The 144,179-nt window shown below is 38.8% G+C and overlaps 10 protein-coding genes and 1 long non-coding RNA gene across 14 annotated transcripts; 5 read left to right on the top strand and 6 right to left on the bottom strand.

Moving 5' to 3' along the window:
* Positions 1 to 6,842: 6,842 nt before the first annotated feature.
* On the bottom strand, positions 6,843 to 7,831 carry LOC149385149 (large ribosomal subunit protein eL31). The gene is made up of 3 exons (XM_089627475.1): positions 7,710 to 7,831; positions 7,512 to 7,622; positions 6,843 to 7,258 (listed from the first exon to the last, which is right to left on the bottom strand). The coding sequence occupies exons 2-3, from the start codon at positions 7,592 to 7,594 to the stop codon at positions 6,979 to 6,981; spliced, it is 363 nt and encodes a 120-aa protein (XP_089483601.1). The 5' UTR covers positions 7,595 to 7,622; positions 7,710 to 7,831; the 3' UTR covers positions 6,843 to 6,978.
* A 1,328-nt stretch (positions 7,832 to 9,159) lies between these two features.
* Positions 9,160 to 10,224, top strand: LOC149385148 (uncharacterized). The gene has a single exon (XM_089626258.1). The coding sequence runs from the start codon at positions 9,160 to 9,162 to the stop codon at positions 10,222 to 10,224; it is 1,065 nt and encodes a 354-aa protein (XP_089482384.1).
* A 26,038-nt stretch (positions 10,225 to 36,262) lies between these two features.
* On the top strand, positions 36,263 to 40,299 carry BAM3 (Leucine-rich receptor-like protein kinase family protein). The gene is made up of 2 exons (XM_089625488.1): positions 36,263 to 39,027; positions 39,878 to 40,299. The coding sequence occupies exons 1-2, from the start codon at positions 36,321 to 36,323 to the stop codon at positions 40,216 to 40,218; spliced, it is 3,048 nt and encodes a 1,015-aa protein (XP_089481614.1). The 5' UTR covers positions 36,263 to 36,320; the 3' UTR covers positions 40,219 to 40,299.
* Positions 40,300 to 50,851: 10,552 nt separating this feature from the next.
* On the top strand, positions 50,852 to 51,376 carry LOC149385146 (uncharacterized). The gene is made up of 2 exons (XR_016301195.1): positions 50,852 to 51,017; positions 51,110 to 51,376. It is a non-coding gene; the product is annotated as an uncharacterized LOC149385146 (long non-coding RNA).
* Positions 51,377 to 56,365: 4,989 nt separating this feature from the next.
* TAF11 (TBP-associated factor 11) lies at positions 56,366 to 58,267 on the bottom strand. The gene is made up of 4 exons (XM_089624961.1): positions 57,798 to 58,267; positions 57,622 to 57,709; positions 57,166 to 57,265; positions 56,366 to 56,964 (listed from the first exon to the last, which is right to left on the bottom strand). The coding sequence occupies exons 1-4, from the start codon at positions 58,187 to 58,189 to the stop codon at positions 56,837 to 56,839; spliced, it is 708 nt and encodes a 235-aa protein (XP_089481087.1). The 5' UTR covers positions 58,190 to 58,267; the 3' UTR covers positions 56,366 to 56,836.
* A 9,519-nt stretch (positions 58,268 to 67,786) lies between these two features.
* IMB1 (Transcription factor GTE6) lies at positions 67,787 to 70,295 on the bottom strand. Of its 2 annotated transcripts, XM_089627377.1 has the most exons (8): positions 69,895 to 70,284; positions 69,577 to 69,768; positions 69,311 to 69,388; positions 68,980 to 69,204; positions 68,762 to 68,860; positions 68,519 to 68,577; positions 68,169 to 68,319; positions 67,787 to 68,084 (listed from the first exon to the last, which is right to left on the bottom strand). In XM_089627377.1, the coding sequence occupies exons 1-8, from the start codon at positions 70,027 to 70,029 to the stop codon at positions 67,881 to 67,883; spliced, it is 1,143 nt and encodes a 380-aa protein (XP_089483503.1). In that variant the 5' UTR covers positions 70,030 to 70,284; the 3' UTR covers positions 67,787 to 67,880. The 2 variants fall into 2 exon arrangements, with proteins under 2 accessions (XP_089483503.1, XP_089483502.1); XM_089627376.1 differs by having other exon boundaries at positions 67,787 to 68,319; positions 69,895 to 70,295.
* A 35,158-nt stretch (positions 70,296 to 105,453) lies between these two features.
* On the top strand, positions 105,454 to 106,563 carry LOC149385143 (uncharacterized). The gene has a single exon (XM_089626257.1). The coding sequence runs from the start codon at positions 105,454 to 105,456 to the stop codon at positions 106,561 to 106,563; it is 1,110 nt and encodes a 369-aa protein (XP_089482383.1).
* A 7,097-nt stretch (positions 106,564 to 113,660) lies between these two features.
* LOC149385142 (plasma membrane-associated cation-binding protein 1-like) lies at positions 113,661 to 115,552 on the bottom strand. Of its 3 annotated transcripts, none has more exons than XM_089626682.1 (5): positions 115,458 to 115,552; positions 114,942 to 115,146; positions 114,732 to 114,821; positions 114,518 to 114,602; positions 113,661 to 114,275 (listed from the first exon to the last, which is right to left on the bottom strand). In XM_089626682.1, exons 2-5 carry the CDS (start codon positions 115,050 to 115,052, stop codon positions 113,890 to 113,892), a joined length of 672 nt encoding a protein of 223 aa, XP_089482808.1. In that variant the 5' UTR covers positions 115,053 to 115,146; positions 115,458 to 115,552; the 3' UTR covers positions 113,661 to 113,889. The 3 variants fall into 3 exon arrangements, with proteins under 3 accessions (XP_089482808.1, XP_089482807.1, XP_089482806.1); XM_089626681.1 differs by lacking the exon at positions 115,458 to 115,552 and adding an exon at positions 115,250 to 115,405; XM_089626680.1 differs by lacking the exon at positions 115,458 to 115,552 and having other exon boundaries at positions 114,942 to 115,216.
* Positions 115,553 to 121,142: 5,590 nt separating this feature from the next.
* LOC149385141 (uncharacterized) lies at positions 121,143 to 122,619 on the bottom strand. The gene is made up of 4 exons (XM_089626256.1): positions 122,463 to 122,619; positions 122,077 to 122,412; positions 121,859 to 121,993; positions 121,143 to 121,759 (listed from the first exon to the last, which is right to left on the bottom strand). The coding sequence occupies exons 1-4, from the start codon at positions 122,617 to 122,619 to the stop codon at positions 121,143 to 121,145; spliced, it is 1,245 nt and encodes a 414-aa protein (XP_089482382.1).
* Positions 122,620 to 126,624: 4,005 nt separating this feature from the next.
* MCM6 (minichromosome maintenance (MCM2/3/5) family protein) lies at positions 126,625 to 131,696 on the bottom strand. Its single transcript, XM_089626736.1, has 17 exons — positions 131,504 to 131,696; positions 131,151 to 131,420; positions 130,543 to 130,705; positions 130,264 to 130,457; positions 129,959 to 130,154; positions 129,782 to 129,859; positions 129,363 to 129,592; positions 129,167 to 129,281; positions 128,960 to 129,034; positions 128,729 to 128,869; positions 128,349 to 128,552; positions 128,113 to 128,274; positions 127,973 to 128,028; positions 127,725 to 127,876; positions 127,507 to 127,632; positions 127,242 to 127,372; positions 126,625 to 127,148 (listed from the first exon to the last, which is right to left on the bottom strand). Exons 1-17 carry the CDS (start codon positions 131,584 to 131,586, stop codon positions 127,008 to 127,010), a joined length of 2,517 nt encoding a protein of 838 aa, XP_089482862.1. The 5' UTR covers positions 131,587 to 131,696; the 3' UTR covers positions 126,625 to 127,007.
* A 6,754-nt stretch (positions 131,697 to 138,450) lies between these two features.
* PUP4 (purine permease 4) lies at positions 138,451 to 139,708 on the top strand. The gene has a single exon (XM_089626255.1). The coding sequence runs from the start codon at positions 138,451 to 138,453 to the stop codon at positions 139,636 to 139,638; it is 1,188 nt and encodes a 395-aa protein (XP_089482381.1). The 3' UTR covers positions 139,639 to 139,708.
* The last annotated feature ends 4,471 nt before the right edge of the window (positions 139,709 to 144,179 follow it).

The following is a 144,179-nucleotide window of genomic DNA, read 5'->3' as shown; positions in this document are numbered from 1 at the left end:
AAATAAACCATTTTCGGGAAAACCAAAATACCTTATTTTTAAAAAACTTACATGTAAATCTATTTTTACTCTCAAATTCTTCTATATATGTCTTTTTTTAACGTTTTATTTCACTTCCAAAAATCTAAGAATCACATTTAAAATCAATTTTCCTACTTAAAACTATTTTTTCTAATATACGGATATTTTTAAATACATTATGAAGATCAAAAGGAATTCATCGGCCAACTTTTTTGGCACGGGATATCACCAAATTTGGCGTGATTTCACCTCCAACCACATGTTATATCAATCACTATATTTTGCCATATATACAATATCCCACTATACACTATATACACGGTATAACCTTAGAAAAAAAAATTCTTTTATTAACATATTTGACTAATATATATATATATATATATATATATATATATATATATTAACTGACTTCAGTAACACATTAAAAAAGCTTACTAAATATTATTTCAGAACCTTTTTTTATCAAAGAATTTATTATTTTTAAATTTAGTACATTTTTATTTTTTGTGGCAAGTAATAAATCATTTTAATCAATTAATTAAAAAATATAGTATTATAATTATTTATTGATAAAATAAATTATTTAGTTTTAATAATATAATAATGAAGAATAGTATTTTTAATGTAAAATTTAGTGCTGTAGTTAGAGTTAAAAAAATTAGTGCTAAAAACACCAAAAAAAAATAGTATGATTTCAGAAGATTCCCTAACATACATATTGAAGTTGCACAACCAAATAATTTCAAATACAGTGCACAAATAAGACGTGATCTCACTAGTTGTGTTTGCACTAGATTAAAAGACAAATGCCACGTCCAATTTGTACTAGATGCTTTGCTCGGACGCGTACTTATATTTCTCTCTTTTACACCAAAACCAACCAAACAACTCGGCCTTTTTTATTATGTAACCTTGGAAAAAATTATTACTAAACTCTTTGAAAATTGTTATCGTTTTCTTCGACTATTTAGCTATCCAGGAAATATTACCACCAATTCATCGAAAATCTCTCCATGAACACTCAGAAATATCTTTCGATTTTCAATAAATGTGGCTCTCTTGAATTCATTATGTATGTTGCTGGAAGTTGCAGGTCAAGATCTTCTATGGTCAAAATTGTGTCTTCGTTTATGTTACTTGTTATGTCGTTATTTTCACATGGTATAAATAACATCCCGGGAGCAAAAAAAGACACATCAAGCTCATACACAAGGCCCAAGCCCACAAGCAAACTCACGCGCCAAACTTTGGATCAACACTCATAAGATGTATCTCAAATAATCTCTCAAAAGAGACTTTCAAAGCATGTTTTCAAGCTAGACTCTTTGACTAAGACCACCCAGCCATCTCCACCACCCAATCAAGTACTTTTCACCACCCAATCAAGTACTTTTCACCACCGCTCGGTCGTCTTCACTCGGCCAAGACCATCCGACCGTCTTCACTCGGCTAAGAGCACCCAGCCATCTCCACCACCCAATCACTTTTCACCAAAGTCTTGGCTCCTATAAATACCGCCCTCATTCACAACATAAGGTAAGTTTTTCTCAACTTGTCAAAACTCTATAAAAATCACACTACAACTCTCTCTCTCTCTAGAAAATATAGAGACGAGTACAAATCGTTCACCAAGAACATAATACAACACGACTAATGTTGAGCGTTGGAGCGCGCGCCGAGGGAAAACCCTCCGCATCCCTCTAGACTCACATTTTCTTTGTGGTTAGGTGAAGGTCCAAGGATTTGAAGACCCGTCGAAGAAAACGAAGAACGTCGAAGATCCAAAGACCCGGACACTCGAAGATCCGAAGAACACGATGAACGCGAAGAACACGAACACGTGAAAAACACGGAGAACGTGAAAGATTCAAATGGTTGAAGGCTCAAAGAAGCAAAGATTCAAGAATTCAACGAAAAAAACGAAGAACGCGATGAACGCAAAAGATCCCAAGATCCGGAAACTCAAGGACTCGGAGATCCGAATAACCACGAACACGACGAGAAGAGAAGAACTTCACCAAACCCAACCTATGTGCGGTCATAGGATCCGGCCCTAGCTCGAACCACGGACGGTTCTTAATGCTAATCCAAAAACGCGATTAACATTTTGGCGCTAGAAGGAGGGGTTCTCGAGAACAATCACAAGCTCCCCACCAGCAAATTCACTTCCTCCGCGAAAACCACGAAACTCGCTGACAACAAATGCTAACCACTTAGCCATCTCCGAGGGCGGTGCCCCTCCGATTGGAGGTATTGCACTCAACACTCAGGCTCGAGCCCGCCAAGCTCAAGAGAACAACGCCCATCAAGACGAGGCTCACCCCGTGCCCGTTCGTGACGACCGAGACGCACGAATAGAGAGAATTCAGACAAGTCTCTTCCAACTTGCCGGCATTGTTGGAAGGATCGGAGGCCACGACACTATCGTTGAAGACATCTTAAACGATCAAGATGAGCAAGATACACCGGAGTATATCCCATTGGACCCGAGATGCAAGACTCGGAGCAAGGTCCTAACAACGACCACAATCCTGAAGACGAAGACCTCGAGCCCTGCCAAGAGGTTAGCGACGACGCCCCTGACCCGAGTATTCGTGACATTAGGCGCATTTTCCTCATGGAGGCGAGCGAGAATCGTGAATGTCACCAAAATCACGAGATGCATGAGGCTCGCCGAACGGTGGTTGAGCCAAGGTCACGAAACCACCAAGCCGCCTCGCGAAGCTTCAATTCCTTCTCCGAGGCAAGAAAAAACACTCGCGTCAATCCGTTTTCGATCGCATAAGACACGGAGAAGACGTGGCGGATAGCGGCAATGCTCGAAGATTCACGCCACCAGGGCGTGTCCACGACCCGAGTCCCGTGCCCCGCCATCATGAGGACCTAAGACAACAACTCAATGCTCGGTGGGAGATTCCAGGAAATCTCCCCCCTTCTCGAACCAACAAATCCCCGAGCGAGAATAGGACCAATCCCAGGCAACCCGACTCCACTACACATTGCACATCTCGACCAAGCGTCAAATGAGAGAGGACACACGACGAAGATTGATCCCAAAGCTTTCTCCACGAAATTTTTCCACCACGACCTCGGCCCTTACCTCAAAGGTCCTTACCTTGGTGACATGATACTTTTCCCTCAACAAATTTTGATGGTCCCGCCCCGAAGATGATAAAAAGACTTAATGTCGACGGCGACCGAGATGCACGATGGAATACAAAACAAGACCTAAAAACGGATATGACTAAGATGATCCGAGCAAGAACAAAGAAAATGATCCCAATTTGGTGACGACCGCGACGTCCTGGTGAGATATGAAATCAAGACCTAGGAACGGATACGACCGAGACGATCCGATTGGGCACAAAGAAAAAAGACTCCAAGTCGGCAACGATCGAGACATCCCGATGAGATATGAAATCAAGACCTTGGAATTGATACTACCGAGACAATTTGACTGGGTACAACCAAAGAAACCCTTGACAAAGTCCTCGGCTAGACTACTTAATTAAGCCCTGAAAATAAGGTATACGACAACGACTATTGTAGCTCAACGCCTCAATGGCTTAGCGACCATTGTCGCTCAATGCCACCTTGGCTCGCAACTCTTGTCACTCAAACGCCCCATTGACTTCGATCCATGTTGCTCAAATACCTCTCTGGCTCGTGACCCTAGTCGTTCAACGCCTCACTGGCAATTCGAACATACGACCCCGGATAGCTAAGGTGGGATCGACCCCGAGTGGCATAATGAATCCGACCCGATATGGCTTGGACTAGTCCTAAGAAGGGCGAAGCCCCGACCTCAAGGGGTACGAGCGAGCCTAACCCAAAAAAGGCACCGACCCTGGCTGGAAGTGGTTAAGTCATCATGCTACTCGGAGTTCGTTTCGCTTAAACTCCCGGCGGTTCAGAAAAGAGACGATCCTAAGAGATACCCTCACAAAATCTACATTGAGGAGTGCAATGCCCTATACCCTAGTGGCTCGAGTCGGTCTCGAGCAAAGCCCGCCTTACGAGGCATGGTCCCCCGAGATCATGGTCTTCCGAGATCGAGCATACCCACCAAAAAGACTTACTCAGCCATAAGAAGTTGGGTCGTTGCACCACTCAACAGAAGTTGTTCTTAGGTCCCTCAGCCTAACGAGGCCACATCTTACGATACTCAAGCCTACGGGATTAAGTCTTACGAGGTCATGCCCCAAAGAACTCGATCCTACGAGATTTAGCCTTGACTCGAGACACAATCCCACGGGGTTAGCCTTACGAGCCCATGTCCCACGGGACTCAATCCTACGGGATCAACCCCACGGGGTTAGCCTTACGAGGCCACGTCCCACGGGACTCAATCCTACGGGATCAAACGGGGTTAGCCTTACGAGTCCACGTCCCACGAGACTCAATTCTACGGGATCAACCCCACGGGGTTAGCCTTACGAGGCCACGTCCCACGTGACTCAATCCTACGGGATCAACCCCACGGGGTTAGCCTTACGAGGCCACGTCCCACGAGACTCAATCCTACGAGATTAGTCTTACGAGGTCATGTCTCACGGGACTTAAATTTTGCAAAGTCGCGTCCCACGAGGCGTTCTGCTACAAGATACATAACTAATTCACAAGACCAAACAGTCCAAAGATATATCAACGACGAAGCTCTCGGGGAATTCAAATTAAATTTCTCGCACGACAAGTCGCTCAAGAAACTAGGGGGTTAATGTTATGCTGTTATTTTCACATGGTATAAATAACTCCCCGAGAGCAAAAAAATGACACATCAAGCCCATACACAAGGCCTAAGCCCACTAGGAAACTCATGCGCCAAACTCTGGATCAACACTCATAAGATGTATATCAAATATGCTCTCAAAAGAGACTTTAAAAGCATGTTTTCAAGCTAGATCTTTGACAAATCTTCAAGACAAAATCATAACATGACCACCCGGTTGGCTAAAGAAAATGACAACCTGGATGGCCAAAGAAAATGACCACCCGGCCGGCGAAAAAAAAGACCATCCGACCATCTTCACTCGGCCAAGACAACCCTGTCATCTTCACTCGGCCAAGATCACCCGGCCATCTTCATTCGGCCACGACCACCCGGCCATCTTCACCCGGTTGTCTTCACTCGGCCAAGACCACCCGGCTGTTTCACTCGGCCAAGACCACTCGGCCGTCTTTACTCGGCCAAAATCACCCGGCCATCTCCACCACCCAAATCAAGTACTTTTCACCAAACTCTTGGCTCTTATAAATACCCCACTCATTCACAACACAATGTAAGTTTCTCTTAACTGTCAAAACTCTACAAATATCACACCACGACTTTCTCTCTCTAGAAAATATAAAGACAAGTACTAATCGTTCACCAAGAACACAATACAACACGACTAATGTTGAGCGTCAGAGTGCGGGCCGAGGGAAAACCATCCGCATCTCTCTAGATTCACGTTTTCTTGTGATTAGGTAAAGGTACGAGGATTCGAAGACTCGACGAGGAACACAGAGAATCGAAGATCCGAATAACACGAAAACGACGAGAAGAGAAGAACTTCACCAAACCCAACCTATGTACGATCATAAGGTCCGGCCTAGATCGAAACACGGACGGTTCTTAGTGCTAATCCAAAAACGCGATTAACATTACTCAACTGTCAACAAATTATACATACTGTTACTCAACAAATACACTTACACACATATGTATATATTTTTGTAGTATGTAGATTTAGTTACTATAGTAGTTGATTGAGCATTTTGGTTATATTATACGTCTCACTGGTATTTCTTGGTAGTTTCTTTTTTGTTTTCTTTTACGATGATGTGATCCTGGCATTGGTAGGTTCAGGGATTCTAGTTATGTTGTATTTCTAACACTTAGTCGTCCTAGGTCGCTTAGTATAACATAAGGTTTGTCTGGTTAATAGATTAATTTACGATGTTTTGAAACTTCAAGCGACCTTCGACATGGTTTTGAAGATTTTGAATATCTCGCCTCCCTCTTTCTCTACAATGGAATCCCATCGGCTGGCTTCCGGTTCGCGGCTCAGTGCTCTTCCAGAAAAGTAACAGAGTGTTCGACTAGAATGGTTGGATCTTCACCCGTGACGATTTTGTTCCAATCATTCAAAATCCGTCAAAATAGTGTAAAGTCCAAGTTTTTTTTTTTCCCGAGATCTCACCCACTGCCTTGATGACGTCGTTTCCTACTTGGTAAAGGCAAAATATTTCCATATTCACTTGGCTTTTCTACACTCCCATACCGTGTGTTGAATCGATTCTCCCATCAGGTCCTTTAATATCTTTCACTTGGCTTTCCTTTACAAAAACACCAAGCGAGCACCTTTATCTTCAGCGGGATACAGACATTCTAGAGACATTGCCACCATTTTCTGCCATCTCTGAATTTTTCGAAGATCCTAGAGAAGTGTTTGACCAGCCTCGCCAGCCTAGGAGCAAACAGTGAATTCTCCAACATTAATCCTATCCCAGACCATCACATCCTCGACCTCCAAGGATTCGGTTGACCTTCTAGATTCGGTGATGCATTTGACGTAAGTCATTATTCTAAATGGTTTGCACAAATTTTTTTTAGATAAGCTTCTCAACGGAATTACTTGTTTGATTTACTGCTAGTCATGAGATCATTTACATTTTATGCAAAAAATTACCAAAAACCAACAGATCTGGATTGATATGCCTTAATTTTATTTTACAAAATCTGTTTAATTGCAGACCAATCTGATCGCACATCTACTAACTTTCATTGTTGCATTGCATCCATGATTGACTTTGTCGAGTATTTTAAGGTACATCTATAAAATAAACCTAGTAACAATATCACATAAAACAATTAAGGAAAGTTATAAGAATAACGCTTGATGCTCAAAATTTTCTAGGGTAACAAATCTTATAAAAAGCTCATGTTATAGTTTTGCAGACAAAAAAAAATGCTCATTCATCTTCGTCGATGACCTTGGTACCCAAACCCTTGAGCCCTTCAGCGGGGATGTCGGCAACGGTGACAAGAGAGAAGAGCTCTTCCTTGGCATCTTCATCGTCGTTTCTCTTGCGAGCGATGCGAACACGAACCCTTCTCGGTACGCTTCTGATTCCTCTGCTCCAGATTTGCTTGTTAAGCTTCACATCAACTCTCACGTCCTTGGTTCCCATGGCCTTTTCAGCAAACTTCCTGATCTCCTTTATGGCATTTGGGGCCTTCTTCTTGAAGGTGCTAATCACGACACAGTTGCATGGACGCAAAATAATCACACAATCAAACAGTGTATTCAAATGTGCACAACGACACTTGTTCTTATTCAATTGAATACTGAAACGACATCACTTAATAGACGAAGTGTGAATCAGTCATTGACAGATCCGATTGAACAAAGAGATGATACAGAATATCAAAAGATGTACGAAAAATACACAAATAAAAGAGATAGCGTGAAGAAGAAACGGAAAAATGTTAAGCGAAAGCATACCAGCCGTGCAAGCGCTTGTGGAGGTTGATGGTGTACTCGCGAGTGACCACCTCTTCCTTTCTTCCCTTTGTGTTCTCCACCATTTTTATTTTCTCTATCTTCCTAACTTACCTGCAATTCAACGTAATACATCTCTGTTCAGATTCACACCTAATTTTTTGAAAGACGAATAAAATAGCTAGAGAAGGAGAGCGATACCTGTGGGAGTTAGGGTTCGACCAAGAAGCGGCGATAGCGAAGATAATCCCAATCGTAGACCTCTAATGGCTTCGGTTATAACCCATAATGGGTTTCTGAACACAGACCGGGCCGAAAGACAAACTCAAACCCAACTACCAAAAAGCCCACTTGATTTTCAGAACGTCGACTGTTCTATCCAATTATTAATTTTCGGGGAAATTACATAAATACTTTGAATAATTTTTTATTTTTTTTAACCATATAAGATTATTGGTGATTGTTTTCTTTAATAATGAAACGAAAACAAAACAATAAAGAGCTTAAAACAGTAAACTTTTTTTAAAAAATTTAGTAAACATATTGATGTTATAAATATCAAGATTTGTGGATGTCAATTGTGTTAGTCAACTATTGGTTTTATGACTGATATCAATTATCTCATTGTAATCTTCTTTTGATTTATTCTTGCCCTAATTGTTTTCTTCTAAACCCTATAAATAGAGGGTGAAGAGACTCATTGTAAATACACTTAAGCAATAACATTCTCAATTTCCCCATCTCTCAAGCTCTTTGCTCTTTACTTTATAATACGTTATCAGCACGCTAGCTCTACTCTTTATTCCTAAGGTATTATTCAACAATATCTCTAAAAACCTATGTCTACTTTTTGATACTATGATCAAAATGTTTGCAATGATGGCAATGTGTGGAATCTGATCGATCCACCAAAAACCTAGCAATATTCATTTTTTTCTCTCTTTTTTATCTTTTCGATAATGGTAAATGGATATTATTGGAAAATTCCAGTCCAAATCCCTAGCAAAACCGTCTTCATCTTTTCATATGATTCTTTAATCCATTATCGCTCTATACTTGTTCATATCTTGTTAACCTATTGTCATATCTATCTTTTTCACGTTGAAGTTTATAACCCCATTACTCATGTTTGTTTAAATATATTTTTCTATCATAATTATTTTCTATACACATGTTAGTCTTTTTCTATCATTTTCAAAATTATTTTCTATAATTTTTACCATAATTATTTTTCTCTCTTCCTGGTTATACTATATATATATATATATATATATATATATATATATATATAAATATAAATATATATATTGACTGTAATAATCGTCATCATCTAATTTTTTTTAACACATGATGATTATTTTATATGCATGATATTATACTCATTATAATAATAATTTTTTTTATTGCACAAGTATATACACCTCAGCTATATATGTACGCATTATAGAAATATGCATGCAGTATGATTTTCTTTTTATACGAATATAATTGATGTGCCTTTTATATCTTAATACCTATCAATAATATATATATATATATATATATATATATATATTTGACAATTATAGCAATATGTTCTCTCTGCTTTTTAATTTTCATTAATAATAGGGATCTATTTCCTATACTCATTATAATGTTCATTATTATAGCTATGGCAATTATCGTGAAACTCGAGTTTGTGGCACTCGATATCTCGGGGAAGAATTATCCCTCGTGGAAACTAGATGCTGAGATCCATTTGGATGCCAAAGGGCTTGGAGATACAATTAAAGAGGGGAATAAGGAATCAATCCAAGATAAGGCTAAGGCCATGATTTTTCTGCGCCACCACCTCCATGAAAGTCTAAAGGCGGAATATTTAATTGTGAAAGATACTCAAGAATTATGGATCAATTTGAAAGACAAGTTTGATCACTTGAAAACAGTTATGCTACCAAAAGCTAGATACGATTGGATTCATTTGAGATTGCAATATTTTAAAAGTGTGAGTGATTATAACTCAGCGGTCTTTAAGATCGTTTCGGAATTGAAAATGTGTGGTGAAAGAATCACGGATGATGATATGCTAGAAAAAACATTTTTGACCTTTCATGCAACGAATGTACTTTTGCAACAACAATACCGTGAAAAAGGCTTTAAAATGTATTCTGAATTAATTTCATGCCTTCTTGTGGCTGAGCAAAACAATGAGCTGCTTTTGAAAAACCATGAGGCTCGGCCAACTGGTTCCGCCCCATCACCTGAAGTGAATTGGGCAAATCACGGGAAATATGAGAGGGGGCAAAGTTATGGTCGTGGCCGTAGTGGCGGTCGTGGTCGAGGTCACAATAATTATTTCCAAGGTCCTCATAATAAGAATTTTTCTCATCCCAAAAAATGGAACAACAATAAGCAAGGAAAAGAAAGTGGTGTTGCAAATCCTCCAATGCATATGGTCATTCTTTGTCATCGTTGTGGAGCGAAAGGGCATTTTGCGCGTACATGTCGCACCCCGAAACATCTCGTCGAGTTATATCAAGCTTCAATCAAGAATAAAGACAAAAATGTGGACACCAATATGACTCTCGCCACTGATGATATTGAAGCTAACCACACTGAAGGAAAAATTGCATCCAATGAGGATTTTTTCGGCGATCTTGAAAATATTTTGGAGATAGGAGGCAAGGATGGAGATGGACACTTGGATACATCTGATTTTCACGAAGAGCATATTTGAAGCTTCAATTTACCGGGGATAGTCATTTTAATGTTTTCTTTTATTCAGTCTTGTAGTTCTCAATAATCTCTCATTTTGCAGTATCAGACTAATATCTTTATTTTTATTAGTTAATGATGTAATTTTTTTTCTGCATGTTTTTCAATAAAGAATATGGATTTTTCCCAACAATCACTTGGGTCCAAGTTTAATAGCCATGATATATGCCTCATAGATTGTGCTACAACACATACAATCCTACAAGATCGAAAATATTTTGTATCCCTCACTATGAAAAAGGCCAATGTTAATATAATTTCTGGCTGTGCAAATTTGATTGAAGGTTATGGGAGAGTCAATATTGTTTTACAAAGAGGAACAAAATTTGTTATAGAGAATGCACTATTCTCAAATAAGTCTCAAAGAAATTTGTTGAGCTTTAAAGACATCCGTAAAAATGGATATCAAGTTGAGACTATAAGTATGGATAATGTTGAATATCTATACATAAGCATTGTAGAAGGTGAGAAATGTGTATTAGAGAAACTACCTTCTTTTTCTTCTGGCTTATATTACTCAAACATTGTTAACATTTGAGACTCCTGTTGTTGTAAACAAAGAGTCAACAAGCCCAAACCCTTTTGTATATGGCATGACCGGTTAGGCCACCCCGGATCAAATATGATGCATAAAATAATTGAAAACTCATTTGGGCATTCACTAAAGACAAAAGAGATTCTTCAATTTAAAGAATTCTCATGTGCTGCTTGTTCTCAAGGAAAACTAATTACGAGACCATCACAAGTTAAAATTATGATTGAATCACCGTTGTTCTTAGAACGTATTCAAGGAGATATATGTGGGCATATTCAGCCTTCATGTGGACCATTTAGATATTTTATGATTTTGATTGATGCATCAAGCAGATGGTCACATGTATGTTTATTGTCAACTCATAATCTGACATCACTAGTACAAAAAAGACTTTTGAGTGCGAATTTTTTCGCACCCAAAAGTCTTTTTTCGGGTGCGACTTTTCGCACCCAAAAGTCAATTGCATTTACCTTTGGGTACGAAAATGTCGCACCCAAATTTGACGGGTAAGCTTTTGGGTGCGACTTTTCGCACCCAAAAGTTATTCCCCCTTGACCAAAGGTAAAAGTAATTTTTTTAAAAAATCTTTGTGCTCATATTATAAATAGCAGTAATTAAGATATTAATTAAATATGAAAATTCATTAGTTAAAATATTCATTAAATAATATTAATTACACAATTATAATAAAAATTCCGATGTTTGATAGATAATTAAACAAACGTTTAATCATATTCTTTTTCTTTCCCTTTTCCCCTTCCTGGGGTTCTACGCCACTGCTTGATTGCACTACCTCCTCTTCCGCTAAATCTTCCTCGTGCGCTGTTCCCGCTCGTCATTCGCTCTTTGTGGAACTTTGCTGAAGTTGACGGCGTCGTCTGAGCATCTGCCATTGAAACTGATGGCGGCGTCGTCTGAGGATTTGCCATTGAAACTGATGGCGACGTCGTCTGAGGCATCGGCATCATCTGAACGAATGAAGGAGAGATTATGAATTTTACGTTATTTTGAAGTCGGAATGAAAAAATTGGGGTTTTGAGATTAATTGGTTGGAAACTCTACCGAAATTTCAGCAGAGTTTCCCCTATAATACTAACAAGCCAAAAACCTGCAAACTCATTTAAAAGCATATACAAATCATCCAAAAACTATCCTTATAATCAACTAAACCCTAAACCGAGCCTCCGTGGCTCGGTTACAATGTCTTAATCTTAATATCTAACAAATCATGTAACTTAAGCATTTTATTGACCATAAATCTAACCATGTTATTTACTAAACAATTTCAAACTAAGTAACTAATAATATTATTTACAATTTACTTGAAAAATTAACAAACTAACTAATTATATCAACTTAAATTAATTCAAACATAACATATGTTAATTCAATCCAAACATACCATTTACTAAATCACAAACCTAAGTATGTTACTATACAATCTAAACATGTTATTAAATTAATTCAAATTAACATTACTAAAATTAACATAACATTTGTTAATTCAATCCAAACATATCATTTACTAAATCACAAACCTAAGCATTTTATTATACAATCTAAACATGTTATTAAATTAATTTAAATTAACATTACTAAAATTAACATAACATTTGTTAATTCAATCCAAACATATCATTTACTAAATCACAAACCTAAGCATTATACTATACAATCTAAACATGTTATTAAATTAATTCAAATTAACATTACTAAAATTAACATAACATTTACAATATAACATTACTAACAAACTAAAATGTCTAATTAACATTTCAAATTAAGTAACTAATGATATCATTTACAATTTACTAATGTTATTATGTAATAATTTAAAATTACAATTTACATATAAAACTAACCTAACTAAACTAAACTAGCTATCTAATTAACTTTCTAATTAATTAGAGTACATATAAGAATATGAATAAATGAACTAATTACCTCTTGAAGAGCCGACGAGCAAGGACGGTGGCTTGAGGCTGTGAGCGACAGAGCAATGGACAAAAGCTCGGGGCTGCGGTGAGACATGCTCGGACGAAGGGAGAGAGGCTGTCGGAGTGAGACTGCCTTGTAGCGAGAGCCTGTTTTGGGCACGAGGCTCGGCACCGGGAGCCTTTTTTGGTAGCGGAGACCGTCTTCCTCGGGGTCGTCCCGAAAAACTGCTTTCAGGGTGTTTTTGGACAGTCTCGAAGTTGAGACAACGAGGGACTAGGCTGAGACAACAAGAGACGGGACAAAGAGTTAGATTGAGAGGAAGAGAGAGATAGAGAGAGAGAGAGAGAGAGAGAGAGAGAGAGAGAGAGAGAGAGAGAGAGAGAGAGGTACACTGAGAGAAATAAAGAGAGAGAGAGAGAGATAGAGATAGAGAGAGAGAGAGAGATAGAGATTACCGGCCGGAACTGGGATGTGGAGATTGTGACTCGGTCTCGATCTTCAGCCGGGATGCGCGAAGGGTGAAGGGTGAAGACTCTGACTCAGCTCGTCTCCGCTGAAGCACGCCCGTGTCTCTGTGGCGGCGAGAGGCTGGAGGTCAGTCACTATCAGAGCGAAAGAGAAAGAGAAAGAGAAAGAGAAATAGAACACTTACCAGATTGGTCGATCGGTGAAGCACGCCTGAACACCAGTGAAGCTCTAATGAAGGTGCTATGCATGACTCTGGTGAAGGCAAGAAATCTCTGCGACTCCGGTGAAGGCGTTGTGCAAGCTTCAATGTGGTTGTGGAGTTCGTGAAGAAATTTGGGCTATGGAGATCGGAGATTGAATATTTTGCAAAGGGAAAAAGTGAGAAAGGCGGAGAGAAATGAAGAAGGCGAAGTGAAAAAACTGATTTTATAGAAATACTTAGAATTTAGGTGCGACTTTGTCGCACCCAAAGATTTGAATTGGACTTTTGGGTGCGACAAAAGGTAATGAACATAAATTAAAAAGAGGGAATGCAACGTAGAAAAAAGTGGGGGAAAATCCTACAGCTCAAATTTTTGACTTTTGGGTGCGACTTAATCGAACCCGTTGGACCTTTTGGGTGCGACAAAGTCGCACCCAATGTTTTGACCGGTCAAAATTTATACAAAAGGGGGGAAAAAGACCACTTAAAACATTTGGACTTTTGGGTGCGAACCTTGATTTTTAGGTGCGACTTTGTCGCACCCAAAGGTATTAATGAACTTTTGGGTGCGACTTTTCGCACCCAATTTTAAAAAAAAATCAGCGAAATTTTTTAGTTGCTTCAATGTCGTTTGGATGCAATTTTTCGCACCCGAAAGTCTTTTTTGGTGCGACTTTTAGGTGCGAAAATTCGCACCCAAAAGTCATCCGCACCGAAAAACTGTATTTGTAGTAGTGCATTTGCAAGACTACTTGTTCAAATTATAAAGTTGAGAGCACATTTTCCAAATTATGCAATTAAGACGATACGCCTTGATAATGCTGGTGAATTTAGGTCTCAATCATTTATAAATTATTGTATGGCTAGTGGAATAACAGTTGAATAGCCAGTTGCTCATATGCATACACAAAATGGTCTAGCAGAATCCTTTATAAAACGCCTCCAGTTAATAGCTAGACCATTACTTATGAGAACAAAACTTCCTGTTTCAGCATGGGGACATGCTATCTTACACGCAGCAGCACTTGTACGCATCAGGCCAATATCTTGTCACAAATTCTCCCCATATCAATTGGCTTTGGACCAAGAACCAAATATTTCTCATCTTAAAGTTTTTGGATGTGCGGTTTATGTCCCAATTGCTCCACCACACCGTACTAAAATGAGACCTCAAAGAAGATTGGGAATATATGTTGGGTATGATTCATCTTCTAATATTAAATATCTTGAACCAATGACAGGAGATTTATTTACAGCAAGATTCGCTGATTGTCATTTTGATGAAGCAATGTTTCCAACATTAGGGGGAGAAAGTACAAAGCTGGTAAAAGAAATACTATGGAAAAACTCGTCATTAACTCATTTCGATCCTCCGACAAAGCAGTGTGAACTTGAAGTTCAGAAGATCGTTCATTTGCAAAATATTGCCAATCAATTGCTAGATGCATTTACTGATACAAAACGAGTTACAAAGTCTTATATACAAGCTGCAAATGCTCCTATTCGAATTGAAGTTCCTAAAGAACAAATTAGTGCAAATAATAGTAAGCCACAATTAAAGCGTGGTAGGCCAATGGGTTCAAAGGATAAGAATCCTAGAAAAAGAAAAGCAGCATTTGATCAAAATGGCCAAAATATGGAGGCCAACAAAGAACCCGAAGATGTCATAGTTAAGATGTTTGGAATAATATTGCCCACTTGAAGATAATGAATAAATAATTACTAAATTCGATAATAACATTACTTTATTAGCATTATATGATTAGTGGGTTGAGTTCTAAACAAATTCGAATCAATAACAACTATCTTCCATAGCCTCCGTATTAAACTGAGTCACGTGCTGGGCACCTGAGTTCGGGCGGTGAGCTAAAACGAGGTCGATGACTGATATACACCTGGAAAGCTATATCTAAAGTCATATACGTGGAACACATAGGTGAAAGCTGATCACTATGTGAGAGCATTCTACACTTGTGGTAAGTGTACGACTTGGACAGGTCTTGGTGTAGATGTGTCGTTTAAGGACCGTTACGACACACTAACCGAGGTCACTATGATGGTCACAGTGAGACTTGATCTAAATCCCGAAGTGATCATGGACACTGGGTTATGTTACTGAGCTCTTTGACTCATTCGCTAAAAGGCTATTCATGCTAATCATAGCTTATGTCTTGGGAGTCTCTCAGAGCATGATTCGAGTGAGAAGTGATTTACAGATACGGAATCCAGCCTTCCTGAAAGAAGGTTAATGTTCACTCACCTAAGGGTTGATTCCAGAACCGATAGATTGCGCGCACTTTCGAAGTAAGTAACGTTCGAAAGAATCTTTCGCTGGGGAAGCAACAATGCTTAGGGCTGATATGTATCAAGAGAAGTATAACATAAAAATTGACTTCTCTTGACACGGGTTGAACCTGGAGGATCTTGATCATGAACTGACTATATCACTGGACACTCGTCACGATGAGTAAATATAATTCTAGTATAAAGGAGAGTTCAGTCTTGGCTTACAAGGTGGAGTATTTGACCAAGATTAAACGAATCGATGGAAAAAGAGAAAGGACTATTTCGTCTTTTTCATCGGATTTGTTAAGCTTCTATTACTAGGTCCATAGTCCCCGATTCGACTCTGATAAAGGCGGATAAGAACTTTCATATAATAATGTTTATCAATATTAATCTCACTTGCTGTAATTGTGATTGACAGCATTAATTCTAGTATAAAGGAGAGTTCAGTCTTGGCTTACAAGGTGGAGTATTTGACCAAGATTAAACGAATCGATGGAAAAAGAGAAAGGACTATTTCGTCTTTTTCATCGGATTTGTTAAGCTTCTATTACTAGGTCCATAGTCCCCGGTTCGACTCTGATAAAGGCGGATAAGAACTTTCATATAATAATGTTTATCAATATTAATTTCACTTGCTGTAATTGTGATTGACAGCATTAATTCTGGAAAACGGGTATTCGCAGAATTAAATAAATATTTATGGTAGAATTGTTTATTTATTGTTTGATCAAGTAAATAAACAATTATTAATTATTTGTTTATTGTTGGACCAAGTAAATAAATAATTAATTGGGTTTTAAGCCATTGGGCCTTGCACAAAATATGAAAATCGGATTTGGGAATTTCGGCATGAGAGTTGCGCAAATCCCCTTGGCCGTGTGCCTAAAAACCGATTTTTATAATATTGGTATTTACCAATATTTTCTCTTTAGTTGTTTAAATAAATGATAGAGAATAATATAAGATATTGTCCTATATTTTCTCCTTATTTAAAGTAAAGTATTTAGGAGATTATATGAGAATATATTTAAAGGGAAATAATATATTTTCCTATATTCTCTCACTAAATAAAATATTCTCTATTTAAATAGAGAATAATATCCCATAGATATTGATCTGATGGATGAGAGAAAAAGTAGGATTCACTTGTTGAGATCCAATAGCCTAGATTTAATCCACTAGTGTGAACACAATAAAAGGAAATAAAATATTCTGGAAGATTCCATGAATATCTCCGTTTTACTACTATAAATAGGGGTTCATGAGAAGGCGAAAGATGAAACAATTTTTTGGTGAAAATTTCGTGCATCCTAGCCTCTCCTTGGCCGTGCATCTGCCTCTCCCTCCCCTCGGAAATTCGTTTCCATTCTTAGTAAAATAAGAGAGAGATCTCGAAACACCTAGTTTCGTGATCTAGTGAGATAAAGAATGTGCCCACTCATCTTTCTTATTCGTCTCGGAGATTTACGTTTCGGAAGACTAAGGTGTCATCACATCGAGTCCTTGAAGTAGAGTCCCTTATTTGATCGTGTGGAGGCTTGTACGTTCAAGACGAAGACGGATTGTGAAAGCTTTCAGTTCGTGAACCGAAAATCAATGTAAGTACTCGTTTACTCTTATTTCGGTTGCTTGACATATATGCTCTCGTATAATTTTTAATTAACGTAAATCTAGATCTTTTCATATAATCATTGAATTAATTAGCTCATGATTAGCGTAATTAATTACTTTTCCGCATTAATATGGTTATATGGGGGAATCATCTCCAACAAGTGGTATCAGAGCTAGTCGATTTACTTAATTAATTGATTCGTTCATGTGATTAAATTTAACATGGTTTGGATGAATTTATATTTTGATATGCAGTTCATGCAATTCAATATATGATTATGTGAATTGTGATTTGTGGTTGATCGTAGATTTTTTTGATTCTCGCTTTTCTAGTTTTTTGTACTCCCGAAATTCAAAGGGTATAGGTTTTTTTTGTAAATATTTTTTTTTTATTATTATTGTTGTAATCCGATGAGCGACGTTCATGATCACGACGATCGGCGAGAGATGAGACGGACAGACAACGAAGAAGCATGACGGACGAAGAAAGCCTCAACGACTACGCCACAAGAAAACTTGTCACAAAATTTTGTGACAAGTTTCGGCCATCCTCTTCTTGCAGGGCCGCGCCCTCGTGGTGGCGGCGGTCCGGTGCAGCCTCAAGTCTAATCTTGACCTAGGTCAAGATTAGAGGATTCGTCCGGGCCTCAGCCCGGAAACCCTAGTGGGCCCACGGGCCCACTCATAAAAAAAAAATTACCGAAAAAAAAATATTAAGTTTTTAAATGTTTTATTTAATTAATTGTATGGGCTGAGCCCTAATGATTTTTATTTAAAACATTATAAAATAAATGATTATGATATCGATTTATTTTAAATGAGACATTAGAATGAGCCCTTACTTAATTAATTTTTTTTTCGATAAAAAATTAGAAAAATTAAATAATTTGATATTGATTTATTTTTTCAAAGGGACATAAGAATGAGCCCAATTGAATCCATGGGCCAATATGATTTGGCTCATCTTGATTTACTTTATAGAATCAAATAGGAAACGATCAATCCGAATCAAACCATTCATGCATGCTCTTGCTTGTTTATTTAATTATTATGCCATGCTTGAATACTATAACTTAGATCATGCATCGTATGTTAATGGTTGTTATGGGCTTTCATTCATTAAAATTGTCTAATTGGATTAGGATAGTTAATTAATGAATGAGTTGAACGGATTGGAGAGCTCTGCCACCAAGCTGATTAGAGGCTAAGCTGAGAGGTACTTAAGAAGACCTAGTGTCTCACCTTCTCTACTGGGAGCTTTTCCGTGATGGAATACTTATAGGATAATCAAGACTAGATGTCACGAATTCCTAATCACTAAGCTATATCGAAACATTTGTTTTTAAGGGTAGCTTAGAAAACTCGAGTTTTTAATATGACTTAGTTAACTCGAGTGGATCACCTAGATTAAAGTTAATGCTAGGAAAATTAAAATACTGAAAGTATATTGAGTCGTAGGTCTCCAACATTGACACAACACCGTGAGGATGAAAGATCCCCTCGTGACCGGCGGTTTTCTAAACATGGTGGTCAGTTCCATTCGGAAGGGCTTTTCTGATTCCAATACCAAGGTTGTGTCTCTGACGATAGGTGGGAGGGTTGATCTCTGCGTGTACTAGTTACGCTAGTGCGTATGAGCTAGATTTCTTTCACTGAAATGTTGGGTTGACTCATGCATGAACCAACCGGTGGTTGCTCATGTGGCCAAAGATTCCTATAAAATTGGTAGTTAGTGAGCATAGTTATGAAGGTGCATGTACTGTGATTGCTCACTAATCTGAGATGGTTCTCATTTTCACTAGGTGCACTCCGTTACGTCACCAGAGTGAAACGGACTGTGGCTATTAGTCGAATTACCTTGGAATATAAAAATTGGGTTCTTTTGATTAGTATTTTATCCCGTGCATGTTTGCATTATAGTTTTTATTTCCTAAATTATATTGATAGTTGTTTCTTTTCATATTGCTAGTAAATGTGCTTTTATGTTTTTAGTAATCATGTCGAACCCTGTTATGGCCCTGTTGTCGAAAGACGTCCTAACTGGAGATAACTTCCCTAAGTGGAAGTCGAATCTCAACATTGTGCTTGTGAGTGAAAGCATTCACTTTATCCTCACTGAAGACAGACCTCATCTTCCTGCTCATGGTGCCTCCAAGAACTTGAGGGAGGACTATGACAAGTGGACTACTGCCAATAACAAGGCGGTGGCCTACATGCTCGCAAGCATATCTGATGTGTTGCGAACTAAGATGGAAGGGAAGGAGACCGCTGTGGAGATCCTTGACTCGTTGCAACAAATGTTTGGGATGCAAAACGAGCAAGCCCGCATTGAGCTCACCCGTAAGTGCACTAGCACTAGGATGACTGCGGGAACTCCGGTGAGGGATCATGTCATGAAGATGACTAACTACTTCACCGAAGCTGAACTCCATGGGGCACAGATGGATGAGGTTACTCAGGTGGGAATAATCCTGAATTCCCTTTCGAGTGACTTCATAAAGTTTACGTCCAACTACATCATGAACAAGTTGACGTATGGACTATCTCAACTGTTGAATGAACTACAGACTTTCGAGTCTATCACTTGACATGGGAAGAACAAAGGTTCGGCTCTCTATGCTGACAAGAGTTCTTCGCCTAAAACCAAGAAGAAGTTGACTTCTGGTGCTGAGTCATCTAAGGCACGCCCGAATACTTCAAAGGGGAAAGGTCCCGCTAAGAAGGAAAGGAAGAACTTCAAGAGAAGTGGAATAGGAAAATAAAAGAAGCGTGAAAGCATTGGTAAATGTAACCACTGCAACACTGAAGGCCATTGGAAGAGGCATTGTCCTTTGTACTTGGCTGAGCTTGAGAAAAACAAGAAGAATGCTGGTATGGTACCTTAAAATTCATGATTAAAGATATCCTAAAAATGTTTTGAGGATAATTATTCATGAGCATACTTCTTGTTGTAGAGTAGATCTGATGGAGCACACGTGTGTAGACGAGCTTGCTGAACAATGTCAGATTCAAGCTCGAATTGTAGAGAAGCTCATGCTCCGTTTGAAGATCTAATTTCCTGCTAGTTTTATTACTTTCATTTTTGGATTTATTTTTGAACATGAGATGTGTCATTTAATAATCCGAGGTTTTCTGGACTGTAGCCTTTATGGTTATTCTAGAAAGGATGAATCTTTATTTCTTTATGTTTTATTACATTATTTATGAACACATGGTTGTGTCTTTAAATATTTCCTTCTATAATTGAATGCCTTGATTGCTTTTATGATATTTGAATTGCTTTTATGATATTTGAATATGCATGAATGCTTATGTCCTTATGAAAAAGATATAGAATATGAAGGTCACGTTTTTCCATTCGTATGCTATATAGAAGCAAAATAAATAAATATAAATATTTTCTAAGTTATTATCTCTGTTAGAATTTAATTAACTTTTATTGCTTCATTAAATTCTTATGTTGAATATGTTTTATTGTTTAAGAACTATTTAGAGCTTTGAAAGTGTCTAAAATAATTATTACCATTATTCGACAATGACTTGTGCGAACAATAAGTAATAAAGGAGACACAACTAAGAGTTAGTGTTGATGATGAATTAAATTAGTGAGAGCTTCCTTAATTGGAACCTAGTCACTAATATTCGTATTGATTGAGTGGGAGCATCCTTGAATGGAACCTAGCCACTCTAGATTTATAGATTGAGTGTGAGCATCCTTAATTGGAACATAGCCAGTCTAAAATTCAATAATCGAGTAGGAGCATCATTAGTTGGAACCTAGCTACTCTTATTCATTGACATAGTGGGAGCATCCTTAAATGGAACCTAGCCACTAAATAACCAATATTATTGAGTGGGAGCATCCTTAATTGGATTCTAGTCACTATTGTTCAATAAATGAGTGGGAGCTTTCTTTAATGAAATCTATCCACTTGTTGTTCAATAAATAGCAACATCCTTCATAGGATTAAATCCTTCATTGAAGATGGCATCCTTAACCGAAATGTATATGCTATTATTCAATAATTAAAGTGGAAGAGTAATCAATGATTACCTTGCCACATAAATCAATGAATTGAAAGGAAGGATAATTTGAATTATCTTGTCGTTAAAATCAATAACCTAGTGGAAGCATCCTAGAATGGATCCTTGTCACTCTCATCAACAATAAACTTTCCTTAAATGGAAAGACATGATCTTGAGATATCACTCTCGATCATACTAACTTGTCTAAAAGTTATTAGCCCATATTTAACAGATCTACCTGTTAAGCTATTAGCTTAAAGGAATAGAGAGATCTATAAAAGGATTAATGAAATGGTTTAAGCTTTAATAAGCTATAAGGTAAGGGATTGAGCCGTTAAGGAGAGACATTATCATCAATGATACTCTTCTTTCTGATACCACGAACCACTTCATTAGGGATCTTCAAAATTGAAGATGAACTGTCCTTTGAGGATGAAGTTCCAATAACATAAAGACAAGGATCGAAGTAGTTATACTACTAAACCTTTTGAAATATGAAAGGTAGATCCTAAGTACTTAACAAACTAATCATGATTGTACATGGATGTTTGTTATAATCGATATTTTGAGAATGATCGATAAGTGTAGCTCCTAAACAAGTGTCATGAATAAAGTCATTACTATTATAGTTCTAGACATCATTATGACACAAGAAAATTGACTGAGCTAACTGTTTCTAAAACTAAATTTAGAAACGACATGCTCGTTCCATTATGTCTCAAACATACTTATTGATATAAGGTAGGGCTCAATGTTGAGGCTATTGACATTGTCTTTAAAAGGACTAATAATTAGACCTTAGACAATGTCGTATTTCCGAGAATAACTACATGTGTTGTAAACACTGTAATTTCTGGAAATAGTGAGACACTTAGTTATTTAAATATAGTAGATCCTTAAAGTCCTGTGTATATATTGAATATGAACACGACAAGCAAGGATGAACTATAAATAACTAAGTAATGGAAATAGGTCAATAAATTCTTATTTAAACACGTTCAATAAATCACACTATAGTAAGTGGTGATGAGATCAAACCATGCAATGGTGCAACCTGTTTTGGCACCAAAGGGATGTACACCTTGATAGGGAGACTTGTTATCTTTAGATATAAAGTCTGGTGTATAATCTAAAGGTATGCGAAGTGTTAATTTGTTCTAAAGTAAATTTATTTACTATGAACAATTTGACTTGACCTTAAATGGTAAGTCAAAGATCACTTGCAAAAATGCATGAACTAGAATAATATGAAAATGGGACATATGTCAGATCGACATAAATGATAGAGTATAGATAAAAGTGGGAATCCATATGATGGGAATCTCACTCCTGGGTCAAGGTCTAAACCGTCTATAATGATGGCAAAGAATTAAATTGGCTGAAGGAAACTTATCTTCTCTGGTCAAAGTGGGAGATTGTTAGGAATAATATTGCCCACTTGAAGATAATGAATAAATGATTACTAAATTCGATAATAAGATTACTTTATTAGCATTATATGATTAGTGGGTTGAGTTCTAAACAAATTAGAATAAATAACAACTATCTTCCATAGCCTCCGTATTAAACTGAGTCACGTGTTGGGCACCTAAGTTCGGGCAGTGAGCTAAAACGAGGTCGATGACTAATATACGCCTGGAAAGCTATATCTAAAGTCATATACGTGGAACACATAGGTGAAGGCTGATCACTATGTGAGAGCATTCTACACTTGTGGTAAGTGTACGACTTGGACAGGTCTTGGTGTAGATGTGTCGTTTAAGGACCGTTACGACACACTAACCGAGGTCACTATGATGGTCACAGTGAGACTTGATCTAAATCCTGAAGTGATCATGGACACTGGGTTATGTTACTGAGCTCTTTGACTCATTCGCTAAAAGGCTATTCATGCTAATCACAGCTTATGTCTTGGGAGTCTCTCAGAGCATGATTCGAGTGGGAAGTGATTTACAGATACGGAATCCAGCCTTCCTGAAAGAAGGTTAATGTTCACTCACCTAAGGGTTGATTCCAGAACCGATAGATTGCGCGCACTTTCGAAGTAAGTAACGTTCGAAAGAATCTTTCGCTGGGGAAGCAACAATGCTTAGGGCTGATATGTATCAAGAGAAGTATAACATAAAAATTGACTTCTCTTGACACGGGTTGAACCTGGAGGATCTTGATCATGAACTGACTATATCACTGGACACTCGTCACGATGAGTAAATATAATTCTAGTATAAAGGAGAGTTCAGTCTTGGCTTACAAGGTGGAGTATTTGACCAAGATTAAACGAATCGATGGAAAAAGAGAAAGGACTATTTCGTCTTTTTCATCGGATTTGTTAAGCTTCTATTACTAGGTCCATAGTCCCCGATTCGACTCTGATAAAGGCGGATAAGAACTTTCATATAATAATGTTTATCAATATTAATCTCACTTGCTGTAATTGTGATTGACAGCATTAATTCTAGTATAAAGGAGAGTTCAGTCTTGGCTTACAAGGTGGAGTATTTGACCAAGATTAAACGAATCGATGGAAAAAGAGAAAGGACTATTTCGTCTTTTTCATCGGATTTGTTAAGCTTCTATTACTAGGTCCATAGTCCCCGATTCGACTCTGATAAAGGCGGATAAGAACTTTCATATAATAATGTTTATCAATATTAATTTCACTTGCTGTAATTGTGATTGACAGCATTAATTCTGGAAAACGGGTATTCGCAGAATTAAATAAATATTTATGGTAGAATTGTTTATTTATTGTTTGATCAAGTAAATAAACAATTATTAATTATTTGTTTATTGTTGGACCAAGTAAATAAATAATTAATTGGGTTTTAAGCCATTGGGCCTTGCACAAAATATGAAAATCGGATTTGGGAATTTCGGCATGAGAGTTGCGCAAATCCCCTTGGCCGTGTGCCTAAAAACCGATTTTTATAATATTGGTATTTACCAATATTTTCTCTTTAGTTGTTTAAATAAATGAGAGAGAATAATATAAGATATTGTCCTATATTTTCTCTTTAGTTAAATGAAAGTATTTAGGAGATTATATGAGAATATATTTAAAGGGAAATAATATATTCTCCTATATTCTCTCACTAAATAAAATATTCTCTATTTAAATAGAGAATAATATCCCATAGATATTGATATGATGGATGAGAGAAAAAGTAGGATTCACTTGTTGAGATCCAATGGCCTAGATTTAATCCACTAGTGTGAACACAATAAAAGGAAATAAAATATCCTGTACGATTCCATGAATATCTCCGTTTTACTACTATAAATAGGGGTTCATGAGAAGGCGAAAGATGAAACAATTTTTTGGTGAAAATTTCGTGAATCCTAGCCTCTCCTTGGCCGTGCATCTGCCTCTCCCTCCCCTCGGAAATTCGTTTCCATTCTTAGTAAAATAAGAGAGAGATCTCGAAACACCTAGTTTCGTGATCTAGTGAGATAAAGAATGTGCCCACTCATCTTTCTTATTCGTCTCGGAGATTTACGTTTCGGAAGACTAAGGTGTCATCACATCGAGTCCTTGAAGTAGAGTCCCTTATTTGATCGTGTGGAGGCTTGTACGTTCAAGACGAAGACGGATTGTGAAAGCTTTCAGTTCGTGAACCGAAAATCAATGTAAGTACTCGTTTACTCTTATTTCGGTTGCTTGACATATATGCTCTCGTATAATTTTAATTAACGTAAATCTAGATCTTGTCATATAATCATTGAATTAATTAGCTCATGATTAGCGTAATTAATTACTTTTCCGCATTAATATGGTTATATGGTAATTAATTGCAATCCCGGCCATGTTAACATATTAACATATTTATGTACTGTAAATTTATTCCTTGTACGTTTACAATACTCATTTACAATAAAAACAGTAAAAAAAAAAAAAAAAAAACCTCTGCCGCCTTGAAAAGGAAAAAAAAAGTGTGGATTGATCGATCGATGGCGGCGTGCGAGCAAGTGTCGGGCCTTCCTTCTTCCCGACGCCGACACCTTCCCCAACGGGTCGAACGGCCCACCTGGGTGAAGCTCGCGCGCTCCTCCCACGGCGATCTCACCGTCGGCGACCTCAACTCCCTCCTCGATCGCCTCGCCGCCGCCATGTTTCATCCTGACTCTGAGACGCGACGCCGCGACTTCCGATTCGTGACAAGCCGCGGTGGTGGTGGGGGAGACGGATTCGTGACGCGCCGCGGTGGTGGTGGGGGAGCCGGTGAGTTTTTTGGGTTGTTTTTTGAATAGGTTTTAGGTTTCCGTCGAGAGTTTTTTGGGTTTTTTTTCTTCAATTATTAAATGCTTGCGTGTTGTGTGTGAAAATTGGTATTCGGTTTTAATGACATTCCTTGATTTACGCGATTAGTTAAGGCCGTATATTTGATTCCGATTTTCTAATTAAGCGTGTCCAACAAATGGACGGGAATTTTAAAGGGTAAATGAGTATTTTTCAATACTGTTAATAAATCCAATTGGCTATTAACAATAAATTAACATAATGTGGGCTAAAAATCAATTCCTTATATCCGGGTGGCCATATACCTTAATAACCCTTTGATTTATTATTGCCCTAATTGTATTCTTCTAAACCCTATAAATAGAGGGTGAAGAGACTCATTGTAAATACATTTAAGCAATAACATTCTCCATTTCCCCCTCTCTCAAGCTCTCTTGCTCTTTACTTTATAACAATTGATTAATTCTAATTCAATAACAATTTGATTAATTATTATTTGAAGAAAATATCATATTCTAGTTCTAAAAACCACAAATTATATAATTCGATAAACTGAGTAGACTTTTCAAACATAACACATCGTAACATTACATGGAGATTTTTCTCTGACGACTCTGTCGTACTGAACTCAGTCATCACAATCATTCTTGATCCTCCATAAACTCTTTTCTTCCTTCTCGAAGCAACAACTTTGTGTTTGTGATCCTCCTTGATTTTTGATTCCTCGCACAACTTTTTCCTTGCAAATCTCCTTGATTGTTCAATTTCTCGCACAATTTTTTTTCTTCTTTCTTGAACCGATACTTTAGTATTCCAAATTATTCTTTAGACAGACAAAGACATATATTGTGGGCTAACTCAATGTTGGGTTCGCTGAAGCTATAAAACACGTTTACGTGGATGCAGATATTTTTAACAAAATATTGATAGAGAAAGGAGAAGAAAAATTTGAAATCCATAGCTCTAGGAACTCAAGTGGATGATTTTTGCTTCTACTAGAGCCATAAATTTATACTTTATTCCAGATCCCAATAATAGAGGAAAAATCTCAACCATTTTATTATGTTCTCATTCTCTGAACAAAAAATAATCATAAACGTTATATTATCCATGTTTGTATTTACAAAGCTGACTAGGGGACTATGAATCTAATAAATATAGCTTAGATAAACACATTAGAGCGAATATTGCTTCCTCTTTTATTCGTTTTGTCAAATCTCGTGGTGATCCAACTAAAAACCCATAAGAGATCTCTTGATATTCTTAGAATTTCCTTTACCAATTTCATTAGAGTGTCCATTGATAATAGTCATACGGGGTCATCAATCCCCAAAAATTATAATTTACTATATCTTCTTACGTGCAAAAAACATGAGATTTTGTGAGCATATTGATATCTTGCACACACTCCTGAAGTGAAGTTACTTCAAAAATTTAAGGTAGAACTCATGGGAGTTGAAGAAGCTTTAGAGTATTCTATTTTTTCTCACTAAGTTTTTGCTTATTTAATAATCTTGTGAGATAAAACATTTTGTGTCTAGTTGTTTGATATGAAGTCATAAGAAATAGTTTAGTTTTCTTTTATGAGTTGAATGTATTTATTATGGGTGTAGGAATCAATTCACCCTATCTTTGATTATTTAAATGGGCTTAAAATCCATTTAAACAATTTGGATTCACGCGCTGAAAGTATTTCAGCTTAATGATGGGCCCAATTCGTCAATAAACTCATCTCGTTCAGAAATACGCCTAGTCCGTTATCTGCATATGCCATCGGGCCAGCCCGGAGGAGTCATTCTAGTTGTCTCGACTTCGTCTTCAATCAACCCGAGAAAACCGCTCTAGCTCGTCTCGATCATTCCAAATCAGCCCGGGAGAATAGATCAACTCCTGCTTTCCCTCAACGACGTGTCCAGTCCACTCCGAATGGTATACCAATGGAAGACTCAGTTCGACCACGTGTCCCTAGATTGACGGTACAGAGGAACTCAGCTTGGCTATAAATAGAAGTATTCAGATCGATTATAGGGGATCATTCCTTACGTTTTATTTCACATATTTCCACCCACAACATCCTGTGATTAGGCTCGATATTCTTCAAGTCAAGTTTGATCCGTTTGTATTTCGTTCGATTCATCAATAAAGATATTATTTTTATTTCGATTATTGTAGCTTGATTTGAATTCATCTACGACGAATTCTTGTGACTCACATAATATAAATTCGATACTTTACTAAAAATATATTATATAGTTCTTTGATTGTTGAAGGATCAAATCCGACATCAACATTTATCATACTTGAGTTGCTATATATTTGATCAATATTAATGGTATGAATTACAACAACATTGTGATGTTGATCTGTGATTAATATTGGTACATTTACAAATCAGGATCTTGAAAATTAGCGATAAGAAGATCCAACATAAAGAGAGATGTGAACCTTGAAATAATGAGGACGCCACAAAAAAACGTGTAAGTTTTCTTAAAATGAAAGCCCAAATAAACCTTGATAGTCTATTAAAAAAAACAAGAAGTAACAAAACTTCACCCACTTGCATGAAGAAAAAAAATACGTATTTTTTCATTAAATCTCTTTACATGTGGAATGCAAACTAAATTAAAGTTGCTAGTTGCTTTTTTATAATCGGGGCAAGATATCACAACTTAGGCTCAATAACATCAAAATTATAAGTCTAACCCAATACTATAATTAGGCTTCATAAAATATGATAAAACCATAAGAAAAATAACTCCAATCTAACTAAAACGAAAAATAGATAATTTATGAAACAAAATTCAAAGTGAGCATGCTTCAACGATAACCTAAACGATATGAATAGGCTCTATGTTGTGCTTTGAAGTGTGTAGGCTCTCCTAATTTTCAATGAGAAATTTCATTTTATGTGTTTCAAAAGTGGAGATAATATCAAGGCAAGACCGACTAATTGGAAAATATCCAAAAAATGGACTTTTGACCCAAATTCGGACAAAAATAATCTTTCAGTCCATTTAACACTCTTTCTCTAATTTACTCCTTTCCTTTATTATCTCTCTATCTCTACCCTCAAATCCTCTCTCCATTTGATGGAATTCGCTGTAAAATTGGTAAGATCACTTATTTAATCATCTTAAATCGATTTAGTGATATGTTTTGAGGGAAATCAAATAAGATGGTAGATCTAAAAAAATTCTAGAATTTCACGTTATTTTCGATGAAATCCGATAGTTTATGATGAAATTTAACTATTATTTACGATGAAAATAATGTTAAAATAGGAAAAATATATGATAATTTTTGGTAATATCAGATATTTTTCGATGGTAATCCAAATTTTCGATGAGATTAGTTTGTTTCCGAGGAGTCGAATTGTTTCCGAGACGAGTTCCGATTGTTTCCGATGATTTCCACTTGGTTCCAATGATTTGCGATTTTTTTTTTCTAATTTTAATTATTTTTTTTGGTGTTTTTCAGTTTTTATCTTGTTTAACGGCATATGGGAGAAAGAAGAACAATTATAGGTGTTCAATAATATAGGCTGCTGATATTTCGAAAGACATAACCTGCACTGAATTAGAGGATAAGGTGTACAAGATGATCGATGTAGACAAATTCATGTTCGACTTAAAACTTGAAGTCTGTACACAATGGGTACGATTTCGATGACTCTTTCTGTTTTGAAGAACGACGCTGATGTTTCGTATCATATGAAGCACACAAATTGTAAGAGATTTCCACTTTGTGTAAGCTTGATACCGAAAGAAATCATAGCGTCAAGTGCATACCGTTGAGTAGCTAAAAGAAAAAATGTGATGATTGAAGAATTGCCTTGTTTTGAACCGAACAAGAGATAAATAATCTTCTTATCAACGATCGACACAATGATCTTAGCATCAACAACAAACACAATGGTGATGAAGATGACGTACACAAGGGTGAGGGTGACGAAGATGACGTGTACAAGGGTGGCGAAGATGAAGTATAAAAGACTGACATAGACGATGAACACAACCGTGACAGAGGTGATGGACACAATAGTGCCGGATGTGATGGACACAACAATGACATAGGTGAATAATTTGAAGAATTTGGAACCCTGAATAATTAGAAGAAATTGTGGAAAATTTTACAGTACCCTCAGGACATTGTCAACCGTCAAGACTGATCATTGTCGTATTGAACTCCACGACACTGCTAACGACTTCAGTAAAACAAAATTTGAAAATCATTTTAGATAGTTAAGATGGAAAGATGTCGAGATGGCAAAGTATCTCGAGTAAATGAGTTTTGATCGGATGGTCAGATCATTCTTTCCTCGAAAACGGTAAATCTCTACCTTTGTCAATATGATTTTATTTTTTAAATTTTATAACTTTGTTAATATGTTATTGTTTTGTACGTACTAGGTACGACATAATGACAAGCAATAATGCAGAAAGCTTAAAAAATAAGACGATGAATACTAGAACGTTTTCAATTACAACGTTGCTTACTCAAAACTTAATTTTTTGATCGAGAAGTGATCGCTCACAAATTGAATATAAAGTTGACACTATCGTGACAACATGATCTCGCAAATCTAAATAATAAGGCACAATCCATCACGGCGTATGAACTTGGTCTATATGAGTGTCATGTCAAAGACGTAAGATGTGATTTTGATGTAGATTTGATGGCAAAGACATACGATTGTGGACTACCACAACAAATGGAAATCCCGTGCGAGCATGCCATCGCATCTGCACTACATCGAAGTATCGACATTTACACGTTGTGCAGTCCCTTCTATTTGAAGGAAACTTGAATTGATAGTTACAAGGAAGCCGTATATCCTGTTGAGAATGAAGAACAGTAGACCGTTTTGGATGCGATAAAAAATATGAAGGTTGATGTACATATTGAAAAGAAACAAGCCAGTCGGCGGAAGACAAGTAAACAAGGAAGACGAATGGTTAATTGATACCCCTCTCAAGGCTAAAAACTTATTCACCGAAAATGTGGCAAATATGGTGGTATGAGCCATAACAGGAAGACATGCAATTTGAGAGATTGATAACTTTGTATATTATTTTTTTTATGATGTTGAGAACTTTGTATTTTCATTTTTAATGACATTGGGAACTTTGTATTTTGTTTTTTTTTTTTAATATGTTGAGAACTTTAGAATTTGTTTTTTTTTTAATATGTTGAGAACTTTAGAATTTTTAACTAGTTTTCAAAACATAAGGCAACAAAATGTGATTCGTAGAGTATTCATATAAAATATTAAACATATCATATCTATAAAAATACTAAACATATCATATACATACATAAAATAACAACAACATCCTAACAAAATAAATCATCATGGAATCTCCGCTTGATAAAATAAGTCGGTGCACCATTTTTTTTCTTCTAAATTTCCTAATGTTGAGGCTTTGAAGTGTCTCGAACGTCTCGCTGACCAGTATGTACCCATGTACTTGACTGCAAACATCCCGCAATCACCACAAAAAAAAATGTTAATAACAAAAATACTAAAAAATAATGTATACACTTTTCTTACCCGTCTAATACACTGTGGGATTGACTATTCGACTAGCCATGTGAATTTTGAAAGTTGAACTTGGCCGCCATCTAGCTCTTGATATGCCCTACGATGTTTGCTAAACAATCCAGTCCTGATCATAACCGTAGGTTAAGCTCGGATCCAATTCTACATGATTAAAATAACGTAAGTAAATAACAATAACAGGTTAACAAGTTTAAGTAGTACATTGAATTTTACTAACCTCTATCTACTTATTGAAATCTAATCAATTTGGTTTGGCGAGATTTAATTCAAAATATTAAAAATAATTCAGATGTAGCCTCCATAAGAATGTTCATAAAATAAAATAATCATTCAATAATATACGTATGAATTGATCAAAGTTCAACCTTGAGTGCAGCCATTGACAAGATATAGATTTCCTCGCAGTCATACTCCACAACTACATTCCATTTCCATGGAGGTGGAATAATAAATCGATTCACGACAATCAGGGCTAGTGATTTTCTCGTATCCCATATTTTCTTCTACTAGATATTCCAATTTCCAGTCCAATACGAGGGGAACATAATCATTGTCACGAATTCCAGCAAAGCTCTTTGATTTTTGCATGTGACCATCCTAGTAATCCACCATGAGTATACCCAAGACCCTTCATGTTTTTGGCAGGTTTGCCAATGGTGAAGATCTTCTCCAGACTGTCATTACTAGAATTCAACATCTTGACAGATTTAGTCATCTTCTCAAGTTCACCATTTAGCCGATTTACTTCATGCTTTAACTCGACAATAGTCTCTAGAAGCCTTATTTTTTCTTAAGTAAAAGCAATAATAATGTCATTCTGTTTATCCAAAACATGTGATTCTTTAACCCACTTAGTATGAAGAAAATTATAGGTATCATGAAGAATATGACCATACAATTCATCATTATCAAAAGTATGTGAATAATCAACTTTAGACAAAGAAGAACTAGGAGCATCAGTGTGAACATCAGAACTGAAGTTAGTAACAGAGGCAGTAAATGCAACAAAATTGCTTATCTGATCAGAAACATTCTCATATGCACCTTCATCTCTCATCTTGGGCTTCTTCAAGAACTATTAGGACACTTCTTCTAAAAATGCCCATAGCCTTCACATTCATGACACTGAATGCCATTGCCCCTGTTAATATTCTTGATGTTGAATTTATCACTAATCCTATCATTCTTATGCTTGTTTGCACCCTTCTGAAACCTTTGTTGAGGAAAGTTATCTTTGACATCTTGTGAGACATTCTTCCAAGCAATCTGGTTGAATCTCTTCATGACCCTGTTGTAGTTCTTTTCCAGCATAGCAATGGTTTCATCAATTCATCATCAAAATCAAAATGTACTTGCTCTCTCTGATCAGAAATGGAGCTTTTAAGGGCCACTCCCTTATTCTTCTTCTCAATCTTAGGGAGAGATAGCTCATAGGTCATGAGAGATCCCATAAGTTCATCAACCTTCAATTCAATTTGGAGATCATGAACTTCTTCAATAACTGTAATCTTCATCTTGAATCTAGGAGTTAGTGCTCTCAGAATCTTTCTGACAAGCTTCTCATCGCTCATAGGAACTCCAAGAGAAAAGGATTCATTTGCAAGATCATGGATGCGAACATTAAACTCGGCAATAGTCTCATCTTCATATATGATTAAGGCTTCGAAGTTTGTAGTGATAAACTAGAGCTTTTGGTCGCGAACTTTACTTCATGAGCAACAACAAGAATCTCCCATACTTCTTTGACACTTGTACAAGTGTTTATTATCCTAGAAATATTTTTGTCAACGCCATTTGAAAATAGCATTAAAGACACAAGATTTACACATAGCGGCTTCATCCTCAACAGTATCCCAATCGTTCTCGAGTTTGTTGCCTATGAAAACATCTTTATCATCCTTGACCGTGGGTGGTGACTGTCCATTTATGACAGCCTTCCAAGTCTTGTTGTCCAGAGATTTCAAGAAGGCACAAATCCGAGCTTTTCAATATTCATAGTTCGTTCCATCAAGCACTAGATGACGATTGATAGATCCTCTTTCCCTAGAACTATCCATCTCAAATAGAATTGATTAAAAATAGGAAAATCACCCTTAGATCTAGGTGTCCGCTCTGATACCAATTGAAATTATATTTAGACAGAGACAAGATGTCGCACACAATGTAGAATCAATGTGTTCGACAACATGTTCTAATGCAAGTGATGGATATTAAAATAATAGTGCATACAAGTAAATGACACAGAGAGTGGTAACCCAGTTCGATGCAATGTCAACTACTCTGGGGGCCTCTCAGCCCAGTGAAAAAGAATTCACTAAACTAATAAGTAGTCAATAGTACAACAATGGACTTATATGAACAACACCGGTCTCAATGCCCTTTTCCTATTACTACATGTGAATACCAAATCAGGGATCCTCCTGAATTTGAGATCCCTCTCAATTCCACTCTTCAAACACGATCCCGATATTTGGTCACCTTCAATGTCAATGCACGTGAAGATTTCGATCACGCAATCACAAACCCAATACCTCTCAAACACTCAGATTTTTAGAAAAGTGTTTAGAGAATTACACCACGCAAATCAAACAATTAGCTTATCAGTTCGCCGATCTTGTACGTCTAAGAACCCTAAAAGTTTGATGTGTGCGTCAAAACTACTAAGGTATAGCACGCGGCTTTTCTAGCAGTCATACAAATCTAGAAGTCAATCTATATGATTTCCTTACCCATACATGCGTGAAGATCCATCGAATTAAGTCTTCCGCGAATCATTATGGCAAAATAGGAAATTTACCAGACATGCAAACTGCGCACAGAAGGCAAGATATCTTAACATATCCTAAAGCATGTTGACCGACATCTTTCCATAACAATTTGCAGTAAAAAAAACATAAGCCAACACAATTGTAACAACAATTTGTGTTTCCAAACCTCAAGAACAACAACAAAAAAGTTCTAACACCAAAAATATTTTTGTAAAATTTGAAGAGAATGATAAAAAGTAGAATAAAAGGTCTTAAAACTTACCTTGATGTCAATCTCTAGTTAAAGCGGCGAGGAGTAGGATGTGATGAAGGTGATCGGGTGGCAGCGACAACGAGCTGCTGAATACGAGGATAAAAGAAAGAAAAGAGAGAGAGAGAGAGAGAGAGAGAGAGAGAGAGAGAGAGAGAGAGAGAGATCAGAGAGAGAGAAACTCAAACGTCAAAGAACATGAAAGAAATGAGAAATAGGGAACAAGAGTAAGGATATTAATAGAACTTTAGTTGTTGCTTTGCGTCGAAGAACATGATAAAAATGAGAAACAGGGAACGAGAGAAAGGATAATAATAAAAATTTGGTTGTCGCTCTTTGTCAAAGCGCCATCTAAATCGACCACACCGCCATGCGACAATGTGGCATGTACACCACGGTTTTTTGGGCGTCACTCGGACATAAATCGATGCCCAAATATTTTGCACCTATTTTCTTGCTAAAAAGGTGGGTGGGAGTTCCTACACATTTAAGCGAAGCCCAAAAATACCGACTTGATGCCTCAAATTCATTTGTTTGAACTGTTTGGACATCTCTTTATTTAATAATTGACATTTTTCTAGCGACTTCTAAAACTTGTTTTTTCAATAATTGTATCATTGTCAATTGATTTTGTTATAGAACATGATACTTCACATGATATCAGAGCTTAATAAAGTCCGACAGTCGATTAAATCGTCGGGGTTCGAAAAGATGAACGAACGCAAAGATGTGAATACAACGATAAGAACTAGTAAAAGTTTCATAAGTTACTCCTCCCTCATTTCCAATTTATTTTGAGCTAAATCCCTACTATTCTTCACTAAAAAGTAACATTAGCTAATATTTTTCTTCAGATAAAACAATTAAGAAATCATCACAATACATCCAAGCTGAACTTTACTTTACTTGAGAGTTTAGAGTAATAGAAAACTAATATATTAACCGCATTGAACAATATTAAGACAAGCCACTGTAGTGCAGGGAAAATGAAAATGGTAAAAGAAAGCTAGGAAAGATTCAACATAGGGCCACTGCAGCTGAAAAAAGGAAAAGAGAGATCCATGGATGAATCCCCAACTTCTCTTTTTTTGTTTTCTTTTTTTTTTTTTTTTTTTTTTGGAGAGACCCCAACTTCTCTTTCAAACAATCTATTTTAGCTTTTGCTTTATCACATTGCGGTCTTAAAGCAAAGAGAGGAAGGGTAAAAGAAATAATATAAAAGAACTTTGCTCCCAAACAATTAGTACTACTAGCTAGCCTTATTCTTATCCCAGCGTCAAAGAAATAATAGTTTATAGAAATAAATTAATAAATATAACATTAAAGAAAAAAAGATGGTCTCACGCTCCAACCAAAGGAATCCACCTAAAAAGAAGAAACAAAGGATTTGAGGGTTTGCAATTTATATCCAATGTAAGCGCTATGGTTTGATATATTTTTGGCTGATCGACATTATTATTGAACTACAAGAAAAGACGACACAACAAACATATTCATTCCATTTTGACTGATGTTTTTTTTGCTGTGAAGTTGTTGTCAGTGTGTCACCAACATACAAAATATGTTTAGAAACAGTATTAGTTTATTTAACGGATTTAAAAATAAAAAATAAAAAATCCTCAGTCCTTTATAAGATGCAAAGAACGTATTATTCAGCACTATGCATGAAAATGAAATGGAAGATCTCCCACTAATATGATAGATATGACACTTACGTAAGTGTATAATTATGATTGGTAAGAGGCTATTTGAAATCTAACGATATATATTCATGGTGATCCACTTAGGCAGCCTAGAAACAGATTAGTGAAAGTTATTGGAGGTCATTTATGTAATTTGAACGCAAAGGCCCAAAGTAATAAAAGAAATATACAATAAAATAAAGTGTCTGAGGTCATATGGTGGATCAAACGGTCTGCTGGTATCCATATTTATATGCAAACGTTGCTTTTTTTGCTTTTATAAAGTTGACCATGAAAGCATATTTATATGTAAACTGTGTGTGTGTGATGACAAAGGAAAGAAAAATAAAATAAATGAAAATACAAATGTGAATAGCCTTACTAGTTTAGTTATATATAAGAAACTCTCCTCCGTATTGCAAAAATATATTAATTATGTGTATATATCTATGCATGTGTAAAGTGTAAACAGAAGAAAGAAAACAATTTATAATGCGTATAAAAACTCTTCCATCATTAGAAATGTCACTTCCTTCTCTTCGCTCTCAAAAGATGAAGCTGTTATATTTCTTGCTATTCATTACTGTTTCCATTCACTCTGTTTCTTCTTCTTCTTCTTCTTCTTCGCATAATCTGTCTCTGAGAAGACAAGCCTCCATTTTGGTGACACTCAAACAGTCATTCCAAACGGAAAACATTTCATTCGATTCATGGAACCTCTCAAACCACTCGCTCCTCTGCGCTTGGCCAGGAGTCCAATGCGACACCACGGGATCGTCGATGATCGTGTCGCTCGACATTTCCAACTCCAACATCTCGGGCTCTCTCTCGCCGGCGATCACTCGGCTCCGTTCCCTCGCCTCCCTCGACGTCTCCGGGAACGATTTCGCCGGAGACTTTCCCGCCGGAATTCACGCTCTCGCGCGGCTGAAGCACCTCAACTTGTCCAACAACCTGTTCGCCGGAGAAATGAGCTGGGAATTCTCGGAGCTGAAAGAGCTCGTAACCCTAGACGCCTACAACAACAATTTCAATGGCTCGCTTCCCCGGAGCATAGCCGGGCTCAGTAAGCTCCGGTACCTGAGCCTGGGTGGGAACTTCTTCTCCGGCGAGATTCCCCGGAGCTATGGGCTCATGTCGGGGCTGGAATATCTCTCCCTGGCTGGGAACGACCTCAGCGGAGCGATCCCAAGCGAGCTCGGCAATCTCACGAGGTTGAAACAGCTCTACTTGGGGTACTACAACGCCTTCGACGGAGGAATTCCCGCGGAGTTTGGTAAGCTTTTGAGTCTTTCTCACTTGGACATCGCTAACTGTTCCCTAAAAGGCCCGATTCCGCCGGAGCTCGGGAACTTGAAGAAGCTTGACACTCTATTCCTTCAGACAAACGAGCTCAACGGCTCTCTCCCCGCTCAGCTCGGGAATCTGACCGCCCTCATGTCGTTGGACCTCTCGAACAACGAGCTCAGCGGAGAAATCCCGGGAGAATTCTCGGGGCTCAAAGAGCTCACCCTTCTGAACCTGTTCATCAACAAGTTCCACGGCGAGATCCCCCGCGGGATCGCCGAGCTTTCAAAACTGGAGGTCCTGAAGCTATGGCAGAACAACTTCACCGGGACGATACCGCCGAGGCTCGGCCTGAACAGAATGCTCGCTGAGCTCGATCTCTCGACCAACAAGCTCACCGGGACCATCCCTAAGTCTCTCTGCTCCGGCCGGAAGCTCAGGATTCTGATCCTGCTCAACAACTTCCTATTTGGGCCGTTGCCCGAAGATCTCGGGCGTTGCGACACGCTCGTGAGGGTTCGGATGGGACAGAACTACTTGGCCGGAGATTTGCCGAGAGGGTTTCTCTACTTGCCGGAGCTATCACTGCTCGAGCTTCATAACAACTATCTCACCGGAGAGCTCGAGCAAGCGAGCACGAAAAAGGCGGCATCGAAGCTCTCGCAGATAAATCTCTCCAACAACCGGCTGTCGGGCCCGATCCCTCGCTCCCTAGGTGACTTCTCGAGCCTCCAGATCGTGTTGCTCAGCGGAAACGGATTCACCGCCGCTATCCCGCCCGAGGTCGGCCGATTGAAGAGTCTTCTCAAGGCGGACCTGAGCAAGAACAGGCTGTCAGGTCAAATACCTTCCTCCATAAGCAACTGTCTCGTACTGACCTACCTGGACCTAAGCCAGAACCAAATCTCCGGCGAAATCCCGGCTCGGATCGCCGAGATTCACAACCTCAACTACCTCAACATCTCGTGGAACAACCTCACCGGAGCCCCGCCGAGAGAGATAGGGTCGATGAAAAGCCTCACCTCCGCGGATTTCTCCCACAACAACCTCTCCGGCTCGGTGCCAGAAACCGGCCAGTACTCGTTCTTCAACTCGACCTCCTTCGCCGGAAACCCCCATCTCTGCGTATCTCCAACCTGCAACAGCAACGCCAGCTCAGCCTCGCCGGAGAGCGCCTCCGAAACCACCAACCAGTCTTCTGGTCATCACGCAGTTCCCGCCAAATACAAGCTCATCTTCGCCCTCGGTCTCTTGCTCTGCTCGCTCCTCTTCGCAGCCTTTGCCATCGCGCGGTCGAGAAGGAACAAAGAGTCGGGTTCGTGGAAGCTCACGGCGTTCCAGAAGCTGGGGTTCACGAGCCTAGACGTGGTCGAGTGCGTGAAGGACGGGAACGTGATAGGGCGTGGCGGGGCCGGGGTGGTATACGGCGGGACGATGGGGATCGGCGGAGAGAGAGTGGCGGTGAAGAAGCTTCTCGGGATCAGCAACAACAAAATAAGCTCGTCACACCACGACAACGGGCTCAAGGCCGAGATCCAGACGCTGGGGAAGATAAGGCACAGGAACATCGTGAGGCTCTTGGCCTTGTGCTCCGACGGCGAGACCAACCTCCTCGTCTACGAGTTCATGGACAATGGCAGCCTCGGCGAGGTCTTGCATGGAAAAGCCGGAGGGTCTCTCAAGTGGGACACCAGGCTCGACATAGCCGTTGAGGCAGCCAAAGGGATAAGCTATCTCCACCACGATTGCTCTCCTCTAATCCTTCACAGGGACGTCAAGTCCAACAACATTCTGCTCGACTCCAACTTCGAAGCGCACGTCGCTGATTTCGGGCTCGCCAAGTTCTTGCATGGTACCGGGAATTCCGAGTGCATGTCCGCCATTGCTGGCTCTTACGGCTATATCGCACCGGGTACGTATACACATATTATTATTATGATTTTCAAAAATAATGTCTCGCTTCGACTTTAATTTATTAAATATGTTGTTACAAGTTCTATCATATCATGCTAGGCTGGTTTGGTTTGTTTATTTTTTTGCTAGGGTTTTTTTTTTTTTTTTTACATCATGCTAGTCTGTGTTGAAAAGTTCAAATATAATCCCAATGGACATGGTACATATAGCAAAAGAGTGCGTAGTATGTAAGAAAAAAAAATATGAATATAAAGTGGTCTATAGTACGAATCTAATATATTGACTCAAATGCTTGATGGTCTTTGAAAAAGTAGTGAGAAAATAATTGGCTAAACTTTAATGTACTAGTTTGCCCTTTGAGAGGAATAACTTTACTTTTGCAAGAAAAGAAGAGAGGCACGTTGATTCCAAGAAGGGTAAAAAGCTTTGGCTCCACTAAAGGAGAATTACACTTTAACTTTTATTTTTATTTTTATTTTTATGTATTAATTTATATGTTTATATATTTTATTTCATTTTTGCATGTCTTGAATCCGTATACAAAACCCATGTTGATCAATTCAATTTAACCAATCACCAGCTAGCATTTGTTAGCCCCCCAAAGCAAAGCCTTTGAGAATCCAGAGATGCTATGTAAACGTGTATATACACAATATATAAGCTCCACTTTCCCTAATTCCTAGAAAGTGTAGCATGATCTGAAGGCCATTCTGTCTATATACACGTACTTTTATGATCATTTTCTTTGCGTCAGAATTTACTGATATGTTTAAACTTAAAACAAACATACACGTTTACAACTATCTTTTTCTTTATACTTGTATCTCATTAATAATGATATACTGCAGAATATGCCTACACATTGAAAGTGGACGAGAAGAGTGACGTGTACAGCTTTGGCGTGGTACTTCTGGAGCTCATAACCGGAAGAAAACCAGTGGGAGATTTCGGGGAAGAAGGGTTGGACATTGTTCAGTGGGCGAAAATGAAGAGCGACTCGGTCAAAGAAGGAGTTGCGAAGATCTTGGACGAGAGGCTGTTCAACGATGTGCCGATGGAACAAGCAATGCAAGTGTTCTTCGTTGCGATGCTTTGCGTTCAAGAGCAGAGTGTTGAGAGACCCACCATGAGAGAAGTTGTCCAAATGCTCGCCCAAGCCAAACACCCTTCCACTTTTCACATGCAATGAATACCTAGTTTTCCATGTAACGAGATATGATGAGAAGAACCATGTCAAGAGATTAAAAGAGGGAAAGTCTTTGTTTGTACCGAGTGAATCCAACTAATACAAATGATGAGACGTGTTTATATACCACGCTCGGCATGTAACTAACCCAAAATAATAAGTAACAGCTGAGTAGTCGACTAACTGATTGAGACTAAGTAGTCAACAGTAAATACTTAAATATCCCAAGTCCTAATACACCCCTCTAAGATGTCTCTAAATTGGTGATAAGTCCGAATAGGAAGAAGCTTTAGAACACCACTATAGATCTTGTCGCAGACAAGCAGCGATCATTTACTATGTTCATAAGTGCGCTCATGGAAGACAAAAGGCTCGAGTTGGAATGCAATGTCAGATCAAGCATGGAAGAGCAACCCGGGGAATTGACCGGAGTAGGTTGGAAAGCGACGATTACGGCTGGACGATTCACAAGTGGTTCTGCAATCTCCGATGAATGATCAACCAACGTTGGAGTTAGGATCTTGACACAATGGAACAAAAGTGTCCATGAGCTACGTCTAGGGGGCGTTCCCGAGTTTGAGCTTGTTGATGTCAGATAATTGATACAACAATTGTCCCGATGGTTATACAACAAATGGCAACTTGGCTAATTATTAAGTTAAATACAAAGATCGGACTATTCCTATATTAGACTAATCTCAATATAAGAAGCAAATGTCAAGGGACTCTAATTTTACGATGAATATCCTGGAAAAAACCTCTCCCTCCCTGTTGGTGTCTTACGTGGCCAACGTAAGCTATTTTAATTTGACTAGTCTTTTATTATCGAGGGCTTCTCCGTACATTACGCTTACGCTGGTCGGTATTCGGAACTCAACTTATGTTCCTGTTCATTTCTCAATACATGACACCTCGAACCGTATCTTATTCGGTGTTTTGTGGCTATTCGGTGTTATTAACTTCTGATCATAACGCTGCCCTCCAGTTTCTTAGTATTTTCAAATGGTGAGAAACTTTTGTGCTAGACATTTTCATATAATGCCGAATATTCAAGGTTGTCTTGATGATGATAACTAAGAAAAAGTTTGGTTTATTTCATCTGACGGGATTTTGTCATGGACGCGTGTCATTCTTTTTTCGACGTGTTGATTAGATGTGGGATGTTATTGTTGTGAAGTGACTTTGTTAGTGCCTCTTCGCATTCATGTCGTCGATTTATATTTGGACCGTTGGATCAAGCGTGTTTTGTGAATTGTTGCGTTAATTCAATCGCGATCGTTCATTTATTAGGCTTCAATTTGAAGCTTCTTTGCGTCGATTCGAGTCTCACCTTTATAAATACACTATTGCAATTGAAAATCATAACTTCTTTCCAACTTTTGTTCAGCACCTCTTTCTTTTGGGATCTTCTCCTTTAGTCGATCTTTGAGTCGTTCCCTTGGTTTTTGTAGGAAAAAAATGTCTGATTCCGATTCTTTCCTTGGTTCGGCGGCAAATGACTCTCTTGACGAGAGTGGTCTAACGGTTCATCTTGTCAGCCCGCTTGCCATATCATCCTTTCTAGCAGTGATACGTTCCAGTTCTAGTAGTGTTGTCGAGGAGATTAGCTCTAGGCCTTGTATAGATAGGCGATTCGGTTCTGCTGTAACTGAGGTAACCTCTAATCATGAGGAGGAACACTCCATAGAATCGGAGGAAGGGGATCTCTATGCCGACGTGAATATGCCGAAGAGTCTCGAAGAGCGTAAACCTACCGATTTTACGCCTAAACATGTGAATATAAGGGTTACTGACGAATATCTCAAACGCTTGTTGAAGTCCATCGAGGTTGATCATAAATACAAATTTATAGTCCCGTCACCCTCCAAATTTTCTCATCGGCCACCGAAAGGTCTCATAGCTGTAAATCCCTCTATTCTTAGGATAACTAGAGGTCTTCCTTTTCATCCTTTTATCGAGAAAGTCCTCAGCTGTTCTAACCTTGCTCCTACCCAACTTAATCCAAACATTTACCGAGTCTTGATTTTCATGATCATGCTTTGGCGCAAACTTTATGGTCGGGACCCACCGCCAGCAGCCGTTTCTTACGTTCACAAGTTTAAATTGAATATGAAGTGCAATAGGTGGTACAATCTCACCTCGGCATTGGATAAATTTCATCTTATTTTGGATTTACCTTCCAGCTGCAAAGCGTGGAAAGATTGGTTTCATTTTATTAGGCTTTCTGACCTGCCTAAGAGTTGATACTCAGTGCTTTGTAACTTTTCTAATTCGGTACGTTTTTTTTTGTCTGATCGACTTAACATATCCTTTATATGTTTTCATTTATATCTACTCATTTGCTTTTTAGATTTCTTTGAGACGCGCTCTGAAATAGGAGACGTGGGTTTGATCGAATCACTTTTCGAGTCCACTAGGTCTTATACTAACATTTGGACGGCCTAGAATCTTTTGACTTATTACTGGGCCGATCATCCTACTAATCTGAATTTTTTGGTATGTTTATTATTCACTAACGTTATAGCTTGTCCATTTTAAAACACTTCTTTTATTTTTGTCTTGCAGTGACAGGAAACTACCTACCATTCCTCAAAATTTGAAGGTACCAAAAAGTTTCAAAGTTCCGTCCTCAAAGGGATTAAAAAAACGTCGGCTTCTACTTCGAAGGACGAAAAACCTCCGAAGTCAGTTCGGAGTCCTTCTGGCTCTGCCTTTCCTGATCTAACCAAGCCACCTTCCTCGGTCCCCTCATCTTCCAATGATCCACCAGCCATTAACGCTCCTGATCACCTTTCAGAAGTGTTTAGCTATATGATGAGTTTTCCGACACTGAAAGAGCCGAGGAGTGGGTCTGGTATTACGCATGTTGCTCGGGCAGTGCGGCTTTTCCGATCATCTTGCTCTGGTAAATTTATATTTTTGCTGGTAGATAAATTGGTTTCCATTTGAAATAGCTGGATGTGGCGAAAGAAATAGCTCAACTTGGTGATCGCAAGGCGGAAGCCGTAGAGAAACTGAAGGCCGATCTTAAGGAAAAATTTAGGGCAGCAAAGGTGACCATGGAAGAGAATATAGCAAAGGCGGTTGAAAATTTCAAGGAGTCAGAAGAGTATTCTAAGACCATGGCAAAATATTATTACGCTGGTCAGACCGAGGCGGTAGATCGGTTGAAGTTGAAATATAATTCGTTGGATACGATCGATTTAGATGAGACCGAGGCTTCTCAGGAGATCAGCCATGACACAAACTAGAAACAAGACTTGGCGTTAAGCCTTGATTGAAATAACAGGAGACTTGTTCGGCTTTTTTCCTATATACATATGCCTGGCCATAGGCCTTGATTGAATTTAAATACTTGATTGAAAATGAAAAAAATCTTCAAGGATAGAAGCGTATGTGGTGCTCGACATTCTAAGCATTTTTTTCTTCTCTTCCTTGATGCTGAGCCTATAAGCACCATTCCCGAGAGATGAGATAACTATGTAAGTTACCTCCCAATAAGGTCCGAGCACTCCATCTGTAGGATTTTTATTATGTAGGAGCACCTTCTTTAAAACTCTGTCTCTGATCTAGAAATTTCTTGATCTTACTAATCTGTTAAAACAACCCATAATTTGCGTTTGATTAGATAGATTGTGTCTCCTGCATTTTCTCATATTTCTAAGAAACCGATATTTGCAGAAATATTACGGTTGTTTACCTCTTTGGAATAGTTTTCCCAGGCATGATTGGTGATACTAACATCAACAGGAACCATGGCTTCTGACCCAAATGTCAGAGCGAAAGGAGTTTCCCCTGTCGATGAATGTCTTGAAGTTCGGTATGCCCACAATACGCCTGGAAGTTCATCGACCCAAGCTCCTTTGTGAACACCTAGTCTTGTCTCGAGACCATGTTTGATCGACCTGTTGAGTGCTTCCACTAGGCCATACTCTTGAGGTCTGATCGGTATCGAGAATGCTATGTTGATGCCAAACTTTTCACAGGATTGTTTGAATTATTTGCATCGAACTGAGTTCTGTGGTCGGCAATGATCTTTTTCGATTACCAAAGCGCGATATTATGTTTTTCTAGACGAAGGCCTCCATCTTGTTTTCGGTGATGTGTGCGAATGGTTCAGCTTTGACCCATTTTGTGAAGTAATTGATGGCGACCACATCATATTTGCAATTTCCTCTTCCTTTCGGCATAGGGCCAATTAATCGATTCCCTATTCGGCGAAAGGTACCGAACATACAATGTTTATGAGATCAGAAGGGGGTTTTCTTGGGATATTAGAAAAAATTTTATAGACTTCGAATTCTCAAATAATTATCTAGCATCCGCTTTAACTGTTGTCCAGAAAATACCTTGCCTCTAGTTTTTTTTGGGCGAGAGCCTCCATTGTGACTTCCACGGATCCATGCGTGTACTTCTCTTAAGAGATAGTCAGTATCTTCTTCATTTACACACTTCATGAGTGGAGTGGAAAATCCTTGTTTGTATAGTGAATTACCTTGCAAAATGTATCGAGTAGCTTTGAATTTTAAGCTTTTAGCCTCGATTTTGCCTGTGGGGAGTATTTCAATTTTGAGGAAGTGTCATCCAAGATTTCTTTTCTTCGATCACGTGAAAGAAAGTGTTCCAGATGCTTGGGGTATCTATGTCGATGACTGGTTGTTCCAGAGTGCTTTCAACCGAGTTGGATCCAAGCTTGGCAAAGAGGTCCGCTTTGACATTTTCCTCTCTCGGAATTTGTCTGAACTCTACATGCTCGAATGTCTTTGCCAATGCTCTTGCTTTAATGGTGTATTGCATCAAGCTTTCTCCTTTAACCTGATATCCATTTGTTATTTGATTTATTACCAGCTAGGAATCCGAATGGACAATGATACGTTTTATGTTGAATAATTTTGCTATCTCTAGCCCATTAATGAGTGCCTCGTATTCGGCTTCATTATTTGAAGTTTTGAATTTAAAAAGTAGAGAAATGCTTACTTGATAGCCATCTAGGGCTGACAAGATTATTCCTGCTCCCGATCCATGGATATTTTCCGCTCCATCGACATACAATTCCCAGATTGGGGCCTCAACTAGTCGATATGTGAATTCAACTAAGAAATCAGCGACGGCTTGACCTTTCACTGCCGACCTGGGATGTAATCGATGTCATACTGAGTGAGTTTGATTGACCATTTCATCAGGCGACCTAATGCATACGACTTTTGTAAGACTTGTCGAAGAGGAAATTTGTTAGTACTTTGATCGGGTGCGCGAAGAAATAATGGCATAGTTTTCTAGAGGTCGTTACTAACGCCAGTGCTAGTTTCTCTAGCTCAAGATATCTTGTTTCGGCTTCCTCCATTCGGTGACTTTGTAATATAAAGGCAACTATATTGACTCTTCATTCTTTATTAGTGCTGAACTGACTGCATGTTCCGATGCGGCTAGATATATGTCGAGTGGTTCTCCTTATTGTACTTTCACTAGCTGAGGTGGCCACACCAAGTATTCTTTTAATTTGTCGAAATCTTCTTTACATTCCTTGGTCCATTCGAAGTCTCTTGACCCTCAAAGGCGATCAAAGAATCGGACAAATTTATCTATTATTCGAGAGATGAATCTCCCGAGTGCAGTAATTGATCCTGTTAGTTTTATACTTCTTTAACGCTTCTAGGCGGCTTCATATCGAGGAGAGCTTTGATCTTTGTTGGATTTGCTTCAATCCCTCTTTCATTCACGATGTAGCCGAGGAACTTTCTTGCAGAATACTGAATGTAGTTTTTAAAGGATTGAGCTTCATCCGGTAACGTTTAAGAATACCGAATGTAGTTTTTAAGTGTGTAACGTGGTCAATTGCTAGTTTTCTTTTTACTAACAAATTGTCAATGTATGCCTCCATGGTTATTCCTAATTGTTCTGCCAACATTTGATTAACCAATCTTTGATAAGTAGCTCCGACGTTCTTTAGACCAAACGGCATGACTGCACAACAGTACAAACCTCGGTCAGTATAGAATGTCGTGTGATCTTTGTCTGGATCATACATTGGGATTTGATTGTAGCCTGAATATGCATCCATGAAACTTAACAATTCATGACCTGTTGTAGCGTTAACTAGTTGGTCAATCCTTGGCTTTGGAAAGCGATCTTTTGGATAAGCTTTATTTAAGTCTGTAAAATCTACACAAGTTCGCCAATTTCCATTCGGTTTCTTAATTAGAACAGGATTAGCGAGCTAGCCAGGGTATTTTGTTTCCCTAATGGACCAATTGGAAATTAGTTTATCTATTTCTTCTTTGAGGGATGTATATCTATCAGCATTCATCGGTCTTCTTTTTTGTATAATTGGCCTAGCCTTAGGATCGATATTTAATCGGTGACAAGCGTGGTTGGGATCTATTCCTATCATGTCTTATTGTTTCCAAGCAAAAACGTCTAAATTTTTTGCTAATAAGGAAATGAGTTCTGCTTTAATACCTAGTTTTAGGAATTTACCAATTTGCAATGTTTTTCCGGCTCGGAAAAATATGGGACGATCAGCTCTATATCATCTCCTAGACCGACGTAACCGACAACCTTGGATCCAGATCTGTCCAAACCATCATGACTGGGTGACGACATTGTCCTTGTTCTTCTTCACGTAATCCGAATAACAAATTTTGGCATTTTTTTGATATCATCTGACTATTCCAATTCTCCATTTAGTTGGGAATTTTATTGTCAAAAACTTAACCGATGTTACTGCTCCGATCTCCAGCAGTGTAGGTCTTCCTATCACTGCATTGAAAGCCGAGGATCCGGAGATTACAACCCACTCTGGGTTGATTGTCGTTGCATTCGAGTTTTCATCAATAGTTAAAGAGAGCGAAACAAGACAGGCATAATTGCATCCCCGGTGAAACTATAAAGCTGAGTAGGGCTTCCATTGTCGCAAATAGTTAGATCTATTTTATCGTAAGTTTCTCCGTACAATATATCTACCGAGCTTCCATTGTCTATGAGTATCCTTCCGACCACATGATTTCCTATTGTTCCATCTTCTTCCGAGAAAACGATTTCTTTCGTTTCCTTTTTGGGAGACTTGGTCGGTCTTTCTTCTAAAGCAAACATCACCAATGCCGAGTGTGATTCTGCTTCTCTGATGTAGTTCTTTTGAGCCCGACGATAATTCCCACCGACGTGAGGTCCTCTAGCTATGATAGCGATTTCGTTGTAGGCTTTATCAGATTTGTCGATATTTCAGTCGGGATTATCGGCTCGGTATTTTCGCAGCTTTCCTCTTATGATCAAAGCTTCTATTGCAGTGTTATGGCCTATGTCATGATGGAATGCACAATACTTGGTGGGATCTCTTTTTGTCTCCTTCTTGATTTTAGCCAGTTTCGGAAAATTCTCCCGATGCTCGGTGAGTGCAAATATTTCATCTATCCCCATGGTCGGTCAGAGGATGATATTTGTCATATTGGCTTGAAAATGGCTTGCTCGGTAATTGATCAGCTCGATTTTTCTTAATCGTATATCGATCATCCTTGTGGTTGTTGGAGCGTTGATCGTTATGAAGGCGATTGTTTCGCTGTTGCTCGAATTGGTCGCTTCCTTAGTCGGTGTTGGGACCATTTTTAAGTCTTCAAATAGATTCAGCTGCCGACCTTGCCTCTTCGGCATTTATGTACTTCTGAGCTTTCAAAAGAAATTCATTATAATCCTTAGGCCCAGTTTTATGTAAGGACCACCAAAATCCGAGTCGGTACGCAACCCTGAGGTTATACTAGACAATCTAAAATCTTCATTCAGATCGTCCATTAGAATGGCTTGTTCTGAATAACGATTGATGTAATCCTTCAAGGATCCATCTGACCGTTGTCGGATAGCCAATAACCTTTCTTTAGGAGTTTTTCCTACCCGAGAACCCACATTCCATAAAGATATTGCACATTTGTTTTCATGATCCGATTGAGTTCGGTTTCAACTTCTGATACCACTTTTTAGCAATTCCGGTAAGAGTGATGGAGAAAGTTTGACACATCACCTGTGAATCTGCTCCTTGCAGAGCCATCCAAGATTTATAAGTGTCGAGATAGTCTCCCGAATCGGATCTTCCATCATAAGAAGGGATTCTTGGCATTTTAAAGCCGTGAGGTGGGGGATGTTCTAACACCCTAGAAGTGAAAGGAGAAGAAATATCTTCGTTCTTTTATCGCTTTCTTTGTCCTAGAGTGACCTCTTCGATTTGCGCTCTAACTTCTGGTAGTTAGTTTGCTTAGTACTTCTTGACTCTTCGGTATCAGAATCTAATATGGATGCCTGAGTGTTTCTGGACTTTGCCTTCTTAGGCAGCGGATCCTCATCAGACGATTGAAACCTGTAATCAAAACGCCGGATACTTGGTAAATCAAAACTGTCAGTGTCTTCATGATCGTTTCTTTTTCATACATATCTCTCGCGTGCTTTTTGGTCTTCTTAGACCTATATTCTTCAACCTCTTTCTCGGGCCGTGGCGAGGACGGTCTTCTTCGGGAGTCACTATTTTGCTTCGGACCGTGACCCGCCTGGATTTAATTTGCTCTTCTAAAGCCTCGTTCTTTTATTGCAATTGCACCAAACGCTCTTGCATCTCTCTGAACTGCTCTACTAAACTTGGTCGAATGAGCATTTCGGCAATCTCCTTGGTAGTTAGTGGAAGAGTTCTGTTGTGATGCCCAATCTGCTCTTGCTTGTTACTCTGAGGGTCACCTTTTCCCTCATTCCGTGATGGTGCTGGCGAACTCGCCATTGTAACTCGAAGCCAACCCCTCCTTCTAGCACCAAACTGTTGATGTCAAAAAATTGATACAACAATTGTCTCGATGATTACACAACAAATGCCAAGTTGGCTAATTATTAAGCTAAATAAAAAGATCGGACTATTCCTATATTAGACAAATCTCAATATAAGAAGCAAATGTCAAGGGGCTCTAATTTCACGATAAATATCCTGGAAAAAACCTCTCCCTCCATGTCTTAGCCTTACTGCTTTTACAGAGGGGGGTCTCAAGTGTGAACGTGAACTGGTAACCGTTTGGTAAGTGGTAAGTAACTGCTCTTAGTAACTACTCCTCATAACCGCTTGTTGGTTATCAAGTCGGTTATTGGTGTCTTACGTGGCCAACGTAAGTTATTTTAATTTGACTAGTCTTTTACTACCGAAGGCTTCTCCGTACATTACGGTTATGCTGATCAGTATTCGGAACTCAACTTATGTTCCTGTTCGTTTCTCAATGCATGACACCTCGAACCGTATCATGTTCAGTGTTTTGTGGTTATTCGGTGTTATTAAATTACGATCATAACAGAGCTTCAGAGCAATCTCAAAGACTAAGAGGGGAGTAATGATACGTATTTAGTATCCATGGTTATTAATTAAATAAATTAGGAGTTTTTAATTACAAAATTAGATAATTAGGTTTGTAAATCAGAGTTAGGCAATTAGGTTTTTAAATTCTGCCTTTTTATCAACCCGAATTTAGATAATTAATTAGGATTTTATTTATATAACTATATTTATGGTTTTGAACCCGGCCCATTAAGTTGTAAACCTAAGTCTATTTAAGAGACCTTGATTTAATAAAATAAAAATAAAATAAAAGCCAAGAATCAATCACTAAAAGTTTAGTCTCTCTCAAAAAAGGAGAGACTAAACTCGGTGAAAAATTGACAAAGCTCCCGTTTTGAGATCGAATCCCGGGCCGTATCAGATGAGTAAAAAGTTTACAATCTAGAATTTCAAGGGGCCTTTCAATAGTTTTTCTTTAATCTGTTCCGACCTTCTGTGTCCTTTGTATCAAGGATTGAAATGCCGACGGCCGATTTCGTGTCGATGGCCTCAAAAAATGGATATTGTGGTGGCCGATGAGAATTGCGACGGAAAAAATGCGAAAATTTACTTAAAAAAATATCGACGGAAATTGCGGTGTCGACGGAAATTTCGATAAAACACGAAAATTGTGACTGAAATAATATTGCAAGATAGTTTATAAAAATAACGCATATGTTTTTAAATATGTGTTTTTGTTTAGAATAAAAAAAATTTAGCTACATATAAATATATCTAAGATTTAGTTTTTCTTTGTATTATTGCGATTGTTTATTGTATATAATAATTATATGTATATGATAATTATCATATGTTATTTATTAGGGACACTTATTTTTGCTTTCTTGTTTTTTTTTTCCCTAACACTTAATGTATGTATATAGCTATATAGGGTCAGAATATAGTGTTAACAAATAACGTATTTATTTGGATATTCATTGGGCTTTTATTATTATTAGGATAAATTACTTAAATGCCCCCTGGACTCTTGACCACTTAACAAACTCGTCCCTACTTTTTTTTTTCTCGCATCAGTGGTCTCAAACTTTGAATTTCTTACCAATTCAGACCTTCCGTTTATTTTTTTGAACGGCTGTTAAATTTTGAACGGCTGATTTGGCAAATTATTAAAATTCCCTTTTTAACACATTATTTATTGATATTAAAACGCTATATAAATTACCTTAACCTAATAAGCTTGCCTCCGACTCTCTCTTCCAAATCGAGACCGTGTGCCCTAAAAACCCTAAAAAAACTCGCCTGGTTATCTCTTCTTCGAAGTCGAGCAAGGTTAGAGGAGATGAGCGTCGGTTATCGCCGACGAAGTCAAACTTCTGACAGCAACAACGAAGTGAGCTCGTCCCCAGAAAATCGTCGACTGTGTCGATGTGGAGTCGCGAGCGTGGAGCGTACGGCTTGGACTGACGATCACCCAGGTCGAAGGTTTCTTGGTTGTCGTAATTTTAAGGTAAGGAAAGAGAAATCTGGTGGCGGGCATTTGTATAAGGTTTCTGTGTCGATGTTGGGTTTTTTTCATTCACAATCTTTTTTTTATTTCAGAACTCCAAAGACAAAGGATGTGGGCATTTTGATTGGTTGGATCCGCCAATGTGTACGAGGTCGATGCAGGTAATCCCAGGTTTGCTGAGGAGGTTACACGCAATGGAAGGTGAAAAACAGAGGACACAGATTGAAGAAGAACTTGGTGGAATTGATATGGAGTTGAACGTACCTGTCTCTGTTGAAATTATTGGGAAAATTACAAATGAATAAAAAAAAATTAAGATCATGTTGATTATATGTATGGTATTGTTATTTGTAATAGTTTGCAAGTAATTTATAGTGTGCAATTGTTTTGGTTTGTTGTTAATGTATCCCACGATGGTGAATATATGTTGTTAAATGTGAATATATGTTTTGGTGCTGTTAAATGTGAACTGGATTATAGCAATCAAACAATTAGACAAGTGAAAGTAAAATGAGAAATGGTTTGCTGCAAGTAATTTATAGTGTGCAATTGTTTTGGTTTGTTGTTAATGTATGGGTCACATTTGCTTGTTTCACAATTAGACAAGTGCAAGTAAAATGAGGATTCTGAATCTGAACTTGACAATAGCAATCAAACAACCCAGTTCACTTAATTTGTATCAGATTTTGGAAGGCAATGGTCAATAATAAATGAACAAAAAATTGGTAAATGAAATCAAAAGAAAATCCATAATCCATTCATAACTTAATATTGTACCAAAAGAGGACCATAATACATGCATAATTTAGAATGAGTTTGACATTACATGGCATCACTAACAGCCTATTACATAATCTGTCCCAAAAATTGTTACCAAAAATTACATGGTCCTTTTCACAATGTTTCACAAAAATAGCCTAGACAATTCACTTCTTAAATAAACCCCTAGGTTGAAGTCCTGATTGGCACCTTCTCGGACTACTCGCGGCCATGAGTCTCGGACTCCTCTACAACACAAAATTCAGAATACTTTAGACCACTGTGAAGTATACAAAAAGCTTGAAATTGCGTTATGAGTAACAATTCTTACTCGTGGTTGCTGACTTGCTAGATTAGACTGACTTGCCGGTTGCTGACTTGCTGGTCGCTGACTTGCTGGATTGGACTGACTTGCTGGTGGCTGACTTCGTTCACAAGTGGCTCGGTGACGTGGTTGACTTCCTGTTTGAGGAGTTGACTGTTTCTTTTTGCGCGAGGTTGCCTTTTCTTTGCGCTGATTATAGACACATGTATTTAGATAAAAGTTAACAAGATCTCTAATTACAGTAAATAAATTATGAGCCCAAGAAATTAAAAACTAACCATTTCCGCTTGCTTCCTTCTAAAACAAGTCTGGATGTTGTGTCCCTCTTCGCCACATTTTGAACATTTTGTAATAACAAATGTTCTTGACATCCTGGTTGCTCCCGGTCGAATAACTTCGTCGTGTTCGACTCTTCTGACTTTTTTTGGCCTTCCAGGCTCTGCTCTGTCTGGTGGCATTTCCATTGGTTGAAGTCCGATCTTGGGCCATTGTTCAATCGGGTTCAGTGGGTTTATTTTGTGCTTGTAAGTAGTAACATACACATGCTTGTAGTACCACTCACTGACATATTTAACAGGGTCTTCTTGCCTTTGCCAGATGCAGCTTATAGCATGTGAACACGGAATACCTGACACAATTGTATTGTTAGAGAGACATAAAGTATTGTTTGTTAGCTATGTACATTACAAAGAATTGTTAATACCTGAGAGGTTCCATCGTTTGCAAGAACAAGTCTTGTCACTGAGATTAACCGCGTACATTGACCCGTACATGTTAGTCACCTGGTAATCTGAATCACCGGCCCACTTTACAATGTTTTCAGCGCTGTGTAGTTTGTTCTTCTCAAGAATTTCTGAGATCCTTGGCCTTATATCACCATGCCATCTATCCACTGCAAGTCTTTGTTTTGTGAACCGTTGCAAGATGTACATTCTTATCCTTTCTAGCATAGACAATATAGGCTTTTGTCTAGCTAGCAGAATAGCTCGTGTTCCATTGAAACATTCACACAGATTATTGAGGAGGACGTCACACTTGATAGCAGTTCGGAAGTTGCATCTAGCCCAATGTTGAGGCTCCTTCTCCATTAACCACTCATACGCCTTCTCGTCCTCAGCTTTTATGAAGTCCATGTTAGTCTGAAAACCATGATGTGAGTATGCTTGAGCAGCTGCCATCATTGTGACCTTCATAAATTGTCCCTTGAAGACATGTACATTACAGAAAAGAACGAGATGTAATATAACGTGATTATATACTTAGTGAAACCTCTCTTTTCTATGTAGTAAATCTATTGGTTTTAAATCCTTTGTGGTTTTGAAAAATATGTGGTTTTGAAACCTGTTTTTCCAGAAAAAATCACCAATAAATAAAGCCACCACAGATTTTTTACCATCACAGAATTTTTACCTTTGTAAAGTTGCTTTGAAGATGTCTTGCGCAATGCCTATGCTCAGCCGGCTCTGATCCGTCGTCCCAAAGTATGTTCAAAGCTTCTTTAAGGCCTTTTTGTTTGTCCATGATAAACGTCCAATAAAATCCATTCCTAATACTGATATCCTCTCTCAGAATATTCAAAAACCATGACCACGATGCTTTTCCCTCAGACTCAACCACAGCAAAGGCAACCGGGAACATGCTATTATTTGCATCTATACCAATTGCGCTAAGTAGCTGCCCCGTGTGATGTCCCTTAATATGGCACCCATCTAGACCTATGAGCGGCCTACACGATCGAAAACCTTCCTTACACCCGGCATAGCAAATGTACATTCGCTTGAAGATTGGTTTGCCTTCCGAATCATGATCGCACTCAAACTTAACCGTCGATCCAGGATTTGTTCGCTTGATTTCAGCTCCATAACTCCACAAAGCACCGTATCGTTCCTTAAAGGACCCTTCTATGATTTTCTCAGCAAACTTCCTTGCCCTATACGCCTTCATATACGAACAGTCCAAAATATAGTCGTTTTGGACTTTATTCATGAACTGTGGTGCCGACCAGGAATCACTGTCTTTAAAATACTGCATATATTTGTTCGCCAACCACTTGGAAGTAGCAAACCTATTCTTGTTCGTCCTCGCACATGTGTGCTCCGGCTGATATGTCTTGATCACAAATGAGTTTTTCTTTCCAAGGTACGATGCATAGCAAACCCACTTACATTTCGAATCCTTACATTCGGCTCGAACCCTGGTTGAGTCATTTTTCTTAAAGAAAATTTCTTTCCCAGCAGCTATGGCATATTCTCTCACTGCTTCTCTAAAAACCTTTGGACTGGGAAATACTAAACCCAACTTCAGAGTTGGATTTCTCATATCTGTCTCAACATTGAATTCCCGAAATGTTGGCAACTTCTTTTTCGGATTCTGACCCTTTGTCGATGTACCGGCTCTCTTTTTTGTCACTTCTTCTGTCTCACTTGAAGATGAGCTATGTCTACCACCAATGTCGCATTCATCGCCATACTCACTACCAGATTCCAGCAAGCCTTCTTCGTCACTAACTACAGCCTTTCCTTTCTTCTGAAGCTTCCTCAAACCAACGTCTACGATATCACCATCCACGTGAACATCATCCTCACTCAGCTCGTACCCGCTATCTTGTATTGCATCTGTTTCATCTTCAACAGCAGCTCTCTCATCTTCTTCATCAGATATTGCTTCATCTTCTTCATCAGCGTCGTCGCCGTCTTCTTCATCAACTATTGCTTCATCTTCTTCAGCAGCTGTTTCGTCTACCGTATCTGGGTTATCTTCTTCTTCTTCTTGAACTGCAAGTGCTTCAACATCATCTGGGTCGTCTTCTTCTTCTTCTTGAACTGCAGGTGCTTCATCTTCAACTGTACGTGTTTGACATTCATAACTAATTTCCAGTGGTGGTGCACTAGGAAAAACTGGAGCATTTATCGGGTGCTCACAGTACACATCAACTTCCCTTGACATTTGCATCTTCTCAGCACATATGCTGTATAGCTCACTGTCAGTTCCAAGTAGATCATAGTTAATCCCGTCTTTTCCTTTCAGATAATACAAAGGCACGCAGCTATAAACCATCAACTTTTTCACAATTTCATCCAACACCAACAACGACATCTCGTCCAAATCACAGTGATCAACATGATCAATTTTGCCACCAATGTACGCCATACGACCATTCTCGTAAGACATGGACCCGCCGTGGTGAAACTTTAAGGTAAACTTCGTAGAGGACGGATCTGCAATAATCAAAACAAAACAAAACCAAACCACTATTTAATACCTACCAACCATTAAAACAGAAAAATAAAAAAGGGACCACAACGACAAAAAGGGACAAATCTGAATACAACAAGAAATATTTAATCCTACTTAATATTCCTAACCCAGACAAAAAGGGACAATAACACACGACACTAATAGACATATGGGACCAAACAGACGAGACTAACAGACATATGGGACCACAACGACAAATCTTGGTCGACTCACGTGGTCAACACTTTACAACCATGATAAATTCAAGATTTAAAGATTCTTTACCATAAACAGGGGCTTTGCGCTCGGGTATAACTGGTTTAGAAGCTGAGGCTCTCTCCGCTGCTTTTTTTCTTCGATTTCATCTTCGCCGTCGCAGGTGTCTTCATAGGGGATTTCATCTTCGACGTTGCAGGACTCTTCATTACAGATTTCATCTTCTTTTTCTTCGCTGGAGATTTCGCTTTCATTTTCGCGATTTGGGATTTTCGAGTGTTTTAGGGTTTCAGAGGATTTGGGATTTTCGTTTTCATTACATACTAATACCCAAATCAGAGAGTGCACGTGACCAACACATGATTAAAAATTTAACAGCCGTTCAAAAAAATAAACGAAAGGTCTGAATTGGTAAGAAATTCAAAGTTTAAGACCACTGATGCGAGAAAAAAAAAGTAGGGGCGAATTTGTTAAGTGGTCAAGAGTCCAGGGGGCATTTAAGTAATTTATCCTTATTATTATTATTGGACATTCATTTGGGCTTCTACTTAAGCCCTTAGGGTTTGTATCTCTTCTTCTTCTTCTTCTTCTTCTTCAATCCAGAGTTGCCATTCAAATAACGCAAGTCAACACCAAGGTGTGGACGAACTTTGAACATGCCGGCAAAGTGGCGCCAAAATCGCCAAAATTTTGTTGAATCTTCTGTCCACGTCGAGGTTTTTAGAGTTTCTGTTCTGAATATGTTGCCGAAATGACGAGACGTAATTTATACGACACGTCCACGCAATTTCGACGACAAAATTACCAGAAATGACAAAGCATAATTTTTTTGCCGGACTCCTCCAAATCTCGCGATGCCAACGTCATTTCGCAGTCATTTCCCGGCAATTTAAACCTTTGCTTTGTATACATTTTTAATGAGAAATAACTCATCTGTGTTTCTATTCTAATGTTTATCCTCAATCAGCTTATTCTTCTTGCTACAAACATATCCCTACTTAAATGCATGAGCCGTGTTCATGTCTGAGATTTCAAACTCACTACTAAGTCCAGAATCCACACGGCATCTCAGAATTGAGGGAGCTCAATTTCCAAATTGGAGTGGTCCCTGAAAGCTAAAACAAGTTCTCATACTAATTTTACAGAACATAATTTTATACAACGGTTGCAGAGATATAGCCATCTTGGTTAAAATCTGCAGAGAGATATGGCACTAGAGTACGGTCTATAAACCTATTTTGAAACTAACAGCAGTGCAAATAAACACCAGCCTTCAATGGACCTATCGAAAAAGCCTTGGCACTGATCTCTTGGGCACTTTACCCTCAATCTTCAGCCTCCGATACGCTTCTCTGATGTGGCAGGGCCTTATGGGTCCCGACTCTTTCCTCTCAGTCATGACCATTCTTGCTGTAAAAAGATTTGGGAGCACAGATACATAACCTCTCTGAAAATACAAATTCTATTTGATAGCAGAGTAAGGATGCACGGGGATATAATTATAATTGCTGCTATGTCTACGTTGTTTTTTCTATGCTCATAAGCAACGACAATGATGTGAAAAAGATTTGGGACATATTGTAAAAACTAATTCAGAATTTAAGAAGTTACCTGTTTCGACAAGTTCCCCAACAAACATCTTGGCAATCCCAGAGACTACAATTGTCATCGGAATTGATATTTTCTGTGTTCCTGTGATGCTAGCTAATAACTGCGCTCAATAACAACAGATCGAAAAGCTAAAGGCTGAATGAAATCAGAGCTCATGTTAAGCCTTCTAAGTTTTATATTGGGTAGTAGAATTTAAAGAAAAATATGAAAAAGAAAAGCATATTATCTCAGGCTGAATCAGAGCTCATGTTAAGCCCTCTAAGTTTTACATTCTGTTTTGTGAACTCAGTCAAATTTGGGCAAGACATTTCCCTATACCTCTTTCTTTTAAACAAAATCGATACTTTCAAAGCTAACATAATTATCAGAAAGAAAAAAAAAAAAAATTGAGCACAATTTTGCAGGCAATGAATTCCAATTCGAAACAACAATGTAGCAAATAAAGAATATATATACCCTTTTCATATTAGCTCTCTGGAACCCAGCTCTCCGGAAGGATTCGTACCGACTCATTTGTTCCTCTGTAAACTGAGACAAAATAGCCCTAAAATAGAGAAATAGAGAATAATCAGTTCTAATCTTAGAGCAGAATAATAAATAAATAAATGAAAAGGCGAGAACTAGAAACAGACTGCATTTTGGCACTCTTATCAGGATCGCCAGTGGAGGCGAGCTTGTCGAGCTCAACATCCATGTTCTCCTCCTCTTCCTCGTCGTCGTCCTCTCTCGCCTTGGTCGAACCAGAGGCTGCCACGTGGTCCGCGCGCGGCGGAAGGAACGACGGCGTTTCGGCGGGGGAAGAGGGCGGCGGGGCCGAAGAAGGGTGTGGTTTGAGAGGAGCTTGGTCGTTGGGATCTTCGTCGTAGTCGTCGTCGTACTCCATTGGCGCGGCGGAGGAGAGAGTGGTGGGGTTCGGTGCGGGTACGGGGGGCGAATGGGGAGGGGATTCCTCATCGTCGTCGTCGTCGAACGCTGCTTCGAACGGGTCTTTCGATTGCTGCTTCACTAGCTTTTTCCCTTCCATTCTCTCTCTCTCTCTCTCTCTCTCTCTCTCTCTCGCTCGCTCTCCACTTTGTGAGCGTGTTTTGATTTTCTCAGGAAAACTTGGATCTTATTCTTAATCACTTTCTAACCGTGATTTTGGTTTTTGCACTTAAAAATTGCAATATTTTTGTTTCAACTTTAGGTGAGTGCCTTTCTAAAACAAATAATACCTCATCTCTCAAATATACCCTTCTCTTTTTCATTTTTTTTAATTGTTTTTTTTTAACAAAACATACTATTCACTCTTGCTTGCTGAATAAAACGCATATTGAAAAAAAAAAAAAAAAACAGCCACCCATATGTGCTTGGCGCACCACACCAATCATCGAGTGAAGCTTCATTCGGACGGAAGACATTCTGGTGGCGAAGACGAGTTCCGGCGACGGTAGTGACGGTGCAAAAACGCAAGCCCTAAACAAACTAGGGCTTTGTGTTTAGGTAATTTCATCAATGAAATTTTTGTATTTTGAGTTTGATACTTATTTTGTTGTGTTAGATTGAAAACTTTGTTAGATTTGAACCAAAAAAATATGTATCCAACTCAATGAAACTTTGATTGGAAAATATTTTCGAATGTTGAAGATGATCGTCGAACTCTACTGATACTGGTTAATTTGCAGTAGAGCAGTAGAGTTATAGAGGTAGAGCAGTAGATCAGTAGAGCAGTATTCTAATTTTTAATTATCATTTTGTAGATAATGACGGAGACTACGATAACGGTTTATTACAATGGAAAGTGGAAAAAAGAAGACGGATTGCATCATTGGGTTAGTGAAAAGAATGATAAGCCTGTTATCATCGTCATAAATATCGAGATCAAGTTAGCCGACTTAATTGAAAAATTGTGTGTGAAACTCAAAGTTTGGATAAAAGTAAACTAGACTTGAAGCTAAGTTTTATGTCAACTTCATGGGATGCGTTCGATCCTATCTACATAGAATATGACGATGATGTATACGGTTTCTTGATGGATCGTGATGAAAAAAAACCGTAGAAGTTTACTCCGTGTAGAATTCATAGAGAAACTTGAAGTTAATCATGAAACTCAAGTTGAGGAAGGTGACGCGGATGGTAATGATTTAGAAGGAAATCATAACAACACTTTAAAAACAGGTAATAATTTGACCTTTGAACAATCTTAATGTTTATTATTTTTATTGTATATTAACACATAATAATAATGTGGTTGCAGCTACAATGGAAGACATTGAAAATGAAACCATCAAAGTAGTAGGAGGATCAAGTCTCCCACAACATGAGTTAGACACGTCTACTTTACTACCGACGTCACCATCAGAAATGTTTCGAGAGTCAAAATTTCTTGTTGAATCCGACGTTGAATCGATCGATATAAGATCTAATAAGCCATATAGCTTTACAGATGGTACAAACTTTGAAATAGGCCAACACTTCAAAATTAAGGATGATTGAAAAATATGTTGTTGGACGCGATGATTAAAAATTGTTTTGAAATGAAGATAGTAAAGTCATGTAAGAAAGTGTTTGTGGTTGATTGTGTTGATCGGGAGCATTGTAGTTGGCATCTACGAGCAGTTAAGTTGGAAAACACTAACATCTTCAGTATTCGAACGCATCATAACGTTCATACTTGTAGTTTGGATAGACGGAAAAAGAAACACCGTCAAGCAAGTGCAGCTATGGTCGCAGAGGTGGTGAAAAAGAACTTCCAAGAAATTAAGCAAACACCAACACCGAAGGGAATATTGGGCATGATGAACACGCAAGGGGTTGAGATTTCCTATTGGAAAGCATGGAGGGGAAAACAACTTGCCAATAATCTTAGGCGAGGTTCACCGGAAGAGAGCTCAAGTTGCTCCCATCTTACTTGTACATGTTTAAAAAGGTGAATCCCAGCACAATCACGCATTTAGAGTTGGACGAATACACCAGGTTATTTTTGCATTCATATATTTTACAACTACTTATTTTAAAGTACATTATGTGTTTATTATTCATAATATTCACTAAATTTTATATATTTTTAAAAACAGGTTCAAATATCTTTTTCTAGCATTCGGAGCGTTGGCTAGAGGGTACAAATGCATGAGAAAAGTTATTGCGATAGATGGGACGCACTTGAAAACAAAATTTAGAGGTTGTTTGTTGGTCGCTACGGCACAAGATGGTGATCGCCATTGTTATCCTATTGCTTGGGTTGTTGTGAACTAGGAGAATTACAATGCATGGATATGGTTTTTAACAAAGCTTCAAGAGATCATGCGAGATGATGACGATGTCGTCTTCATTACAGACATAAATCACGACATGGATATTGTATGTGGCATATCAAGCAAAATCTCAAATCACGTTATTTTTTGCTCGGATGCCGTCAATCTATTTCTATGGGCGGCTGAAGCATACCAAGTTTCGCAATTCAATGAGTCATGGAGCGAGATTCAAAACAGGTACAATCAACTTGCAACATATTTAACTACAAACATGGATGTGAGTCATTGGTCTAGAGCTTATTTTGATGGTTATCGGTATAATATTATGACAACGGGCGGAGCTGAGTCGATTAATCACGCTTTAAAGGAAGCTAGAGAGTACCCACTAATTTCCATGCTTGACGTCATTCTAGAGTTGACATCGGATTGGTTCTACAAGCATCAAAATGAAGCGTCATCGTGCAACACTACTTTCACACCAGAGGTTGAGACTATTCTTCGTAGGAGATTCATTAAGGCCCAAGCAATTACGGCCAAACCCATTGACATGTATGAGTTCTCGATCATTGGTGGGACGTACGATGCGGTTGTCGATTTGGGTAAAAAAAGTTGTACTTGTCGTGTATTCAATCTCGATAGACTTCCATGTGCACATGCTTTAGCAGCTTTGAAGACCCAGAGAATGTGCATGATTACAGCTCTGAGTATCTCGCTTTTTGTTTCTAAATGGCCGCCCACCGACGTCGTGCGTATTTCTTTCCTCTTCCTCGACAACTCGTGGTGGTGTCAAGTAACACTCTCCGCGATCTTCATGATCATGATAATCATCCCCAAATGTTTCATTTCTTGTGAAGTAGCGGTCACGGTCTTGAAATTCGCAACTACGAGACTCCGTGGATCGAATCTCGTGAATAAGTGTGCTTTCAATCGACTCAAGCTTTCATCAAAATGACTCTTTAAGTCACTAAACTTTTCGTCAAAATAACTTTTTAATTTGACTAAAGAGCACACCCGAGACATCGTTCACATGAAAAGGTGTAGATGATACGATCGGCGGAGACGTACCATCGTTCATATGAAGAGGTGTAGATGATATGTTTGGCGGAGACGTACTAGTTTGCGGTATTGGTGGTGGCACAGGAGACACATCAAGTGGAGGAGTAACAATGTGAACTGGAGGCACATCGTTCATATTTCTTTGTACTAATGCACCCGAGCGGAATTTCAGCATCAAAGAATCAAGAACTTCGTCATCTTTGTCCAACAATTTAGTGGATCCACGTAATATCTTCTTCTCTTTTCTCGTTGGAAGCAACAAACCTTGTATGATCTACATTGTATATAAGATAAAAATCATAATTTTTTTATGGTTTAAAATATTTTTAATTAATCATATTATATGAACATTATTATATAAACTTACCTCTTCTTTTGCAATAGTGTTGGAAATATCGCTCAACTTAGGAGAGTTTCGTTTATTCCACTTCTTAGTTTTCCATCGTAAAATGCGTAGATACGTACTTTCACTAATCAACTTAGCGTGTTCCTTTGCTATTGTAGGTACCATCTCATATATCCATATCTACAAAAAAAAAGTGTATTTTAATACAACATTCAAAATAATTCATATTACTCTACTGACCAATAGATCAGCTATAATGGTTAGTAGAGCCACGATTAATTGATCTACTGATCAGTAGATCAGCTCTAATAGTCAGTAGATCAATTAATTGTGGCCATTAGAGCTGATCTACTGGTAAGTAGATCAATTAAATGTAGCTCTACTGGCCACGATTAATTGATCTACCGATTAATAGATTATCTAAAATTCTCAGTAGAACCACTATTAATATTGATAGATCATGAAAATCATACCTGAAAAGCATGTACGAATCCTAAAAACGTATACGTCTTCTCCTTATTTTTTGAATGTTCTTCTAGTTTTGCTTTTGCGTCCTTCCTAAGAGACGCCAATGTGCACTTGTACGATTCAACACACCAATCGAATCGATCGAACACTTCAATATCGTCAACTAGCCCAACGATCCAATCTTCAATCGGAGTCTTTTTCTCATACCCGAATAAGACACCAGCCAAAAATAAAAGAAGAGCGGTCTTAACCTTGTCGTAGTTAATACTCTTGGTTCTCACGGGTTTTTTCTCGAGTTCACACACCAAATTATCAATGTTGATTTTTTTCCTACCAAAAAACTCGGTCGCGAGGCGTACATTCTGAGATGCTTCATCTTTGATTTTCTCTCTATCTGAAACATGAGTGAAGTTGAGCCCCGTAATCATTTGATAATCTTCCATGGAAAATCTAATTGGTGTTGAATTAACCATCATCCACATTTCCTTTTTCTTCTTTGTCTGAATCTGACGAAGAACAAAGTACCACATCATTTGACTCGAGTGTTGGTATTGTTTAGGAAAAGTGAGAAGATGGCCGAATTGCGTCTTCTTGAGAATCTCAAACTCATTCTTGATCAAACCTTTCTTGATAAGTTTGCAATAATCTTCAAAATTACTTCTTATGGTGATCTTCATCGGGAAATAATCGTCCTCTTTAAGAACTGGCTTCAATGGTTCTAAATCTTTGATCTGAAAAAACGTAAGAAAGGTAGCAAACAAGTTATAATTATTATTTTTCTTTGGTCGGGTAGAATAAAACTATAATTCTATTAATATTGTTTACTCTATAGTTCAGTAGAGTAGTCTATCAAGCAGTAGACTAAAGCACAATTTGCTCTACTGACCAATATATAATCAAATAATTGGCTGCGTAGCCATCTTAAACACTAGCAATTTTTTTTAGCCAACCTTTCGTTAATTTTCTGTAAATAACCATATTGCTTACGTGGCAGCTTATTATTTAAATTAGGTTTACACTTTTGCCCTTATTTAATTCGCATATTTTTTTAATTAGGCAGTTTTTTTTTCAAATTTCGAATCTAATAATGAAACCGAATAGGGAAGTTTTCAAATTTGAAATTTCCTGCAGATTTTGAAAGTTAATAGCCCATTTATTGTTATGTATTTGGAAGTTTTTAGCGTTGACTTTAGGTAATTATTTTCTATTTTCGTGGCAATTCATTATTGATAAAATATGTAAATATATTCTTCATTTATTGATATTATTTTGTTTTCCATATATTCATAATTTCCAGAATTTCGTGCCCAAATTATTTCCAGAATTTTTTTCAGTTTATTAACACGAATATACTGTAAATATGCTTTGTATTTACAGTGAATATACTGTAAATATGTTTTGTATTTACAATGAATATACTGTAAATATGCTTCGTATTTACACGAATATACTGTAAATATGTTTTCTATTTACACGAACATACTATTAATGTGAGCAACAACCAAAAAAAAAAAATTGTTCTTCGCGGTGTCCATGATTCCGATCGGGACCTTGGACGCAGATCGTGGAGAGGAGGACGAAGTGACGCTTGACGACGGTGGTGACGTGGTGGTGGTCGTGATTAGAAGTGGTGGCGGCGGCCTGAAGGAGGTGCTGCCTCTCGCGGCGCTTAGAGGCGGGGAGAGGCAGATTAACTCTGATTCAACATAAACACAACTCACGAGACAATTATAGATTAACTCAGATTCAACATAAACGCACGCACACGCACGGCCAGAACCATTTCACACAGCCAAGACCAAATTTAAACCCAAACTCGTCCAAAAATGAAGAACAAACAATCTCAATCACAGCCTGAGCATAAAACAACCCGGAAGACATCTCTAAATCATCAAACGATTCTCAGAATCCAAAAAGCCCCAATTTCAAATACATAAATCCCAATTCTCATTTTTCGGCCAAAATCAAATCATAACCACCAAATCCAGCAATTCACAACCCAAATCTAACCTCTATTTGAAGATTTACGCTCGGAATAAGAAAAAACCCAATCTTGAACCCTAAATTTAAAACCCATTTTGGAGAAGAAGATTTCTCACCTTGATGGCTGTGAAATTATCTCTTCGGTGCTCTCTGCGTCGTTTCCCGGTGTCTCCTCTCGGTCCGGCATCCTTGACGGCTCATGGCTGTCCTCGTCTTCTCGGCTGGAACACGCGCGGGTGGTGCTCGGTCTCGGCCATTGATGGCGCGCAAGGAATGAAAAAGAAGATAGGAGAAGGAGATGAAGGAGACGATGACGATGAGAGAGATGAGGGGGGGTGCTCGGTCTCGGCCATTGATGGCGGCCAAATCCTTTTTTTTTTCTTTCTGAAAAAGCAGTAAATGCTTGCGGTTGCGTGTTAATGCAGAGATACGGTTATAATGACCTTCCTCGATTTTCGCTATCATTAATGACCCAATATTTGAGCTGATGATCTTTAATAACCGTGATCACAAAATGGGCGGGAATAACAAAGGGCAATCCCGTCCCATTTTTACTGTAAATAAATCCCAATGGCTAATTACCATTAATTAACTAAATGTGGGCTAAAAATAAATTGTTTATTTTCGGGAGGCCATTTAGCTTAATTACCCATATATAATATTCTACTGGTGAGTAGCGTTTTATTGCAATAAATTAAAAGTGTTTTTACCTGAATGATCCGATCATTTGACGACTCTTCATCGCCGTCACTTTCATGTTCTTCTTCCTCTGATGCATTTGAACCATCATCATTTCCGTTCTCTTCTTCGTACGTGTACTCCACACTCTCTTTGTCCGTGGACTCTTCATGATTATCTTCATTTTCTTCTTGTTGTTTTTCCGCTTCTATAATGGATTGGCGAAAACTCGAACTCATTGGGTACCTAAATATAAAACCAATACTCCATTGAAGACATGGAAGATTTGAGATGATAGAACAATATGATAAGATGCAATCCCGGGGCAGTAACAACTATTTGCATGAAAAAGAGTATATATCAGTGATAGTAAACATGCAATAGAACTATTAAGAATACGGGCCTATTTTTTTCATGAAACTAAAGAGTAAAAGTTATGGGACTACCTCATATTTTTTTAAATTGAACTAACAAATGGTAAAGAATACCTTGGTTGTGACATCAAATGCCGATGAAGTAATATGCAAAGAAAAGTTATTGTACATCGATCATCATGGTTCTATCAGGATTTCATTGTAAGTCTTTTATTTTTATTTTTACCAATTTTGTATTTTTTTTTCAGCGTCATCTAGTCCTTGTGATTTCTCAGATCATCAAGGTAAGATTTCAGTGACTATCTAAACCAATTGTCAGTTATTCAATTTTGTATGCTTCTCTGTAATGGTTGTGTATGTCATTGTCATATTAGATTCAATTAATAGCGGACCTCAACTTGAAGAAAACACCTCAGTTGGTAGAGTTGGTTGATGATACTAAGGTGAAGATAGGCAAATATACTTTACTTTTTAATTATTTCCAGCTTCTTGAACAGATGGAACGGTCCGTCAGCGTGCCACCCACGTCCTCCGCGCGCTGCCCTCGTCCTCCGCGCGCCGCCGGTGTCTCACCTCGTCCTCCGTGCGCCGCCTTCGTCCTCCGCACGCCGCCGGTGTCTCTCGTACTCCGCGCACCGCCGGTGTCTCACCTCGTCCTCCGCGTGCTGCCTTCGTCCTCCGCGCGCCGCCGGTGTCTCTCGGCCCCCTTTAAATCTTCTCCACGTGCTCTTTCTCTCTGCTCACTCTCGCTCTACCTCTCACTCACCCCACGCCTCTCTTTCTCTCGGGTTCTCATTCTCTCCTGGAATTTTTTTTCTGTTCTCTCTTGTTCGCTAGGTTTGAGCAGGAGGGGATGGAGATGGAGTTTTCAAGTTTTCTATTTTGTTTTTAATAAAAAAAAACGTGGGCATATAAGTAATTTTGATGTTTTGGACTGAAAAAATAAATAGAAAAGAAAATAAAAATGAGATGAGGGTACATAATTAAAACCAACTTTTTATAAATGCAATGAGCTAATTGTGATTTTGGTTGTTGCCCTTAAAAATTGCAACATTTTGTTTCATGCCTTCAAAAGTTTCAACTTTAGGTGAGTACCTCTCTTAAACAAATAATATATCATCTCTCAACTATACCTCTCTTTTTCATTTTTTTTATTGTTTTTTTTTTAATTTTATATAAGGAGGACGGGGAGAAAGAAAAGGAAATCAAGGGATTGAAAATTTATACAAAATTGATTGGTATCAGTGGCGGACCCAGGTGAGAGGCTCAAGTGGCAGATTTTTTTTTTTTTTTTTTTATAAATAAAAATAAGAGAAAACGACATATATATATACCATGTGTTTTAGTGAAATGTCGAGTTTAACCTTCGATTTTCAAAAATGTTGAGTTCATACTCTCTGTTTAACTAAAATGACGAAATTATACATTGAAATAGATAACAATGCCACGAATCTTCTTTTTATTGACTTTGTATTGACTTCTCATTGTAACACCAATTATCTTTATTCATTCACGTCATATTTGTAACACTGTTATCCATTTCAGAGATATAATTTCGTTATTTTAATTAAACAGATGATATGAACTCGGCATTTTTAAAAACTAAAGATTAAACTCGACATTTTACTAAAACATATGGTAAATATTTGTTATTTTCCCTAAAAATAAAGAGCAAGAATAAGAATAAATGTGTATTGTACTAATAACTATATTATTATTATTTTCATGATAGTTATATTATTAAAGGTTTGTAATGTACTCAAATGTTTAGTTTCCATCAATTCTAGTGTATCCAAAATGAAAAACGATGAAGTTTTGTAGGTCTCACGAAAAGTCAATCTCTCCTAGTTCATTCACCGTGTTTTCTCTTTTCTCTACGAAATTAACATAATAGACTCACTTATATAATTTAATTCCTCCATCTTAATTAAACCATCATCTTTCTCTCCTACGAAACTAGGCCTAATGCTATGTTTGGAACCCTGATATTTTATACAAAAATTTGAAAGATAAAGAAAACCGAAGTTCAAAGGGATCGGACAATTTAAAATTATCTTGCAAGAATATTAGTTAGTGGTCACATCTCGCGTACCTAAAAAGAATTCTATGCGATTCAGTGTATAAGAATTTTCTCTAGTAATTGCTCATTGAAGAGCTCAATGATTTTTATGTACAATTACACTCGTCTAATTCCTTATTTAGTTGTGAACTCCTTAGAGACAGGAATTCGATCTGGTTTTGTGCATCGTTCCTGATTATTTTCCTACTTTTTCCCGGCTAACTTCCGAGATGATCTTTGCATATTTCGCCATAGCTCTCATTAGTGAAAAGCAATCAATTCCACTCAGTTACATCTTTTAGTTACAAAAACAATTTAGCGCCTTTGGGTAGCCATAGTTTTTTTTCTTTTTTTTAGCGAAACCTAAATATTTGCAAAAGAAACAGCATCACAAAATAAAAATAGAAGGCGACACAAGACGAGATATGACAATCAATTTAATTTCCTGCACATAATTACACAACGTAACAACAGGTTAGTAAACCCAAGATATTCTTAGACAATGAAGCAGCAAAATATCAGACATTGGAAATCTTTTTAGTCCTTTTAGCCGTCTTGGCAAGAGCATCACAAATTTCTCTTCTTCGTTTAGAGTTGTTCTTTTTGTTCTCATCGTTGTTGTTGGTGTTGGTGTTGGTGTTGGTGGTGGCAACAGTGTTGTTGCCCTGAGCTTTGAGCGCTTCCTTCACAAACACTTTAAGCCTCCATAGTGTGTACTCGGTCTGTATACAAAATGGAATAATTAGAGTGGCGTGATGTAAGAAACGAAGTAAAATGGTTGGTGATATAAAGTTAATAGCTAGTACCTGAGCATCGATATCAAGATCCACTTCCTGGGCCGTGGCTTGGAAGCTCGGGTTGTTCTCAGCTACGATTTCCAATGCTTTGCTGAGATCTTCAGGAGATAAGTGTGTAAGAGCAGCCCCGAGTTTTCGCTTGTCTTCAGTGGACATCCTCCTAAACAATTATTTTCACAGGTATCGGGTTTGTGTTCAGTTCATTTCAAAATCAGCACAAATTGAGACACAATGAATGATCTAATATTCACTAAGCTTCGTAATTCATAAGCTCATTCGTATAATGAAAATAAAATATCGCAATTTGGACAAATATGAAACATGTTAGAAAGAATAACTAGACATGGGTCGGAACTAACCTGCATTTTTGGATAACGGTTTCTTTCAGAGACCTCAAATGCATTTCCAACTCAAAAAGCTGTGAAATGAAAGAACAGTGAGCTCACAATGCACCAATAACAGATAAAACCTGATACGAGCCTCGCCTTTCTTAAGATTTTGCAAAAAAAAAAAAAAAAAACATTTAAAAAAAGAATAGTATATACAGACTCTTCACAACTTTTTTTTCTCATAGAACAAGAGGTTATAAAAGTTTGATTTACCTCGTTCCTTGTATGTTTAGCCATGCTTGCATAAGCAGCTTCCTGGGTGATTTGCATGTCTAGCTGAGCCTTTGCTTCCTCTTCTTCTCGTCTCTTTTCCTATAATTACGATTGGCTTTAGTTCAATTGCAAGAAGAGAAACAAGACCAAGTTACTCTTGAAACTTGTGGCTCTGAATCCACCCTCAAAAATCGAAGAAGAAGAAAAATAAAAGTTACCTCCTCGGCAACTTTAGGCAGAAGCTGCAACCATTTGTCTTCGAATTTCTCCAACAAAGTTTTAGCCATCACATGTACGTCGTCTTTATCATCATTGTATTTCATTGCATTCTTGAACACTAATCTCACGTCAGCATAAATCTCACGGACATTCTTGTAAGCAAAACCATCCTTGGCCTCCATTTTATTCTTTATCGTACCAAAATCCATGGGCTTCTCAATAACCTGCAGACAGAAGATAGAAGCATTAGAGAAGACTCCGTTTTACAACTGTTTCAGCGTCAATTCTCCGACTGAAACATAAAATTGACCTAAAGAGTGTTGAGTGTACCTTATAGTAATCATGCAAACCCAGTCCCTTGACATCTACAGGTTCCATGAAAGGCCATGCCCATTTGTGTTGGGTAATCTGCTAAAAAAAAAAAAAAAAAAAAAAAAGCTTATAATATTGCAGCTATTTCTAAGGGCAGTTCCAAAAATTTGCTCACCAACAATGAATAAAATACAACCTGGCTCAGAAAATTGGAAAATAAATCCAAGAGTCCGACTACACAACCAAGAAATTGAAAGAAAAAGAAAATTAAAAAAAGGGTTTGCCTGACGGAGAATTGTGGCGAACTGTCTCATCAAGTCTTGCATTCGCTTTGAGGCGTCGCATTGTTGTTGCTGCCTAACATTGCTGACGTGTCTCTCCCTGTCTTTGTCCTTCGAACCCGAGCTTCCTTTACTCTGCTGAGCAATTCCTGAGGCCGAGTAAAATTGCTCGACCTCGTTTACACTTTTCTCGAGCTGTGTCATTTGATACGCAGATTCAGGCCAACATAAATAGGAAAAGGAAAAAAAAAAAAAAAAAAAAAGAAGGAATTTAAAGGCAAGCGGTGACGATTACAAGTTCCATGGCTGGAAAAAGCTGACCTTTTCGACCTTCGTGGAAATTTCGTCGACGGTACTCGCTAAGCCCTCCACTTCTCCGGCAACGCCTCTGCTACTACTTCCTGGGTCCACAAAATGGTTTGGGATTTCTTGGTTTAACGGATTCATTAGCTCCATCTTATTCAAGGCAATCAAACGTAGATTCTGAACAATGAAATTCCCAATTCATGTGGCTATCTGCTTTTTAGGGGGTTTCTGTAAATTAAATTGAAATTGGGAAAGATAACACGACTCGGTGTGGACTCTCTGATTTTTTAAGGAAATTTGTTTACTTGGAAGATTGTTGTCAAATAAAAATATTCAAAATTTCTGATTCGGAAGATATAAAGAAGATAAATTTATGTATTTATACGTCTGAATGTGATTTTTTTGCATTTAATAAATAAGAAGCACCCCCAAAAGAAAAAGACGATTTGGAATTTGCCTTGGAGCTCTTTTATTATTATTTCTTCATCACGGTTTTTTAAAAGAAAAAAAAAACACTATTCCTTCGTCCTACTCATCCTAGGCAATGGAAGGTAATGGAAATTCCATTTCCAATAAGCTACCTTCCATTGCTTATTGGAAATGGTATTTCCATTAGGCATTCTGATGTCTTTAATTTCTTATTGGAAATGGAATTTCCGTTAAATTTAATGGAAATCTATATTTCCGTTAACTTCCAATAAAGAATTAAAAAAAATAAAAAAATTAAATTTAAATGGTATTAAGTATATAATTTATATGAATAGATAATGTGTACAACTTTTTGCCCCTTGCCCATATAATAGTCCGAGTAATTATTATATTTTATAAAGAATGGCCATGTTTCTTTTTTTAAATAATGGATAATTAAATATTTTATATATATATATATATATATATATATATTAAGGTAATTAAATAATATAAATTAGAAGGTTGAAACTTGAAAGTGTGTAGACTGTGTACTACCAGTGTACGCTTTGCATAAATGGTAATTCATAAAATAGCAGCAATATACAATGCACACATAACAATAACAGGGAGGCAATTTATATGAATAGCCAATTATATACACGTTAGTACGTTACAGTGTTACACACACATCCTCACTCAAACCAATGGCAATATGCCTTCCGATACCTTCCGACAACCTCTGCCATTTCCATGTGCCACGCGGAAGAAAACTGCCATTTCTGTGCCACGCGGCAGACGGCACTTCCGCGAGGCTCACTTCACGTGCGGAAGCCATTCCTTCCGTGGGACTCCCGTCCGAGAAGCCAGCTTGAACTCATCCTCACTATTGAAAAGAAGTGGAAGTCTCATGTCTATTAGAAGTGGAATTTTCATTATGCAATTTTGTGTTTTTTTATTACTTAACGAAAGTGGAATTTCCGTTAGGTTTAATAAAAATTGGTATTTTCGTTAATTTTTATCAAGTAATTAAAAAAAATGGTAAATAAAGTACTAATATGTAAAATAAATTTCATCTTTATAAATAATTTAAAAAAAAATGTAAAAATATTACAATAAGATTACGAATAAAACATAACAATAAGACTACATTTCATTAATAGTCATGTTTTGAAAATTTATATCAAAATTATCAACAAGATCAATGTTCACGAATGTTTATTTAGAACGTTGTTCGTGTTAACATCAATATTTGTAAACGGTGAATGCCTCGACTATTTCGAGTTTCAAACTCTGCATTCGATCATCAATGATGCGACCCAAACTACTAAATACGGACTCGGACGATACCGTTGAAACCGAGATCGAATGTACGTCTCGGACCATCTTGGACAAGATCGGAAACATGTTTTTGTGTTGTCGCCACCATTCCAGCAAGTTGAGGCCGTCTTGGTTCATGGAGACAACTTGCTGAGCGGTGTATAGCACGATCTCGTCGTGTACAGACGTCTTTTGAGTGGCTGGGATATGTGGTGACGATCTTGGAGAAGAAGTTCCGCCCCGCGCAAAATGAGCTATATCTCGGAACATTCTTTTACTTGTTGATCAGTGTCGGGGTGGACTCGGCTCAAGACAAGATGGAATTTTTCGTTGGTAAAACCTGAAAAAAGGAGTAAAACTCTTCCATGACTCTAACATGATAGCGTGCCATGTAATCTTGTCCAATATTATGTTTTAAATACTGTAAAAATGTCAGACAACCCCTAAATTTCATCTGCGGGTCTAGAATGCATGCAAAACCATATTTTAGCCGTTTTGCATTGTACAACTCACCCAACGTTCATATTTTTTTCAACGGACCATTGGAAATACTTCCCTGCCACTGCCAATTCCGAATTGTGTCGGAAATATTTGTGCCATTTACAAGTGATATTTCTCAAAGTTACGTACTTAACCGTTAATAACTTTTTCTGCAAAATTTCCTTTTACAAAACCGAAGAGTGTTACGGTCAAAATTGTGTTTGTGAGCTCGTAGTCAAATATCATATATACTATAAGAGTATCCTTGTCCATCTTGTCGGAGCCGACTAGGGGACGATGGACCTAATAACTCAAAGCTAGATGAACATGAGCGAGAATGTATATACTATTACCTCTCTTACTTTCGTTTCATCAAATATTGGTGATATTCCACTGTAATCCCAAGACCGAACCTCTCAAAGTTATCAGAATTATATTTACTCGATCTTTTAGATAAAGTGTCCATTGATATAATCGCTATGTATAGTCTACCCTCTTGGTTCAGCTCGTGACTCAAAATGGTCAAATATATTGTTATACCCTCGAGTCACTAATGAGCACTGAGTTCTACCGATTCTCCAGCTTTTGCAACTCATAGTGCAAAGGTGCGCGCAATCTAACGGTTTTGGAATCGACTATCAGGTGAGCGAACATTGACTCTCTTTATTAAGAGTCGGATTCCATTTTTGGTGTTTCCCTTCCATCACTATACCCCAGTCTCCCAAAACATAAGTATGTAAGCATCTTTGTAGCTGTGAACGAATGAATCAAAGAGCCGAGTGTATAATTCTAACTTACAAGAACACCTCGGACTTTAGGTAGATATTGCCATCAATTGTGATTGTGATACGCCCCATCGTAACGGTCACTTAAACGATGTACTTAATCGCAACTTGTCCAGGTCATGTACAGACCAGCTGTACAGAATGATCTCACTCAGTGAAAACCTATCCACTGGCAAGCCGCATATGTGATCTCAAATCTAGCTACCCAGGTTAGATTGACCACTAACCAGCTTAAGTGCTCCACCTGAGACTTATGTTTCTCACATTATATGTAGAGATATAATCCCAGTTAATGCAGAAAGCTAAGGGTTTCACAAATGTTGTTATACAATATCATGTACGTACCCATCTATTCTATTATTGATTATGTCTTTATCTTATTCAGTTGGTAATCTAATGTAATTGCAATAATACTCGTAAGAGGGAATTAATAATATTCTTATGTGGGCAAGATTTGTAACAGTTTTATTATAGACCCATATCGAATGTGAGATGGACTGTAGAATCTTTTTGGCATATTCAATGCAATACCTATTCATAGTCGTAGGGTCTAGTTTCTTTTCTCGTAGATTATAAATTCTTACTTAGGACGAGCATCCCCAAACAAATATATGGTTGGAATTCGATTTAATATATACAAAGTCGCCTTTAGAGCTCCAGTTTGCAAGAATTAATGAAGTTCTATGTTACTCTTCACACCATGTTCATTAAAGTTCAGTTTCTTAAACACCATTTTGGTCTGAAGCGAAGTTCGAAATGCCGTTTTTTAATCTCGTTTCGAGACTCCTGATTTACAAAAAAAACTGATAAACCGATGGAAAATATAATGAACAAAATGTGGAAAAAGTCAACTCATTTTCCGTTTTCAAATGCTGCTTTCCATGAAAAACCGATATGTCAATAATAAATCGAACGAAAATAATGTTGCATAATATAAAAATATATGCATATATATTATATACGTACTTATATCTTTCCATTTTTTAAACTTGTAAAATATTATAATATTTATAGACTTAATACATCGTATATTGGAATATTGAGACAAAAGCTCAAGTATCTATTATTTATTTATCAACATAGATAATACAGATGAGAGGTCGGAAGAAATGAAGATAGAAAGCTTACTTGGTTCTTAGTCTAACCCCTAGATTTTATCAATTTTTCTCGTTTCAATGTGCGAAATCAGACAATAGACTGCATCGCTAAAACTCGAAACAGAAGCTGTAAAAATTGATTGGATATCGTACCGATACCGGTACCGGTGAGAGATTGGAAACTGTGAAGAACGCTAATATAAGTTATATAATATATTAGATTTATGTTATAATAATTTTTTTTATAATTTATATGTATTATACTACTATATTTTAATTCATAATATATAACCAATTTTTTTCTCTGTTTATAATTATTTATATTGTATATGTCAAAATTCGTACAATACCTACTAATAAATACATGTACATGAAATGTATAAATAGCTTGTTTAGGTAAGCGGTAATGTAAAGGTTGCATTAGCGAGAGTGCCTCATTTCGAATACCCAGAGCAACATCCTTTCTTTCCTATTTTTAAACAACAATTCCGAGAGAAACGAAGAAAACGAAAATAAAACGAAAGACGACGAAAATCGGCGAAAAATAAGAACACGTCTTCTAATGGCTGGACACCTACCGGCATCGATTTTCCATACAAAATTCGATGAATTTCATCGACATTGGTCTGAAGTACCATGTATAGTCTATTTGGAAATGCTCCCATGTTCTTAAAGACACTTTGAAAATGGTCCATGTAGTTGTACATTTTCAATGTATCTACCACAATACTCCTCACCTCTATCTAATCTTATTATCTTGATTTGTTTACGGCATTGTTTCTTTACTTCATCCTTGATAAATTTAAAGGGATCCAAATTTTCGTCCTTGGAATGAAGTAAATAGAGATACATATATCGTGAGAAATCATCTATAAACCATGTGATAAAGTGTTTTGGACTACTTGTGTCCATGTTAGGAATGATTTCTAATAACTTAGTACTTCTCTTTGAAAACTTTTTAGACTTATTGGTTTGTTTTCCCTAAATTTATGTGATCCACGCAATTCTCAAAGTCAGTAAAATCAAGAGCACTTAGTACTCAGTTATCCACTAATATGTTGATTATCGAAAAAAAATATATATATATGTCTTAATCTACATTGCCACAATAGAGACGAACTTCCATTCATAACACAACTTTTTAATCTATAGTAACATTCATAGAGTTATAAGCAGCATTATTTTGTAATGTAATTGAAATCCTCAAAGAGGAGCCCATCAAAAGAATCATAAAAAGAAAATCAAAAGAAAAGACAAAAGACTGGAACCACTTCATTCATCAGCACCAACCTCTTCCATGGTCCCGACTTTTTCAGAAGCTTGTGCCATGTTTGAGCCGAATTGATCGACTTCCAACGACTGAGCTGCCGTTGACAGGGGTGTCGTCCTCGATCACAATGGCTGGAAGATCGACGTAAAGAGTGAAGGCAAACTCGCCGTGATCCAACTCCAAAACCGCCAGTGCGTTCATCTCAAGCTGCTTCGCCCCCAAAAATTGATTGCACGTGTTCAACTCTGGAAGATAAAAGGCGGTGCCATCAGAGATCTTGCCAATAAGCCAGTTGTTGGCCTCAGCTTGGACTTTGAGCAATTCGAACTGATGTATATCCTCCTTCTTGGAGAAGTGAGCCTTCATCTTCTCAAAGTAAGGGCAATACTTCATCGAAGCAGTTTTCGACCCTCATCGGTCGCCTTTTGAATATCACCTCCCATTCTGCTCTAGATGGCTGTAAGTTCCTCATGCACGATCTCATCATTCTATTATGCCGATGCGGCTTCATTCTCGGCTTTCTTCTTGTAAACAATAAGCCATTGCGTTTGTTCCACACAGAATCGATGTGCTGCTTGTTAGCCCTGGCATGAGATTCCTCATCCGCGTTGATGATCCTCTTACGTAGACGATCACGTTCGTGCTCGTATAAGAAGAATAACACATTAATTATTGAAGTGTACTGTGAACAAGATGGAGAAAACAAGTTCACTACTAATTATAGACAACCTAAAGAGAATTAAAAAAGAACGCTTACGCCAACCCCAACCGACATGGCCCTCTTATATTGCTCATAATCGAACATGTCCCTGGCAGCCAGGAGATGTGAGTGAGGCATGATCATCTTCTTAGCGAGGACCCCACAAGCCACCGGGGCATCTTTGTCGTACACCATCCTAAGATAAAAATGGACTAGGTCGATTGCCGTTTGTCTTGGCCCGATTGGACAAATGATGGCCCGATGTGCTGTCCCCATGCCTGGATCCCCCACAAAACGGTGAGTGAGACCGAGTCCTTGAGCTTGATCCAGGGCACGCAAGCCTACTGTAGTCGGCCGTAATTTTTCTATTCCCCTTTGAACTATTAGGGGCAATGGGTGCTCTTTCAGACGACACCACCACAAGGGCTTCCTCCTTAACCTCAGGGGACACCATCGTGGTCCTCCATCACCTTCTACTTGGTAATTTCTCTCTAAACCTCCATCTCATCTTGGACCTGTTCGTAAGCTCGTGCCTGCTTGACCTTCGAGTCCTGCCTGCTCGGCTAGTCCTGTTCGACTGGCACATGAACCTCTTCTCGCCAAGCCTGGGGCGCGGCAGCGATCGGCGCAACATGCACTAGGGCATCTACAACCCTGTTCCGATTCCCTTGTCCAACAGCAGCCGCCCACTCAACCTCCAGCTCCCGCATGCGGATTGTACGGAAACTCATGTCTGGAATCAGGCCTCATCACTCAGCTGCAAATAACAAATTTCATTAAATAAATTATTCAAGAAAAAAAAAACAAAAGTTGGGCAAGAGACTAATGAACTTCGTTTAGGCATTTTCTCAAACATAAAGCACCAACATTTACCTTTTTTCCTAAAAATTTTATTCTCCACCCATGCTTCGGAACGATGAAAACACTCTTCTGTAAAGCTCGTCCACGATCTCCTCCGGGAGCGGAATTCTTTGAGTCTCTTGATAAACGAACCTAAGATCTCCGAAATCTTGATTTCAGCTGCAAATCAGAATTCACAAAGTTACAGCAGATTTTCAACAATTGAATCTTTAGCAAACGAGTAAAATAAAAAAAAATCTAGCTAGGTAAATTCACCCACGAAAGGTGAAACCGAAAAGTAAAATAAATCATTCCCCCACTTGTTGTCCCGGCTAGGAAGGGAAGATACCAAGCTATGACTAGTTCGGACCACGATATAGTAGGTCCCATCGTTTCTAGAATTCTTCTTGGGTATGAAGAGCCTAGTCAAGTCGGAAGCTCTAAAGGAATACTCCTGCTCATGACGTAAAGCAACTAAACACATCACAGCCCTAACGAAATTTGGGCATAATTACGGCAGAGAAATACTTAAGGCATTTATGTATCTAAGAAGGCAAACAGGGAGCGGGAATCGGAGACCACACCCAATATATAAAGTCTCGTAAACCATGCAATACCCCCGCTTGTAGATACGACTGGTATCATCAGGCTCCCTAAGCATAATCTAGACTGACCTACGGATTTCACAGATTATGTACAAGCGTTCGAGTTCTCTAACGCTTGGTGGATCTGAGGGGATATTAGACTCGAAGTGAGTCTTAGAACCAGACGATGACACCATGAATAATCCTAGGGGTTTAATCAACTCAAACTAGGAAGAACAATCAAGAATGCAACAAACAAAGTTTTAATAATGGAAAAAATAAAGTTCCAGGAGAATAAAGAGAAATGACAAAAATGGAGATAAAAAATAGATGGGAAAATATCATGAATATCCCTCGTGTTTAATCGAAATGCGAGATTTATCCCCTGTATTTCTAGAAATATCAGACATATCCTTTCAGTTTAATATAAATAACATATACATCCCCTAAAAAATGTTATATTACAAATATCACCTTTTTTGTTTATTTTTTACAAAAAAATAATTTGAACTCCCTAAAATACCCTTAATGAAATAATTTTTTATTTTCTATTCTATACAAAAAATTAAATTAAATTAAAAAATTTCTTTATAAAAAGTTAAGGATTTTTTTTATAAAGAGAGATTTTGATTTTTTTAAATAAAATAGTAAATACATATTTATTCTATTAAGGGTATTTTGGGAAGTTTAAATTATTTTTTTGTAAAAAATAAACGAAAAGGGTGAGATTTGTAATATAACATTTTTTTAGGGGAGGTATATGTCATTTATATTAAACTAAAGGGATGTATCTGATATTTCTAGAAATAGAGAAGATAAATCTCGCATTTCGATTAAACACAAGGGATACTCGTGATATTTTCCCAAAATAGATTTATACCTGATAAATGAGAGATCGGGCGAATTAAAAAGTAGTTTCTTATTGAGCACTCGCCTCTTTAGGAGGGTCACAATCAACTTCAAACCCATAATCATTGTAACCGAATCCCCACAACGAGTGGATCATTCGCATGAATTCGAAAGAGAAATTTCATTAATTGGACTTAAAAATAGATTAAATATCTAATTTGGACATTAACTTAATGAAATATCTTAAAATGGATTTTTGGGTCAAAAGTGGACAAAAATACCCCTAGACTCATTTCAACACTCTAACTCTCCTAACATTTCGCTCTCTCTCTCTCTCTCTCTCTCTCTCTCTCTCTCCCTCACTCGAAAAAAACGAAATCAAACACGTACGATCTCATACGAGTCCATACGAGCTTATACGATTCCATACGAGCATATACGAGTCCATACGAGCTTATACGATGGCGCACGATGGAGTTTCCGGCGGCGGTGGATCTCAAAAATCCCGAGCTTCAAAATCAAGTAAAAAGGTGAGTTTTCATGTAATTTCTTGTTAAAGTTCATTGAAAATAGTTAGAATAGGGTTTAGGACTTAGTTATTACCTGATTTGAGTTTATTTGAGGTGATTTGGGTCGGATTTAGATTGTTAGGGTTTGAAATTAGGGCCATTGTACGATGAGATTGTGCATCGTACGATGTCGTACGATGCTGTACGATGTCGTACGATGAAATGCATAGAGCTGTACGATGCGATACGATGGTGTACGATGGGTTTATGTTTTCTCAAAAAATTGTCGTACGATGCTATACGATGATTTTTTTAAAAAAATTAATTTCTTGTTTTACGATGATATACGATGCTGTACGATAAACCCGAAGAGCGCGCGGTGCGCGGTCCAGATTTCAGCTTATGCGCGCTGCGCGCGTAAGACTCTGTGCATTTTCATGTTTTGCGTCCCCGTATGCGCGGCGCGCGACTGTCTCTGCGCGGCGCGCGGTCTCGGGAAATTGAATTGTGATTCTGACCTAATTTTGTTGTTTATTTAGGACAATTTGAACTACATATACAACGTCTCATTCCCGGGGCGTATCACCTACGGTGGGACGGGGATCTTGAAGCTTGTACGGAGTAGATTCGATGAGCTCGGGATAAAAGAACGAATCCTCGGGACTCCGTTCGAGCAATTTTTTACGCAGAGCGAGCTTGGTTTCTCACCGGTGCTCGTACATACTCTCCTTCAGAAGAAGATCGAGGCGACGGTACGGGGGGAGATACATTTTGGTATCGGAGGCAAACGAGTACGATTTGGACGCCTCGAGTACGCACTCGTCTCGGGGATGAGCTATGAAGACGGTCCGACCAAAGCCGAACAAGACGAGCGAAACAACGATCGATTGATCACGGATCACTTGAACGGCGTTGCCGGAAGCAAGTTGAGCGCGTTGATCAACGCGTTCACCATATGTCGAAGCCCTGACGATGCGTTCAAGCTCGGGCTGCTCGTATTCGTCTATGGGTATCTTCTGGGGCAGCCGGCCAACAAAGCCATCGAAGAAAGGTGGCAGAAATTTCTATACATCGTTCAAGACCTCCCCTTCTTCTTCAAGATGCCTTGGAGAAATTTGAGTTGGGCAGAGACGTATTCCAGCCTCTCGGTGAACCTACGGCGTTATCACGAGACGCTGCAAAAGAAGTTGAAGGACAAGCCGGACGTGGCACAGAAAGAGGCCAAGTACACATTGACGGGTAATCTCCATACCCTTCATTATTGGGCGTACGAGGCTATCCCAGAAATCGGGATGAGGTTCGGGTCGAACCAGGGGATTCGTGTGCCCAGGATGCACTCGTGGTCTAGTAATGTGATCATCATGGGCAAAGACACCGAGGCCATCCTGAATAAAAAAAAACGGTAACTTTTTATTATTTAACGTTTATTAATGTATTTTACATTATTTTAGAATATTGGTAACGTTTATTAATGTATTGTAGGTGGGTGTTCTTCAAATGCTGAGACCAAGGGCACCAGAGAAAGAATTTTTCACTCTCCTCGAGACACGGATGAGCAAATGTCTGTATCCCATAGACGTCGAGGGAGAAGATGCGACAGAGCCGCGAGATATCGAAGAAGAAATAGATCGAGTCGCGACTGTTGCAGAAGATGTCATCGTCGGAGACTCCGACGACGAACACGTGTCAGACACTCCCGGTGTACGACTTGGTAGTCCGACCACTCCCGCAATGGGATCGAGGCCCACACCGACCACCCCCGCAATGGGATCGAGGCCCACACCGACCTCTCGCGCCGACATTCCTGAGCCCTTTTTCATAACACGGGAGATGTAGGAAGAAATGCGAGCTTCCCAAGAACAAATGCGTGCTTCCCAAGAACAACTGCGAGCATCCCAAAAACAAATGATTCAGTCACAATGGATAGTCTTACGTGCTCTTAGCACGACCGGCCGTAGAGTTGAGCGCATGAGTGTTAACCAGGTTAGATTTTGTGACAAGTTATATTTAAATCAATTTAACGTTTTAGAGTTGAGTTTAAATTTAATTTAACGTTTTAAAGTTGAATTTAAATTTAATTTAACGTTTTAGAGTTAAGTTTAAATATAATTTAACGTTTTAGAGTTAAGTTTAAATATAATTTAACGTTTTAAAGTTGAGTTTAAAATTTAGAGTTGAGTTTAAATTTTATTTTAACGTTTTAGAGTTAAGTGTAAATTTTTGTGACAAGTTTAAATTTTGTGACATATTTTATTACTTTGAGTTTCAGCTTTCTATGTGGAAGAGGCTGAACATTTTGTTCGAGGACGCAACGGGCTTGCCTGGGGGTGAAATTCCCACGACCTAAGCTGATGGTCGTAAACGCCAGACCCCTCCTCCTCCTCCTCCTCCTCCTCCGGCGCCTAGTCAAAAGTCGGCGTCTCCATCGCACGAGGCAGAGCCGTCTTCTACGCATCGCGAGTCATTGAAGAAGTCAGAGCCGTCTTCTACGCATCGCGAGTCATCGAAGAAGTCGAAGAAGCCGTCTTCAACGCATCGCGAGTCGTCGAAGCGATCGGAGATCGGGCCGGTGACTTCTCCCAGGTTGTCGACGTCTTCGTCGAGTCCTCGTAGAGAAGACATTTCGGATAAGCTACGCCCGCTCACAACTCCTCTAAGGAAAAGACAGAAGGCACAGCTTACTCCGGCACGTCCAGATCGGGAAGTGCGACTGAAGTCGTCGCGTTGGGCCGATTTCACTGATCCGACGAGGCCCAAGTATTTAGAAAAGCCGATCCCCAAGTTCAAGCCGTTGAAGGACGCGAAGCTAAAAGAGTTTGATCATTTCGTTAAGTGGGTGCGGACAAAAAAGTGGGACGGCAAGTTCATGGAGTCTGCTCGACTGAAGACGTGCGACGGAGACACGCATTTCTTCGACACGATATTGACAGAAACCAGATGGCTACATGATTCGGTACGTTATTATATAATTTCACTTTCCCTATCAATTTAAAATAACGCTATATGTTTGTAATGTCTCAGCATATTGATGCTATGATTCACATGATTCGGGCTCGCCAACGAGCACTCGACGGATATCGGCAAAACGTCCGAATCATCGATTGTCGGTGGGTCCAGCACGTGTACGGCCAATTCACAACGGAAGAAGCGAACATCAAGAAGGCCATCGAGCTGGGAGCTGAGCCCCAACCCGTGGACTGGGACATGAGGGCAACTATTAGCCCGATGACTGGGTATAGGGACACCGATATTTTGCCTTGGGATGGTGCTCGCGAGATCCTGTTCGTCGTGAACTTCCAGAACATTCATTGGTTCACATTTCGGATCGACATCGAGGCCTGGACCATTACCGTCCTCGACTGCCAAAAGGATCTCATGCAGTCGTCAAACAATCAAAAGGACTTCACTGAGCTGATGGAGGTACGTAAAATGTTATGTTATTCACAATTATTACCTTAGAGCAACAATTAATTAAATTATAAGGGTTACTTAACATTGTTAAAATGTTTATTATTCAGACTTGGAGTCGAGCATTTGCTAGGATTGTGGCCATAGGTGGTTTCTTCAAGAACCATCGCCACTCTTACCGGGAGAGTGAGCATGGTGAAATTAAGTTCACTAACCTGACGTGGATCGTCGATGACAACGTCCCACAATGTGCATACAGGTAAACATGTTTACATTTTTTTGTTACAATTATTTTATGAAAAGTTATTTTACAAGTTTGTTTATTTTTACAAGTTCTTTTAAAAAAGTTTTTTTGACTACTTAATTGAACTTTTTTTGACAACTTTTAAACAATTATCTTTTTATTGACAAGTTATTTTACAAGTTTGTTTATTTTTACAAGTTCGTTTAAAAAAGTTTTTTTTACTAGTTAATTGAACTTTTTTTTGACAACTTTTAAACAATTATGTTTTTATTGACAAGTTATTTTAGAAGTTTGTTTTTTTGTTACAAGTTTTTATTGACAAGTTATTTTAGAAGTTTGTTTTTTTTTTTTTCAAGTTATGTTTCAACTTTTTTTGACAATTTCTTTTACTTATTCTTGTGTTGTAGCAGTGATTGCGGGATGTTCGCAGTGAAGTATGTCGAGCACATAGTACTGAACGAATCATTTGACACTCTTCAAAGTGCCAATATGAGAACGTTCATGAAGAAATGGTGCGTGGACTTATTCTACAACCACTTTATCCCGTGATTTTGTATTTTCGGATGTTTATTTTTTATCTTTTTGGTTTTCTATGTAATAGTACCTTATAAACATATTATCGAGATGGTTTGTTGACTATTGATTTAATATGTTTTTTTATTGTACCTTATAAACATGTAATTCAATGAAAGAGATTCACAAAAAAAAAACATAAAAAATTCACACATTCACAAAGGGTTTAGAACTCGAAACATTTGTGGACGAAAACGAGTCTTGGGACAAAAGCGAGATGAGATCTTCGTCGTTCTCACAGAGTTGAATTGCGAAAAGGTCCATGAGACGGATGACACTCCATTAAACAAGATAAAAAGGTCACTCAAATAAACGTTAAAGTTTTAAACTTAAAAATAAAAATAACACAAAGTCTAAAGTTTTAATCCCTCCAATTGCATGTTTTTCTGTTATGTCCCCTACCACCACATTTCCCGCATTTTCGCTGGACGACAATCTTTTCTCCTTGAGATGGGTATCGATTAATTCTTCTTCTTCATTGTTTACTTTTCTTCGGTCGACCGGCTTGCTTCTTTTCAACGGGTTCCGAAACTTTCATGTTTTTTATCTCATTCGGGACATCCCATTGATCTTCATTGCCAACCGGATATATGGCTTCCTTGTACATCTCAATCCACGTCTCCTTCAAATAAAAGTCACTGCATAACGAGTACACATCCATGCTTCGATGTTGGGCTGCTGCGATAGAATGCTCGCACGGGATATTCAATTGTTGTGGTAGTCCGCAAGTGCATGTCTTCGCCATAAGGTCTACATCGAAATCACCTCTTACGTCTTTGACATGACATTCATATAGACCAAGTCCGTACACATTGACGAACTGTGCCTTATTATTTAGCTGTGCGAGATCATTTTGCCACGTTGGTGTCAATTTTGTGTTCAACTTGTTCGCTATCTCTTCTCGTTCAAAAAACCAAGTTTGGAGTGTGAATCGAATAAACTCGAGCAACGTCGTAATGGGAAACGTCCTCGCATTCCTTGTTTTGTTGTTGAAGCTTTCTGCGTTGTTGCTCGTCATTAGGTCGTACCTATATAAAACATACTTGATTTATATAATCAACGGCATTAAAAATTCAGTACAAAAGAAGTTCTAGACTCTTACCGTTTTCCAGGAAAGAAAGCTCTGGCCCACCGATCGACACCAACTTCTTCGAGATACTTTGCCATCTCGACATCCTTACGTCTCAACTGTCTAAAATTAGCTTCGAATGCTGTTTTACTGAAGGCGTAAGCCGCATCGTAAAGTTCAAAGCGACAATGGTCTGTCTTGAACTTGTGTTGGACATTCAGTTGTAAATGATGGTAACATGCTCCGTGAGGGATACCAGGAAACACAACATCGACACCATGTATGACGCTAACGTGGCGATCGGATATGAACGCCAAATTAGGTACGTCTTCACCGATAGCTTCTCGCAATCTTCTCAAAAACCAAATCCAAGAAGCATGACACTCGCTATCTACAACTCCGAATGCAAGTGGATATAATTGTGAATTCGCATCCATTGCAATTGCACAAAGCAACTGTCCCCCGTATTTTGTCTTCAGAAATGCACCGTCCAATGCTATGACCGGCCGACATGCTTTGAAGCCTCTACGACACGCCCCAATGGAAAAGAAAGCATACTTGAATTTGTCACCATCTTGCACAAAGTCTGTTAACGTCCCAGGATTCTTTTGCTTCAACATGTACAGCCAAGACGGTAACTTCTGGTACGATTGTTTCGGCGTACCCCGCACGTACCCAATAGCTTTCTCCTTGCATCTCCAAGCTTTCAAATATGATATGTTCACACCCCATCTTGTCTTCACTTCTTCCCTGACGTTATGCGCCGAATACTCCGCCATAGAGTTAATTGAGTACTTGTCTTTAAATACGTGACCGATGACCCATGGTGCCGCTCCTCGATGGCCCTCTGTTCGAACAACACGCCCACATGAGTGTTTACCCTCGTACGACGTAATCTCCCACATCTCAGACCACTGCACGACACCCCTCAACCTCCATGTGCATCTCTCGTCTTTGCATAGAACATACCATCTCTTTTTCGAAGAAGATTTCACTCTAAATTCGAAATTATGTTTCAATGCGTACAAGTGGATATGTTTCTTCAGTTCATGCTTGTTTTCAAATTGCTGCCCAATATATATTTCTTCTGAGCTACCTATTAGTTTCAAAGGTTAGTTAAACAATAGGTGGTTTCATATTATACTTGAATCTCATTTGAATCCACTTAAATTACCTGTAGAAGAATGACTTGGATAATGACTCGGGTTTTCCTTCACAACATCATCGGCGCTGAACTCGGGTGCTTTCCATGAATAAGGAACGATAGGTGATCCGATCATCGGAGGCTCACGCTGACATTGACCCAATGGTTCACAATGACCCGTTGGTACCGTAAACGTTTCCACAAATTCTTCATATTCTTCGGGATTGGCGAATTCTTTAAATTCTTCACCTCTACCATTGTTATCTCCGTCATATCCGTCACTATTCTTTTCATCACCATCGCTACCTTCGTTTTCATCACCTTCGCCACCTTTGTTTTCATCACCTTCGCCATCTTCGTATTCATCACCATTGTGTCCATCATATTCGTCACTGTTGTGATTACAATCTCTATCACGTCTGTATACTTCGTCACCGTTTTCGGCACCCTTGTACTCGTTAAACAAGTCATCGTCACAGCCACCGTCTTTGTTTTCAATTATAGGATCATTTTGTCGATCCTCGATAACAAGAGTATTCCGTCTCTTCTTCGGTTCATTGCGAGACACCATTCCAACTTCCACATCTTTCCCTTTACATACTCCTCGATACGCAATAGGTGCAATGACCTCGATCTGTTTCGGTACCAAACTTACACAGAGTGGAAATCTATTACGATATTTGTGCTTCATAAAATGCGAAACATCACCATTGTCCTTCAATACGACAGGACCTACTAGAATTGTACCGACTGCGTATGGGACTTCGAGTTTTAAGTCGAACGCGAATCTGTCTAACTCGAACTTCTCGTATAAGAAATATACTAACTCCGTGTACGTTACCTCATTCGGAATTACGAATGCACGAAATTCTGCATTGGTGAAAATCCATCGGTGTCCTTCCTTCTCCCAAGTGCCGTTAATCATGACAAAAACTGCAAAAAACAGTCAAACTATGCAAAATAAGCTTCTATATCGTACATCATCGTACAGCATCGTATACCATCGTACACCATCGTACATCATCTTACAGAGAGGCATCGTACGGCATCGTACAGAATCGTACAGCATCGTACAACATCGTACAGAATCGTACAGCATCGTACAACATCGTACAGAACGCAATTTTTATTCTAAATTTCATCGTACAAACAAGTTAAACCCAGATTTTGGACTTTGTTTTCAGATCTGATCGATTTTTTTTGCTACATTCTATCATATACAATCATAAACTTTGTAAAAATGATTAAGTTAGTAATCTTACCCATGATTCTTTTGAAACCCGCTTAAGTAGAGAGGATTTGAGTGGATTTGAGTGTGATTGAAATGATAAAAATGAAGTGTGAGAGATGTATAGGGTTCAGAGGGGTATTTTTGTCCGATTTTGGATCAAAAGTCCATATTTAGATATTTTTAAACATTAAGGTCTAATCTTAATATTTAATAGCTTATTAAGCCCACTTAATGAAATTTCTCATTCGAAATGACTCTACCTTTAAATAATAATTTTTGAAACATAAGTGAGGCACATTTCTACACGCATGCTCATGCACACGACATGTGTCGGTCCATGCCAATTGAATGTGGAACGACTCTCTCGAAAGTCACGCAACAATGTGATTTTATTGAAATGACTCGCGAAAGAAGTATTGGAATTGAATGGAATCAATTAATCTCTAGTCCGCCTAAGAAGTAAGTACTTAGCAAACTAGGGACTGACTGTAGAGGTAGGATTCGATCCCAAGGTAGAGTGGGCCTTTATTTGGGCCTGTAAGGAAGTGAATCACCTCCGGAACACTTTCCACGAATATTTTTTTGGCTTGTAAACAGAGGCCCGCATGCATTTACGATTTATTAAAGAAAGATAAGTCAAATAGTGTCACTGGAATCGCGGTCAACCAGAGGAAGGAGTCATGCTTAGCGGAACCATGACTATGGGCAGTAAGGATTACGTGGATTGAGTAGGAAAATGGACACAATAACGGCTATAACCACGTCACCTCCCCCTTCTTCTTTGTAGGATCTAGGAATTCAAACCTTTTTTTTTATCTATAAATAGTATGTGTTACGGGATAAATTAGTCAGACTCCGAGCTGGCTAGTCGGACTACCGAACAGCGAGAAGAATCCAGCACCGAGCTCAGGTTAAGTAAACCCAAGGGCCATCCATTGAAAAGGAACGAACCGTTCATAAGTTAAGAACGAAACCCACCGATCAGAACTTCGAAGAGAAGAGAAGAACGTGGGTCAAAGACTAGTCAAAACTAATAGAAAACATGTTTCAAGCTCTAAAACGCACACCTTGACGGTTCAGGAACCACACAAGGAGCATTAACCGCCCACCTCAGAGAGAGGCGAAAGGCAGTTACCCATAACCGTCCAGAACGTGGGATTGATCACCCCACGTTCCTCAGAATAACCGTCAAAGACACGACCAGACGAGTATAAATAGAGGCAGCAGCACAGAACGAAGCACAGACTTTTTTACACACTTTCTTTCACTCGAAATCTCTAGAAAACACTGCTCTCTTGTATTTGATTCGTCTGTATAAAGAGAAAGTCTCGCCTAAATCACCTCTGTACTCGGAGGCTTCGTACTCGGAGTCTGTGTATTTTCGTGAGATATTGTTGTACTAATTTTACAGGTCAACAGTTGGCGCTAGAAGGAGGGGGACCAGCTGAAGAATATGGCTAGTTCGTCCGCACCCGTGAACGCTGTCTCTAACCAGGAGACGGAGATAGAGCACCATAACCGCACCCTGCCTCTCACCTCGGAAGAAATAGCTGAACTCCTTCCGGAACCCAGCCTCGAAGAACAATTCAGACAGATGCAAGAGCGTCTCTCGGTCTTAGAGGCAAATAACAGGGATTTGAAGAGAAGGTTGCAGGAAAAAAGGGTCACACTGCGAAGCGCGATAGTGATCCCAGATGAAGAGCCCTCGCACCGATCAGGGAAAGAACCCATCGGACAAGATCCGCAGGTTAAGAAACCTCGGAAACATGCTAGAGATCGGTATGAGAGGATGGAAGATGTTTCTGAGTCCGAGAAGGAGCAGTACAATCAGGAAAAGATTCCTGATCGGTACCAGCCCAACATGGACAAAGGACATTCAAGCACTTTCAGGCACAGCTTAGAAAGCTCGGAGACCGAAGACAGTGCAAGCACCAACAAAACAAATCTTAGAAGATTGGAACGTCGGATTGAAGAGGTAGCCCTAGGTCAGAAGGAGTCTGTTCCAAAGGTCGGAGAAGCTATCTCCCCTTTCACGGCCCGCGTGTTAGAACACCCGTTGCCTGATCGGTTTAGGATGCCAAGCATCCCAGTATACGATGGAAAGACCGACCCGGGAGACCATATAGACACCTTTTCCTCTTGGATGCTGCTGCAAGGAGCCGGACCAGAAGTTATGTGCAGAGCTTTCTCTATCACTCTGACTGGCTCAGCCAAAAGATGGTACAGAAAATTAAAGCCAAACTCCATAGGATCCTGGAAACAGCTATCTAGAAAATTCATGGAACAGTTTGTCGGCTCCAGCTCAGGGAAAACTCCCAAAGAAAGACTGCTGGCGGTAAGACAAGCCCATGACGAATCTCTAAAAGATTTTATTAATCGCTATTCGGAGCAAGCACTTCAAGTTGACGATCTGAACGAAGACTTTAAGCTCTTCGGGATCTCCTCCGGCGTCCGAACAGAATCAGAATTCTGGTGGTCTCTTCAGAAGACTAGTCCAAGGGACTACAACGATTTCCTGAAGAGAGCTCAGAAATATATCAACGCGGAGGAAGCAAGGCTGGCGGCAAGAAAAGCAAAGCCGCCGAAGAGCTACCGAGAAGAGCATAGGGAACGACATTCTGAGGACAACCGCCCACCGAAGAAGAGCCGGTCAGGGGCAGGACCTCTGAAACCTTTTTCCAGTAAGTTCGATAAATATCATAAGCTCAATGCCCCGATAGAGGAGATATTTAGTCTTACACAGGACAAGGAAGATTTCCCTAAGCCAAGGCCGATCAAGAAAGATATCTCAAGGAGAGATAAAACAAAATATTGCGCTTTCCACGCTGACATCGGTCACCGCACTGCCGACTGTTTCAACCTCAAAGAAGCCATAGAAGCTCTAATCCGAAGAAGAGCGTTGAAGAAATTCAAGGCCGAGCAAGGGGAGCAAGAGGAACAGAAAGGTGAGGCATATGCCGAAATCTCACTCATAGTCGGAGGACCACATGTGGGAGGAACTTCAAGGAGCTCTCAGAAGAGCTATGTAAGGGAAGCCTACGCGGGACCACGGCAGATCTTGTTTACAGCCAAACAGAGGCCTAGCAAGATAGCCAAATCTAGCTCGGAGCCAATTACCTTTACGGCAGAAGATGCTCGGTGGGTGATGTACCCTCACAACGATCCATTGGTCATTTCGGCTCTAATCGGCAACAGGAATGTACACCGAATTTTGGTAGACACTGGAAGTGCTGTTGACGTGCTCTATGAAGACACGTTCCATAAGATGGGTCTTAAGCAAGACGCTTTGGCTCCTTCCCCTGAAAATCTCTATGGCTTCACGGGAGATTCAATCCAGCCCAAAGGATTAGTCTCACTCCCAATAACTGTGGGAGAAAACCCGAGGAGTAAAACCACTAACACAACATGGATAGTGGTCCCCGGAAAATCTTCGTTCAATGCGATCATTGGCAGGCCGACCTTGCAGTCCCTCGGGGCCGTCGCGTCGGTGGAATATTTGAAGATGAAGTTCCCTACCGAGCACGGGGTAGGTGAAGTAGTCGGAACTCAGGCTATCGCAAGGAGCTGCTATGCGAATTATCTCAAAGAGAGTCAGGACAAAGATGTCCACAAGGTTATGATGATCGATTCGGATTTTGACCCACGCCTCCCGAGCCGAGAAGAAATTGGCCCAGGAGACGAAGTCGAGGAAGTCGCCCCAGATCCAAAGCAACCTGAGAAGAAGCTCAAGATTGGAAAATATCTTGAATCAGGTACCAAAAGTAACTTAATTACTCTCCTATCTAATAGCTTAGATATCTTTGCCTGGTCACAGTCCGACATGACGGGGATAGATCCCCAAATAGCATGTCATAGGTTAAATATAGATCCTAAAGAAAAACCTATCAGACAAAAAAGAAGGGCTTTAAACTCAGAAAGGTATACTGCTCTAAAAGAAGAAGTAGACAAACTGATTTCTAACGGATCAATAAAAGAAACTAAATATCCTAAATGGGTAGCCAACCCCGTCCTGGTCAGGAAACCTAACGGGAAATGGAGAACTTGTGTGGATTTTACAAATCTGAACAAGGCTTGCCCAAAGGATAATTTTCCTATGCCGAGAATTGATCAGTTAGTAGACGCCACGGCAGGTCATGAAATCCTAAGTTTTATGGATGCCTACTCTGGCTACAATCAAATCCCTATGTATGGTCCCGACCAGGACCACACGACATTCATAACTGATCGGGGGCTATACTGTTACACGGTAATGCCTTTCGGGTTAAAAAATGCTGGAGCAACATATCAAAGATTAGTAAATCGAATGTTCGCTGAATTACTCGGGATCACGATGGAAGCATACATCGATGACTTGTTAGTTAAAAGCCGAAAAATAGTTGAACATACGAATGATCTTAGAAGATCATTCGAACTTTTAAGGCAATATCGCATGAAACTAAACCCTCTAAAATGTACGTTTGGTGTCTCTGCAGGAAAATTCTTAGGTTTCATCGTTCATGAACGAGGCATTGAAGTGAATCCGGAAAAGATCACAGCCCTATGGAACATGAGACCACCTCGGAACATCAAAGAAGTGCAAAAACTGACAGGATGCATAGCTGCATTAAGTCGCTTTATTTCTCGGTCTACCGACCGAAGTATTCATTTCTTCAATATACTCAGAGGCTCCAAGGAATTTGAATGGACCAAGCAGTGCGACGAAAGCTTCGAATCCCTAAAGGAACACTTGACATGGCCTCCGACTTTAAGGAAAGTACAGGAATGAGAGCCCCTGGAGATCTACCTAGCCGTATCGGAACATGCAGTAAGCTCAGCGCTGATCAAGAATGAGGGAAAACACCAGGTCCCGGTTTATTATACTTCGCGGCGCCTTAACGAGGCGGAAGGAAGATACCCGGAACTCGAAAAGCTAGCTTTCGCCCTCATCACTGCTTCTCGGAAGCTAAAACATTACTTCCTTGCACATCCGATTACGGTCCTCACCAATTTCCCACTGCGCCAGGTGCTGCAAAAGCCTGACGTATCCGGAAGGCTAATGAAATGGTCAATTGAGTTGACACAATATGACATACACTTCAGCCCCCGACCAGCAATTAAAGGACAAGCAGTCGCTGACTTCATTGCAGAGTTCACATCCAGGCCAGTCGAATTCCCGATTTGGGACATGTATGTAGACGGAGCAGTCAACGAAAAGGGGTCCGGGGTCGGAATTGCGCTATCCAGTCCAGAAGGAGACAAGGCAAAAGGCGAAAAGATGTCGCTATATGCCGAGAAAGCTAAAAACTTAGCAAACGAATTCGAACTTGGCGAGATCACCCAAGTCCCAAGAGCCATGAACGAAGAGGCCGACGCATTAGCAAAGCACGCCACTCAAGGATCAGACTCGGAGTCAATCCCAGTGATCAAAATAGGGCAGCCCAGCATCGAGCAAGCCACCCATGTGCTTCATATCGAGCAACGAAAGTCTTGGCAAACTTCGATCAGGGAATACTTACAGCAGGGAACTCTACCCAAAGACAAAAACGAGGCTAGAAGTTTGAAGTTCAGAGCTGCCCGATATTTCCTCGAAGGTCAGAATCTCTACAAAAGGGGATTTTCCCAAGCTCTACTCAAGTGCCTAAATGAAGACGAAGCCGAGTACGCTCTCAAAGAAATCCATGAAGGGATATGCGGAACTCACATCGGATGCGAAGCATTGGCGCAAAAGATCATCCGACAAGGACTCTACTGGCCGTCATTAAAGGCCGATGCTCGGCACATGACGCAAAGATGCGTCAAGTGTCAAAAGTTCTCAAACATCCCGAGACTTCCACCTAATCCACTCATCACCCTCTCATGCCCGATCCCATTCGCAGAATGGGGAATAGACCTAATCGGAGCTTTGCCAACAGGCCGAGGAGGATGCAGGTATGCAATTGTAGCCATCGACTATTTTTCAAAATGGGTTGAAGCCGAACCCTTAAATAAAATAACGGCCCATGCAATTGAGAAATTCGTATGGAAAAATATCCTTACCCGGTTTGGAATACCAGTCAAAATTGTATCCAACCACGGAACCCAGTTCGACTGTGATTCCTTCAAAGGTTTTTGTGAAAAATACGGCATTAACAAAGTTTTTTCCACTCCAGTCAGACCACAGTCCAACGGATTGGTGGAGGCCGTCAACAAAACAATAAAACACGACCTAAAAACGAAGTTAGACGAGCAGAAGTCAGAGTGGGTAGATATGCTCCAAGAAGTCCTTTGGTCATACAGAACCACCGAGCACTCCGCAACTGGCGAAACGCCTTTCTCCCTCGCATACGGTTCCGACGCGGCCATACCGACCGACGTCTTGATACCGACAATGAGAAGAGAAAGTTACTCAACAAAGGTAAACAACGACATGCTTGAAATTAGTCTAGACCTGTTAGAAGAAAAAAGAGAAAACGCCAGATTAAGAAATCTAGCTAACCAACAAAAGGTTTCTCGGTATTTCAACAGAAAAGTCAGACCAAGATCATTCAGAGTCGGCGACAAAGTCCTCAGAAGAGTTTTTCTCCACACCAAAATCCACCAGGAAGGAGCCTTCAACGCAAACTGGGAAGGACCCTACATCATCCGAGAAGACTTCGGAAACGGGGCCTACCGGCTACAACAGTTAAGCGGCGATATGAAAAAAAATCCCTGGAATGCTGAGCACCTTCGCCAATTTTACGTTTAAGTTGTTTATTCGTTAAAATTTCAAAAAGCGGCTTGGTCGCATGTATCGCGTTTACAATTTCGAAAAGCGGCTTGGTCGCATGAATTATGTTTACAATTTCGAAAAGCGGCTTGGTCGCACGTACTTATAAATTCAAGTAATTTTCTATCTTTCGATCTTCTACTCGGAATTTCGAGTAATCACGTGCTTATAATTTCAAGTAATTGTTCGTCTTTCATTCCTCTGCTCGGAATTACTTATGTGGTCAGAAAATCGCATTATGTATTATTTATCACGTTATGTGTTAATTATCTTTCATTTCAACAAAGTAAACTGGGCGGCTAGATAACTAACAAACAGTTTTTTAGAAAATATACCTAGTAATACTTTACTTTGCCGAAATTTTGAAACTTAAGTGAATTTACACAAAATATAGATCCAACCAAGGATCATTTGTTCAAATCCCGAAAGGGAAAAACGAAAATTACATAATAAAGATCCGACCTCGGATCAATTGTTCAAAACCCAAGCGGGTTAGCAGAAATCAAAAAATAAAACAACAACGAATATAAATTCTACTCTTGGTCGCCTTCTTCGCTGGCCCTTGACTCCGAGTCGAGATCGAGATCCGTCGCATCCAGAGTAGGATTCTTCGGACCAAGAAGCCGAACAGCCTCGGTCATTCCAGCGGTATAGAGATCATCGCGCATATCACGATAATCGTCGGAAGCTTTGTACTCTTCCACCGCCGCTAAACGAGCAGCCTTAAGGTCTTCTCGGAACTTCCGGGTTAGCTCAGACCTAACCTTGGCTGTCTTATCCCTGGCAGCATCTCTCTCCTTGAGGAATCGATCATTCCTTTGTCTCAGGGAAGTGAGCTCGGAGCCTAGCAGTCCGACGAGACCGGTCATACTGACAAAACTCTGTAACGAGCAGATGGTCAGCCTCAATGAGCTATCAAAAAGGGGAAAAGGTGCCGACTAGACAAGTAAAAACTTACCGAAATCGCCGAGTCGGTGGCCTGGTTAAGCCTCTCCAAAGGCTCGAACCTGAGAACCTCCTGAACCTTCTCGGCAGGGAAACGCTCGCGGAGAAAAGTGACAACCGGAGCCAAAGGATCAGAGGCAGAAGAAAGCTCGGCCAGGCTCTTAACTGGAGAGGAGCTCAGAGGCTCCGAAACCTTCGAAACAGACGAGGCCGCCCGCTTGCCAGCAGCCGAAGCCTTAGAAGCCTTGGCACGTTTCGGATTGGGAGGGATCAGCTCGGGAGCGGATTTCTTTTTCGCCATCTGGGCAATCTCTGTTAAGAAACACAAATGAAAATGAGAGGAGACTGGAACATATGCAAGTTGATAAAGGGCAAGTAAAATACTTACTTGAATAAGGGTAATAATAATATTGGTCGAGCAGGTCCGGGTCCGATAACAAAAACGTCGACCGATCAGCCTCTGAAAGATCAAAAATTTCCGAGTGAAGTGGTCGCTCCTCCTCGGAGTATTGCGGAAGGGAACCTGGAACCAAACATAAAACATATAAGAACCCAGAACAAAAGCCTGGCTCAGATTATCAAACAAGAATTCTGGACCAAAATCACACCCAATTCCGAGAACGAAGCCCTTATGGGGCACCTTTCATAAGAAGCGTTCCCTTCAACCCAAAAGAAATGATCTTTCCAATTTTTCTGGCTGGTCGGCAGGCGAGTAACCACCTTAGACTGATCGTCATTGGCCCGAGCATAATAGTAACCATGCTGCCCTGGGGCCGACTTAAACGAGTAGTATTGCGAAAAATCTTGCAAAGTGACAGGGCGATCATAAATTTTCGCCCACAGCACGGCCATCCCGACGAAGATCTTATACACATTGGGGACGAGCTGGGTAGGAGAACAACCCAGGTCGGAAACGAACTGGGAAATGAGAGGATGCATTGGCAACCCTCCGATCACGTTCAAAATAGCCCTATTGAACGCAATCTTTCCGACAGGAGGCTGATCGGCTCTCTCGTGTTCCAAAGGTGCCGAGAGGATAATTCCATCAGCTATCTTAAATTCCTCCCTCAATCCTTGTATATATTTCTCGGTAACCCGAGAAGTCCAAACCTTGGCCGAAAACTGGCCCTCTTTCCGTTCAAAGACCAGGGCCTCTTCCTCTTCCTCTGGAAGATCAACCCCAAAGGTCCTCCCACTTGGACCCGGAATACCTTGAGAGCAGCCCTCTCCTCGGTCTTGCGAAAGAGAAAGGCTCGTCGTATCACGAGATTCCGACCCGCTCTCCCTCGAAGAAGCGGACGAAGACGATATCTCCACGACCATGGTGTCCCTACACGACAGGGAAGACGAGTCAAAAACCTTTTTCTCGTTATCAACCCCCTCGGACTCAGGATTGGGAGGCACGCATGATTCATCATATGCCATTACAGGACGGTCCCATCCGATCTCTGGGACATGATACCACACGGGACTCCTGAGGAAAGGAAACTTGGACCCATCCAACAAAGTAACACTATCGGGATCAGGTTCCGATCGCCGAACGACGCGAGGATCAAAGCTTAGATCAGGACGCGCAAGTCCTCCCATAGCCCTAATGAAGTTGAGAAACTAAGATTCCTAAAGTCCGAAGGGTCCGAATACGATAAATAAAGAAGATACCGATCGCCGAACAACGATCTCAAAACAAAAGGAATGTATCAAAACGATGATAAAAAGACCTTACCCGCGAGATTGAAGATCGGAAGATCCGAGCAAAAACGAAAAAGCCAAAAGCACAATCTGAATAAGCAGATCAAGCCGAGAACGCTCTAAGACTAGAATTTAGAAGAAAAAGCGAAATGAAGTCAAAAGTTGAGAAAAGGCCTTATATAAAGACCTCACGAACGGCGAGGATTAAGCTTGTTCAAGAAGCCAAACACATCTGACCGTCGAAGCAAAAGACGCTACGGTTCAGAAAGGCCAGATGACAAACGACGTCGTCCTGTAAAAAGAAAAGAAAAAGAGCAAAAGAATGAAGAATTCTACTCGGATCATCCCGAGACGAGTAAGCAAAGATGAACACGGTCACGAAGCAAACCGAAATAGTTCCTTACCATTTTTGCTAAAGAAAAAACTAAGAAACTGGAGGGCAGCTGTTACGGGATAAATTAGTCAGACTCCGAGCTGGCTAGTCGGACTACCGAACAGCGAGAAGAATCCAGCACCGAGCTCAGGTTAAGTAAACCCAAGGGCCATCCATTGAAAAGGAACGAACCGTTCATAAGTTAAGAACGAAATCCACCGATCAGAACTTCGAAGAGAAGAGAAGAACGTGGGTCAAAGACTAGTCAAAACTAATAGAAAACATGTTTCAAGCTCTAAAACGCACACCTTGACGGTTCAGGAACCACACGAGGAGCATTAACCGCCCACCTCAGAGAGAGGCGAAAGACAGTTACCCATAACCGTCCAGAACGTGTGATTGATCACCCCACGTTCCTCAGAATAACCGTCAAAGACACGACCAGACGAGTATAAATAGAGGCAGCAGCACAGAACGAAACACGGACTTTTTTACACACTTTCTTTCACTCGAAATCTCTAGAAAACACTGCTTTCTTGTATTTGATTCGTCTGTATAAAGAGAAAGTCTCGCCTAAATCACCTCTGTACTCGGAGGCTTCGTACTCGGAGTCTGTGTATTTTCGTGAGATATTGTTGTACTAATTTTACAGGTCAACAGTATGTATCAAAGGAAATATACACACGCGTATTACTTACAATAAACTCAATTCTTATTTTAACCTCTCGCAAGCACAATCAATAAAAAGTTGTACTCCTCCTCAAACTGTTATATTTTTTTTTCTTCGCAATTGTCTGTTCTTGAATCCGAGTATCATTGATGCAATTCGATTCCGATCAATTATAACCAAATCGATTTTTTGTTTGAAAACTTCGTGAATGTCTTAATTTCAGTTTTCTGACTCAACACATCACTAAGCCTTCTATTCAAGTTAAAACTCTTAAAAAGTTGTTCCACTCCAAAGAAGTGGAGGCCCATCACAGAATCAGCCAAAAATAAAGTTGAAAAAAAAAAAACAAGGAACGCAAAAAATGATAGAAATCAAGAAACAAATGGCAATGTAGCTGAAACGATGCAAAAAAATGTCAAAGTTACAAATACATGTCGTTTTTGTCATCTTCACTCAAAATGGGTCAAAATAACCCGTGAAGAGCCATTTCTTGACCCGGCTCGTTCTCACTCGTTTAAGCGCCAAATTAAGCTTTTCAAAACCAAAAAAACAAAAATCTTTAAATGAATCCCATAATAATTTTCATGTTTTTGGAAAGCTCATTCGAGTGTACGATCAACAAATTTGAACAAACCAAACATAGGATAATTAACATGCTCTAATACCAATTATAATTTATTTTCAGGATCTAATTGTGTTTTAAACAATATGAACACGTAAATGTGAGAGTTAAAAAATGATTGGATTATCTCGTGTTATTGCTGCATTTTTCGGCGAGCTTTGGGCTCCGTCTCCACTATTATGTGGTTCTTCTAAGCTCTCACCCTCACTCTTGGATGGTGTTAGTTTCAAAAGGTGTGAGTAAGCCTAGGGACCTCGCAATCGTTTTTAGCCATAGCCCCATAATCATCAATGGGCATTGTTACAATCTGATCAACGTAGGCAATTTTCATTAATTTTCATACATTAATTTGAGCGCGATTTTGTCCACAACTTAGTTGGTCAAGTTTGATATCATCACGATCGACAGAATATTGGGCATTATAACTAAATAGCCAAAATGAAACTATAAAATTTGTTTTTAGCCTATGTTTCACAACTTTTAGGGAAATAGTCAACATGATTATGTGGCAATAACTAAGGTCTTATTTACCCTTATTTATTAATAAATTCGTCATTTTCTCTCTCCTATTTTTTTCCAAACTTTTTTTACATCAAAACTTCAAAAAACCATATCTATCTCATATGAACTCGAAATTGAGTGATTCCAAATCCTACGGATTCGTGACGCCGAGATCTTCAAAAATAGATCCATTATATTTGATGAAAAATAATGTTTAATACCATAGATGTAGAAAAATCTACCTTAAATATGGAAATAACGGAAATTTTTTGAAAATATAAAAAAAATGGAAATGTAAATATGATGCATTAAACATAATTTTTCATCAAACACATTGGGTCTATTTTTGAAGATCTCGACGCCACGAATTTGTAGGATTTGAAATCACTCGATTTCGAGTTCGTATGAGAAAGATACGAATTTTTGAAGTTTTGATGCAAAAAAAATTATTTGAAAAAAATATAAGAGAGAGAAAGTGACGAATTTATTAATAAATAAGGGCAAATCAGACCTTAATTATTGCCACATAAGCCATTTGGCTATATCCCTAAAAATTGTCAAACATAGACTAGATCCAAAATCACATGTTTAATATTTATATTAATGCGTACTTTTTATTTAATATTTATAATAATAAAATTTACTTTTAATTTAAAATTTATAATTCATATAGTAATATTGTGGAATTTAGGGAAAAAAAAGATATTAAATATCCTCAAATGAAATATTGACATAAATACGGAAGCTAAAGCTCTTAAAAATAAATATAAAATAATTTATTTTAAATATTTGCCACTAGCCAAGTCTTCTCTTTGTCATCGTTTGGTAATCAACTAGTCGTTGCTTGGAAATAGATTTGCAAATAAAAGGTGAGCTATAAACTCAGTAAGCAAATCTCATACACATAATGTATGTCATGCTGATGAAACCTACAACATGCAATTCTACCAATTCATTTCATTTGTTTAAGTTTTTTCTTTCGTTTAAGCACTTGACGTGTGTCTAAGCTGTCGGTAACCAATGAGCCGTAGTTAAAGAATTCGGTCGTTATTGCAGTCGTTGGATTATTCTTTGTACTTTGCTAAAGGAATATCTATATTATAGCATCATTTATTTAAGGGTAATTAAGCTAAATAGCCTCCTGAAAATAGGAAATTTATTTTCAGCCCACGTTTTGTTAATAAGTGGTAAATAGCCAGGAGGATTTATTTACAGCTAATATAGGACGAGCTACCCTTATATTTTCCCGCCCATTAACCTCACGAAATTTAATATCATTAAACGCAATATCTTCGGATAATAACTGACGTGTAATTATAACCACAGATCACGTAATCTTCTCTCTCATAGAAACAGAAATTTCAAACACGAAATCCCACTCCTTCTCCTTCTTCTCTTCGGCGCGCGGCCACCAGCACCAGCCCGAGCCCGAGCTTCTCTTCCTCGCGCACGCCATCCCGCTGAGACCGAGCGCCGCCGTCTTCTTCTCCTTCTTCTCTTCTGCGCCCGGCCACCAGCACCAACCCAAGTCCGAGCTTCTCTTCCTCGCGCGCGCCATCCCGCTGAGACCGAGCGCCGCCGTCTTCTTCTCCTTCTTCTCTTCTGCGCGCGGCCACCAGCACCAGCCCGAGTCCGATCTTCTCTTCCTCGCGCGCGCCATCCAGCTGAGACCGAGCGCCGCCGTCTTCTTCTCCTCCTTCTCTTCTGCGCGCGGCCACCAGCACCAGCCCGAGGCCGAGCTTTTCTTCCTCGTATTCCCCATCCCGCCGACGAAGAGACACCGGAGAATAGGTGGAATTCCAGCAGTATCTTTGAAAGTGGGTTGTGGCTTCATGAAAGTGTTTGGCCGTGTCGTTGATTTTGAGTTTAGGCCGAGTGGTGAATACGAAGCTTATTTACAGGCTTATGTACAGTATATATACTGTAAATACGAAGCGTATTTACAATATATTCATTGTAAATACGAAGTTTATTAACGAAATATTCATTGTAAATACTAAACTTATTTACAGTATATTCGTGTAAACTAATAATACGAAGTTCAACAAATATCAACTATTAATATTTTCAATAAATATAATTATTATGAACAGATTTCCAGGGAATAATTTGTAACAAAATTAGAAAATAATAACCTAAAAATATGCGCTCATAATAACTACCTGCACGATTTCAAAATTAAAATTTTGAATTTTGATTTTCAAAATTCTCGTCCTAATTGAATATTGTTTAATTAAAATTTGCCGAAAATTAAACTTGCCGGAATTGTTTTCAAATTTCAAACAAAAAAACTGCCTAATACGAAACTGATTTACAGTATATTCATTGTAAATACGAAACTTATTTACAGTATATTCGTGTAAACTAATAACACGAAGTTCAACAAATATCAACTATTAATATTTTCAATAAATATAATTATTATTAACAGATTTCCAGTGAATAAATTGTAACAAAATTAGAAACTAATAACCTAAAAATATGCGCTCATAATAACTACCTGCACGAAAATTAAACTTGCCGGAATTGTTTTCAAATTTCAAACAAAAAAACTGCCTAAAAAAGAAGTTACTAAATCGGTCAAACAAGGGCAAATCAGTAAAAAAAATCCTTCTTAAATGAGCCGCCACATAAGCATCTAGGCTATTTACGGATTATTAACAAAACGTTGGCCAATTTTAAATTGCAACACTTTTCGTGGCTTAAGCAGCCAATTTTTTGTTTATTTAATCATTCATTCATTTATTTACCAGTCGTTGGATACGTCGGTCCTCCACGTCCCTTGTCCACTCAGCCCTCCAGACATTATACACACATCATATATTTATAAAAACTCTTTTCATATAATTAAGAGTGTTTTATTCATTTAAATAAAATATCCATTGTTCATTATCATTTTCATGCATTAAACTACCATCATATGCTATGCATACGACATGAATTCATATGCATATATTTAAGCAAACAAAAGACATAATCACACACGTAAACACCATACAAATTAATTAAGGGAAAATAACACATTTATACCATGTGTTTTAGTAAAATGTCGAGTTTAACCATCGGCTTTAAAAAAATGTCGAGTTCATACCATCTGTTTAACTAAAATGACGAAATTATACCATCTGTTTAACTAAAATGACGAAATTATACCATGAAATAGACAACAGTGTCACGAATATTCATTTATTCACTTTTCATTGACGTTGACTATAATATTTATATATAAACACTAATTATCTTTATTCATTCGCGCCATATATGTAATTTATTTAAAAACTAAAAAATAAACAACAGTTTTAGTTGTGAATAGGCCTAGTTGTGAAGAACACAGAAAGAGGCAAAGGGGTAAACATCGATACTTGATAGTCATCAAAATCGCATATTCGAACAGAGAATCCAGGATTTAGAGTTACAATTCGAACACGGAATGAAGTAATTTCTTAGGAGGTATGAGTTTTATTATTTAATTTCAATTTAATGCTATTTTTATTTCAAAATTGAGAATTTGGAAGTTAGGGTACTGATTTAGATTTGATTTGGTTTTTCTTATATAAGAGTTAATATCAATGAAAGGGAGATTTGTTACGCTGTTATTTATTTTAGGGTATAATTTCGTCATTTTAGTTAAACAGAGGATATAAGTTCGTCATTTTAGTTAAACAGTGGGTATGAACTCGACATTTTTGAAAATCGAGGGTTAAAGTCGACATTTCACTAAAACACATGGTATAAATGTGTTATTTTGCCATTAAGAAAACAACTAAGCAAGTAAGCAAGGTTTTTTTACCTTGAACCTAAATAAAGCTAAGAGCAAGACAGGCGACATTCGATCGTTCACGACACAAGGAATTCGACCGTTCACATAAACAAGGAAAATAACACATTGAGAGACCTTTCTATGTATTGTTTATGATGAAGAAAAAATAAGAATTATACTCTAGTTCACGGGAAAAAAAAAGTGATTGGAGAGAGAAGAGACCATTTTTTATCTGTGAGTTCAAAGCACCTTCATATATATATATATATATATATATATATATATATATATATATATATATATATATATACTTTCAATATTTTTATAAAGCATATGCAGACAAGGTATAAATTTTAGAATACACTCATTACAATCGTCATTAAATGTGTGCAGCATTTAAAATAAAGTAAAGTCAAACTTGATCTATTAATATATATTATAATAATGATACTAATTACAACAAAATATTATGGGCATATAATTCTTATAGATGTAATATTTTGCATACATAGATATACGTACATGGACAATAGAATTAATAACGTGTGTGTGTATATATATATATATATATATATATATATATATATATATATATATATATATATATGTGTAAAGTCAAACTTGATCTATTAATATATATTATAATAATGATATTAATTACAACAAAATATTATGGGCATATAATTCTTAAGGCAACTCCAACCCATTTTCTATATTTGGTGTTAATTCAACATAATTTTTGTGTTGATTTAGCACCAAATTTTTTTCCAACTCCAACCACAACACCAAATTTCACACTAAAAATATTATTCATCATTATTATATTATTAAAACAAAACAATCTCTTTATTAATAAATATTTCAATAAATAATTATAATGGTGATATTTTTTAATTAAGTGATTAAAATAATTTAGTACTTACCAATAATTTTCCCGGTTATTAAATTGTGTTTTAAGTATTTATTATGTCTTTTAAAATTATGTTATTGTTTTTAGTTTTTATTTTATTTTGTGTGTTTAATTTAAACTTTGTAATCTATGTTTAAATTTTTATGTATTGTTATTTTGTTTTAATGTATTTTTGTAGTCAATTTATGAATTTTGATGTTTTAAAAATATTTGTAAGGTTATGTATATATAAAAAAAAAATTGCCGTGTGAACAGTGTCACGCCAAATTTGGCGCGGCACTGTACAACACTGCAAATTTGGTGTTGGTTTTGCAGTGTGGTTGGAGGAAAAAAAAACGGCATATTTGATGTTATAGAGTGTGGTTGGAGATGCCTTATAGATGTAATTTGCATACATAGATATACGTACATGGACAATAGAATTAATAACGTGTGTATATATATATATGCGGTACGTGTATAGTAATACATATATAGACAGATTTGCTTGTCTTTTATTTTAAAAGTCAAGAAAGTAATATCTATCTTTCGAAATAGAAATCTGGAACGTAATAGCATACCAAATGACTCGTACTATGGTAAACTAAAGTAAATTCTTATTTATTTCAAAGGTTATCTCGTGCGTGTGTGTTCACATTCATTGCACCAAGTCTTTATTTTAATTAAAAGAATTATATCACAATTATTGCTATGAAAACAAAGGGATGATAAGGATTGATGATATTTATTATCCATTAGCTATATCATACATGAAAACACCAACGTAATATTGTGAAATTAAGTACATATAATTATATTGCTACTCAATGAAAATACATTTACGTGTATCATTGAACAGTATTATTTTGAAATTATCAAAACGTATTATATATTTATTTAAAACATGTATGTTGTTATGCCATTATTTCACACACAACGAAAATTGTAGTTATATTATATTTCCCCAAAAAAGAACAAAACCCACAGATAGTCTAGTGGTAATCGCTGGCTGGAGGATTGAAGTGGGTGGTCCCCGGGTCGAAACTTGGCAGCTAACACGCAAGGATTCATTTTGCTTTCGCCACATCATCCGCCTAGCTCACCCTCTCTCCTAATGAGCCTTGCTTCCGCGTGGGCCTCCTGCCTGGTGGGTTTCCCTCTGAAACACCAATCTTCCCTCCAGGCGAGCTCGACCTCCAGGCGAGCTCGACCCCCCTAGGGGCGAGCTCGACCTCCCGACCAGGCTCGACCTCCAGGAGGAAGTCCATCCCAAAAATTGTGAAGGCAATCCCAGCCCTGCCAAGGGCCAGGAAAGAAAGGTCACACCCCTGCCAAGGGCCAATCCCTCTTATAAAACTCACAAAACCGGAGGATCCCTCCGGTAAAGCTCACAAAACCGGAGGACACCTCTGGTAAAGCTCACAAAACCGGAGGACACCTCCGGTAAAGCTCACAAAACCGGAAGACACCTCTAGTAAAGCTCACAAAATCGGAGGACACCTCAGGTAAAGCTCACAAAACCGGAAGACACCTCTAGTAAAGCTCACAAAACCGGAGGACACCTCTGGTAAGTTTCCATAACTTTTCACATTCAAAATCTTATAAATACCTCCATCTTTCCCATTTGGAGGTAAGTTTTGCTGACACTTACAAAAGCCTCTGCTTTTCTCTCAAAGCTTCTCTCTCTAGAACTTTGAAGCACGACACCTAGACTAATGTTGAGCGTCGGAGTGCCCGCCGGAGGAAACCCCTCCTTGGTCCTTTAGTTCACATTTCTCTCTTCTCTCAGGTGACGAGTCGTCGGAAATCCTTTTCCGGCACGGCGGAGGTACAAGTGTTGGGACAACTTCCCCGTTCGACCACCGCGCGGTCATAGGGTCCGGCTCTAGACCGAACCGCGGACCGGTTCTCATGTTGATCCATTTTCAGGCATTAACATTTTGGCGCTAGAATGAGGGGTACTCGAAAACAACCACGAGCTCTCCACCGGCAAACTCACTTCCTCCACGGAAGACCACAAAACTCACGTACAACAAATGGCTAGCCACCTAGCTATCTCCGAACGCCCCGCCCCTCCGGCGAGAAGCATCGCATTCAACACTCGGGCCCGAGCCCGCCAAGCCCAAGAGAACGACGCCCCCCGAGAGGAATCTCTCCCCGCGCTCGTTCAAGGCGACCGAGACACAAGAATGGAGCGAATCGAGACGAGTATCCTTCGTCTCGCCGGCGTTATCGCGAGACTCGGAGGCCAAGACACCCTCATCAACGACGTCTTCGACGAGCAAGACATACCAGAGTATATCCCGTTGGGACCGGAAATTGAAGACTCGGAGCAAATCCACGACGACAACCCCGAAGGCGAAGCACCCGAACTCCTTCAAGGAGAAAGCGATGACGTCCCCGATCCGAGCATTCAGTACATCGGCCACAACCACCTCGAAGAAGCACGAGGAGTTCATGACCATCACCGACGCCGTCAGGCTAGCCGAGCGATGGTCGAGCCAAGGCAACAAAACCACTCGGCCGCCTCACAAAGCTCTCGCTCCTTCGCGATGCTAGAACAGATCGGTCGCGTCCATCCACCCTCGATCGCCGAGGCCACGAAGAGGACATGGCGGCTAGCGGCGATACTCGAAGGTTCGCGCCACCAAGACGCATCCATAACCCGAGACCCGGGACCCGCCATGACCAAGACCAAAGGCAACAGCTAAACGCTCGATGGGAGATTCCACGGAATCCCCACCCCCCGGCGAACCCCCGAGCGGCAACGGGACCGATCCCGACCGATCCAACTCCACCACACATTGCGCCTCTCGACCAGGTGTCTAACGAGAGAGAACGCACGGGAAGACTTGCCCCCGCGGTAACCCCCACTGACAATACGGACGTGATGACACTCTTCCAAAAGTTGAGGGACGAAGTGCAAGACATCAGAGCAACCCAAACATCGACGTCAGACGTCCGCAACATGATGGAAGACGCTGCGTCTCCATTCACCGCGAATATCCTCGCGGAGGAGTTTAAGCACGACTTCCTTCTACCACGCATCCCTGCTTACGATGGAAAGGCTGACCCACTTTGTCACATACAGCAGTACAAGACGTGGATGAAAGTAGGGAGGCACTCAATGGCGATCATGTGTCGGGCTTTTTGCCTCACCTTGAGCGGCCCTGCCTACCAATGGTTCCTCAAGCTAAGGCCCGGAACCATTCGATCTTTCGAGGAGCTGCAACAAAACTTTCTTGCCCGCTTCAGCGGCTCTAGAGAGAGAAAGCTGGGGAAGAGCCACCTCCGGACAGTCAGGCAGAGGAGAAGCGAGTCTCTGCGCGAATACTTGTCACGTTTCACTGAGGAGTCAAACAGAGTTGACAAGTTCGAAGATGGCGACGCCATTTCGGCGATTCTCGACGGACTCCTACTTGGCGACTTCCTCAATTCCTTGATCAAGAAAGAGCCAAAGACAATGACCGAGCTCACGGCCCGAGCCGGGAAATACATAACTCTAGAAGAGTTTGTCCAGATCCGAAGGACAAGCGACCAAGGAAATCGCCGAAGGGAGGACGAAGAGTCCGACGACTGGAAAAGGAAAAGGGCACGTGCCGACAAGTCCGGACGATCGCATGTTAATTCAAAGAGTCTGTTGGTGGAAAAATTTCGAGACCACTCGAATTTCACTCCGCTGAACGCCCCGCCTGAGAGGATCCTCGCGATAGCTCGCGACAAGTTTACCGACCCCGCGCCTCTAAAAGGCGATCCTGCAAAACGAGACCGGTCCAAGTACTGCGAGTTTCACCAATGTTACGGACATGTGACCTCTGGATGCATCGATTTGAAAAGACAAATCGAGTCCTTAATCCGAAGAGGAGAACTAAAAGAGTTCATTCTTAAGATGGTCAACAACTCTGAAGCCTCGACAAGCCGACACGGCAAAGCAGTCGACAAGGGGAACAATGAGAATGGAGCCCAAAGGGCAAGAGCTCCTCTCAACGTTGTCACCTAAAAGTTAGACGCCGCCCAGGCAAGAGCAAGACCCGCATAAACGATCGGACTCCACTTAATCTACGTTTTTATCACCATCTTTTTGTGTCTGATCACATGTAATCCCCGCGAAGGGAAACCTTTTGTAATCCACCCAGTGGAAATACTTATATCAATGATAAAATGATCCATTTTGTTGCCTCTAACATGAATTAAGGCCCCCGTGGCTCCGAAAATCCCGACCCCCGTGGTTTAGGGTCGTTCGATCCCCGTGATCGAGTCGCTTAAGGCCCCCGTGGCTCCGAAAATCCCGACCCCCGTGGTTTAGGGTCGTTCGATCCCCGTGATCGAGTCGCTTAAGGCCCCCGTGGCTCCGAAAATCCCGACCCCCGTGGTTTAGGGTCGTTCGATCCCCGTGATCGAGTCGCTTAAGGCCCCCGTGGCTCCGAAAATCCCGACCCCCGTGGTTTAGGGTCGTTCGATCCCCTTTTTTCGAGTCGCTTAAGGCCCTCGTGGCTCCGAAAATCCCGACCCCCGTGGTTTAGGGTCGTTCGATCCCCGTGATCGAGTCGCTTAAGGCCCCCGTGGCTCCGAAAATCCCGACCCCCGTGGTTTAGGGTCGTTCGATCCCCGTGATCGAGTCGCTTAAGGCCCACGTGGCTTCGAAAATCCCGACCCCCGTGGTTTAGGGTCGTTCGATCCCCGTGATCAAGTCGCTTAAGGCCCCCGTGGCTCCGAAAATCCCGACCCCCGTGGTTTAGGGTCGCCTGATTCCCGGGATCAAGTCGCTAATAGCCCCCACGGCTCCGAAATCAACGACGGGGTCAAAGTCCAGACGACCACCCACCAAGGCCATTGCCAAAAAGACAAGGAAAAACTACCTCCAGACAATTAAATTTCTCGCACGACAACTCGCACGAGAAACTGGGGGGTTAATGTTATGCCATTATTTCACACACAACGAAAATTGTAGTTATATTATATTTCCCCAAAAAAGAAAAAAACCCACAGATAGCCTAGTGGTAATCTCTGGCTGGAGGATTGAAGTGGGTGGTCCCTGGATCGAAACTTGGCAGCTAACACGCAAGGATTCATTTTGCTTTCGCCACATCATCCGCCTAGCTCACCCTCTCTCCTAATGGGCCTTGCTTCCGCGTGGGCCTCCTGCCTGGTGGGTTTCCCTCTGAAACACCAATCTTCCCTCCAGGCGAGCTTGACCCCTTGGCGAGCTCGACCTCCAGGCGAGCTCGACACCCTAGGCAAGCTCGGCCCCCCAGGCGAGCTCGACCTCCAGGCGAGCTCGACACCCCAGGCGAGCTCGACACCCCGGGCGAGCTCGACCCCCCTAGGGGCGAGCTCGACCTCCCGACCAGGCTCGACCTCCAAGAGGAAGTCCAGCCCAAAAATTGTGAAGGCAATCCCAGCCCTGCCAAGGGCCAGGAAAGAAAAGTCACACCCCTGCCAAGGGCCAATCCCTCTTATAAAACTCACAAAACCGGAGGATCGCTCCGGTAAAGCTCACAAAACCGGAGGACACCTCTGGTAAAGCTCACAAAACTGGAGGACACCTCTGGTAAAGCTCACAAAACCGGAAGACACCTCTGGTAAAGCTCACAAAACCGGAGGACACCTCAGGTAAAGCTCACAAAACCGAAAGACAGCTCTGGTAAAGCTCACAAAACCGGAGGACACCTCAGGTAAAGCTCACAAAACCGGAAGATACCTCTGGTAAAGCTCACAAAACCGGAGGACACCTCTGGTAAGTTTCCATAACTTTTCACATTCAAAATCCTATAAATACCTCCATCTTTCCCATTTGGAGGTAAGTTTTGCTCACACTTACAAAAGCCTCTGCTTCTCTCTCAAAGCTTCTCTCTCTAGAACTTTGAAGCACGACACCTAGACTAATGTTGAGCGTCGGAGTGCCCGCCGGAGGAAACCCCTCCGCGGTCCTTTAGTTCACCTTTCTCTCTTCTCTCATGTGACGAGTCGTCGGAAATCCTTCCGGCACGGCGGAGGTACAAGTGTTGGGACAACTTCCCCGTTCGACCACCGCGCGGTCATAGGGTCCGGCCCTAGACCGAACCGCGGACCGGTTCTCGTGTTGATCCATTTTCAGGCATTAACATATGTGTATATATACACACACATACATACATACATACATACATACGAGAAAGAACAAGTTAAAACCATCAATTTTTTCTCTTCGTAACATTTTATATGTTTTGCAACAGAAAGTCAACACATTACAATATATATATATATATATATATATATATATATATATATATATATAATTTTTTTTTTATTATAAAAACTAAGCATTAAAGTTTGAAACTAGGAAATGAATAAATATACACATAAATGAAGCTAGGAAAACACGAAATAACAAAAACTATAAATCAAATAAGTTTCTGGCTTGCATAAAATATGAATAACATAATTTATAAAATTTTGGGCGTTACATCTAGTGTCTTGCTATATAGGCTTTGTCCATGTGCTATAAGCTGAGCTTTGCAAGATTGTGATATTTATGGTAACTATTGATAAACACTTCTTTTAGTATGTTTTTATTGTTGTTTATACTTAATAGTTTATTAGCCATTTTAAGGATGACAGTTTGGTCTGGTGACGAAACACAAAACAGTTACGGCACGATTTAAAACATATTTGAATCTTAATAAGTGGATCGGTTATTAATTGGGTCGAACACGCTAACACAACTATTTAAATAATGAGTCAAAACGACACAATTACGATAACACAGTTAAAACCCGATTAACACGACTATTAAATGGTCGACACGAAACACGATTATGACCCACATGAATATGATCCAATTAATACGATTACAAGTAATAGCACGATTACGATTAAACACGATTAATATTATATACGTAAAATATCAATATATATTAAAGTGATGTAAAATTATAAATATAAAGAAAAAAGGTATAAAATTATAACTATAAGCAAAACATAAACGAAGCATAAAATTATAACTATAAATAAAAAAATAAAATTGATACTAGAAAATATGATGGAATAAAAAGAGTTGTTATGATATTGACATTTATATTGCCGTAGAACAACTTATAATTTTCAATCAATTTTGATATGGTTGAGATTGAAAAAAGGTATATTTGTATCAATATCAATTCACGTAAGATAACATAAAGTCAACAGTATATCAATTGACTTAACGAGAGCACTAACATTTGTACAGTCATCGTATCAATCAATTTAGTTGTTTTCAATTACAAATTTAACTAGTATGTCTAGTGGTGTTTTCATAATAGTAGTGGCATTGGAAGATATCAAACAATCAACAATATCAATAACCTTTGAATTTCATAGTTGCATGATTTTGATATCGAAAAATAAATACATATATACAAAGATATTTGATTTAAAGAGCCATTATTAATTTTATTTAAATTCTATGTATATTTTATTTCATTTTATTTGATTTCAATTACAGTAAAATGACTTATTACCTCCATTTTTTGTCAAATTCAATTTCTAATTTTTATCCGAAACAAAGACACCAATTTTAAAGTTTTCAAATTCCCCTAAAAAATCATTCATTCACTTTACCTTACCAATGTTATTTATTCATTTACTATATATTAGAATGAAACTTTAGAATGTAATTTATAACATATAATAGTAAATAAGATGCAAATTTGTGAAATAGTGACGGAGAAGAAGAAGAGTTAACGGATATTGAAAAGAAGCTCGTTGGATTTCATCAGTTCAGAAAACTCAAAAAAATCAATTTCACCATCATGGATCGTCACTTTGAATAACAAATTCATAAGTTTTCTCGTGTTTGCCTATCTTGTTTCGACGGTCTGTTTTTTATTATTGTTAAAACCCACAGTTGCTCTTCTTCTTCTTCTTCGAAATGATATCTCTTTTTGGCTATGTGGAAAATCTGAGATGTTAGAATGATTTATAATTCACGAATCGTATGGAACTAAATGTAAACTTTTCCTTTCCTTTTTTTGAAATCGTAAAAGATTTTGTAGTTAGGATTTTGTTAGGGTTTAGGTTGACTAAGATGTTCTTTTCTTTATTTTTATACATGAAACTTAATAGCATTCTTTTAATCGATGTGATTTTTTTCCTTTCCATAAAATTATGTAGTGTTGTCGCTGAAAATTGGACAACGTCGAAGACTTCAGTGGTTTGACCCAAGGCCGGACCAAGTGGTCACGCCCAACCTGGATTTGTAGAAACTCGAAAGTCGCGAGTTCCCTCTCCTAGCTCAAGAACATCTTTTGTTCGTTGCGGAGACCAGAGAGTAAAAAGAAAAAGAAGAAAATAACCTTAGAGGAGCGTAGAGGCGGTGCCTCTGGCACGCGCTCCAATGCTCAACATTAGTCTGATTGCTATGTGAGGGGGTGCTGTTGTTCTTTGAAAATATTTGAGGTAATGAGGCTGATCAGAGTGAAATTATGTGCGGATGGTCTTCGGCTGCGTTTTGCAACTCTGGAATCGAGTGATTGTGTTGAGAGAAAATTGTGTATCTTTTTTCCTCTGAGGAGATGAGTATTTTATAGTGGTTGGAGGGCAGAAAAGAACCCTAAAAGTTAGATTGGACGAAGTCAAGGGGCGCGCGGAAGGCTCGTCGCGCGCCTGTTTTCACATTGGCGCAACACACAATGTATGTGGCGCGGCGTGCCAAGGGCTTTTTTGTGTGCCTTTTTCGGCCTTTTCTTCGTGATCTTGTCCTGGGTGGACTTTTTAGCCTTTATTGACCCGGATCGGGCTTCTTTGTGGGCCTCATATAGGCTTTGATGTGGAATTCCTTATTAGTCACAAGGAATTTAATATTTTCGAAAACAACTGACAACATGTAGTAATATGGCTTGGTTAGGGTTTAGGTTGAGTAAGATGTTCTTTTCTTGATTTTGATACATGAGCATGTTCTTGATGCACCCTAGTCTATGGATTAATTTCATCAACAATGGCGTTTATCGACTTAGGGTTTCATATGTGATTTGGGAACTATGTAATTATATGATTTGATTATTGGATTCAACGATGATTCGAGACTTACTGCTGGATTTGTGTTTTGATTTTTCTCTTTGTTGAATAGTGATTTTAACTTGGAAATGGTGAAATATGGGAATTCGGTTATTGGTTAGAGAAAGGGACAGTTGGAATTAAATTGGTGATTTTGTTGATGCATGAATTGAGTTTTATTTATTTATTTATTTAATTTATCATTTAAGTTGTATAAGTCTTGAATTTATTTTTGTTTCATAAATTTAACTAGCTAATTATAAATTTTATGTATGATCAAATGGAGAAGCGATGATTTTATACTAGACGTCTTGAATTTTAAGTTACATGACGAGGATGTAAAATCCGAAGGTTCAAGTATTCGAGTTGGCTAAAATTAATTATGTCTTTTTTTATTTATTTTTTGTGAAAGATGATTGTGTTTTTTATTCATACATATTTTTCTATGACTATTATGTTTGGGATATTCTTATTTTGCTAAGACTATTTATTTTTTCTCTTATGAGTACTATGTTTTTGATAATTTAATCACAATATTTTGAGCTCGAATATATGGACACGACTAAAACGCGATTAAATCAACCATTTAACACGACTATTAAATGGTTTATTTTAAATGAATATGGATCTGTAAAAAAAATAAACTGTCGGATTTGGTTCTAAACTTCAAACACAATATTAATAAATGGTCGGATTTGTTCTAATAATTATTTTTACAAATACGATTAACACGACACAGTTACAATCCGAACACGAAATTTTCATCCCTCATTTTTTTAACTGTTTTCATCGACAAGCAGGTTGGCGGCAAGCACGACGGCGGTCAGCAGGTTGGTAGAAAATAGGCTGGCGGCAAGGATTCATCGTGGTCTCGCCTTAATGACTATTGTTTGATAGTTTGTGTAAAGGACTTCGTTTGATAACTCGTCTTGAAGAATTCTCTTGATGATTCAACTCAATTACACTTCACTTGATGATTTGACTTGAAGACTTCTTTCGAGAACTCGACTCGACTTGAGTGCTTATTTTGATGATTAGACTCGAAGAATTCTTTCGAGAATTCTACTCGAGTTGACTCGGTGATTCGTCTTGAGTCCTTCCCTCGATGATTTGTCTCGAGTACTCGACTTGATGATTCGAATCGAAGACGAGGACTTCTCTTGATGACTCGAATCGAGTATTTGTTTAAGGACTTTTGTCTACAATTTTGGCCTTGTGGGGTTGGATCTCATATTTGGGCCCGTATTGTCATTTTTTCTTAAGTAGGAGTGTAATTCTTTTACAATGAAAAAAATAAGGCTATAACATTAACTATTATTATATGGGCCGGTTAAGTATCTAGCCCAAATTGGTCATCTCCTTTAAAATTCTAGCCCAACTATCATTTAAATTAGGTAACTAGCCCAATCCACTACCAAACAATCTTATATTCTCATCTTACCCCTCATCAAATACACACCAAATTTTTTGCCTCCGACTCTGAATCCTTCAATCATCCGATATTGCCTCCGAACTCTCCGTCGATTTCGAATCCTTCAATCCTCTAATATTGCATCCGACCTCATTTTCCGCCACCAATTTTCTGAGTTCGCCACTTTCGAAGCCGACGAAGATGTCTCGGTTCTCAAACTTGGAAAAATATTTACCGTCTGACCATTCGATAGTAAATATTATTTACCATTCGAAAAAGCAAAATACATGTCTCCGATTTGGCGAACGATTCCATGATTCAATAACTAGAATTTTTTTGGAATTAACAAACAAATAAGAACAAAATTATATGAAACCAATGACAATTTTGAAAGTATGAGAAATATGGATTACTTCTCTAAATACATAAATAATTTGGCTATAATTTAAAATTTCCCTCTGTGAGTATGTTTATAAATCTCTTATTATATTCTTTGGGATTAAATACGCTAGTACGAGCCTTTCCAAATTTTGCCTCAACAAAGTTTCAATCATGTTGTATGTAACTCCAACTCCCAAAATTTAAATCATTACGTATTAGTTACGTATGTATGTATTACTTACTAATTAATAAAGCAAAAGTTTCACATTAAAAGGAAAAAAAAGAAAATCCCAGAAGCAAAACATCAAAAATTCAAATTCACATTCTGAACAGGGGGCAGAGAGAGATATTACAAAGTGTAACAATAATGCACAATAAAGAATAACAAATAAATGACATGTTCCTTGTGTTTTTTTCTTCTTGGTTTCAACATAAACTTAAAAAACTTTTACACATGAATAGTAGATAATAATAATAACAGTATTACAACGACGAGGAGGAGGACAGCAATGCAAATCTGTATCATGGCTTAGGCTGCTCCGGCGTCGGTTCCACAGCCTTCTTCGGCGGCTCAGCCACTTCTACGGCCGGCTTTGGTGGTGCCTCAACCTCGGTCTCTTTCTTCTCTTCAACGACAGCGACGGCCGGGATATCTTCTTTCTTCTCCTCTTCAACAGCGACGTCTTTGTCTTTGCTGGTCTCAGCAGTTTGATCAGCTTTGACTTCTTCTTCGGGTTTGGCCTCTTCGGCTTTCACTTCTTCTCCGATCGCCCTTTCTTCTACTTTGACTGCCTCCTCTGTGACAATGAACGTTGAGACCTTCTCAAAGATGAAGAACACGTGGGTTGGCACCAGGGATGCTCCGAACTTGGAACATGCTTCTGAAACTGGTTTTGATCCTGGGAATTCTGTTTACAAAAATACAAAAAATACCACGTTAAAAAACATGGCCACGTATATACAGTGGCACATACATAATTATTTATGTTTCTTGGCAGCACGCGATTCTCGTAGAATATATCGAAATTCAATGGTGAAGAAATAAGAAGCACAGTAAATAATTATATAAATGTGAAAGTAACTATTAAATATACGAGTAGCATGCTAATTTGAAAAATATTAAATGAAAAAAGAATCAATATATGTATACCAATTTTAACGAGTTCGTCCAAAAATTTCTGGACCGCAGCAGAGTTCTTCTTGAGACCTGCCTCCTTGGGATCCTTGACCAACGTCTGGTAATATAATTAACATATTAATTAAAAAAAAACAATATTCATCTAAAATCAATAAATATATTTTAATATTAAATGAATGGTTTCCTTTCAATATCAAAGACATATTGTTTGAGATGTAATATGTACCTTGATTTCGGTTGATGAAGCTTCATATATTTCAACCACCTTAGGTTGGAGGTCGGCCTTCTTCTCTTCAAACTCCTTGCTGTATTCCTCCTGAAAATTATATAAAACGCTCAAGTTCAATAAGAAATACTTCCATATATCATTAATTACATATAAAAAAAATATGGTTTTTATGGAATATAGTTTTGATGATATTGAAACTACGTATACCTTAGACTCATCAAAGGATTTTGTGGCTTCTGCAGCTGCAGCTTTCTTAGGGCCGGTTGTATCAAAGACCTTCTTGATCTTTGGAAGCACCTTGGTTTTCCAATAACCCATCTCTCTTTCGGAATTGATTTCCTTAGTTTCCAAAAGAACTTGTTTGAAAGAAAAATCAAAGAGAGCCTAAAAGCCTTTGTAGGAGGAGTATAATCTGTATTAAAAAAATCACACAACTAGGTCAATGATAAAAATCACAAGACAAAAAGAACATGTGAATATATAACAGATAGCTCTAGGGAAATGGAAAAGTGTACAGCAAATATGGCCAATTGATGAAAACTGAAAAGCTAAGAATATCTCTCTGTCTCTCTTCCTTTATTTTTATTTTTATTTTTATTTTCTTCTCTCTCTCTCCAATTAGTAAATTACTCGCATAATGAAGTGTTTGTTGTGTTGGAGGGTCGCAAATCAAAACAAATTATTAAAAAAAAACCAATTAATAAATTAAAAAAATGTGTCTACCTCAACGCAACTATTGGAGCCAACTGTCTGTCTCTCTAAATTAAGAGTTTCCTCTCTATTATGCTTAAGACCGTGGCATGCATCAATCAGACATATAGACAACAGCACTCTTCCAACAGCGAAAAGGCCCTGGAACTCGCCACTTATTTACCGAAATGCCACCTCGCTCAATGATTCAAACACGCTGAAATGACGGTCTTGGCCCTCCTTCGTTGGGGTTGGGCAGGTGCATAACCGTCCGGCCGCAAAAATGTGAGGTTTGGTTGGGTATGATTGGTGAAGCCAGGGCGGATAGTTTGAATATGAGGTGGCGTGGGGTAGAGTGACAGCTGGCAGTCACCCAAACAAGAGGTGGCCGTGCATCGTATTCTCCCCTTGGTGGGGCCTTGTGGGACCTCACCAACCCTCCTCCGGGGATTGCCATCATCATCGCTTGAATGTGATCAATTGAGGTTAATAATGCACTTAATCATACCATGTACATGATCATAAAAATAATAATCCTTACATTTGAATCATATCTTGCCTAGACTCAGGTTAAAAAAGGTGAGATGTCAAATTAACCAAATCACTTCACTTCACGAGTAAGCCAATTTAAAGTCCTTTAAGTATTATTTGATTAAAAAAAGAATTGATCAAATTTTAATTAATTTTCTAGACTAAAAACTCTATTTTTTTCATTTTGGAGAAAAAATTTATTTAAGAAACAATCGACACCGAATAATAATAATAATAATAATAATAATAATAATAATAATAATATAGGCCCACCAAAGAAGCCAAAGATCGAAAACGATAAATAAATGTAGAAATCAACAAAAAAAAATCGGTCTTCGAAAATCATCTAGAGTGAACATCCGAAAAAATGGCGTAAGGCAACTAGCCACGTTCCGCGCTTAGTCAACTTTAGTGGCTATGACCACTCTATCCCTTTCAGTGCACAAGTAAGGCAAAAAGCTTGCTTGCACTCCCATGATCAACGCCACACACACTCGTCCAGCCCGACGCCCACTCGTTGCCCGCCTCACACGAGATCGGCTCATTCAGCGCCTTTCAGCCCAAATACCATAATTTATGTATGTTCAGGGCAAGAAGATCAAAAGAACCACTATTACATTAATCCTAGTATTTCCCTCGTATTGTACTACTACTTGTAATTATTTGAATTTCTCAGACTAATTTATTGTTGTGCATTCATCGGAGTATTCTTAGACGTACAACGATGGGCAAGTCTTAGTTCAGTTTTTACACTTTACATTAAGTTAGCTCATTAATAAAAAAAAAACAATTTATTACATGGAGCTCATTTGCTGTTGGTCAAATTTTGCATCAACAAGAGTGGGGCAAAATCCCAGGCTCTCTCAACCAGCAAGAACAATGGAACAACGTGGTAGCTAGCTTGTTCTAGCGGTAATCCCACACACACCTCGACGGAGAGGTCATGGGTTCAAGCCCCCATGGGATGCAGAAATGCATGCCCCCTAGGATTTATTCTAATAAGTATGTAATCTTGGCCAGTAGTGCCACCTACTATGTAATCTTGGCCGATAGTGCCACCTGCGCTTTGCACTGCTAATATATCATGTAATCCTGGCCGATAGTGCCTCTACTAAAAAAAAAAAGAACAATGGAACAACCACAAATCAAGAAAAGTTATTCGACGAAGAGGTGAGAAAATTTTTCTTGGAGGAAACTCGACGTGAAAAATGGAATGCAATAGAAGGAGTAAGGTGAGATTTACATCCGTCATTCTGTAGTTTGGACATCCACAAATCAGACCCAACATATTTTCATTTGAGACATCACCAGTAGTTTGGAAGGCACATGATTGCTACCAATCACTACCTTATTATAGAAGGATGCAAGGCGTCCCAACCAATTAACCATGGTATATGCACTCCCATGACCCCAAGAGAGGCTCCACCTAGAGCTTCATTTAAAGGTTGACGTGGCCCTTAAAGAATCAAACCTAGAGGTCTCTGCCGAGCTGCGAACATTAGGGGTAGTCCAAGCACCCATATCGCCCCAAGATGGACATTGGCAAGGGGAGAGATGGGTCGCCTGAGATCCCACATCACCCCCGAGAACGAGGCTGGCCATGGAGGTTGCTTGAGCACCATCACTGCCTCAAGAATGGCACCTATGAGTCACCCGAGCACCTTGTTTCCTTAAGAGTGATGACGGTCGTGGGGTCGTTTGAGAACCCTCATTACCCCAAGAATGACGCCTTTATGAGCTTCAAGCTCAAGGATATGAGCCACCCAATAATATAAGAGATGACATCCTAAAGTAAATCACCCAACTTTGTAGGTCACTTGTGAATCCATATAATCTAAAGAATACGCGACATCAATAAAGAAGAGAAATGAGCATGACTACAAAATAGAATCTCACTAATTTCATAATGAGAATCTCCACTAACAACGAATTTTGATGGAACTCAAGATTGTAAATGAATAAATGATCAACCTCGCCCTCATTGACACAAAGAGCTTGGTGGTTATCTTGTTAGGAAACACATTGGTGTTGGATATGCCCAAGAGTTATAGTCTGTGTCCCCATGCCAGTCTCCATATACAGGTTTGACAACGAACATGTCCATCCGGAGGGAACCACCAGACTTGCACCACTTTCAAAGAAAGAGACGTGAGTGGCATTCACCAGATCAATTCGATGTCATTGACTACTCATCGATCTACAATGCCAACATTAGACGTCCCACCAGTTCTGCATAAAATCAACCATCTTCATACATCAGAGGTGCATCAGATCTATGACACATTAGTTCCGCTGATATTGGGTAATTAGTAATAGAACAATAGAGAAGTAGAGTTTATTTATGCAACAGATCGGTATATTTAAATCAGTAGAGTAATAGAACGTAGAGTGGAGAGCACTAGATATGAAATATAAACTAAATTATTATATTAAATTGATCATTAGTATTCTTATATTTAATTATCATATTGTAGATAATGATAGATACTACAATAACTGGTTATTACGATGGAGAGTGGAAGGAAGAAGAAGGCTCGCATCAATGGGTTAGCGAAAAGAATGATAGGCATGTTGTCATCGTTATATATACCAAGATCAAGTTAAGCGACTTAATTGAAAAATTGTGTCTGAAACTCAAAGTAAACAAAAATAAGTTAGACTTTAAACTAAGTTTTATGTCAACTTCATGGGATACATTAGATCCTATTTACATAGAAGATGACGATTATGTTTACGGTTTCTTGATGGATCGTGATGAAAGAAACCGTAGAAGTTCACTTCGAGTAGATTTTCTTGAGTGGGAGAGAATATGCAGGAGAATAGATGTTCAAATGCGATCAATTTGGAAAGAACATATCTACACGCCCTTTAAATTGATGAGAAGCTTGCTCGACGCTAACAAAAAGGCATAAGAAAGGATAAAAATAATGCTTCTACGTACAATATTGAATTGACTTATTTACTATATGTCCATCAAAGTTTATTTACCAAACAATGCTTTCATTCATTGTAGTTAATGACATTAAATTGTGTTTTATTTCAACATATATACCTCTACTATGCAATAGTGCTACTCTGATGGTAGTAGAACTGAAATAGAGAAGTATCTATTAGGCATTTCTACTGATGAGTAGAAAAACTCTCATGATTAGTACAGTAATTTATATTAAGCTCTAACGGCTAGTAAAGCAAATCTACTCATTAGTAGGTTGTTTACAATACTTAGGTCTACCAATCAAGGATCGTCTTACCGTTATCGTTATCGTACAGGGACTTCAATTTTGGGGGAAATCGCTTAATGGAGTGGAAACCGAAAAGGTATTCAGACAAAAAAGGAAATCGGTACCAGTAGGAAACCGCTTACCGTAGAGGAAACCGAAAAAAATGTAGGAAACCGAGGGATATTCAGACAAAAATTTTGCAATAATAAACATACTTCTCATAGTTCAAACTTCAAACGTTAAAGTTTCATACCAAACATAAACTGAGTTCTTAAACAAAAGTGTCATAAGTAGAGTATAAATTTATTACAACACGTACGACAAAATAAACTAATTATAAGTCTAGTGTCTCGGGGGTTGAGATCTCTGCGACGTGGTTGATCATCCACCATCATGTTATAATGTACCACGTCATGTAACTAGAATATGTGTTCATCCACGTACGTAAGTGATAATCATAGGACTCTTAGCTAATAATAATGGGCCGCGAGTGCGGACAATATCCGTCTTCCCAACGTGTGAAAGGGGTTTGACCGTAGATATTGTACGACTCATGTGTCTCTTCCACTGCGATAACGGGTATTACGAGGATAGGGACGGGGACGGGGACGGAGACGGGGATTGGGACGTAAGGGTAAGACGAGTAAGATTAGTTCTCGTAAGGGTCATATGACGCCGTTGGCAGTGGATAACCATTCTAAGAGCCGTCGGGTGTAATAGAGAACAATCCAAATTCTGAAGTCAACATATTAACGTCATTACTACCCGACATTGAGATCGCATCGTTCACACCTCTTTGGTTCCTGCCTTGATTCCCTCCACTTCCCGGAGCAAAAAGGAATAGATTGAATGGCTCATCCCCGTATTGTTCCCCCCTGCCCTAGTATTGAGACCCGCCTCCCCCGTATTGAGATCTTCCAGCCTTGGATTGCTCCCCGCCGCTGCTGCCCGCGTATTGAAACTTGCCGCCTCCGTGGGGTAACCCTCTACCCCCATGCGACAAGCTGCCACTTCTATATTGATGGCCTCCACGACCACCCTTGCCACACACAATCATTTGAACCATAAATATTGAAACAATAAAGTCGAGAGTAAATGGAGTCATTGCCGCTATCACCAGAATCATGATCACGGGTATCAACTCTGACCTCTTCACTCAAAACTTGTTTGACGTTTATTCCTTCTGCCTAAGCATGAGATTCCGCCAATGAATCAGGTAAGTTTTCAACACCATCCATGTAGACCGGATCGATCCAACGGTAAAGCTCATCGTCGCCATCATTATCCGCGTTTGACCTATCGAAAGCTCTTTCAATGATATTAAGAGGATCGAGAGGTTCCATTTCGTCCGCATACCTCGCTCTTTTGTCTCTCAAGCTCAACTTCATGTTGTAGCTTGCAAAGACAAGCCTGTCGAGCGTTGAGTGCGTCAAACAGTTCCTTTGCTTCGTGTGGATCAAAGTAAATGTACTCCAGTTCATCTCATAGGCAGATGAGGACGCCGTTTGCGATAGGATTCGCCTTGCCAGCTTCTGCAGCGTAGGTGTATGATTCCCGTATAGTTCCCACCACATAACTGCAGTCAATACGAATGTAGTTAATAAGTGAACAAAACCTGAATAACATCTTCATAAGATTGTACCTGCGTTCACGGTCCCCCTAGTAGACACTGCACTTTTCTGTCCAAAGTCACATCGCATACCTGGAAATGAAAACAACTGACTTGCCAACGTCGATGAATCTTCGTCGGAGTGTAGAGTGTCGAACACCTCGGTCACCGAGGCCATATGGGTACTATCCTTATGGATTTCCCTGTTGTACTACAAGTTTGGATTAAGGAAAAAAGCTACACATAATTTAAAATAATGTTATGGACATAATTATAATATTATAATTTAAAAAAATAGATTATCTGCTTCATGTAACGGGTGGCCTAATTGGTTGTTTCACCTATTGTCGATGATGTCTACGACCCAGTGACGTCCGTGAAGTGATTCCAACCGCTTTCATTGAAAACATAGTACAACAACCCCATGGAGGGATGCACATCCGAGTCCACTAGTCGTAAACATATGTACATGGGCTCGAATATGGCACACACGTCGTCGACTCCTTGCCAAAAAAGGGTTTGTGAAGCGTTCTCGGCAACCCATTTTTCTTCTCGTGAGGATGAAAATCTCAAATCCTCCCACCATTGAGAGGTAAAGAGGTTCCTGAGAGGTGATCTTTTGGCTCGAAGACTTCTGAGAGCCAAGTAGTTGGTCCCAAACCTTGTCAACCCGGGTCTTACAATTTCATCCGTACTAGTCTCTCTCAACTTGGACAACACGGAGCCGTGATTGTAGATGAATTTGGTCGTCTGCCGATCGGCTTTCACCACATTGTCGACACTTGGCCTCTTCCCGATATCTTCGAACATCAGGTCTAGGCAATGTGCAGTGTGAAAGGTCCAGTACAAGTTGTACTTCCTCATTAGCTTCTTCCCCGCAGACTTATAGTTGGACCCGTTATCGGTGATGACCTGTACGACGTTCTCGGGTCCCACTTGTTCAATCACCTCGGAGAGTATCTCGATGAGGTACTCTGCACTCTTAATCTAGTCGGACGCGTCGATTGACTTCAGGAAGACGGCCGACCCACCACAATAAACCATAATGTTTAATCTCATGGGTCATGTCCAACCATCGGCCATAATGGTGCATCCATACATCTGCCACTTGACCTTTTGTTCTTCGAGATAAGCTCGCATGTCTTGTACCTCTTCGTCGAGGATCCAGCCGTGAATGTCTTTCGGACTGGGCACCGTGACATTCATTCCTACAGTTAAATAAGATCAATATATCAAATATACGAGATTGCAATTTATACTTGTAAAAGTAATATAAAAAGTTTTTACTTACCGACTTCACCGAAAACATGAATCATGTTCAGGAAGTGATTGTCAAGTGTCTTGTTTGCGGCAACTTGCGAGTGAATGAAGAATCGACCGATGGCTTTGGACAACATCTTCTTGATACCGGGTTGCGATTCGTCCACCCTCCTTTGACGCGCACTATTGCTTTGGTATAACGACGGTGCGGTTGTATCAGATCTTCTTAGCTCAGGAGTCCCGGCAGATCCACCGGGACCTTCACGTTCTTTCTGCCATTGTTCGGCTGCTTGTGCTTCTCGGGACCTCCTTATTACCCGACGGAGCTCTTGCTCTTCGTCTACGTCTTCGTCAGAGTCTCGACTCCCTTTAGACTTTTTCAGAGGTCGGCTCGTATCGACTCACTCAAACTCTTACATTGCTTCTTCTTTTGAGAGTTCACGTAGAGTAACTCTTGCATTTCCGCTTTTACTTCAGGATGAACTTTGTCGCATAACCTCACGCTTTTGGACTTGTCCACGTTCGCTAAGTGGTTCTTCACACGAGTGATTCCACCACCACCCAAAACTTGCATTTATGTGCACGCGGTCGGTCTTCGACGGGGTCGCAATACTTATATGCCGGGTCGGACGCCATACTTCATAATCATAATCATTTCAATTCCACATATTCACAAATCACCATAACAATCATCAAATTAATTTAAATTCAACATAATCATGACAATAATCAATAAATTAATGTTAATCAATATTTTAATTCAACTTAATCATGACAATAATTATCAAATTAATTTTAATTCAACATAACTATGATCACAATCATCAATTCTTCATCAAATTAAGTTTAATTCAACATAACCTTGATCACAATCATCAATTCATCATCTAATTAAGTTTAATTGAACATTTCAACATCATCACCATCACAATCATCAAATCATCCACAAATTAATTTAAATTCAACATAATCATGACAATAATCATCAATTCATCATCAAATTAACCAATACATCATCATATTCTAAGATTAAAACACAAACTTTTGAAAAATTTGAAAAATCCCCAAATCTCCGAAACCCTTGTCACTTACCTGTCGGAAACCTCGGAAACTGGACAAAATTACACTGCGAACAACGAGATCTGCCTAGAAGCACAGCGAGGATGGCGGAAATCACGAAATCCCACTGGGATTCGAGCAAACTCTGGCGAGGAAAAACGGGAATCAAAGGGAATGTGGTTTCGTCAATTTGGGTCTCGGGAAGCTAGGTTTCCTCGAAATTAACCACAAACTATTTATACTCGAAACGGGAATCGGACCAAAGGAATCTGGTGCGGTTCGACCGGGTTCATGACACGGAAACGGTTTTTGCACGTACCTTCCCGGTCCACTCCGGTTCCCCGGAAAGTCAGACCTTACTACCAATCAGTAGATTACAAAAACTATAAAAGTAGAGCCATTTAGCATTATGACTTTGTTATTATAAATTAAACTCACTAACTCTAATAATTAAATTTATTATATGACATATTATAGTTGAAACTCACTAATTTTAATTGTTCATATGACTTTGTTATTCAATAGAAACTCACTAATTCTAATAACATTGTTCATATGACTTTGTTATTATAGATGAAACTCACTAATTATAATTAAATTTATCGTATGACATACTATAAATGGAACTCACTAATTTTAAATTGTTCATATAACTTTGTTATTCTATATGAAATTTACTAATTCTAATTAAATTGTTCACATGACTTTGTTATTTTACACGAAACTCACTAATTCTAATAAAACATTTCATATGACATATTATAGATGAAACTCACTGATTTTATATTGCTCATATGACTTTGTTATTATAGATGAAACTCACTAATTTTAAATTGTTCATAGCACTTTGTTATTATAGATGAAACTCGCAAACTCTAATTAAATTTTCATATAACTTTGTTATTATAGATGAAACTCACTAATTCTAATTTTAAACTTTTCGTATGACTTTGCTATTTAATACGAAACTCACTTATTCTAACTAAATTGTTCATATGACTTTGTTATTATAGTTGAAACTCACTACTTCTAATTCAATTTTTCAGATGACATATTATAGATGAAACCCACTCATTTTAAATTGTTGATATGACTTTGTTATAGATGAAACTCACAAATTCTAATTAAATTGTTCATACGGCTTTGTTATTATAGACGAACCTCACTAATTCTACTTAAATTTATAATATAATTTTGTTATTATAGATGAAATTCACCAATTTTAAGTAAATTTTACATATGACTTTGTTAGCTCACTAATTTTAAATTGTTCATATGACTCTGTTATTCTATATAAAACTCACTAATTCTAATTAAATTGCTCACTAATTAGATTGTTGTATGGATTAGCTCTAATTAATATTGATCTACCGACATTAGATTAACTCTAATATTCAGTAGAAATACGATTAATATTGATCTACCGACCAATAAATTAGCTCTAATACTCAGTAGAACCACGAATGCCTTCTCAGAGGCTTGTTCATCACATTGATTGCTAATAAAAAAATCAAGAAACACAAACTACTAAACTAGTACATAGTCAAGGATCGCGATCGCCTTCAATATCAACAACCATCTTCTTCTTAAAGAGTGGAACGTGAACACCGTTTAGATCTTCAAAGCCTACTCTAGCTGAATCAAACTCAATATATTTCATTGCATATATTCTACAATCTGATCCTCTATTTACAAAGAACAAAAGTTAAAATAAAAATATTAATAAAGACAAAATTAATTTAACATATTGCCTAAAAATGACATGTATGGTATATAGCATGTATAAAGTTAATTTTAATTTTGTGGCAAATCTTTCACCCGCTTATACGGTGTCAAGAACTCTTTAATTTGTCGCCAAGCTCAACTACAAAAGGTAAGAATAGTAACAAGTTATAGTAGTAAATTTTATTAATATTGTTTACTCTACTAGTTAGTAGAGTATTCTACCAAACAGTATAGCCGAGCACAATTATGCTCTACTGATATATAAATTTTGCTCTACTAGTGAATAGTGTTTCATTGAATAAATTCATTTGAATTTTTTTTTTTTACATGAATGATCTGATCAGTTGATGACTTTTCATCTTCATCACTTCCATGTTCTTCTTTCGATGCATTCGAATCATTATCTCTTCCATTCTCTTCTTCGTTCGTGAACTCCACATTCTCTTCGTTCATGGACTCTTCATCATTCTCTTCGTTTTGTTTCGGGTTGTTTTTCCACTTCTATAATGGATTCGCGAAAATTAGAACTCGTTGGAGTACCTAAAAAACAACCGAGACACAAATTAACAAAATATTTACACGGTGTCCTCAAGGTAAACACAGCCACACACAACTCAAATACAAGCAACATCAAGCATTAAGCATGAGTTTGAGACCCTAAAATCAGATTATTTCATACCCACATTTTTTAAGCCACAATTATTACCAAAAAAATGTATAAAAAAATCCTTACCCTTGGCCGAAACTCTTAGTCCAGCGATATGCGTAGAACAATAACATAAATATGTAAATTACAGTCGGAAAAAAAATGAAGAAGAAAAAAAACTAAATATATAAATTACCTAAACCTCAACCAAATCTTCTCTGATATGAAAGCCTGGAGCTCTAAATAATGTGTCTCTATTCCGAATTGATACAAAAACAATAAAATCCACCTGAATTCTCTATTATCTTCGGTGGCGAAAAAGCGGAATTTCAGTCGGAGCTAGAACGACGTTGTTTCTTTTGTTGGACTGGACACCTTCGAGGCTCTCGATTTTGATCAGTCGGAGCTAGCTTCGTCGGAGACTGAGAGTCGTGATTGCATCTCTGGCTGACTTGACTCGCGAGAAGAGAGACCCGTTTGGGGGGAGAGGAGAGTTTTGTTTTGTTTTTTTTTTTTTCGTTTGGCATTTAGAGAGGGTTGGAGACTGTGAGAGGAGAGCGGGAAAGAAGTTTCTGGTTCTTTCTTTTATTTTTTTATTTTTTTTAAAGAAGGTTAGACGATGGGCATATAGGTAATTTTGATTTTTTTTTTTTTTATGTAAGTTGAAAAAATAAACTAAAAAGAAAAAGAAAACTAAAGGAGGGTATAAATAAAGCTAAAACAATTTTTTTTATAAATGCACTAAGCTCATTTTCTCATGTCTTCATCTGAATCATACTCCTTTATATATATATATATATATATATATATATATATATATATATATATATATATATATATATATATATAAAATTGGTTACGTAAACTACCTAAATTATAAGAATTGTAAATTAGCCAACTTTTGGTAAATATTTTGTAAATAGTCAACTTGCATACGTGACAACCTATTAACTACCTTTTTTACATGTTTGGCTTGATTAAACAAGTCTTACTAATCTGTTAATAAGTTAACTTGGTTATTTACAAGAAATTAACGAAAGATGAGCTATATCTCAATTCACTATAACCGTGTGGATATATAACTTAATAACTATAAAAGTAATATAAACCCAAATAAGTGCAAGCCATGATCAGAGATTGAGAATAGAATTTTCCAAGAAAAAAGTATCCACGCAAAACAGGATCAACGTTCTATGTTGGCGAGTAATCTTCTAGAATTTTACATGGTTTAGCAGAGCAAATATATAGCCCCAATATACTTGCCAAAGAACCATAGGTTAGAGCCGCAAAAATCAACTTGATGCTGCTATCATCTTACAACAATATGAAGAATAAAAAAAAAGTAGTGCTTCAGGTATCAAATATGTTACAAGCATGAATTTTGTGTAAAGTCATAATCAAAGCCTTCCTCGACTTCAATGGATGACACCACCATTGAAGTTGATAGCGAATTGCGATACATGCTCGGTCTGATTTTTTGTTTTCCTTACCAAATCTGTAACTCAAAAACTCCTAATATAATTAAAATCACATCATTCAATGACATAATTTGGCGCTACTGCCAATATTCTCTCGTTTCTAGATACTAAAGCTGGCTGTCCTTCGCCTTCCCCGGCTTCTGATTGCCTTCCGTCGTCTACAACTATTAAATGCCCTTCTCTCCGAATCAAACTCTGCGACAACATTTGATTTCACATCAAGTTAGTAAATGTTATAACACATGTAACTGATATTCTTTGGTAGATAAGATAAGATAATGTTAGCACCTCAATGATTGCTTTGATTTTGGATACTTCACTGGCAGCCTCTTCCATGGAGGAGTACTTGTTTTTCTCATTTTGTTGACCAACGTACCATTGAATCAAGTCCCTCTGCCTCATTCCAGCCAGCCCAGTCCCTACAAAAATCAACAACATTGGTTATAGAACCTTTGATGACTTTTTTTTTCTTCTTACAAATGGAAAAATCGAAACACTTATACGCAACGTGTCATGCAGTTTGAAATAAAAACACTCAAATAAGTACGGTTACCTTCTCGCGTGATTGTTTCTTCGTGTTGTCTAAGACGCATAACAAGAGCTTGTGTGACCCTTTGGAAGTACTCGTCAGTTATTACAAGTTTCTTGCCCTGTTGGGTTGTGGAAGCCCCGTCTTTTTCTGCATCCGAGTATTATCAGAATAAATCAAGGTTAGAGAGAGAATAATTAGACTATATACAAATACAATATAAAAAATGTGATAGGATTCACCATTGTTTCCAGGAGCTGGTTCGGAGGCTGGATCACTCGGTTCTTGCTCTCCTTGACCAGCACTTTCATTTTGGTTGTTTAAATCCCCATCATCACCATTACTTTGATTTTCTTCTTGGAACTCAGACAAATCGATCTCACTTGATTCAACACTGCATGACAAAAGTATAAAATACGTTTATAGCTCCTTCAACAGATAATAAGAGTCAGGAAGCCGAACAGAAAGGCAGAAAAGAAATTTCACTTGCCTGATTATAGATGTCTTCAGCAACCTCACTGCTAAATTGACATGACGTTCTAAAATCTGTATAAAAAAAGGACGTGAGTCTCCAGCAGAAATTGAGGAAACAGTCAAGTACAACAATTGGCTTGCTTAATCTCCGGATACCTGACTATCCATAAAACTTCGTGCAACTGCCTCTGAAAGTCTGATCAATGCCTCCAATTGCCTAACAGTCATGCGATAGGCAACTCTACTCCCGGGAGCTGTATCACTTCTGCGAAGAGTAACATAGGAGTCCACCAAAACTTTTCTAGCTTCCAAGCTCAGCTGCATTTGGTAACCAAAAGAAGAATAGAAAATTAACTTTGAACTAGATGATAAATTTAAAAAGTTATATAAACCTTGGGTTTCAGAGTTTTAGCATAAGCAATGTAACGCTTCAATTGTGCAGTTGTGAAAGCAGGACTAAGTGCCGCTTCACGCTTCTGGTGAACTCTCACAATGTGGTGGGCAATGTGGTAATCGGTTTGATCGTCCGGGTCATCAATCATGACATATACCAAATCGAACCTCGAAAGAATTGCAGGAGGAAGAGCCACGTTGTACTATAAAAATAAGAATACCCAAAAGATTAGAAAACATGTATTACAAAAATTCACTTTTTAACAAGTAGCAAGTCATAACTAGTTTTTCTTGTGCAAAGGAAAACTAATTGATGTATGTACGATCAACAGTTCCTATTCAACAAAGATTTTCAGAGCAATTAGTAGGATATCCTTACTTTGAGGGGTTTAGACTTGTCGTAGCGTCCTCCGGCAGGATTGGCTGCAGCTAGAATTGATGTCCGTGCATTAAGTGTAGCTTGGATTCCTGCTTTGGTAATACTTATAGTCTGCTGTTCCATGGCTTCGTGAATCGCGACCTTCAAACCCATTATACGTATCAGATCTGATGAGTTGCTTCATATACAATGTCTGATAACTAGCTGATAAAGATAAACAAGGAGGAATACCTGGTCTCTAATGTCCATCTTGTCAAATTCATCGATGCAGCAGATTCCGTTGTCCGCTAGCATCAGTGCACCAGCCTAAAATATTAAGAAGTTAATAAATTACAGAAATAAAAGTACAGAGTGTCAATGGTTAGGTATGATGATTTCAAAAGGGAAGATTTGTATGGGGATTCAAGATTTCAGACACTCAAAATTTAATAATCCTACCTCTATGCAAAATTCTCCAGTTTCAGGTTCTTTGGCTACAGTTGCGGTTAACCCAGCAGCTGAGGAAGATTTTCCAGATGTGTATACAGATCTTGGAACTATACCCGAAGCGTACCTGTAGCATGAATAACACTTAGAGAATTTGCATAGATAAGAAAACTACGAATACGATGAATGCTAAGTAGACGGTTCGTACTTCAGGAACTGAGACTTCGCACAACTAGGATCACCGACAATACAAACATTGATGTCCCCTCTCAAGTTGATGCCTTCATGAGTTACTTTGTGGATACCACCAATTAGCATAAGCAAGATAGCTCGCTTGATATCTTGGTGTCCAAAGACTGTTGGGGCAACACTATCAACAAGCTTGTTTAAAAAGTCAGGGGTGTTCCTCATTTTTTGAAGTTCACTCAGCTCTTCCTCCTGTAGGTGTCATTATAGAAGTCATCAATACAGTTAAATACGGAAGTAGAGAGTAAATCTTAATAAGCTCAGGCGATCTTTAAGAACAGTGCAACTTCAGTGCTTAAAAAAAAGTTTCAAAACTAATAGCAGATCAAGGACGAACTACTCATTAAATTAAATGATAAAGGAAACACTGGAGGAACTAACAGTGAATTGCTGGTTCTCATCTTCATCAGAATCCTTCTTTCTGTTTCGTATGTCACTGTCCTTTCGACCATCACAAATCTGAATGAATCAAACATACAACAGATGTTAGTGAAATACTCATGACATATGAAAACAAACAGGATCCAACCGTGGCAGTAGAGTAGATCAATACGATACCTGAACAGAGTTGGCAATAAAAGCAAGCTTGTAAGAGAGGTCTCTGACTCCTAATCCTCGAAGGCCTCTCACACCTTCGTGACCAACCCCTGAATTCTTTTGCTGACTTGATTCACGACGCGACTCTGATCTCTCTCCGGGGGCGGCTAATGCCATAATGTCAGGTATAACAACCACTGTCCCCGTGAAGATGACACTAAATTCAAGAAAGAACATAACACCATGCTCAACTACCATTCAGATGAAACAAAGAGAACAAGAACGATGACTGGCTTCTAAACAATCGGAGTGAGAAAAAATCTTACGTGTCACCAGCCCTAGCCTTTTCCACAATCTCATGGCGGAGAATAATGTCTAGTGATCTTGGAAGTGAACCCGCTGGTATCTCCTTCGAAGTCTCTTGCATTCGTACCCTCTGCCAATCTGCAAATTTGCTGTCTTGCCGAAGTAAAACCCATTTATTTCTGTTGGCACATGTCGCATTCACACATATTGTTGGCTGCGAAACAAGCAGTGCTACATGTTACAACTGAGTTTCATACTGGAAAAAAAAAACTAATTTTTTTGAAATTCAAGATATGCACCTCAGTGTACTTAAATTGCTGTTCAACATTCTTGATGACTCCTCCGCATTCCAAACACTTAAAAGTCCCTTGTAGAAGCTCCGGGCGAACTTCACTTGTCCGCGTCACGACTCCGGTAACCGATACAAGTTTACCAATTTCAGCCGTTGCTAGTTCCCTTAGCCTGCAATACACGGTATCATATGGTTAGTCACCTGGGTTTTTTCAATATAAAGCAGCTAATAACTCACTCATATAGAAATCTACCTACAGCCTAATATTCTAAACCTGATTTTCAAAGTGTACCGAACATCTGAGGATTTCATTCAAGTCTCTACTTAATTGGGGATAGTGTCCATTATCGTAAGAGCTAATGAATAGTAATAGTTCTAATCTTTCGTTACCAATTAAAAATGGGTACAGACATGTGACGCCGGTTCAAGAACTAAGAAGACCATTAGAATGTTTTTATTAACAAAATACGCTCAAATAACGTAGAACCCGAATAAAGCCATAGCCATTTTAATAAGTGGCTGAATTCCCGGTGGATTGTAATTTTTTTTCTTCAAGAAATTGCCCAGATAACGCAAACAAGATCTCGAAATCGTTAAATAAACTAATGAATTAACCTTTTGCAGGCTGGAAGATTGAAGAAGGCGAGGTTGATATCCTTGTTAGGGTTATCGTCGGAGATGAAAGTAGGCTTCTGATCCATGACGAATCTCTTACACGCGTTCTTCAAGTACGGCTCGAACCTCAAGAACTCGTCGGAGACGGCTTTCTGAAGCACGTCACTGAAGCTCATGATGTGAGAGAAGTCGATGAACATCGTGTTCGACTCGTTCTCTCTCATCGACTCAATCTCCGAGTCGTACCACAACTCTCCGGAGACCCTACAGCTGTTAATTTCGGCGGAATTTCAGGGCGGAGAAAACATACCGAAAGGAATCAAAGTGAGTGATGAGCTAAGTGTAAAGTATACCTTTTGAGGAAATCGAGGAAACTTTCCTCCACTCGTACGGCCTTCTCGTCTTCCATGTATCCATTGCTTCCAAAGGCCTCCATAGATTCTCCTCCGTCAGGGTGTTTTTTCTTCGTTGCTTGGTTTTTTTTAGGTAGTTAGGGGTTTCGCATTGCAGTCCGATGGGGATTCATTTCCAGGCCCTTGCCTTTTCAGCGGCAAAAGTAACACTTTTCCCGCCAAACTAAATGGGCCCATGGACTTATCCCGCCAAATTACAAAGGCTTCATCCAGGTTGGGCTGGTTCAGGGTGGGCCTATTCGGGTCGGATACTTAGGGCGTCGTAAGAACATTTTCCATCCAGTTATTTGCGAGTATGAGAATTTGAGGTAAATAGGCACTAATAATACCATCTAGTGTCAAATAATCGGTCGAAGTTTGAACATGACTAAGATCATAATTATATATCTACTTCTCTTTTTTATTTTTCTCGGCGAAAATACCTCCATAAGTTGCGTTTGGTTGGGATTAAAATGTCATGTTTTTGTTTTTAGAAAAAACTAAACTACTTATCTGGTATTTAGTAAAACTGTTTTTACAAAAAACTTCAAAAGCGATTTTAGATTTTGTACATGAGATGGAAAAATGTTTGCTATACAAATTACCATAATATCCTCGTACAAAGTATTTCTAAGTCATCTGTATGATATTTTAAATTCTATCTCCCTTCATAAATTGTGAGAATTTTTGTACCATAATACATAATTTTTCTCTCTGCCTCATTTTTTTTCTATCTAAGAATGAAACTTGTTCAAAAATGATTTGTGCATTTTATTGTAATGTCTTTGGCCGTTGGAGTCCAATAGTAGTTTGTCTTGTTACGTTATTTTTTTTTCTCTTTGATTTTTTTAGAAAAAAATATTATTCATATATATGCATATAAATAAACATATTAATAATTTTTATTTAATTTATAAGAACATGTCTATTTTAGTCTTTTTACTATAATATATTTATTTTACCAAACGCTAAATCAACTTTTGTTATCAACAACTGTCAGTTTAAAAAAAAAAAAAAAAATTCAAAAACTAAATCTAAAAGCACTTTTTTTTTTAAAACAAAACTATGTCAAACGGGGCCTATATTTTAGTTGTACTTTCGCCGTTATTCAGGACGAAAAAAATACGTTTAGGGCTTAGATTATGTAATATTTTTTTGAGAAATTACTTAATTTGCCACCAATTTTATAACATTTTCTCACTTTCCACCAAAAAACTAATTTTTCCCAAAATACCACCGTCTATGTCAACAATGTTGACATCTATGTTTGCTCTTCACTATTAGATGTCAACATTGTTGACATAGATGTGGCATTTTGGGAAAAATTAACCTTTTGGTGGAAAGTGGGAAAATGTTATGAAATTGGTGGTAAATTAGGCAATTTCTCTATTTTTTCTTCAAAATTAATTTAAACATTAATTATATTACTTGATGATAAAAAATAATTTATAAGAAAACTTAGAATAGCAGCCCAAAACTCTCAAGTCATCCCCCTCAACTCAGTGACCCGAAACCCAAAAAGTAACACTTGCTCTGACGTCATCTATGGCTTTTTCACTTTTTGGAAGAGCTTCATCGTTGTTGCTCCGGAAAAAATGGCTGCTCGGAAATATTCTAAAGGGACGTTAACATTTGGTGCAACAACAAAGGTGACTCCAAAATTGAGGCCAATAAGAGAGTCGTGAATGTTGGTGATGGAAGTAGTTGATCGGACTAGACCACCTCGAGTTTCTCTTTAGTTTCAGGCTCGCTGAAGAATATGCTGGATATAACACTCAAGTTTAGAAAAATGTTTGACATAATACATTATATATGTAGGAATTAAAAAAAATTATTATTTATATAATTAATTGTATGAAACCTAAGCAAATAGCCTGATAACATGTAAAGTGATAATCAACAACTAAACTAACCTCTTGTATGCTTGAACTTTGAGAAGCCTTGGGATTATGAGCACAATCTCTTTTCCTTGATCATTAGGAAATGTGCACGAGCAACCACAAAAAGAGTCTTGCATTAACCTCAAAGAAGTGCATCTAAGAATTTAAAACATTATATATGTAGGAATTGAGGCATAACACATTATGTAGGAAATAACACTTAAAGTTTAGAAAAATGTTTGACATAATACATTATATATGTAAGAATTTTTTTTAAAAAATCATTATTTATATTTTATATAATTACTTACATGAAACCTAAGCAAATAGCCTGATAACATGTAACGCGATAATCAACAACTAACTGAACTAACCTCTTGTATGCTTGAACTTTGAGAAGCCTTGAAATTATGAGCACAACCTCTTTTCCTTGATCATTATGGAATGTTCACGGGCAACCATAAAAAGAGTCTTGCACTAACCTCAAGGAAATGCATCTAGGATTTATGAGTTGACACAAGTGGCTATAAATAATTTTTTTTAGTCAAATGGCTACATAGAATTTTCCATATGATAAACGCCTAAATAATAGTTTGATCATTTGGAAATTGTAGTGAGGAAACTAGTGTTGCACCGTGACTTTTCTAGTTACATTTCCTAACAAATAAATTATATTCAACATTTGAATTTTAATTTAATTTAGGTAATTCGACATTTCCTAATTCTTTGATTAGTTGGAGAGATCTTATGGACCTATATGAATAAAACTTACGATTGAATCATTGAACTCAAAAGTAGTTACCAAATATTAGAATCCACGTTCTCTCTAAATATTTGTAAATATTTACCCTTCATGAATACCATTAACTAGATGGGAATCTAAATTACCATTTTACCATTATAGTTATTAATTATTTTCTTCAGCCCCATAGTTGTTTGTGAATAAGCACAAGTATTCTCAATGAGAGGTAGATAACATGTCACAATGCTTGATTCAATGAGTTATTTCAATAGAATACTAGACCTAGTTAATTTATTTGCAATATCAAAGAAACAAAAAATGAAGTGATATACATTACATTATATCAATCTTGTTCATGAATTCCATATCTACGAGAAATCATAACCCCGACATGACTAAATCATTTTACCAAGTGCCTTGTTTCTATGAGAAAAACCTTGATAATTGGCTAGTTAAATGAAGAATAGCCATAAGAAATTATATAAGAATTTACACTACTACATTTTTGGTCTTCTGCAATGGTACAAGTATAATTTAAATTAGGTAAAATATAATCACAATTAGGTCATAAACCTTGTTGTGTCATAGAGGTAAGGGAGTGGCAGCGGATGTCGAGAATGGAGACGGAGTGGGGATGAAGACAAAAGAAGAAAGATGGAGAAGAAGGAAGATGGAGAGAGAGAGAGAGAGAGAGAGAGAGAGAGAGAGAGAGAGAGAATGAAACGGAAAAGAGTGAAATACGAAGTACGTTTAGAATTTTATTAAAAAAAAAAGAGAAATTTACATAACGGGACTTTTCAGTTGTAGAAATTTATGGGAAAAAATAATTCATCTCGTTGTAGCGAGAAAAAGGCATCGCTGCAGCGAGATTTTCCATGTTTGTACAACGGAACAGTGTTCTGTTGTATAATCCCTCTCTCTGCAGCAAGATTTTGCACTCGCCGCAACGAGATTATAACAATGTCCAATTTTCCACACTTTTTTAATGGGACAATTGTACCATCATAGAAAGTCCAAGCTTCACAACTGTACAACTGTACCGTTATAAAAATTCCAAGCTTTTACAACGGTACAACTATACCGTTATAGAAAGTTGACTTTCTATAACAGTTATTTGTACCATTGTAGAAGCTCCGTTATATAATCCACAGTTTGTAGTAGTATCAAGTTAACTTGAGAGTATTCATATATAGTGACTTTAACTGTTAAATGGTTTTTGTTTTAAGTCTTAGGAAGTACCAATGGTCTAAATCATATATCGAAACAGTTGTTGATGTCGATTTCAACAATCACAAATTATAATATGATATATATTTGATTTATTTAAATATGGGTCTCAGAAGACGTCATATAAGAAACAAAAGAGATACGAAAAGAAATGAATGAAAACGAATATAAGAACTTAATATCTTTATTGATAATCAGATGTATTACAATGAGGGGCGAAGTGCCGAACTCAAACGGGCGAACTCAAAAAGTAAGGAATAGCAGAGAGAATATCGAGAATAAATGTATATGCTTGTGTGTGCGAAAATCAACATATCGGCTTCTATTTATAGCAGGAGAGAATTCGTCGAAGAGGACACGTGTTGTTCAGTTCGGCTCTGCCACGTCGCTGGTCGAAGTTATCTTAGATCCGGTCTTCGCGGCCAGGTCTTCTATCTGACCAAGACCGATTCCTCTAACTGGGTCAACACGGGCGACTCATCCTTCCTTTGGCGAACTGGGCTTCTGATGAATGGGCTTGGACTGACCTTCAGGAGTCGAGCTGGGTCTGCTGTTGGGCTTTGGTCGAACTAAAGCCCAACTTAAGTGATTTTATTTTTAGAAAATTGATTTTTGACCCCCACAACTGTACATACAAAAATGAGAATTATTATAATACAAATTTCATACTAATACTAACACTCTACTAAGTTCCTTATTCTGATTTATCGTAACCAAACCCTCATCTTCTTTTCGCCGTGGGCGCACTACCGGAACCTGACTCTCCTTCAAGTTGTTGTGGACTAAAACTAAAGGTGAAGTCATATGAGGAAGTGGTAACAGGGGTGGCAGAGAGATAGCTGAGAAGCTTGGCTAGCAGACGCCTGAGTGTTTTTGGTGTTGACTTTGAACTGTGTGAAATGAGTCCAAGAGATTTCTTATGATGATGACGTTGATGCTGAGATTTTGCATCAATCAAATCCTTGACAAAACTATTTAAGTCGTAACATAAAAATGCAGTGAACAAGAATTCACAGTTCCCTTCTTTTCCTATCTTACGTTACTTGATTTTTAACAAAGAAAAATGATAAAAATATTTTTTTTTCTAAAAAAAAATACACTTAATAGAGTGATTGATATCGCCTCCTTCTCCCACGTATTCCGGCCTTTTCGCAGACCCTCGTTCAGTGTCTGATCCCTTATATTAGTGTAGAGACCCATCACCTTTGTCTGTACGCATAAGAGCGAAAAATATAATAATTCAAATACAAAAATATAATCAATCAAGAACATATAGAAAAGTTTGAGTGTTATTCAAACGCTTACATGTGCTCTTTCTCAGCGAGGAGAGTTGTCCGTTCACCTTTGCATTACTAAAATATTTTCGTTATTTTTTGTTGTTCAAATCATTTTTTTGTAGCAGTGACTTATTACTTATCCTCTGAATAAAATGATCAAATCATTTTTAATTTGTTAACATAACAAAATATGCTGAATTATATTAAAAGATATAAATTTTCCATTCTTTAGTAGATAATTTTGTTATAACATATGCAGCATCTAAGAACTATTGTTTTTAACGCTTTTTTGTTTTAAGGGTAAAATGTTAACGTTATGATATTATGGGCAAAAATTATTAAATTTATGCAAGTAGTAATAGGACTAAAATACAATATATACAGAACGCACTAAAAGAGTCCTATACTGCGTGAGATGAATAACACTCTAGTTTTTTTTTTTTTTTTTTCGAAAATCACACACTTTTAGTATTAGCATTGGTATTATGAAAACGGGAAAATCTTGATTGATTCGACTTGTTTACACCAAAGAGCCACATTACAACCTGCTACAATTACAACCGAGTGACTTATGTACAGTGACATTGTTTAATAAATGTATATACAGATTAGCATAAAGAATTTCGCACAAGATACTACTAAGAGCGTATAAGGTGCAACATCTCCACATATACAAAATGAAGAATGAAGTTTTGAGTTCGAGTTTTTTTTGGATAAGATTTGAGTTCGAGTTTCACTCGCAGAAAATAATAAATAAAAAATTTGCACAAAAGTTACTGGCTTTATTCAGTCGGAACTACTTGGTGTAAATGATAGTATATGGCAACCGCTTTGCCATTAATGCACTCTCAAACCAATGACTCAATGCATAGTTATAACGCCTAGCTTGACTAGAGTCTAGAGCTAAACGCACAGGCACACACACTGAGAATGCATGCGTCGTAGGATGAACACGTGGCAGACACTCATGACGGAAAACAGGAAAAGTACACACTTGGATTGCACTGTTTACTCTGTCGAACTAAAATTTCACATTCACCCGAGCCGAGTCAATTCAAAACAATATTAGCCTTGTTTTGCTGGTATGTACGGACTCAAAATGGCCGTTTCATCGTTTAGTCTTTTGCTAACAAAAATTTCCAAAAAATCCGAAGTCTCGCCACCAACCTCCATTTGCTTTGCATTGAATAACTCTGTATTTCTCTCTCTCTCTCATGCATATATACATTAGTCTAGAAGCTCTTATCAATGACCTACCATATTAGCTATATTATTTTCCTTTCATTAGAGCACTGAATTAATCTTAAACAGTTATAAAGATAACTACAGTTTATCGTCACGGTCTCCAATACCAGACAGTTAAGGAAAAAGTTTGGACCGACATAATCCCAAACAAAAAAATAAAAATTTCTTTTCTTTCATTTCTTATTCATCCAAATGGTTAGTTGTCTCACATTTTCTTTGTTATTAGTCGTATTATAACTATAATCATCATAATAATTCACGGGGATAACTACCAATATTTTTTTGATCGGACGATAAGTATCAATATAATAACTATTTTTTTTTCTCACATAGCTGGATTTTTTCCTACTTAATTTACATCTCTCTCTCTATATATAATAATGTACATGCATTCAGTCAAACCTGTGTATCAGCATAATTAGTGATACTAAGAAAAAAAAAGAGGGAGAGGAAAAACCAATACCGGGGATTCGTGTTCAATCGATCGACACTATTTTATCATCAGTCAAATATATACAGGTGAACTGAAAAAAATAAATGGAAAACTCGTGGCGAGATAACCAAGAGCAAAGCAACTGTTCAGAAGAATCCACAAGAGCAGAGACAGCGATGCGTAAGAAGAAGGCGAAGAGGAAGAAGAAGCAGTACTGCGAGCCTCTCCTGATAGCCAACTTCTTCTGCCTCTTCGTGGGGTCGGTCTCGTCGTCCCTGCTCTCGAAATACTACTTCGTCCACAAAGGCTCGAGCTTGTGGGTGTCCACGTGGGTCCAGTCCGCTGGATTCCCTCTCCTCCTCGTCCCCATCTACGCTCCGTATCACCTCCTCAAAACCACCGATAGAAAGCCCTTCGCCGGCTTCACGCCCAGAATCTCGGCCATCTCGCTCCTCATCGGCCTCCTTCTGGGCGTCAACAACCTCCTCTTCTCCGTCGGAAACTCGTACCTCCCCGTCTCCACTTCCTCTCTCCTCCTCTCCTCCCAGCTCGCCTTCACTCTCGTCCTCTCCGTCCTCATCGTCAAGCAGAAGATAAGCTTCACGAACCTCAACTGCGTGGTCCTCCTCGTGACCAGCTCGTTCCTCCTCGCGCTGGGCTCGGGCCACGACAAGCCCGCCGGGCTCACCAAGTCCAAGTACTTCCTGGGGTTCGCGTCCACCGTCGGCGCGGGGCTTCTCTTCGCGCTCTATCTCCCGGTGATGGAGCGCGTGTACCGCCACGTGTACTGCTACGCGATGGTGGTGGAGATGCAGATGGTGATGGAGGCCGCGGCCACGGCCTTGGCCAGCCTCGGGATGGCGCTCGGCCGCGGGTTCTCCGACATGGGGAGAGAGGCCTCCGAGGTCTTCGACAAGGGCGGGCCCGCGTACTGGGCCGCCGTGTTCGGGAACGTGGTGACGTGGCAGCTCTGCTTCGTGGGGACCGCCGGGATGGTGTTCGCCACCTCGTCGCTCACGAGCGGGATCTGCATGACGGCGCTGATGGCCATGAACGTGCTCGGAGGCGTGGTGGTGTACGGTGACAAGTTCGGTGGGGTCAAGGCTGTCTCCACGGTGCTCACCGTCTGGGGGTTTTGTTCCTACGTGTATGGGATGTATGTTAAGGCCAAGGGTAATCATGATGATGATGATGATGATGATGATGATGATGAAAATGATGATCATCAACGTCAGCTCCATAGTGGTCAACCTGGTACGGAAATGGTTGCTACCGTGAACGATCGAGTTTGATGACAGTAGCCGAACATGGTGATGTATTAATGGAAAGATATATTCCGGTGGTGATAAATAAATAGTCAAATATATTTACTTTCCTAAGATATCTGATAACTTAATGAAAATTTATAGGTACGAGCCATGCTGAGATAGTAAAATGGCGAACGTTTGAATCTTTTTAACAAAATAGTAAATATGTGTGACGTAATCATTTTTCAATTTATTTGTTTTCGTAATTCTCACACTTTTTCACAACTGTTATGAACATTCCATTGGTCGGAAGATGCGAAACGGAGAACAAGGCTCGTTTGACGATTTTCTTAAAGACTTATTGCCCTTCCATCGGCCCATTATGGAAAACATGAGAACGCATTTTAGAGTACGAGATAAACGAAGCACAACCATGTTCAATTCTAGTGAATTTGAACTATGTGTCTACCACGAGAGAATTGGGAGGAAAGTTAGAGAAATTTTTATTTTCAGACTGTGACACTTTGCTCTTTTTTTTTTTTTTTTTTTTTTTTTTAATGAGAAAACCTTCAGCTGTATATTGACACGATTATGAACCGTTCACAGTACAAACCGTTTTAGCTTAGCCATAATAAAGCGACGTTTATAATCAGGCCATTACTACACAAATCGTTTTAGGATTAATGGGAAAACAATTAGGAGCCAAAGGTTTATCCAATTTTTATATATAAGCACAATAAAGTCTTCATATCCCTTTTATGTGAGACTTTTGTATGTTCACACTCAACACACGTATATTTCTTTCACAATTTTTTTTTCAACACAATTTGAGCATCAATTTTTCATTCATGTTAGTTTCGATTTTGACAAATAAATAACGGATTTTATACCTTTCGCAACAAGGAATAATAATCTTGTAAAACATTTCAGCTTTGATATGAGTGAACTTCACTCTAAAATTTTCCACAAATGAGTCAATTAAATACAGCTTATTCCAACAACGAGGGTTCTAATAAATCATTTGGTGTTCAAACGATCAAGATCGCTACGTATCATTAGTTATTATTTAATTTTAAACAAGATATCCAAATAAAAATATTGACGAGGTTATCTATTAATAGATATGAAAAGTAATATTGTATTGAAAAATGCCTAAGACTTGCTCAAATAAAAAAAAAATGGATTATATACTGTTGATATATATATTACTTCTGATTTTTTTTTTCAAATCGAGAAGTGGATTAAAGCTCGATACCAACTTGATAACGATATATGCCGACATATAATGAACTAACAAAATATACGTGTGATCTAAATAAAATTATTTAGCTATTTTAACTTAAATACAATCATACAATATTTACTATGTTAATAAATTATACACACAATCTACAATAACTAACATCTATAAAAATATGATGAAAACCATTATATTGTCATAAAAAAAATGAAACTATCTATACATCATTATTTTTTATTTTTATTTTTGAAACACAATTTCATTTATTCGTACGGGTTGGCTTTACGAAAAAGAGAAGAAGTAGTTGTTTTAAATGATAAAGCTAATTACTTTAAAGCTGATTCTTATGATTATGCTTAGTTTGACGGTCTTTCTATGCACGAGAGTTCCTTATTAGGAGTGATATTACTGATTCTCGTGATTTTTACAAAACTTTTTGTAAGTAATTTTTTACTTGCTTTTTTGTTATTTTGGATTTTAGGAGAATCGGCAACCTTTTGATGTGATGGTGATGCCGGTCATCGGGCTCCAAGCCTTCGTTTTTTTTGCAGGATGACGTAAGACATGAATCAAAGTAAGGTTGGTGTTGTTTCTTATTATGGTAATTTTCTTACGGAGGAAAAGAAATAAATATAAAGTCCACGCTTAAAAATGATAAAAAAAAAATCTCATCAATACCAAACGATGACAAGAATCCACGCCATGCCCAAGTGGGGTGGAACCGGACTAGCACCACGGGGGACAGATCTCATGCGAGGTCACCCACACGCGGTTGCATGGGGGCGTGAGGTCCCACATGAGTCCTCTTTCGCCGGGCAGGACTTTTCCCGCGTGATGTCTTCACTTGAGACCTCCCAATGCCACGAGGAGGCCACGCAGCTCGTGCCGCATTTCCATTTCGATGCGTCCCTGTCTTCATTTAACGTCTCTTTGGACTAGAAATATCTCATTTTCTAAAATTACAGAGATGCAAGCAATAACAACAAGGTTTTGGAACTCTAGAGATTTTGAAAAAAACTCGTACTCAATCATTTCTCTCTAAATCACTAAAGTTTAGAGACGAGATGAGATTCCCACCTCAATATTATACCGAGTCCCGTTTGGTTGGGCACCTGATTGCTCCAGCCTGACCGGGACCAAGCCCAACTCGATTGGGCGCCTGTTTGCCTCTGTCCGACCGGGACCAAGTCCAACTCGGCTGGGAACCTATTTGCCCCAGCCCGGCCGCGATCAAGTCCCAATCGGTCGAACTTGTTTGCCCTAGCCCGGTCGGGACTGAGTCCCACTCGGTTAGGCACTTGTTTGCCCCGGCCGGATTGGGACTGAGTCTTACTCGATCATGCACTTGTTTGCCCTAGCGCGGTCAGGACTGAATCCCGCTCGGTCGGACACCTGATTGCTCCAACTCGATCGAGACTAAGTCCCACTCGATCGGGACTAAGTCCCACTCGACCGGGCACCATCTGATTGCCTTAACTCGGACGGGCACCACCTAACGCCTTAGCCCAACCGACGCTGTTCCCCACTCGGCCGGACGATCTCTTTCTATCCTAACTCGGCCAAGCTTCATTTTCCACGGTCAGAATGGCTCAAATCTCCAAAATTTCATTTCCACTTGTTTTCACCCAAAATGGTCCCCACCATCCACTCAACACACCCCCTACTCTCTAGAAATCCTATAAAAACCCATCCTTTCACTTCAAGAAGGGGAGGGAGCCATCAAATCATACCAAAACTGTACACGTTTTCTCACTCAACCATTATTCTCTCTTCTCTTTTCTCTTTCATCACATCAAGAGCATCATTACTTTCCCTTCTCCGCCATCACATCAAAGACATTCCTTCTCTTTTCCATCACATTTTCCGCTACAAATCTCCATCTTTTTCTACAAATCTCCATCTTCTACCATAAGTCTCCATCTCTCTCTCACACTACTAAAATTTGCTATCGTGCCTTTAGTAATAATTATCTTTCAAGGTTAATTACTAACTGTATTTGTCCTTCTCGTTTTCTCACATCGTTCAGCGAAATGTCAAATCCAAGTAGAGATTGGCTTACCGAAAACGATCGATTAAGCTTGCAGTACAAAACATGGGTTAACGAGTTTATCCACCTTGCAAGAAAACGACCGAATGAAAATGACCAATATAAGTGTCCTTCCAAGTCTTTCAACAATGCAAGATGACAAGAAATTGGGGTTCTAAGGGTTCACCTCATGAATAAAGGATTTACCTCGAATTACACTAAATGGTATCATCACGACGAACATCATATCCTTATCCAAGAAGAAGATGTCATCGAAATTGATCAGAGAGAAGTCGGAGGATTGCACGATGCTCTTTATGATATCATGGATCACGAGGATTTCGACGACTTTGCATATCCGACCCCGAGCGAGATGCATGCAGAGGGGCAAGTTGAAGACCTATTATGGAGTTGGATGCAGAATTGTACCCTGGATGCAAAGAGTTTTCGTCTTTGTCGTTCTTGGTTTCGTTGATCCACATCAAAGTCACGAACCATTGGACGAACAAGTCGTTCATTGAACTTTTGCAACTCTTGAAGAAGTCTCATCCAGTTGGTAATCGAATCCTAAAAAAGCACTACGAGGCAAAAGCGAGACTAAAGCGCTTTGGCATGTGGTACGAGATGATTGATGTTTTGCATCAGCGACTGCGGGTTGTTTCAAAAAGATATTGAGAAAGCTGACAGCTGCCCTGTTTGCTATGAGAGTAGATGGAAGAATCCTGAGAAAAAAATACCGCAAAAGATATTGTGTTATTTCTCCCTGAAAGATCGATTGAAGCGGTTGTACGCATGTCGTCACACTTCGCTTCTGATGCAGTGACATGATAGAGAGCGTGTCAGGGAAGAAGACGTTCTGCGACATCTTGGTGATGGAACGACGTGGATGTATTTAGACCAGAGATACTCAGATTTTGCTGCAGAGCCGCAAAACGTGTGACTTGGATTAGCTTCTGATGGGTTCAATCCATTTGGGGAAATGAGTTTAACGTACGACATGTGGCCAGTGGTATTGATTGCATATAACTTGCCGTCTTGGTTATGGATGAAGAAATAGTACACGATGCTGACGCTTCTAATTCCCAGGCCGAGCTCACTGGGAAAAGATATGGACGTGTTCTTGCAGCCGGTTGTTGAAGAGCTAAGATAATCGTGGGAGACTGGATTCCAAGTGCGAGATGAAGCCAACAATGAAGTGTTTCGATTGCGAGCCGCACTAATTTTTTTATTAGTTTCCTAATAAAATCAAGTGGTCGCGGATCGCACGACCGACCGAGTAGGTTTTATACCTCCGCACGTATGTTCTTATCTAAATGACGG

The sequence above is a fragment of the Urtica dioica genome, chromosome 9, assembly GCF_054948205.1.
Source record: "Urtica dioica subsp. dioica isolate 48M chromosome 9, U.dioica_male_clone48M_v1_H2, whole genome shotgun sequence".
NCBI lineage: Eukaryota > Viridiplantae > Streptophyta > Magnoliopsida > Rosales > Urticaceae > Urtica > Urtica dioica.
This window is presented reverse-complemented; position numbering and strand designations above follow the sequence as displayed.

Bases quoted from the DNA above. Each gene is read 5' to 3' on its own strand.
- LOC149385143 (XM_089626257.1), top strand. From the start codon at position 105,454: ATGACACTCTTCCAAAAGTTGAGGGACGAAGTGCAAGACATCAGAGCA.
- PUP4 (XM_089626255.1), top strand. From the start codon at position 138,451: ATGGAAAACTCGTGGCGAGATAACCAAGAGCAAAGCAACTGTTCAGAA.
- LOC149385141 (XM_089626256.1), bottom strand. From the start codon at position 122,619: ATGCAAGTTTTGGGTGGTGGTGGAATCACTCGTGTGAAGAACCACTTA. The intron at 122,413-122,462 runs GTAAGAGTTTGA...AAAAGTCTAAAG, and splicing joins CTCTCAAAAGAAGAAGCAAT to GGAGTCGAGACTCTGACGAA. The intron at 121,760-121,858 runs GTTGGACATGAC...TTAAGAGTGCAG, and splicing joins ATGCACCATTATGGCCGATG to AGTACCTCATCGAGATACTC.
- LOC149385142 (XM_089626682.1), bottom strand. From the start codon at position 115,052: ATGGGTTATTGGAAAACCAAGGTGCTTCCAAAGATCAAGAAGGTCTTT. The intron at 114,822-114,941 runs GTATACGTAGTT...TATAATTTTCAG, and splicing joins AATCCTTTGATGAGTCTAAG to GAGGAATACAGCAAGGAGTT. The intron at 114,603-114,731 runs GTACATATTACA...TTATATTACCAG, and splicing joins CTTCATCAACCGAAATCAAG to ACGTTGGTCAAGGATCCCAA.
- IMB1 (XM_089627376.1), bottom strand. From the start codon at position 70,029: ATGGAGCTAATGAATCCGTTAAACCAAGAAATCCCAAACCATTTTGTG. The intron at 69,769-69,894 runs GTCAGCTTTTTC...CAAATGACACAG, and splicing joins TTTCCACGAAGGTCGAAAAG to CTCGAGAAAAGTGTAAACGA. The intron at 68,320-68,518 runs GTTAGTTCCGAC...ATAATTGTTTAG, and splicing joins ACCGTTATCCAAAAATGCAG to GAGGATGTCCACTGAAGACA.
- TAF11 (XM_089624961.1), bottom strand. From the start codon at position 58,189: ATGGAAGGGAAAAAGCTAGTGAAGCAGCAATCGAAAGACCCGTTCGAA. The intron at 57,710-57,797 runs GTCTGTTTCTAG...TCTCTATTTTAG, and splicing joins GATAAGAGTGCCAAAATGCA to GGCTATTTTGTCTCAGTTTA. The intron at 56,965-57,165 runs GTAACTTCTTAA...ATCTTTTTACAG, and splicing joins TGGGGAACTTGTCGAAACAG to CAAGAATGGTCATGACTGAG.
- BAM3 (XM_089625488.1), top strand. From the start codon at position 36,321: ATGCGTATAAAAACTCTTCCATCATTAGAAATGTCACTTCCTTCTCTT. The intron at 39,028-39,877 runs GTACGTATACAC...GATATACTGCAG, and splicing joins TTACGGCTATATCGCACCGG to AATATGCCTACACATTGAAA.
- LOC149385148 (XM_089626258.1), top strand. From the start codon at position 9,160: ATGGCAATTATCGTGAAACTCGAGTTTGTGGCACTCGATATCTCGGGG.
- MCM6 (XM_089626736.1), bottom strand. From the start codon at position 131,586: ATGGAGGCCTTTGGAAGCAATGGATACATGGAAGACGAGAAGGCCGTA. The intron at 130,155-130,263 runs GTAAGATTTTTT...TCTTGAATTTAG, and splicing joins AAGGCTAGGGCTGGTGACAC to TGTCATCTTCACGGGGACAG. The intron at 128,029-128,112 runs GTATCCGGAGAT...TTTTTTATACAG, and splicing joins GAAGTTTTATGGATAGTCAG to ATTTTAGAACGTCATGTCAA.
- LOC149385149 (XM_089627475.1), bottom strand. From the start codon at position 7,594: ATGGTGGAGAACACAAAGGGAAGAAAGGAAGAGGTGGTCACTCGCGAG. The intron at 7,259-7,511 runs GTATGCTTTCGC...TGTCGTGATTAG, and splicing joins CACAAGCGCTTGCACGGCTG to CACCTTCAAGAAGAAGGCCC.